This window comes from Strongylocentrotus purpuratus, unplaced genomic scaffold (genome assembly GCF_000002235.5).
Source record: "Strongylocentrotus purpuratus isolate Spur 01 unplaced genomic scaffold, Spur_5.0 spur5_scaffold_15, whole genome shotgun sequence".
NCBI classification, from domain to species: Eukaryota; Metazoa; Echinodermata; class Echinoidea; order Camarodonta; family Strongylocentrotidae; genus Strongylocentrotus; species Strongylocentrotus purpuratus.
Window position 1 is genome coordinate 10,880,992 of NW_022145600.1, and position 121,896 is coordinate 11,002,887.

The 121,896-nt window shown below is 37.8% G+C and overlaps 4 protein-coding genes, 1 long non-coding RNA gene and 18 other non-coding genes across 23 annotated transcripts; 18 read left to right on the forward strand and 5 right to left on the reverse strand.

The window, feature by feature from the left end:
• Positions 1 to 18,138: 18,138 nt before the first annotated feature.
• On the reverse strand, positions 18,139 to 32,284 carry LOC100894137. The gene is made up of 11 exons (XM_003727253.3): positions 32,081 to 32,284; positions 28,990 to 29,090; positions 27,864 to 27,962; positions 25,786 to 26,316; positions 23,562 to 23,684; positions 23,122 to 23,237; positions 22,413 to 22,488; positions 21,736 to 21,881; positions 20,837 to 20,920; positions 20,117 to 20,204; positions 18,139 to 18,898 (listed from the first exon to the last, which is right to left on the reverse strand). The coding sequence occupies exons 1-11, from the start codon at positions 32,163 to 32,165 to the stop codon at positions 18,746 to 18,748; spliced, it is 1,602 nt and encodes a 533-aa protein (XP_003727301.2). The 5' UTR covers positions 32,166 to 32,284; the 3' UTR covers positions 18,139 to 18,745.
• Positions 32,285 to 35,296: 3,012 nt separating this feature from the next.
• On the reverse strand, positions 35,297 to 36,280 carry LOC105445520. The gene is made up of 2 exons (XM_011681164.2): positions 36,133 to 36,280; positions 35,297 to 35,957 (listed from the first exon to the last, which is right to left on the reverse strand). Coding segments are annotated over exons 1-2 (543 nt in total). The 5' UTR covers positions 36,135 to 36,280; the 3' UTR covers positions 35,297 to 35,416.
• A 2,087-nt stretch (positions 36,281 to 38,367) lies between these two features.
• TRNAA-AGC lies at positions 38,368 to 38,440 on the forward strand. Its single transcript has one exon. It is a non-coding gene; the product is annotated as a tRNA-Ala (tRNA).
• A 914-nt stretch (positions 38,441 to 39,354) lies between these two features.
• On the forward strand, positions 39,355 to 39,427 carry TRNAA-AGC. The gene has a single exon. It is a non-coding gene; the product is annotated as a tRNA-Ala (tRNA).
• Positions 39,428 to 40,358: 931 nt separating this feature from the next.
• On the forward strand, positions 40,359 to 40,431 carry TRNAA-AGC. The gene has a single exon. It is a non-coding gene; the product is annotated as a tRNA-Ala (tRNA).
• A 915-nt stretch (positions 40,432 to 41,346) lies between these two features.
• Positions 41,347 to 41,419, forward strand: TRNAA-AGC. Its single transcript has one exon. It is a non-coding gene; the product is annotated as a tRNA-Ala (tRNA).
• A 1,292-nt stretch (positions 41,420 to 42,711) lies between these two features.
• TRNAA-AGC lies at positions 42,712 to 42,784 on the forward strand. The gene has a single exon. It is a non-coding gene; the product is annotated as a tRNA-Ala (tRNA).
• A 588-nt stretch (positions 42,785 to 43,372) lies between these two features.
• Positions 43,373 to 43,445, forward strand: TRNAA-AGC. Its single transcript has one exon. It is a non-coding gene; the product is annotated as a tRNA-Ala (tRNA).
• A 1,011-nt stretch (positions 43,446 to 44,456) lies between these two features.
• TRNAA-AGC lies at positions 44,457 to 44,529 on the forward strand. Its single transcript has one exon. It is a non-coding gene; the product is annotated as a tRNA-Ala (tRNA).
• Positions 44,530 to 46,868: 2,339 nt separating this feature from the next.
• On the forward strand, positions 46,869 to 46,941 carry TRNAA-AGC. The gene has a single exon. It is a non-coding gene; the product is annotated as a tRNA-Ala (tRNA).
• Positions 46,942 to 47,972: 1,031 nt separating this feature from the next.
• On the forward strand, positions 47,973 to 48,045 carry TRNAA-AGC. The gene has a single exon. It is a non-coding gene; the product is annotated as a tRNA-Ala (tRNA).
• Positions 48,046 to 49,057: 1,012 nt separating this feature from the next.
• TRNAA-AGC lies at positions 49,058 to 49,130 on the forward strand. The gene has a single exon. It is a non-coding gene; the product is annotated as a tRNA-Ala (tRNA).
• An 801-nt stretch (positions 49,131 to 49,931) lies between these two features.
• LOC105445522 lies at positions 49,932 to 51,784 on the reverse strand. Its single transcript, XM_011681172.2, has 2 exons — positions 51,544 to 51,784; positions 49,932 to 51,377 (listed from the first exon to the last, which is right to left on the reverse strand). Coding segments are annotated over exons 1-2 (636 nt in total). The 5' UTR covers positions 51,546 to 51,784; the 3' UTR covers positions 49,932 to 50,743.
• A 1,513-nt stretch (positions 51,785 to 53,297) lies between these two features.
• On the forward strand, positions 53,298 to 53,370 carry TRNAA-AGC. The gene has a single exon. It is a non-coding gene; the product is annotated as a tRNA-Ala (tRNA).
• A 3,268-nt stretch (positions 53,371 to 56,638) lies between these two features.
• On the forward strand, positions 56,639 to 56,711 carry TRNAA-AGC. Its single transcript has one exon. It is a non-coding gene; the product is annotated as a tRNA-Ala (tRNA).
• Positions 56,712 to 59,452: 2,741 nt separating this feature from the next.
• Positions 59,453 to 59,525, forward strand: TRNAA-AGC. The gene has a single exon. It is a non-coding gene; the product is annotated as a tRNA-Ala (tRNA).
• A 2,397-nt stretch (positions 59,526 to 61,922) lies between these two features.
• On the forward strand, positions 61,923 to 61,995 carry TRNAA-AGC. The gene has a single exon. It is a non-coding gene; the product is annotated as a tRNA-Ala (tRNA).
• Positions 61,996 to 63,247: 1,252 nt separating this feature from the next.
• TRNAA-AGC lies at positions 63,248 to 63,320 on the forward strand. The gene has a single exon. It is a non-coding gene; the product is annotated as a tRNA-Ala (tRNA).
• Positions 63,321 to 68,171: 4,851 nt separating this feature from the next.
• On the reverse strand, positions 68,172 to 104,123 carry LOC100894006. Its single transcript, XR_973423.2, has 4 exons — positions 103,668 to 104,123; positions 100,691 to 100,839; positions 97,457 to 97,509; positions 68,172 to 69,560 (listed from the first exon to the last, which is right to left on the reverse strand). It is a non-coding gene; the product is annotated as a putative protein TPRXL (long non-coding RNA).
• TRNAA-AGC lies at positions 71,231 to 71,303 on the forward strand. Its single transcript has one exon. It is a non-coding gene; the product is annotated as a tRNA-Ala (tRNA).
• TRNAA-AGC lies at positions 71,410 to 71,482 on the forward strand. Its single transcript has one exon. It is a non-coding gene; the product is annotated as a tRNA-Ala (tRNA).
• On the forward strand, positions 71,590 to 71,662 carry TRNAA-AGC. Its single transcript has one exon. It is a non-coding gene; the product is annotated as a tRNA-Ala (tRNA).
• A 9,041-nt stretch (positions 104,124 to 113,164) lies between the features above and the next one.
• Positions 113,165 to 120,456, reverse strand: LOC100890105. The gene is made up of 4 exons (XM_030985553.1): positions 120,335 to 120,456; positions 118,049 to 118,198; positions 116,631 to 116,715; positions 113,165 to 116,057 (listed from the first exon to the last, which is right to left on the reverse strand). The coding sequence occupies exons 2-4, from the start codon at positions 118,182 to 118,184 to the stop codon at positions 114,980 to 114,982; spliced, it is 1,299 nt and encodes a 432-aa protein (XP_030841413.1). The 5' UTR covers positions 118,185 to 118,198; positions 120,335 to 120,456; the 3' UTR covers positions 113,165 to 114,979.
• Between the last annotated feature and the right edge of the window lie 1,440 nt (positions 120,457 to 121,896).

The following is a 121,896-nucleotide window of genomic DNA, read 5'->3' on the forward strand; positions in this document are numbered from 1 at the left end:
CGTCTTGATTTGAGAATAAACGTCACATGTAAGATATTCTTAAAGATATTTCTTACATTTAAGATATTATGAGTTAAGATCAGATTTAGGCCTGCAAACACATTTGAAAATATATAACAAATTTGACTGTTTTCTACATAGACATGATTATCTGATCGAGAAAGACTCAAACAAACGGTACAATAAGCAAATTCTCTTTATGCAATCAAAGAACAAGAGTAAGGACCTCCAATATGGAACTGCCACAGTCGAGGTCCGGTTTTCAAAGTTTATGAAGTAGGCGTAAAACCAAGTAGCTTTTTATCACTTATAATCACAACCCAAACGAGAGCATTTACCATCATAAGGATTAAAACGGATTGACAAAATACACAAGATACATGCATCAATGAACTCAAATGGCTCTACAGTACACTTTATGGAGAGACGCACAACTTTTATGAATATAAATGAAAGACCAGCATCATGATAAATGATTCAATTTAATTCAATTCGTTTTATTCATTTCCATTTTTAATAAAAACAATACAAAGATACAATAAGCATTTGCAATATACATGTATAAGAAAATGAAAATAGGGAACTAACAAATAAGGCCAAATGGCCCTGTGGAGGCATAGTTCTCCGAACAGTAGTTAAGAGATTTACAAATACAAACAAAACTAAAAGAGAAACATACATGACATAAGATGACAGGGACATCATTCATGGCAGGTAATGCAAATGGCAATAATCATTACAAAATCATGTTTGAAAACAGTTATAGGTATTATTAATGTCGATGATCGAATAACATGAACATATACAATAAGCATTTGCAATATACATGTATAAGAAAATGAAAATAGGGAACTAACAAATAAGGCCAAATGGCCCTGTGGAGGCATAATTCTCCGAACAGTAGTTAAGAGATTTACATATACAAACAAAACTAAAAAAGAAACATACATGACAAAAGATGACAGGGACATCATTCATGGCAGGTAATGCAAATGGCAATTATCATTATAAAATCATAACTTTGAAAACAGTTATAGGTATTATTAGGTAATGTCGATGATCGAATAACATGAACATATACAAATAAGTTTCATTAGTGATTCATCCCAATCTAGTCTGCATTACTATAGCACAAATTTACCAAAATCAGTACCCCACTGACATCTCATAACTATACACCATCCTCAACAAATGTCATCAAACTCACACAAAATAAACTATTATTATTCGACAAAATGGTTAAAATTACCTACTCTGATTTCCAGCAATTCCTTAAGACATTCAGCTTTTAACAAGCAGCTCTCTATCTCTACCAATACAGGGACAGTCTTCTAAGTTAACATGCATATCTTACAGTACAGATGCTTGTTTCCTACCCTACCAGAGGGGTGAATTAAAAAAAAATCTATCGGAAGAGGCTCATCAAATATTGTATCACTTTAGCTCCTCACTGATCAGCCCCATCCTTCATACACACATCCACCAATAACAAACTCTCTTGATGCAGAGGACTAGAGGTCACTACTTCGTAGTTGAATCAATTCTCAATCATGTAGTCAAATCCACTCCTACGTGGAGCCCTAGGACATTCTCTCATTGGGAGCTCCCCCCCCCCCTCAACCACGCCCCACTTGAGTAAAAAAAAAAGAAGAAAGAAAGAGGATTCGGGGGGGGGGGAAGGCAACATTCCCCCTTTTGAGTAAGAAAATTGTGAACAAATATGGAAGAATAGAGAAAATAAGGGGAAAATAAGGGGAAAATCAGGATAAAAATCGGGAAGAAGAAGAAGCAAAAAAAAGAAGAAAAAAAATTGTGAAAAAAATAAATAATCGGGAAATTATCAAGCCTGATATTTGAAGAAGAAAAAAAGAAATTGGTGTAATAATGGCTACAAATCGCTCTGGATAGTCCGAGAGAAGCTATTTCGTTTGACACGTAGAAACACGGGCGTCAACGCGTCATTGCAGGCATATATCGTTTGCATACGATTGCATTTCTAGCTCTAAGTTCATATCTTACCAAGATTTTAAACTTTGTTTATGATGAATGAAATAAATTAATACCAATATCATTTTTTCCAGCTGTCTCTGCATTCTGTTTATTTATTTTCATTTTGTATTCATTTTGTATTTATCAGATGCAACTATTGACAATTCTTATTATTTCACATTATTTTGTATTTAAAATGTGTTCGATGATGAAGTAACAAATCAATGAGTATTCTGTTGCTGTCTTTATGCTATTATAGTCCATTTCTTAAATTGTTTGAGAATTAATGTAATATTTTTAGATGCATGTACTTTATTGAATATTGGTTCAAATAATTAAAACATATTTTAGATGTTTTTATGCTAAATGAAATGAATTAATATCAATATAATTTTTGTTAGCTGTCTCTGCATTCTATTCATTTTGTGAAGGCTTAATATTAAAGTTGATAAATTGGTGATTATTTGAATATGACTGCTAGTGTAATACAATCATTAAACAAAATAATGAATGATCACACACAGAAATAAAATATTAATTTCACATTTATTTAAATTATTTGTGACATAAAAAAAAAATGTGCATGTTTATCGTGGATGAATATAAGTTGAACTTTTGAAGAGATGAGAAAGTAAACAATATTATAGAGATGGTGATTGTTTGTTTCACAGGTCATGCCTTAAGCTGGAGCGCTATCAACTTTACTTCCTGATTTGGTGACAAATGACATCATTCTTGAGGTGGTGAACAATGTGCATGCCGAAGATCTACGGAACAACCTTTCCGGAACAACAATTCACACAAGTTTCAAGGTCATTGAGGCAACGAAACAAAAATTGTCGCGAATTAAAAAAGACACTGAAGCCCTGGCTGCTTTCAATTAGAAGAAAGTGGTTGTACCTCCAACCAAAAAGTTTGTGTTTGATCTGTTTGAAAAGGCTGCTCGAGATCTTGGTTCAGAAAATGCCAAGCTACAAGAAATGAATGAATCACTTCGGAAGAAAAACACTGAACTTTTCAGATTTAAGGAGTTTGCTCAACATCTTGAAAGAAGGAATGCTGATCTCATCAAAGACTCGAAGAAGAACAAAAAAGAACAGAAAATGGGAAAGGATCTTGAGAAACTAAAGTGCACACTAGACACAAGGCTAAGACTTGATCAAACAAAATCTGAATTGTCAAAGGTTTTAATAAGTCTGGAAAGCCAAAGTATGTGGTGCAAACTATGAAGAGGAAAAATGTACAATTGAACTTCTGGAAACAAAAATCGAAACAATTGGTTTTACAAGAACAATCGAGGAGGAATCCACAAGCAAGTGTGAAGAGGATCCAAAAGGCTGCAAAGAAAAAACAAAGACAAACCAAGAATGTGAAAGTATTGAGTGACCCATTGTCTTCTTTGATAAAGACTGTAAAAGAGGCTCATTTTCCAGTCACTGGAAAATAAATTGAGCTCCAGGCAAGAAGAAATCACTGACATTTCAACTCGTGGCACACTAGATGGCAGAAAAATTCACCCCCCTGTGAAGGAAACATCAATGTACCTACAGGATCTAGGAGTTGCCGAGAACAAGGTTGGAACACTCATAAAAAATGTAATTGAAAATCAAGCTGAATGTGAATTGTTGGGGAAGCTACCTTCAACTAGTTCCAACAAAAACTTGCTTCTGAGATGAGGGAGATTGCAAAGCAACACCTTTGGGATAAACTGCAAGGTGAGAAGAATCTAAAAGATGCTGTACCTTTGACATGGGTATATAGGTGGTCTGACAAATGCATATGTGTGATATTCTGATAGTGGATGCTGTATGTTTCATATGCATTGCAGGCTGTGCTTCATGAAGAAAAATTTGTTGACATGTTGACGGCGCAACATGTTTACGCCCTTCTGCCAGCCGCACATCTAATTGCCTAAGAACTTTTTTTGGAACTCCACAGGTTTTGACAACGCAGGCACCACGTTCCTTACATGATGACATCCCTCCAGGTCCAGCTCACTGCAAGAGCCACATGTGCAACATAGAGGTATTTGCTTCATGCCATAGATGACTCCCGTTGCTCTGCTTTGACCACTTTGAGCATAGTGAGCCTTGTGCAGATCACAAGAAAGTATTACCAGAACATTTTGAGGTGGATGGGTTTGATAGTGATACAGTTGAGCAGCCAGAGCAGCCTTTGGCAGAAAGAATCCGAAATCACAAAATCGAAAAACCGTAATGTAAAGCATATGCGTAACAAGGGTGAAGGATATCGATCAGAGAAGTCCAAATATCTTGTAGATGGTAGAAGGCATCTTTCTCCTCCTTGGTGGAATACTAAATCTCTGTACTGTGAGATGAAAGATCTAAAGTGTTCTATGATAAGTGATCAGGATATGTCCAATATATGGAATTGTTTCTATGACGTGGGCAGTTTGAAACTACAAAGAGAATGGCTTGCAAGGTTTCTTGAGAGCAAGTGTGTGGTAAGGAGGAGGAATCCACAAGCAAGTGTGAAGAGGATCCAAAAGGCTGCGAAGAAAACACAAAGACAAACCATGAATGTGAAAACACAAGCTGGCCTGTGGTAAGGAGGTCGTAAGAAACAAACAATTTCCTTCTCCTTGCCCTGTTGTTCACCAGAAGGACAGCATCTCCCAGTGTGTAGGAAGATGTTACCTGCAACATTGGGGGTTTCTGACAGGCAGGTGAAAACAGTGCTTGAGAAGAGGAACAATCAATCCGGTGTACTCGAAGGTGAAAAGAGAGGAGGAAAACAAAAATTTGATCCAGTCCAAAAGCAAAAAATTGTTAAGCATCTAACAAGATTTCCCAGGGTACCCTCACACTACTGCAGTGCCTCTTCTTCACATACATACTTCAGCTATAGCTTCTGTATTGACACAGGCTCAAAAGCACAGAATGTTTGTAGAAGAATATGGGGAGTGTACATCCTTGAGTACCTACAAAAGAGTATTCAAAATGCTTTAGTACAAAATCTATAGACCAAAAAAGGATATGTGTGGACTGTGTGCAAACAACATGTGCACACAAAGTGCTGGAAAAGAATCTATGACCGAGGCATACAAGAAACATTGAGCCGAAATTGAGCATGTTAGGAGTATCAAAAATAAGAGTAAGGAAAGAGCCAAAATGAATCCATATATTCATTTAGAGTTGCCATCTTCAATCTTCAGCAGGTCAGGTATATTCCTTAGTCTAACAGGTCTGAAATATTCTATAAACGCAGATTGGCCAGCTACAACCTTACATTGTATGATCTGCATACAAAGGATGGCCGTATCTGCTATTTTTCGACAATAACAAAGAGGGGCTCATGTGAAATATCGTCAATCTTCTTGATTACCTTTGTGAGGTAGATAGCAAGGGTGTTAAGGAAGTTAACCTCTTCTGTTCTGCCATGCCATTCATGGCCATGCAAAGCCTTCTTGAGGAATTCACTGAATGTGAATTGCATTACTTTCCCTTTCTTTGAGACCGATCATGGTCAGAGTGAGTGGACACTATACACTCTGTAATTGAGAACAAGGTGTCCAAAACCCTTGAGCTTCTGCATCCATCACATCTGGCTAGTATCATAAAGGGTGCCAGGTATGTCCCAGGCCCTTACATTGTGAAGTGCGTCCAGTCTTTAGATATCCTATACTGGAAATCTTATTCTCAGGCCCTAGGTATGCTGAGGACGAGATCGTCCGATGAAGGCGAATCTGTCGACTAGAAGACCTTCAAGCAAGTGCGCCTAATGGTGGACTTACAAGTCCTTCAAGCATGACCTTCAAGCAAGTGCGCCGAATGGTGGACTTACAAGAGGACGTGGTATGGGCGAGTCACAACGTCTCGTTTGGCTGGTGGCTTTAAAGGCATGAACAAAGGATCATCATATGATTATATCTGCAAGCAGTGTGTCTCGTATGTAAAGACACATTATGATTTTGTGTTTTACAGCTATATGAAGGGCCCAAGTACAAAGGATACGACACAAAGAGGCAGAGCTGGACTACGCATTGGTGTGCCTGTACAAGTTTTAGGATCAATTTTATTCAACGGGAAGAAGCAAGATTTTCTTTGTTACAAAGAAAACAAGCAGAAGTCTATCACATTGCTAGATGAACATCTAAAGCAGCATGGATGATGTAAAAAACATGCTTTGGCAGGCACTGACCTATTGATCACACAGAAGCTGACATCAACGACAAGGTCGTGCATTTTTATTATTTCTACGAAATCGCCCATGAAAGTTGGGCCAACAAGAAGCTGAAGGGTGCGGAGCTGAAGGTGTTTGCAGAGACTATTGGCTGGGACTGTAAGTATTTTTTCGTAACGGAGGCATAAAAATAGTTATTCCCTTGAAGTAATAACTATGTTTTATTCTTCACACATGTTTAAACGTTTATCTGTTTTCTATGCTTCAGGGTGCAGATGACGAGGCAACCAAGCAGTTGCAAGAGGTCTCATCAAACAAGGAGTCCGTCCCTACAGACCAAGAAGACGTCCAGGTCCCAGTACTTCTACAAGTATGAAGAGAAAGAAAGCACAGAAGATGCAGTCCGGTGGAGAAGTCAGCACCATCCTGTCACAGCTTCTGGATGAGAACCGCAAGAAGGACACCGAGCTCGAAGCAATGAAGGTAAGACAACTGTTGAAAATGTTCATGCTACCAGTACCGCTCCCCGTACCAGAATCTTCTGCCCCTACAGAAGTCTATCTATCTCTATTAAAGTGAGAATACGAAACAAAACTAACTTAAATTTTTTTGCCTCTGCGATCACACTTGTTGCATTTTTAAACGTAAACCCCTCAAAAAAAGTTTTGGAAACTCAAGTTTGATCGATAATATCTCTCTTGTCATGGAATAATCAACGCTTTCTTTAGTATCATTATAAACTGTGTTTATTCTTCTTTAAAATGATGCCATATCTGTTATGATTTTGCAGTCATGAAATGAGCGGTACATCATATTAAAGGGCAGGGTTTGAAGGTATTGGTCATGTTGCCTATTCCTGGCAATTGCTTTTCAAGCTTGATATTCTGGTTCTCATCTTGTTGATAAGAAAGTCAGTGATGTGAATTACATCATTCGGACACTTGATCGAAGAAGGCAGAACGCCTTTGTCACATTAATATGCTCAAAGAGTATGTTGAACGCAATAGAGATGATGTAGAGAAGCCTGTTGCTATATAGTTTCATTGTCAGTGGATGAGAAAAGAATGATAATGATATCGATGTTCAGAATGAAGTCGACATTGAGTTGCCTGAATTGAGGTTAAGAATTCTGAGCCATCTTAAGTCTCCTCGACAAGCATGGCCTTGATGTACAGGATATGCGTGGGCATTCATACGATGGTGCGTCTGCAATGGCTGGTTACAGAAGACGAGTTCAGGCCTTGATCAAAGAGAAAAACCCACTGGCGCTGTGCACGCATTGCCGCTGACATGTTCTGAGCTTGGCCGTTGCAAAGCATGCAAAGTACAAGAACTACGCAACATGATCGATGTGATCAATGTGATCCATCCAGCCAAAGTACACAAGTGAAAAGACCAATTTTGACTCAATTTATATTTTAAACAGGAATCAACTGAATCAAAGAGAAAAGGAAATCTCTCCTTGAATAAAGTTCAAATGCTCTGTGACCACATCAGCATCCACTACGAAGAGCTCTTCGGCAGAGCAGACAAATCACAAGTGAGTTGAAATACAAGGATTTGATATAAAACTCACTTATATCAGTTGATATATAAAGTGATGTTAAGAAAGCATCTAGGAAATTTTAAATTGAGGGGGGAGGGGGAGGGGGTATAAAGTTGTGCAAATAATATTGTAATTGGAGTGGAGGGGTATTATTATTTAGATATTACCATGGCCAATGTATTCAATATTTTTCTTCCTTCTTGATATGTCTACTGCAGCTATAAAGAATAAGAGGCATAATAAATAAAAACTGGAAAAATTGTGCGAGTCTATGGCGTTGCTCCTCAAGAATACAACTTCGGACAGCCATGCTTTGTTCCAGGCATCTGAGGACATCTGAGGAGATGGGAGAGGGTTCAGGCAAATGAGAATCGTGAAGCACAGCAAAAAATCATGGACTCATTCAACAATGTCCAGATGCAAACTATGACCATATTCCAGCAGATGATGAGAATGTTCACAGGCCACAACACTTCAACTCCTTGGCAGAACGCAGCTCCTTGGCAGTTAATTGTAAATGAGTAAGAATGGAGGAGATATTGGAATAAAAGTATTTAACATAAAGAAAAAAAGAAGAAAACAAATTTCTGAGATATATTTCCTTTTCATCATTTTTAATCAGGTATTTTAGCAAATTTATTTTTTAAATTTGGACATTCTGCGTATCATCAAAACATGCGCAAATTTATTGCACCATGCTAGTAGCTCAAAGGACCAGAAACCAACGCATATAGCAATGCTTTGTGTGACGTAACAATGGAAACTTTGCCTACAAACTTACGTGGAGTCCGCATGGAACAACTACGTTCTCAGCTACAAAAACGAGGTTAAGACACAGAGTAAAGGCGATCCTTGCTGAAAGATTCCAAAAAGCCATAGACGAAATAAGGAACACTAATGCCGCTGCAGTTGTAAAGGAGGATAAACAAGAAAAGCAAGATGATGTCTTCAACAATACACGGAATGCCAACAACTACTGTAGAATGTACTAAGAGAGATGAAAGACTTGAATAGTCGGCTAGACACTATCGAAAAGAACAAGGGAATCTGCGGGTACAGCAAGTATCTATCACCACAGATTTTCCAACAATTGCTACGCATAATCGGTTTGAAATATTATCCGAGAACACTGAATCAGACACCAGTGCAAAGACATGTCTACCCCAAACGATCTTGCACTCGTGACTTAAAGCTACAGAGAGTACAAAGATCTCTGACCAGAGGACTGTCAGATTTTGCGCAGTCGCTTTCATCTCAGACAATAACTGAAACCCAACAAGACAGATATCAATGCCACTGAAAGATCAACTTCATGAATACCAGGCCAAGCACCTAAAGTTGTCTTCTAAAATACCGATGCAGAATCAAAGTGTGATGTTCTACTAGTGGGAGACTCCATGACCAACTTAATGTCATCGAAACACTTGCGCGAAAAGCGAGTCGTCGCCAGGTCACTATCCGGCTGGCAAATTGAAGATGCGTGTGATGTCAATTACGCCGAGGGTCAATGGTTGGTGCCTAATGAAATAATCATCCCTCTTGGCTCGATAATTATGGCGAGTTATAGTGAAGAAGTAGTCGTAGCAAAGGTAGCCTCAATCTGCAACCAGGTAAAAACCTAACAGTGAAGAAAACGTGGAAGTTTCAGGCATTTCAGCAATGGAAGCCATGCTGGCTCGTGTAGTGGCGGCCATTCAGGGCCCCGCTCAAACTCAAAGCGGACATTTTTCTGACAAGTCAGCAGATGTTGTTGGATCAGATCATGATGTGGAACAATACACATCGGAGACGTGTGTGCCTAACATTGCAGCCAAGTTTGCTGTTCCCACTGGAGTTGGAGAACCAGTTGATGAAGAGATTGCAAATTCTGCCTCATATTTGATTATAAACCGATTGGAAGACAAATTCCTTTCAGATACTTCAGCTAAGTACTTGCCTCCAAGTAATTGTGAATTTTTGGACACCGTCAAAGTCAACTCGGCAATCTGGGACAACTTTTCACAACGATCTCGCACTCGTGACTTGAAGCTACAGAGAGTACAAAGATCTCTGACCAGAGGACTGTCGGGTTTTGCGCAGTCGCTTTCATCCTAGACAATCACAGAAACTCAACAAGACTCTTTGGCATTAATCTGCAATGCCAATAATGAGTTGAACAGTTATTAAGCCGAAAATGAATGAGGCTTACAGCCATCTATGCAAGCCTTCAGCTCCAGTCACAAAGTTTCTCTTTCGAGATGAACTTGGGAAACGCATGAAGGACCTCAAGGAGAAGCAACAAGCAGTGGCTGGGGCAGTAAAAACTCAACTGGACAAGCCCACTTATCGGACACACCAACGTTACCACCCATACAATCCACAGAATTTTGCAAAATTCCAGGACGCAGGATGGACTTCATTCAAGAAGAAGCATATAATGAATATCCAATATTATTATTATTATTAATTCATTTCTTGCAGAGCTCATAGCTGCACCCGAGTGGCGATTGAACAAGTTAATGGGCAGCTCAAAAGTAAGTTTCGCTGCCTCGCTGGCTCGGGTCTTCACATGTTCCCCGAGAGGGCTGCAGATGTCATCACTGTCAGTGTCTTTCTAGATATCTGTCATATGCTCACTGATGAGAAACGCCCTGGCAATGGGATCTTGAAGGATGGGGAGGGGTGGTTTATCAAGTGGCAGTATGTGAAGGAGCTGCATAAACTGCAGGAAGATGAAGGTTTGCGATTACAGAGTGCCCACATTCAGTGGCAAAAACAGAAAATGAAAGTTAACATTGTTGCTCAAACTCTAAGCAGGAGTGTCGCGGATGCACTAGAATTTATTGAAGAACAGGGACTTCCTCATTTCAAGGGCTGCAGTGCCACAGTATGGTTTATCAGAAAAGTAGATCATCTCTTCAATCTATGTGAAGGAGCTGCATAAACTGCAGGAAGATGAAGGCCTGTGATTAGGCAACAAAGTACGGAGTGCCCACATTCAGTGGCAAAAACAGAAAATGAAAGTAAACGTTGCTGCTCAAACTCTAGGCAGGAGTGTCACGGATGCACTAGAATTTCTCAAAGAGCTTTGGAGTCCGAGACTAACAAGTCTGTCGACATGTATTGAAGAAGAAGCATATAATGAATATCCAATATTATTATTATTGTTATTATTAATTCAATTCTTGCAGAGCTCATAGCTGCACCCGAGTGGTGATTGAACAAGTTAATGGGCAGCTGAAAAGTAAGCTTCGCTGCCTCACTGGCTCGGGTCTTCACATCTCCCCCGAGAGGGCTGCAGATGTTATCACTGTCAGTGTTTTTCTAGATATCTGTCACATGCTCACTAATGAGCAACGCCCTGGCATCAAATTGGATTATGAAGGATTGGGAGGGGTGGTTTTTCAAGTGGGAGTATGTGAAGGAGCTCCATAAACTGCAGGAAGATGAAGGCTTGCGATTAGGCAACAAAGTACGGAGTGCCCACATTCAGTGGCAAAAACAGAAAATGAAAGTAAACATTGCTGCTCAAACTCTAAGCAGGAGTGTTGTGGATGCACTAGAATTTCTTGAACAGGAACTTCGTCAGTTCAAGGGCTGCAGTGCCACAGTACAGTTCACCAGAAGAGTAGATCATCTCTTCGATCTACTGAACTCACGAAACCCATCAGCACGCACTTCAAAGTTCCTCTTCGTCCACAAAATGAACACTTCTGGAGACCATTCATGACAGGCGCTTACAGATACCTCAGCTATATCACAGATGCTCGTGGAAAACAAATGTACCTTTACACCATGGAAGACCCTATTCCTTGGCTTTCTGATTGGCATCATGCAAGAGTGCAATCTTCATGTATGATCATTTGGTAGCAGTAGAAAGTCCCAAGCTGAAGTACTAACTTACTTACAAGATGAGCCATGACCACCTAGAGTTGTTCTTTTGTGCCATGGGATCATCACTAGGAGCCAATAATAATCCCATGCACAGCTCCCGAATTCACTAACTCCTACGAGAAAATGATCATCAGACATGAAACAAAGGGAGTTGGAGGAAACTGCATCGGACAGGATAGCACAACTATCCTGCATGTATAAGATGTCATAAAGGTGTGTGAGAGAGCCTGGAGATGCCTGCAGCGATCGACTTATGAAAGTAACCTGTGGTAATCTCCCCCAATCACACGGCCTCCCGCATGCTTTTTGCACAGCAGTTCTTGATGAAGTTGGTCATGGCATAGTATATATCTTTTCTTCATTGTCTGATCACATGTTTGACTCGCCAGCAGACTGTAATCACATATTTCTCCTAGTGAAGGGAATAGCTGCTACTTATCTCAAAATCCTCATGCATCATCTGGCTAAACAGCACCTAGGATTCCTGTTCATTCTTGGTGCTATTTTATTTACCATATGTGAGGGATCCATTCATTATTCTCATGAAGTGTTTGATGACTTAGTATGTAACGACATTGTTGATATTAAGAGTAAACATAATGCACCATTTTGTTTATTAGGGGACTTAAATGCCAGAACGGGGTTGCTTGATGATTTGTTTTGGATGTAGACGATTTTGTGGACCAGTCCGGCCTAGGGGCTTGTGATGATGATTTGGACATGCATGATACACATATTCTTAATCCTCATTTTTTAATGATTCAGTTCTTTAATAGTGGCAAGAAAGTCATTGAAATGTGCCAAAGTTTTAATTGAGGAATTGTGAATGGTAGAGCAAGTAGTGATCACACTAGTGGAAAGTATACATGTTTTAATAAGAATGGTGGTTGTAGCACTGATGATGTGCTATAATGTCGAAAAGATTTTTTTCAATTAGTATGATAATTTAATGTTGATATATTTGATATATTTTTGTCTGATGTACACTGCCCCATAATGCTGACCTTGCAATCTGAAGCTAACTTGAACAGTGATTCATTGAGAAATGAAATTAGCAATTTCAAATTTGCAAAAGTACCAAATCTATCTTGATGAACAGAAACGTTTAAAGGAAAAGGCAAAACATGAAACAAAGAGAAAAGGGTTGCTTGATGAACTAGAGGACTTGAAATCAAAGAAGATCAGACTACATGCTGACATCAAGAGTCTTCAGGAATCTGCTGACAAATTTGCAAAGGAAGCAGAATAAACTGGACAGTTGACTTGCATATCAAAGTCAAACAGTTTGCGGCGATCTGCAAAAGAGAAGATTTCTAGGCTGCAAGAAATTGAGAAACAGATTGAGGAACAAATGAATTCTATCAAGAATTCATAATGTACATTTACAGTACGGTATGTATTTCTGTGATATATATTTTGTGAGTAATACGTACATCGCATTATGTCATAAGTGTAAAATGTAAAGGTCAGTACAGTAACAGTGAACATGTGTTTTTTTCACACTGAGGTAACATCTTTGGAATTTCCTCTATTAATGATTATTATGGAGAAAGAGTATGTGTGACTATATCTTTTCCACCAAAGCAATTATATACATGTCATACCACTTTTCCTTTTTTTTATAAATTGAACTCTTCCAAAACTTAATAGTTGGGCCTTCTTATCATTAATACTGTACAACATTATCACGGATATCACAGTGTATATATCCTCTGCTCATGCATGAATGTTTTTGTGTGCAACATTAGCCTGTGAGAAAGTCCTGGAATTCTTACTTGGAAAGTCATGGAAAGTCATGTAATTGTATTGGGCAAAAAGTGTGTGAACCTTGTATGTATTGTAACAAATAAGCAAGCAGATTTTAATGATTTAGTGGTACCACCCCGAAACTACAGTTTGACCCTAGTGAAGCATTCGTATAAGCCAGCAGCATTCAAGTTTTTGCCACCCAGGTCCCTGTAGCGCTCAATGTCTTCACCCAGCCCGACCCGAGTAAGATCGAGGTCACAACGCAGATCAAGATCGCCATCTACTCCTGTCAGGGAGGAACCGAGGCCAAGGACAGCAACAGGGAGGCGTTCACCATCGCCCCTGGACCTATCAAATTCAGGTGCATCCGAGTATCTTTCTGGGACACCAGTCTCTACCCGACGGTAACCCAAAGCGAGAAGTTGCGATGCATTAATAAAAACCCAACTCGGACCAAGCCAGCCAGCCAGCCAGCCAGCTCGAGCCACATCAAGCCAGACGTTGTCTGCAGCTACAGGAAACTGCGGCAGTCAACGAAGATCCGGTGACATTTGCCCTCTGGAACGGCAAATCATTAAACAATAAAACGCACATGTTCTGTGACCTCAGGATTGATTATCGAATAGACATCGCAGCTGTGACGGAGACATGGTTCACGGGCGATGATCGCGACAACATCCCCCTAGCTCAGATATCATCCACCCTTCAGAACTATGACTATCATGGGTGGGTTGTGTAGGAGCTGGTGTAGCTATATGCATCAAGCAGTCCTTTCAAGTCAAGAGGTTTTAATTAGCCAGAATCTTCACATCATTTGAATATACAATACATCCCAGAAAAAACAAAACCAAGAATTATTGATGTTTGTATCATAACTTAATCACAATTATAATTTATAAATGACACATATTTTTCATTTCCTATTTCACCATGCAATTAACGACAGAGCAACAAGTATTTCCTGTAACAGAATGGGGACGATCCGGGCCTAGCCTTCAGCGAGTTGCTGAGGCTTTCTGGCCTCGCTTCCCTGATCGCGAGATTCCAGCCAAATCAACTATTTGGAGGAACATTAGAAAATACCAAGAGGAGGGTACTAGCCTGATTCCTAACAAGGGCTGGTTGGGGAGAAGGAGAAGAGCAAGACCCCCCGACAATATCAACAACGTAAGACGCATGCTGGAAGAGAACCCAAGGGTATCCGCCAGAAGGAACGGCATGGGAATATCAAAGTCATCATTCCAACGCATCGTCAAGAACGATATCCGGTAGGATCCCTACTGAATGATGTGGTATCCCTACCGGATCAGAAAATTGCAGACAATTCAAAATTCAGAGGCGAGATTATAGTGACCCGAACTCGAAAAAATGATTCAATGACTCCTGTGCTACGAAATGAAAGTATTGATATGCCCTTCAATCCATGCCTAAATCACTTTTTGTTGTTATGTATTGAATGTAGACATTGTATTGTTAAACTTCCTCTTTCTCTCTTTTCATCGCTCTCTCTCTCTCTCTCCCTCTCTCATTCATGCCCCCTCTCTCTCTCTCTCTCTCTCTTCCTTTCTGTCTCTCTCTTCCTTTCCGTCTTTTTCACACTGAGACCACCAAAATAATATCGACCGTAATATTTTGTGTACTGTTGTATGTTTTACCGATAATTTTGTACTCAATTTTTTTCCTCTGTGCACCCTATTTTCATTTAAAAAAGAGTTGAATATGTGTCTCTTTTAATTGTTGATTTGTTTGTTTTTATATGCACTTCAATCCTTGCGTAAGTCACTTTCTGTCGTTATAATGTATTGAATGTAGACATTGTATTGTTAAAACATCCTAATACGGTCTCTCTCCCTCTTTCTCTCTCTGATTGTCATTGTCTCTGTCTCTCTTCTCCCCTCACTTCGTCCCCCCCTCTCTCTCTCTCTCACTCTTAAACCCCCACATATTGAATTTAATATTTTGTTTAATGTATATTTTGTAATTTCAATTGCGGTTTTCCCTGCTAACTGTGAACAGATATTGCAATTCAGCTTTCGGGCTGCCACATGTATGTACATGTATAGTTGTTAATAAACCATTTTTAATTCAATTCAATTCAAAAGCTGCATGATCAGGTAAGCACCAGACCCAAAGGTCTCTTGTCTTTTACTTTTCATCTTAAAGTGTCTGTGTATTGGAGTATTGGAGGGGGGGGGGGGTAAAGTAAAGTGTTTATCCATGTCATTTAGTGTTTTTTAGCCAAACAATAGCTGCCTTCTGCCTCAGTGTGTTATAATGCATGCACATTAGAGATAAATGTTTATAAAATGTTATATTAATTTATCATATTCAGTGCAAACATTTTCCTTGCCTTTCAGTAGCTTGCCATAACATGTATAGGTATGCATATACCGGTATATGGGCAATTCCGTATGGGAAAGAGGAAAATCACCAAATTCTAAATTTGATCCAACTTCTATAATATGACATTTTCCATATAGACGACAAGTGTTGTGTAATGAAACTGAAAACCGTTTTGAAATATCTTAAACAGTTTTTCTGAAAAATTTATTTGAAGTTGGGGCTATGTTGGGGGCCTCAATTACATGTACATGATCATCTTATTATAATTTCTTAAAATTCAGTGGAGCAATGTATTTAAAATGTATTCTTCTATATTTATTCCGAATTGAACAACTTAACACATGGGAATCAAGTTTTGCAAATCATTTTCAGCAAATGAAAAAAGTTTTTGAAGGAGAGATTTTTCAATTTTACCTTTAAAATGATGTAATTCCGTCACCAAAATTTGAAACACTCATAAAGTTATTTTTTACTCTTTTTTTTTTGTAGTTGCAACTTCTCTTCCTTTATGTACCTACTCAAAGCCCTAAGTATCAATTGATGTTTTTCCTATCAAAACACTGGTAACGGAATAACATAGGTAACGGAATTACAAGGGGCAGCAGCACTAGTAATGAGTGGTATGTTTGGCTAGAAATGGACCTGCTGCTTTATGTAAAAATACTGTATGCTGTGTTACATTTTTTATGAATTTTGCCCCTTTTTGGAAGTATAGGTATATTATATTAAGTGTCTAATTAAAGATGGAATAGGTGGCACATGCAAAAGAGTGGTTGCCAAGGAAGCCCTGTCTGGCAGAGTAGATGTCAAGACACCTCAACAGTTTGCTGACGTCACAAGTATGAAATGCCCAGGCATCAACATCTTTAATGTTTCCAAAGAAGAGATACAAAAGACCGTACTCAACATCAACAAAGATCTGGAAGGAATAATTGCAATCCCCAACACAAAGAAAATCCACATGGTCACAGAGTAAAAAGATCATGTGTTGATGAAGATGCAGATCTTGATTCGAGTGGGTTTTAGTGCCATTATCAAGCGAGAAGTATGCCAAACAATTCGTTGGTCAGGTAATAATTAGCAGTGGACAAGAGCTCACAGTAAAGTTCCCCCCAAAAGTGTCACTTAACAAGTATGTGTGGCCGGCAGTGGATGATATTGAGATCGTGAAGACGTGCAACATCTCAAAAGTTCTCAATGAGCCTCAGATGGACAGAAGAGATGCAATTAATTTTGTCTGAATGAACCTTAGAATGATAATAATTTATATTTAAGAGAATTTGCGCCATGATTTACAAATTTTGAAATTGTATTCAATTCAATTCGTATTTATTTCATTTCCAATGTCAGCAACTCTGTTGATTATAATTTGATATCAATTAATTAGTTCTTATTCCAGTGCTAGGTTTTGAGGACTGAGATTGTAGTATGGAATTATCTGACAAGATTTGTAATTAATTTTAAAAGAATGGTAAGCAGTGTTACTAAAGAAGGATAACAATTTGCTAATTGCTAATATGATCTTAATTAATTAGTTTCTATTCCAGTGCTAGGTTTTGTGGATTTAAATTGTAGTATTGAATTATCTGACAAGATTTGTAATTAATTAAAAAAATGATAACCAGTGCTCCCTCTAAGGCCCTATATTGAAAAATTGGCTGTACAGAAATGCGAGATGGGGGAATGATTAACCCATTTTGGTGTGAAATATTATCAGAGCTGTTGACAAAATGATTGCTATATTAAGCTCTCTTTTTATAATTTGTTTAGATTTTGGTATTTGGTTTCACAGACTCATGTGTTTAGTTTTTGAATCACAACAAGATACTTGTGTTGGATTTAGGCAGTGTTAATTTTTAGGAGTAGCACTTAAGTGTTTTTGTAATTAGTGTTGTAGTTATGAACTGTTTGAGCTAAGTTGCTAAGTTGCAACCAGGAAGGCATGGTCTGAGATCTGGCAACGACCCAACCTTGCTCTCGGTTCCCAGGAGTCGTACACGCTTTGGGGATCGATCTTTTTCTGTTTCCGCACCACGTCTCTGGAACAATCTCCCTCAGGCTGTACGATCTTCTCCTTCTCTCGCTATCTTTCAATGGTCCTTGAAAACCTTTCTCTTTAATAGTTGAATTTATATATTTTTGTGTACGTAATTTTATTGTTTGCTATCAATGTCAATTAAGTAATGTAATGTTGTAAAGCGCTGTGATACACATGTATGTCTGTAAGAGCGCTATATAAATGCCAATATTATTATTATTATTATTATCAATCCTGCATAAAATAAGCATTAAAAATAATGATGATTTTTTTTTTTTTTTAATTATGATTTGCTGCCAACTAATTGATATATTTGGTAAATTATCATATCTATCCGGACTGGATAGATATCGCGTAGTCCCATATACATCGTTCTGTGTACAGTGCTAGTAAGTTTACCAAGACTGGGCCAAATTTCTTATCATTATGATGATTCCAGAACTTTGAAGTACACTCCAATACTTATATGCTAAATGATCATACTTTTCTGATCGATTCAACACTGTTTCTTACACAATGCAATCGCATGACTGAACCTTTCACAGACCTGTGAGGAGAAGATGGCCTAGGCAGTGAGGGAGCTAAGGGAGAGGGCCATAAGGAAAGGAACAATCACTCAAGGACGGTGACGTAGTGGATGTGGCAATTAATTATGATGGTACCTTTAAACAAGAGGGGGCACGAGTCGAATCATGGGGCGAGAGTGGTAATTTCAGTAGACACTGGGAAGAACATTTTGGATAGAGGGATAAACAATGGTGGGCTGGGAATGAGGGGAAATGGGTAAACATAATGGAGATGTGGGAAGATGGATGCAGCAGTTAAGATATTGATATGACACTTTAATGGGTTCATGCCCTATATATTCATCTCTATGCCAAGTCCCATGGGTTGCTGTCATTCTACATCACTAAATCACAAAACATTCAGATGTATAAAAACAAACCAAAGCTTCATATAGATAAGGCATGAAAACCGTAGTACAAATTTGGTTGGCAGTATAATAATATAGATTACAAAGTTGGAATGTTATACCAAAAGTACATAATGCTCGATAAATGAATTTAACGCTTTCCTGATGATTGTGATATTGGAGCTATGACAGCTGCTACTCCTATGTGATCAGATGCTGCCTTGTCGCCACGGACACCATCATCTACCAAGGATGCTTCCAGGAGTTTAAAATCATCGGTCAGACGGACGTAGACAAAGTCAATCTGAAATGGAGGATGAAGCAGAGGGGGTTATTTGATAGATGCAGGAAGCAGAATTCACATGATGAATAAAGGCTAGGTTACCGTGGAAAACAATCTGTTACTTAGATAGGAAATTCAATAGAGACCATGTGTATAGGAAAGTCACCCCCTTTGAACGTTAAGAACCCACTGCACTATTTGTAATAAAAAGGGTAGGTGAAAACCCTAGCTAAGGCCTTCAAAAAGAGATGTTGTATTGCCCTTCAGGTGCCAAAACATGGGTCGGTCGGTCAGAAATTTTTTCTAATATTTTTGTTATCCCTCTTTGGGCTGATATTTCTCAGTTTTGAATGCTTAAATACATATCTTTCCATTCATGAAACATTTTTCCTCTAAAAAACGGTAAAAAAAACATACATGTAGTTTTCAAGATTTCTGGGTCTTTCGCAACGGGCAATACAACATTTTTTTTCGTTGCGCCTAGTGGTGCTCCTGTACATCCCAATAAAATTATTTCATGAGAGACTGTAGGGTTAGTGATAAAGCTTGCTTTTCCCCTCCCAGGCACAGCTGACGAGATAGTTTAATGATAATAATGATAATAAAACTAATAATAATAAAAACAATAATAATGATAATGATACTACTACTAATAATAACAGTCAATAACAAATTCATTGAATTTGAAGACATACATCAAATACACAGACTCAAAACAGAAATAAATCTCATATTACTGAGGGAAGAAGAATGTAAAAGCTGTCTTTTGAAAGAGGCAAGACAAGTTACTTCTTTCATACAAATAGGGATGTTATTTCAAGTTTTTAAAGGGATTGGGTAACTTTGCCTCAGATTAAAAAAAAAAATCCTGGACTTAGCTCATGCTGCAATCATAATTATAAACCTTTAGGTCACATATGAATCCCATGACTTTTACAACCCAATCGGCCATCTGATTATCAAGATATCTATGATTTGGAATTATAAATTTCAGAATTCGTTTTCCTAACGGTTTTCATCACACTACAGTCTATTAGGAAAAATGAGTATGGTAAAACCGGTCACTCAAAGATTTTTACTTTTTTTGAGGCACTTCATGATCATTTGGAAGTGTAATTTTTTTAGGGCTTCAATATTGCACCATATTACAGACACTGATAACACGTAGGGCCATGCATCTCAGATTTAACAATGTTAAACGATGCCTTTAATGCAGCAAAGAAATGGCAATGAACTCACCCTCTTGCTCATGTGTTCCTCTAATGAATTGTAGGTCAGCCCAAGGTCACGAGGCTCATCACCTTTGTAAGTTCCTGGCACATTTGGTCTGTTTACAAGAAGATGTATGTTCCAGAAGAGATAATGCAATAATGATTTGAAAAAGGAAATAACAAAAAAGGTTTACCTTCTAACAGAGCCTTCAAACATATTTGATTAAGCTCCACTGCACTACTTAAAGCTACTTGCGCCCTCTATATAGCAAACAATGCCTAATCAGTGCCTCTTGGTCCCCCATGATCCTCTTTTTCTTATGTTAATTGAGAGCTGATTTGATGAAATAACCACCTGTCATGACCTCGCAGGGAGGTCTAAGCCCCCCTGGCCAAAGTAGTGCAGACAGGCTTTAATATAAAAAATAATCACTGAATTTAGGTTTAAAGAGTTTGGCTAAGAGGAGATCCAAAGCTCTTCAAGAGATCTTGAACACAGTTACTGGAGCATTCCGAAAAGATGAATCAACCAAAGGAAAAATACCAGACCAAAAAATCAACAACAACCATATAATAACAAAACCAACCAAACAAAAACCCCTCACAATAAAAACAATAAAAAGGATTGCCTAGAATACTGTGCAGTCTTCAAGTTGAAAGTCTGTTAAAAAACCTACAACATGATTTGCTATCAATTCTTATATCTCAAGAAGGATAGAGATGCTACATGCAAGAGCTGTTTACCAACCTTGGTTCACTGTGAAACACTTTCCACGCATCGACCAAGCCTTCTGTTCGATGTCCCAGCAGTTCAATCTCGCCTCTTAAAAATCTGAAATGTGATGGAAACGAAAAGGAATTTTACATGTGGTGTGTGGTCATTATGGATCTCAAACAAGGTGTTATACTTGAGATGAAACATTTAGGTATGAAAGAAGTACACATAATTGTCAAATGTGCCATACATCAATAATGTTTATTCTATTTCTATGTATTGATTCCACATTTCAATTCTATCTAGCCTTAGAATTCAGTTAACTGCTGCTTCTCCTGAAAGGGATGTTAATTTTTGCTGTGATGCTTCACGTGTATTGGCATAGAGGTCACATAAACCAGTGAAAAACAAATAATGCCACATCTCTGATACAAATAGGCCAATCACAATGTGAAAATGCCGCATTCATAGATATCCTTTTAATTCACAGCTCATTGCTTTTTCCTCAACACTCACTTCATTGAGCAAGGTTCGCTGTTACACCATATATTCTTTTGACAGGGTTAATTGGTCCATCCACGCTCTTGAAATGTCTTTCAAAAGTTCAACAGATAGAGCATGAGTAATATGTGGTGTAACTGCAAACCTCGCTCAAATCTTTGACTTGTAATTCAAAGGTCGTGGTTCGATATCCGATACAGCACTAAGGTCCTTTGGCAAGGCATTAATCTTCATTTGCCACACTTGACCCAGGTGAGGTAAATGGGTACCTGGCAGGAATTAATTCCTTGAAATGCTGGAGCGCTGTAATGGCAGCTAGGCTAAAGCCAGGGTAATAATTAATGCGCCTCGGAATTAAATTTCTAGATAGACGGCGCTATAGAAATGCCTATCATTATTATTATTATTCACCATGGAAGCATTACACTTACTTCATTGGCGCTTCATGGGGCTCTGAGTTGAGGTCTCCCAGGAGTATTGCTTGACCAGGGAAACGCTGCATGTAACGCCATATCTCTACCACACTCCTCTCCCTGGCAACTGCGCTTAGAGACAGATGACTCACAAATACATGAACCTGCAATTGGAAGAAAATAGAGGAACATTTGATTTATTAGTTAAATTATTGGTACCTTGTTGCTAAGGCCAAGATCTGTGAGGTAAGATATTCCATCATCACCACCATCATCATCACCATCATCATCATCACCATCTTCCTCCTCCTCACCAGGCCAAAAAAAAAGAAGGTGCCAAAACATGGGTAAATCGGTCAGAAATCTTCTTCTTTTAAAAACTTTTCTTCCTGTTTTTTCTCCCTCTTTAGGCTGATATTTCTCAGTTTTGAAGGCCTTAATATTTTTTTCTCTAAAAAACGTTAAAAAAAAAAAAAAAAAAATGGCTTTTAAAAAAGCCGACCGTTGAATTCAAGATTTTCTAATCGGTCGCAAAGGGCAAAACAACATCTTCTTTTTAGGCCTCATCATCATATTCATAGACATCATTATCATCATTATTTCCTCGAGTATACATATTTTTTGTTGAACACCTCTCATGCCAGATATAAGGACACTTTCATTTGAGCAAAGGAGAAACCTAGAACCCGACTCACCACTCCCAAGGCAGGATGATCTATCTCGGCATGGAGACAAATGCGCTGGTGACTATCCTCCTCATCACTTGTGTTCCTGCACAACAAACGGTGAGAAATGACGGTGAATATGGCTGCAAGTTCATTTTTGAATGCTCAATCGTGAAATGCATTTCATATGGGGGAAAAAAAATTAATTTTGGTAATTTTAAGTAAGGGCATGAAAGATTATATGCCAATTTTGGATTTCTCGAAAAAGTGAGGTAAAATTTTGTAAGCATATCTTTAACACTATGATCTTGGTTGGCCTCACTTCTAAAACAGTTCAGGAAAATCTGTCATTATATAATATGAGTCTGACCTATTGTTAACATATATTTTTGCACAAAAGACAAACATAATACAAAAATTGAAATACAAAGGATGTGAGAGAGGCAGAGAGAGAGAGAGAGAGACACACACACACACACAGACTGACACAGAGCACAAATAAATACATACATACATGTACATACAGAGAGATAAACATGGAGGCAAAAGAGAAAGTGACAGGGAAAGGGGGGGGGCAGAGAGAAACATATTATGGAGGGAAATACATCTTAGAGAAGAAAAAGAAAGAAAGAGTGGGAAAAGGACAGGAAAACAAGAAATTAGAGGAGATGACAGAAAAAGATGGAAAAAGAAGGACATTTTGAGATTACGAACATTATGAAAAAAATCATGTCTTCACCTCGACAGCATAATATAGTCATGAGAGAGGATATGATACTTGGAGAATAGAGCCAATCCTTCTTCTGATCTGCCAAGGTGCCCTCTCCAAAATGTATTGGCTGGTTGATATATGAACTGAAATGAGAGGAGAGTAAATATTAGAGTAAGAAAACAAGAGAGAGAGAGACAGAAGTAGGTGAACAGAACGAGATGGAGAAAAAGAAATTTTGAAGAATTAAGAGGTAAGGGGGAGAGAAAGGAAGAAGCTGCATGTTTAAAATATTGCTCTCTTTATAGGAATGTCATCCGTCTATAAAGTTTTGTTTCCCTTGAATATAGCTTCCCATTAAGAAATGATGTAACTGAACCTATATATAAATACCACCTGCCTTTAAAGACAACGTTTGTAATCTACCTTGAGCGGTCTTTATATACAAGTTGTTTATTGTATTGACTTACTTGGTAGCCTTTTAGATGATCTGCAAAATGAGAGACCTGGGCTGGACCACATAATGAGCTGTACTGGTAGTCATAACGCACCTCTTGTAAACCAATAATGTCACTGTTGGAGCCTACAAGGAGCTGAAGCGAAAATGCATGCAATACAAAAAATATGTAAATGAACAAAGGAACTTGAACGAAAAGAAAAACGTGATGGGGGGGGGGGAAGGGTGATAACATTTTCAGGGATATCTTAGAAGGGAAGATGGGATGGTAAACGAGGAAGAGGAAGACCAAGAATTGGGATGGTGTCAGACTTGATAGGTGACAGATCATATGTAGGGACACTGATTTTCCGCGATAACGGAAAACGGACGGAATTCACGGAATTGACCATTTGAAACGGAAAATGCAATTTCGAACGGAAAATCGCGGAAAACCCCGCTTACCTCAAAACATTTCATTTTTCAAGAAGAAAATCGTAAAACTTACACTATTTTTGTGACTCGTTATGCAGTGAAAAAATATTAGGCCTCAAATCATGGTTAATAATTCAGAATATTTAGCGATATTCGTCAGATTCTTAGGAGACCGGGCGCTGCCATTTTGTTTCGCTAGACCAATAGAGATCGTGACACAAAATGCGGTACAAATAGCAGCGAAACGATCCTATTATGCCAGCTAGGCGCCTAGTATTATGTAGACGTAATACTAGGCACACACACGCCAGCAGCGGGCGCTACGTGCGGCGAGATTGTACACACGCTGTTGTACAGTTCGAAAAAAGGGCTGGCATGTGCGCCTAAAATCGATCGATCGGGACATGACAGCCAAGACTGAAATGTTTTCGTCGACGTCGGTACTCATCCTTTCCGTCAGGAATATGTCGTGTTCTGACATATTCCGCTGACTTTAGTCTGCTTGTCTAAGTTCGAATTTGAAGTTGGTAAATTTAAACATTTTGATAATTTTCGTAGGTCTAGCCTAGACTCTAGGGCCCGTAGGGGTCTATATTTGCACTAGTATTTTGCATCAAGTTTATCCAGTCCCGTCCGTATGTTTTTGAGTGGTTATCAGTGGCTTGTCAAAGGTGGCGGCTTTAATAGAACATTTGTACCCTACAAGTTCATGTTTTAATGAAAATCTTATGTAAACAGAATTTTATTTTTTTCATGTGTACAAGGTCTATGGCAAAATGGAATTTCCGTTTTTCAGCCCATCTGAAACGGAATTCCAGATTTTCTGAAACGGAAAAGGCCATTTTTTTAAACGGAAAATCAGTGTCCCTACATACATGTATGACAATGGTAGAGAGGGGTGGAGAAAGATTTAAAGAAGGCTCTGGTGTGTAAAACCTTGCCTTGGCAGAACATTCGAGAGAGAAATGGTTAACAAAATTTAAAACACGCCATTTGCATCTTTTTGGTCGGTTTGCTTATACATTGAAACCCGTCTATAAAGACCACCCAAGGGAGACAAGAAAAGTGGTCTTTGACCAATTCAAGTCCTTGCTGAAAACTCACCTTTTTAATTCATAAACAATATTCTGCAGTTGTGAGTCGGTCAAAGGAGGTGCACACCGTCTTATTTTTTATTTTTTTTTTGATCTTATGTCTGATCCTATGTTTGACCTCTTGTATGTATGTTGGATCTCACTCTTATCTTATTTTTTATTATTATATATGCATGATTTTTTGAATAAAGAACAGATGTATAAGTTGTGTGTTTATTATAAGTTTTGGTAAATAATTGGTTAGTCAGAATATGGTGCGCTTAGAGACACCAGTATTAAGCGCCTTATAAATATTGTGTATTATTATTATTCTTTGTAGGCAGGTGGTCACTAAAGCAGGTTTGACTTTCTTATTTTGTCTCTTTCCAAGATGTTTCAAGGTCCTGAAAACTGAAATTTGATGTCTACATCCTCTTTCATAGAAGAAGAGTAAAGGGGAGAGAAAGGAAGTAGCTGCATGGTTTTAATTTTGTCTAGGAAGGTCATTAGTCTATAAAGTTTAGTTTCTCTTGAATAGGGCTTCCAAGTGAAAAATCTCTTTTGGGAGACTAGTCCCAATTTGGCAAAGCAGCGATGACCATATATATGATTATGACTATGATGCTATGACCCTCAACCCCTTACACCTTTAAAGGTAAAGACCAGTTTTGGAAACGCCCCCTCTCAAATAATGAAATGGTAGCATTTAATTTTCCCCTCTCTTTCATGGAAGAAATTTCTTTTACATACCTTCCCCATGTGGGCTTCTCTTGGAGGGTAGAACTTTTTATCAAATTCTCCCTTAGACTTTCCGTTGAAATTCCAAATGTTATATGTTGTAAACCTTCCAATTATCTCATCAGTCTCCAAACGATTACTGCCTACTTCTGCTTTCTCTCCTTGCGTCTCTGTCCATACATTATGAGAGCTTCCATCCTTGCACTCTGATTGGCTGTCCAGAGTAACCTTGCCCTCTGATTGGTCCAAAGTTTTGGCTGCCTCAGAGCTGCAGCTCTCTGATTGGTCAATGCAGTTCTCTTTGGAATCCGATGCTGAAGTGCGCTTGGAGAATGTGTGGGAGTACACATGGAGCTGTTTTTCTCTGTCTTTATTGATGGTGAATCTGTGATTGTAGCTTTCCGGCTGTGAGGGCCATGAGAGGGTGAATGTGTAAGTGATTCCCAGGATTGCCTGTCTGTTCTGGACCTGAAGACCACCAGGTCCCTGGGACACTTCCTCATAGATGAAAAGGTTCTTGCCATCCTGGGTGAAGTGCAATTTCTGGAGTGGAGCAGAGCATGAAAACAACAGATAAGCTCAAACATATTGACCCAAATTCACAAAGTAGGTTTAAATTTAACCCATGGTTTAAACCTTCATTTACATAATCCATGGTTTAAAATTAGCGCAAAATAAACGCAACACAGTCAAGAGGTCCAATATTAGACGCGCGCAAGGCAAAGTACCCTTATTTTGCACTTATTTTTAAACCATGGGTTACATAAATGAAGGTTTAAACCAAGGGTTAAATTTAAACATCCTTTGTGAATTCGGGCCATTCAATTCAGTTTCTGTGAGTCAGAAAGTGCAAGAAATGTGAGACAACTTTGTGAGGGGTTGGCGACCTATGAAACTCAATTGCGACTGATCGAAGACAACAACGAGAATTTGACATTCCAAGCGTGAGTCAGGTGCAAACTGCCTTAGGGCCCCTGGGAGCACAACAAAATGGTTAATCAATGAAAAATAAATTGTAAACAATTTGGGATATAACTATTAAGACACTTTGTGACTAAATTGCAAATATAACAAAATGTGCATGACAAGTATGCTGACTCCACACAAACTTTTTCCAAAATTTGGCCAAAAGTTCCTGCAACATACTCAAATGTATTATAAGAAGCAATTCAGTGTGATTGCCCAAAAAAATTGTTATATTTTCTAGCAATCTTGTCTTCCAACTAGTCACGAGCTGTCGCAGCACTGTGATATACTTGCTTTTAAAAGGTAAAAGAAATTTGAGTCAGAACAAGGTTCTTTAACAAATATCTATTATCTGGCCTGATTTCATGTGTCTATTATGTTTGTAAACATGTCTGCTATGAACTTTGAAAATAACCAAATACAGAATCCGAGTGCTTAACAGAATACATCTTGAATTATTGCAGCTCATCAGTCCTCACATGTTTCTCTTTATAGACAGGGATTTTTTAATTTCCAAGCTGTAATAATTGATCGCATCTTGTTCTTCAAATTGGCAACAAAAATATTTTTCTTTTGATGATACACTGTTCTAATAAAACACATAGTCTCTGAAAACAATATACAAGCAAGTGAATTTGTCACAAAGAAATGTTTTCCCTTTCTTTTCTTTTCATGTCTGATATATTTTGAGGACTCTGCATCAACAGCTACTGAGCCCAACCACACAATGTGGAATGCTTGCCATGAAAAAGTAAACTTCAATTATTTGATACATATTATACACATAATACACAGCAATGAGGGCATTGGTAAGAATTACCCACACAAGGTACCTTTGGAACAGTCTAACACGCCCAAGGTGATAGCCGAGGGTGTTTGGACTGCTTTGAAGGTACCGAGTGTGGATAATTTTACCAATGCTCGAACAAAATGATGTGTATTATGTTTTTTTATTTTTTATAAAATGATGTTTTATACATGATTTTACTAATGACCGGTCATTAATATTGGATAATGACAGGTCATAATCCAAATTACGCATTAGGCAAAATAATGCCTGGTCATGTGTACGTTTTCAACCAATCATTTGATTAGGATCCACATCATCATCTTATAATACTCACTAATTTCTTAGGTTCAAGGATCTGCCATGGGGTAATCTCACTTTGTTCATTCAAAGGCATGGACTGTGGATGCCGCTTCAATGCATAATCCGCTGCAAACTGAATCAATGAAGGGAAAACAGCATCTTATCAACCATGTGGGCAGGAAGAATTTGATCATTCAAGAGTGACAATCAATATTCATTCAACATTTGACATTATTCTCAAACAGAACAGCAGTATCATCATTTTAAGTTCTGAATTCAATTTGTACATTTCATGTCAGAGAATGATGCATGGTGTATATGTATTAGCATACACAAGAATCATAATGTAATTCATCAATGACCTGAAAACTGTCGCATCCCCCCCCCCCCCCCCCCCCGCAAAAAATAAATCAATACAAATGTAAAATAACTAAACAAAGAAATGAAACAAAATTGAAATAAATAAATAACAAAATGAACTAAAACTAGGAAATCCTTCATCACAAGGAATTTTTAGTAGAATTTTGTACAGATATACTGTTTTTTTTAAATATTTGTTATGCCTTGCTTTGGTAAATCCATTATCCTGGGCCATATCTGCTATTTCTGTAATATCTCTGAATGCAATTTTTTTGTTTCACTGCCGATGTGGATTATGATAAAAGTACTAAGGAAAGAAACAAATCACAAAACTGCATGTGAATACGAGAAGTGCAAGTTAGTTTTTGTTTCTCGTACCACTCCTCCACAGTATTTACTTTCATGTATGTCTAGATCCACTTTGATAATATGATATTCTTCTTCTTCAGTCGCAGTACAGGCCACCATCAGGTGTATTGTCGTACTGTTGAGGTGCAGTGCAGCTGTGCAGGTGTGTGTACAATGTCTGATAAAAGCTATAGTTAACTGAGTGCGAGTAAAAACAACTACCGTTTTAGCGGAGCATGGTTTTTGTACCTCTTGCTTCAAGGTGTTAGCAGAGGTACAATTAACAGTGTTCTGAGGGAGGAAGTTTCAGAGTCTTCTAGCATCCGGGAAGAAAGCTCCTTTGGTAGACCAGCGTTCTGGCAAAAGGAACTACGATCTTCTTGGAATGCCCTTTGAGCAGTGATGTAGATTGAAAGTGACATCAATCTATCCTGTAATTGAATTGTTGTTACCTTTGCAACTGCTTCAATATCTGTATCATCAGCTGGTAGAGAAACCAGATTGTTCAGTATCCCTCCATAGGCAAGTCCATTGCTCAGTGTGTTGTCCATTTCTGTTGATAGAGAGGGAAAGAAAGTATTAATTTTAAACAAATTAATGGCGCACACACCGTGCACACCAGTGAAATAGTGGAGGGCAGCAGTTCAGTCATAGGTTTTGTATGTGACTCAGTCTGAAGCCAAGGCTCGAGCCACAAAATTTATCAGACTTCCCCTAAATCACTGCATAGTCTTGAGATCTTGTAGGGAGAAAAACTTGAATTTTCACAGCATCCAATGAAATTCACACTACGCTGAATTTCGAAAGAGTAAGAAAAAGGGATGTACCGGTATGCCAAATTAATTACACTGAAATGGTATACCTTGACCTTTTGTGTTCAGACAGGTTGTGTTTCTGAACAGTTGATTTCAATCTGTGATTTTCAGAACTTTAGAAGCAATTTTATAGACAATATTATAAAAGACAAATATTTATGATTAGTCCTATCTGATGCATACTTTTTAAAAAAAAACTAAGGCAAAACTTTGAAAGTGACACCCCCCCCCCCTTCATAAGAACGCTGAGTACAGATACATGTATGGTTGGAGACTGTTGAAAATATATTTATTTTGTTTTGCATTTTGCTCATAGGCACTCAAACTACCGGTACTTATTTTGCATAATTTAGTTGATTCATGGAGAGGTGCAGCGGCAGCAAACAGAACAGACGGAACCATAGCAACGATATCATAAATTAAGTTCATATCTCCACGCTATGGTTCACACAACGCACACCCCAATGGTATATGCACTTTGTGAACACACAAATCGATCATTGTAGTTGACGTAAAAGTGTCACTTTGAGAGGATGCTCGGAATCTTTTCATTCTTCACAGATTTGTAAAAAGATGGTCAAAAGCATGGGCGTAGATCTGTAATTTTTACCTATTTTTCAGGGAAGGGGGAGGGGGATGAACTATTCAATTCATTCCCCTGATCAATAGGTTTTAAGAAAAGATCGACACCACTGGTCAAAAGGAGTTATTTTTCATAGTCATCGTATGTTTATTTGAGCCAAGGTAATCCCTTTGCATGCAGCCCCCAGAAATGTACATGTAAATAAATATGGTAGGCAACCAAAACTCTTGACAGAAGTCACAAAAATTATATGTAGTCTCCATATTTATAGTTGTGCGCCTTTTACTACAGGTCTTTACCTACTCCACTAACAATCATGTACTACACATAAGAATACGAAGAGACACTACCAGGCCAGGTCACACATACACATAGACTGAAAGCTTCAGTCTCTGATATTGATGGTTGTTGCACTGAGAGTGACTGTATGTATGTCTGGCTCCACAGACCGCTTATAGTTATACAGACTGGAGTACATGGTATGGGTTAGTGAGTGGAGATTACGAGATGCAGTTTGTGTGTGATTGCTGATCTCATCCCGGGCAGTAGCTTCAAGAAAACATGCAGATTAGCTGAAAGTAAGTGATCCCCCATGGTCCCCTTTTTCTTATGTTAATTGAGAGCTGATATGATGAGATAACCACCTGTCAGTGACTAGGCAGGGAGGTATAATTCCTCCTGGTAAAAATTGGGACAGAGGGGCTTAAGAATTAGAAAATGTGGGGCAAATTTGCTATGTCAGTGAACCATAAATGCTGCCATATTTAGACAAAAAATCACAAAAATATTTGTGACAAAGGAATGTGGTATTGATTTATGTTCTTTATACAGTATTAAATACGAATTTTTTTTTTTTTTTTCTCCATGGCACCATGCAATCATCACTTTTTCAAAATCAAACTGCATGTCAAGTCCAGATAAAGAAAAACAGAAGGCAAATTTTTTGCCGCATTCCAGGATTTCCAGCAAAAATTCCCTAGATCTAGTTATAAATGATTAATCCTCCCTAAGTCTATTGTGATTGCTGCAACAGTGCAAGGGATTGGGGGAGGTTGACATATTTATTAAAGAATTCCCCATACCAGACAATTATTTCTGTCTCATACACTCAGTCAAACACCAATCTCCAACAATCACATGCCCCGAAACTTTGGCACAAACCAAAAAATTCTAGAGAAGCAGCAAACTTCCAAATTCACTACAATAAAAGTACAAAAGACAAGCAATGGCATTGACATTGCCAAGGAGCAAGAAAATTAACACCATCATTTTTGTAATGTTTCCCCTACCCAGACACAAAACACCTTCATCCACAAACTCAAAATGTCAAATCAATCCAACTAAAAAAAACTACCGGTAATCTGAAGTCCAATTAAAGATAAACTTGAGTTCTGGTAAAAAAAAGAAAATGAATTCTCACAGAATCAAATGAAACTTACATTGAATGTTCAAGATTACAAATAAATGACATGTGCCAAACAATTTTGGAAGAAAATGTATACTGGCTGAGTAATGAGCATAGAAGACAAGAAAATCAAGGCATTACTAGCCCGGCCCGATACCATGTGTGTTGTCCTATATAAATAGCTTTCTGTGTACAGTGCTTGTTACTTTACCAAGACTCGGTCAAATATGATTTTGATGACTCCAGAACCTTGCAGTGCACACCAATACTTACATGGACACTAGACTAGGCCTACTACATAATCAACTATTTCTGATCCTTTCCACACCTTTTATTTCACAATGCAATCGCATTACCAGCAGAACTAAAGTTTATCTTTAAACTTAAAAGAAGTTAGTTTAGTTATTAATTTATGCATTAGGACTCTTACTCTTAGGAGTTTTTTTTCTTGAACTTCCACTTCAGTCTTCACTTCAGAAGTTCAAACTTCACTTCAGTTCAACAAATTGACTAGAAGTCTAGATCTAGATCCTAGTTCCAAAGTGAATCGAAAACATAGCAAGAAGCAAACGTGTGTTTACTGTTGACCTATTCTTCACTTCGTGGTTGTAAATAAATTTTACCAAAATCCGCTTATCTGTACGTGGCACACATGTAACGACAATTTCAAGCGGAAAGACCATGCACATACCGCCGGAGCTCCAGGCGCGCCGAATGATCCAACTGCTGATAAAACATACCTACTGATTCTTTCATGGCCATTTCCACTCTCAAGTGCATACAAATGACAATCAAACACGAACAAAATATTCGCCAGCTCCACATCACCCTGTCAGCTTCTTTCGTATGTCGGCTCAGTTTATTATAGACTAGGCCTACAGTCAATTAATCTAACCGAAAAGTATAGTCTAAGCTGAGCTTACTTGTCGCGTGTCGATTAGATCGAACAAATGTGTTGTTGTTGTTTTAGTTTGTAGGCGCGTTTGTCATTCGAAGTGAATATTTTACGCAGCTTAGCTTCTCTAAGGATTTGTTTTACGCGTAAAATAATAAGAGCTAGATCTAGGCTTCTTTTCAGGAAATCGTAAAACTAAAAGATAAAATGTTGTGGTTATGTGTTGCATTGGGCCTGGGTGGGGGGGGGGGGGTGGGCCCCATGGGGGAGGGGGCCGTGTGGGAGGGGAGGGGGGGCGAGGGTAAGTGGTGACGAAGAGAGAGAGAAAAGTATTACATTCTTCTTTTATAGTTATGTTAAAGTTATCATAATATACAGCATTACCATGCAGGATATACTCAGCAATTAAACCAGTCATAATTATGTTGATGTTGGACGCGATAACTATAGAGTCTAAGACTGATAAACAAACAAAATAATCATGACGCTATACTCCGCCGAAATCCTCTTACAGGAAACTGACAGGAAAAGTTAAAAGATTTTTTGTTTTTAATTAAAAAATGTCACAAATCTTACTTCAAATAATTTTTACAAAATGCACTACTTTCAACTGTATGGTATATTTAAGGAAAAGTTTAAGGGTCTACAAATCGTTTGAAAACCGCTGTAGAGAAATAAGTTTCTAGGAATCCCCCTCGATCCGTCCGATCCCCCTCTAATTGTTTCCCCCTCTAAATGATTACGGTGCACTTCTCCACATTCCACAGATATACAAATTAGTTACCGACCAGTGATGATTCGGCTGTGTATGAAATTACGACAGGAACAAAATTAAAATGATTAAGTGCTGTCTCAAAAAAGTCATGTGCCGCGTCATCATTACTTCAACCAATCAGATACAAGAGTCCTCGTGAACTATAAAAAGTAATGAACGGCCTAAGCCGCCTAACCAATAGACGACAACCATAATATTGAACAACATAAGGGATGTACTGCATTATAGCTCGTGGCTAATAATAACATACATAATAACGCCAAGTGCTAATGTAATTAAGCGTTTTTCTCTCCTTCAAGACTAATATTTCAATTTTACATGATCACTTTAATTCTATTTACCATCGGTCTGTTATTTCAGGTTGTTATCTTCATTAATGCTTTCTCATCATCGTACCACGTCCACCGTATTCATTGATGTCTAAACATATGTATTTTGTTTGATTATAAGTCAATTAAATATTTATACTTAATAACAACAAATGTGACAATGAAAACTGAAAATGCAGGAGACTGCCATTTTAAGCTTCTGTGTTTCTTGTGTTGAAAACAAAAGTAATAATCGTATAGTTGTGTGTGTTGTAAACAAATAATGTGAAAGTTATCCGCCACCAAATGCAATCCGGGTACAGGCCTTATCACAGTTGCGAGTCTGCTGTTCTCCGAAGTGTTAATGATATACTGCTGGCCCTTGAACAGAGGAAATGGACATTCTTTGCTATAGATTGTACGTCAAAGCCCACCGTGAGATTTATTGCGAAGTCTGTACAATGTAGTGCATGTGTTAAAGGGAGGCGTTATAAAATAATGTATATATTTTAATTTCCTTTGATTTTAAAATCACCCTCTATCTTTCCCCACGATCTCGCTTTTCCTACCTGTATCCCTCTCTGATACCTCGCTCTATACTGCTTACTTCTTCCTTTCTTATACTTATTTTATCTGCACCTTAGCTTCTTTGTTAATCTGTTTCTGATTAAATCTATATCTACTCTTTTTCTAATGTCTTTCCTGTAATTGTTTGCATTAGTACGTTTACAATCATAAAATGTCCACAATTCATTTTGTTATTCATCCCCTTCGCCTCTCAATTTTTCAATTGACAATGGAAAGAGACGGTGTTTATTAAATAGCATTAGCCTCTTTGTACAAAAATGCCTCCCTCTCCCACACCCACCTATTCCCGCTCTTCCCATGAAGGCGGCCGTTTCTGATGCCCTGACAGAACTGGAAAATCCGTAATTTCCGGTTCTGTGTTCATGCCGCCCTTAGTGCCTTTGACCCACTGAATGTAGAGGTCAGTGCTTTGACCTACCGCGTCATCGCACTTCCATCCAGTCACAAGGCAAGACTCTGAGCGGACAATAACAGAACTGACCTAGACAATAGATGAAAAGAAGGCCTTATACCGCATCTAATTACAGGCTTCTGTAATAATTAGTCTAGTTGACTAACGAAATAGAATAGATCTTATTTTTGTAAAATGAGATTTATAAAAAGGAAAAAAAAAACGAATATCTTTGGTCTTCCTTTATCGTGTCCTACAACTTGCAGTCCTTTTCTGTTTCTTTTATTTTCCTGTTCTAGTACATAATATCTAAAAGCATAGCAATTGCTATATGGGTAGATATGGGTGGGTGGATATGTGGATATAGATGGATAGATAGATAGATAGATAATATAGGTAGATAGATTGAAACTAATAGAAGAACTCTATAACTACTAAAGAGAGAGAGAGAGAGAGAGAATGAGACAAACAGAAAGAATGAGACAGTGCAGGGGATAAGAGCCTTGCAAAAGACGAAGGGATATTTTGTTGTCTACTTAATTTGGATCGATAATTTTAACTTCACCTTCTCTCTCTCTTCCTACAAACACTTCCCTTTTCTCACTCTAGCTAGCTCTTTCTTTAAAAACAGAAAATATTGTTAATTAATACCTGCATTGTGTGAAAGCTGATACAATTAATGATTTGCAGATAAGAAACTCGCAGTGCGATAATTTCAACATTTACCCTGAATAAAATAAAATGTTAAACTCTCATTATCTTTCTCTTTTCCGAATTCTCAGACCTCTTTGCTTTTTCAATCATGTCACGTCTCATACAAATAATGTTACATTGATTCAATATTGTACACTATAATAACTCATTATGTAAACACAACAACTCGAAAAGAAAAACAAGCCGACTGGCAATATACATGGAACTGTCAAATTTATTCTTCTCAATTGACGTTAAATAAAAACAAAAACAAATCATAAAGGTAGACACAATACAATCAGACACAATACAATCAGCAGATGTTCACATAAATCTGATGATACTAATTTGATCGTTATGCAGATCAGTCTGATTTTTGAAGATTCCCCTCATCAATCTCCTTGGATGTGATCTTGTCGAAAGAGTCTAAATCTCGTCGACTCGGCGTCGCTTCGAAGGCAATGAGAGAAACGATGTCAGTTTGCAAGAGGACGTCGTATCGACGCTTGGGCTGTTGACATCGATAGAGCTAGACGGAGAAACTGAGCGGCTGCTACTGGCTGACGAGGTCATCGAGTACGATGAGGAAGGCGACATCCATGGCCGTGCTGAAGTCAGACGCAATGACGCAAAGTCCGCGACCAAAGCTGTCGTCGATTTACCGTTCTTCTGCCCGACCGATCTCTTGGCGCGAACAAAATTTCTTCGCTGACTCCTCATCAATCTCTTGCTAGTACGCGTTGTAGCTGACTCGACGTCCTCTGATGGGCACAGCGGACAGTTGGCGACGTTGCATTTGAAGATGACGGAGGTCGTTTGAGTACGATGTCGAGACCAGATGATGGAAGCGATGGCCTTGCTGAAGTCAGGTTCGTAGGATATAATGGCGATCGAAGACGGGCTGATTAGTTTCGGCTGACTGAGGTAGGAGGGAGGCGAGGGCGTCAGCAGATTTTCCATTTGATACCTGTCATGACAAGAAAAAGAGATACATAACGATTAGTAATTATGTTGGACATTAATCAAAATATTTTTCGGTCTATAATATATTGCAACTTTCTGCAAATAAATTAATACTTTGTGACTATAATTATGTACGAAACAAGATAACAAAATGCAAACAACTTTAGTTTACTACTTACATTATGAGTGCTGTGGTTTGATCTAGAAGGCTGAAAACAAGTGTAATACTGGTATTCTCTTTTTCTGGAAATATCTCTCGGAGCAAATGTTGAAACAAGTCTTCTCGTACAGAAAGTCAAAAGATGTAATGCTTATTGGAGAGAAATGTATTTTTATTTATTAGCAAACAAGTAGCCCTCCCTCACAACGTCCCGACCTCACCATTATTACCGGCACTTTCATCCATCGTTTACACCCTGTTGTTTGTCGGCTCAGGCGCTCCATTCTGATTGGCTGAAAGTTTAATCTCACAGAGCGGTGCAAGTTCAAATAAAAGGATAGGAGCTCCGTTAGACAATAGAACCTCGATCACTTATATCGGCAGTTTCTCTTTGATATGTGAGGTGGGGGTAGCTAGGGGGGGGGGGTAATAATTAGAAACACCATGTATATTATTTTAATCATTCCTCCACATCCAACTATAAACCATGTAATTTCTGTATAATATTTGTTTTTTAACCTCTGTATTATCATTGTTATAATATATTATCATGATCATTTTTTTCTTTCTATTTGACAAGGAGTAACGCGAAATGTGGTGTATAGTAAATCATTCTTTATCGTCGAGTGTTCTATCTATCTAAGTATCTTCTCCCGGTCGGAGGTTGATTGCAACATCTCTCCATTTCACTCTATCTTCCGCCATTCTAGTGCACTCTTGCAGTTTTAGTCCACTCCAGTTCTTGACATTCTCTTCCCAGTTGATTGTCTACCATGCTACGCTCGACGATGTATTGGAAGGACGAGTGGAAGGAAGTAGTAGACCGAGAGGGAGACCCAGAATCAACTGGGAAGAGAATGCCAAGAACTGGAGTGGACTAAACTATTTCGATGAGAAAGCCAGTACCACAACTTTGGTTGATTTTCACGACTCGGCTTTTCATTTTTTTTTATAAAAACAAAACCACGAAGCAGAAAGGAGAAGTAAAACAAAAATAAAAGTATAAAGTAAAAAAGAACAAAAAAACATGGAATTAAAAAGGGAGAGCTAGCGTGATACCAAGGAGGTAGAGGGAAAAGGGCGAGGCAGAGATAGAGTAATAAATTGACCAAACATACAATCTTATGGACAGGGCGGCGATTTCTATTCCTGACCGGGGAGGGGACGAAATGCGATATTGACTAGTACATTTTGAAGGATATTATGCGAGGGAGCGTAGCGACCGAGCAAGAAGATTTTTGCATTTGTATTAGTCTAAACGCTGCACTATTGGGCCCTCCAGAGCCTAAAAGTGATTTCAGTCTTTAATCAGTACTTGCTATACATTTTTGGGGGCACTTTTCTAAATTTCCGGGGGGGGGGGGACGACTCCCCTACCCCGGGATCGCTGCCCCTGCTTATAGAACATGTAGCATATTAAAATAATATATCGTGCAAGTCAAACACAAATTATGAAGGCAAAGCAAGAAAGATAGCTCCAACCCATCTAGGCCAAAGTATTTGAATATTAAAACAATGTCCATGAAGCGATTAATGGCGGTACTTTTCATCTATTGTTCGTGCCTAATGTTTCCCCCCACTGAGACTCTCGCATCTGATTGGCTGAAAGTATGTTAACGGCGAGGTCAAAGGAGCTTAGAGCGGCATCGAACAATGACTGTGGTGTGGTGTGGGACGGGCCGGGGGTATTGCATCGCTCCGTTTCATATAAAGAAAATGAACACAGGAAGTAACATTGTGTGTTTTTACTCTACGCTCGTTTCTGATTGGCTAAAAGAACAATAACGCTACATGGCAAAAGTTCGAAAGATTGGTGCGTCGTTGGACAACATTACACAGGCAAGTCATGTCGGGAGGGCTAAACTGAGAAACTGTATGTGTGTGTTTTTGGAGTTAAGGTAAGGAGGGGGAGGGGTAGGGGGGGGGGGGTAATAAATAAAAAAAAAAGTAAAATCGGAGAGCTAGGGCGAAGTAGAAAGAGAGTAAAAGTAACCAAATTTGCTATCTATTGGAGCATCTGGCCGTATATTTTGCATGTCAAATATAATTTATTAAGGCCAAGCAGCAGTAGTAATAACAATGTTAGTCCTACTACATTCAGTGGTAGTATTATGAGATAAACAGTCTTGGATAGTTGTTTAACATAGGGCGAATATGCTATTAAGTGTACTCAATTGTTTTAAAGCATTTAGATATCAAGACAAAATATACATTTTCTGTCAAAGTTGAATAAGGTTGTTCCATATCCAGCGAAGGGGAGCTAGCTCAGATGGTAGAGCGCTCGCTTAGCATGCGAGAGGTACCGGGATCGATGCCCGGGTTCTCCAAGATGCAATTTCTTTTCTGCAATTCGGGAACTTTTATCTTCATTTTAGGTCATTATAAGTATTTGTCTTAATTTTATACTTGCTACAATAGCACGTCAGAACTTCATATTTGTTCTGTATAAATAACAGCTTGATACCACACATATGGCATATATTGCTCTGGGTCAGAAACTTTCATTTGAGATTCTTGATATCTATTTGGTCCTTTTAAACAAGTAGCCCTCCCTCACTATAATCGCCGGCACTTTCATTTATTGTTTACACCCTGTTGTTTGTCGGCTCAGGCGCTCGATTCTGATTGGCTGAAAGTTTAATCACACGGAGCGGCGCAAGTTAAAAGGAAAAGAGGACAATAGAACCACAAACACGTCTTATATTTGGAGTCTCTGATTGTTTTTTGTGGGTTGGGGTAGATGGGAGGGGGGGGGGGTAATAATAATAAGGGCCGTGTATATTAATTTAATCAGTACTACAGGTCCAACTATTACCATGTAATTTATGTTTACTAATTATGTTAACCTCTGTCTTTTTTATTGTTATAATATATTATCATTATCATCATTATTTTGCTATATGACAAGGTGCAACGCAAAATGTGGTATTAAGTCGGGGAGCTAGGGCGAAGTAGAGAGAGAGTAAAAGTGACCAAATTTGCTATCTATCGGAGCATCTAGCCGTATATTTTGCATGTCAAATATAATTTATTAAGGCCAAGCAGCAGTAGTAATAAAAATCTTAGTGCTACTACATTCAGTGGTAGTATTATGAGATAAACTAAACAGTCTTGGATAGTTGTTTAACATAGGGCGAATATGCTATTAAGTGTACTCAATTTGTTTAAGTATTCTGTTAGATTTCAAGACAAATATAACTTTTCTGTAAAAGTTGAACAAGGTTGTTCCATATCCATTGAAGGGGAGCTAGCTCAGATGGTAGAGCGCTCGCTTAGCATGCGAGAGGTACCGGGATCGATGCCCGGGTTCTCCAAGATGCGATCTCTTTTCTGCAATTCGGGAACTTTTATCTTCATTTTTAGGTCATTATACGTATCGACTTAATTTCATACTCCCATTAATAGCACGTCGGAATTTCATATTTTTCAGTATAAATAACAGCTTGATACCATACATATGGCACAGATGCTTTACATGTATTGCTCTCGGTCAGAAACTTTCATCGACGATTCTTGATAACTATTTGGTCCTTTTAAACAAGTAGCCCTCCCTTACAATAATTACCGGCACTTTCATCTAAGGTTTACACCCTGCTGTTTGTCGGCCCAGGCGCTCGATTCTGATTGGCTGAAAGTTTAATCACACGGAGCGGCGCAAGTTCAAAGGATAAGAGGACAATAGAACCACGAACACATCTTGTATCGGGAGTCTCTGTTATCTTTTTGTGGTTCGGGGGTAGATGGGGGGGGGGGAGGGGGGAGGGTAGTAATAATAAGGGCCGTGTATATCAATTTAAACAGTACTACAGGTCCAACTAATACCATGTAATTCATGTATAATAATTTCGTTAACCTCTTTCTTTTTTATTGTTAAAATATTTTATCATTATCATCATTTTATTATTTGACAAGGTGTAACGCGAAAAGTGTTATTAAATCTGGGAGCTAGGGCGAAGTAAAAAGAGAGTAAAAGTTACCAAATTTGCTATCTATTTGAGCATCTAGCCGTAGATTTTGCATGTCAAATATAATTTATGAAGGCCAAGCAGCAGTATTAATAACAATCTTAGTGCTACTACATTCAGTGGTAGTATTATGAGATAAACTAAACAGTCTTGGATAGTTGTTTAACATAGGGCGAATATGCTATTAAGTGTACTCAATTTGTTTAAGTATTCTGTTAGATTTCAAGACAAATATAACTTTTCTGTAAAAGTTGAACAAGGTTGTTCCATATCCATTGAAGGGGAGCTAGCTCAGATGGTAGAGCGCTCGCTTAGCATGCGAGAGGTACCGGGATCGATGCCCGGGTTCTCCAAGATGCGATCTCTTTTCTGCATTTCGGGAACTTTTATCTTCATTTTTAGGTCAAGATAAGTATTTGTCTTAATTTCATACTCCCTACAAGAACACGTCAGAGTTACATATATTGTCAGTATAAAATAACAACTTGGTATCACACATATGGCACAGATGCTTTACGTGTATTGCTCTCGGTCAGAAACTTTCATTCGCGATTCTTGATATCTATTTTGTCCTTTTAAACAAGTAGCCCTCCCTCGCCATAATCACCGGCACTTTCATTTTTTATTTACAACCTGTTGTTTGTCAGGTGAGCCGCTCGTTTCTGATTGGCTGAAATTTTAATCACACGGAGCGGCGCAAGTAGAGAGTATAAAAAGACAATAGAACCACGAACACATCTTATATTGAAGTCTCTGTTTGTTTTTGTGGGTCGGTGGTAGATGGGAGGGAGGGGGGGGGGTAATATTAATAAGGGAAGTGTATATTAATTTAATCAATACTACAGGTTCAAACTAATAACATGTAAGTTATGTATAAACATTTTGTTAACCTCTGTCTTTTTTATTGTTATAATATATTATCATTATTATTCTTCTATTTGACAAGGTGTAACGCAAAATGTGGTATTTAATTGGGAAGCTAGGGCGAAGTAGAAAGAGAGTAAAAGTAACCAAATTTGCTATATATTGGAGCATCTAGCCGTATATTTTGCATGTCAAATATAATTTATTAAGGCCAAGCAGCAGTAGTAATAACAATCTTAGTGCCACTACATTCAGTGGTAGTATTGTGAGATAAACAGTTTTGGATAGTTGGTTAACATAGGGCGAAATGCTATTCAGCGTACTCAATTTTTTAAAGCATTTAGATATCAAGACAAATATAACTTTTTTGTCAAAGTTGACTTAGGTTGTTCCACACCAGCGAAGGGGAGCTAGCTCAGATGGTAGAGCGCTCGCTTAGCATGCGAGAGGTACCGGGATCGATGCCCGGGTTCTCCAAGATGCGATCTCTTTTCTGCAATTCGGGAACTTTTATCTTCATTTTAGGTCATTATAAGTATTCGTCTTAATTTTATACTTGCTACAATAGCACGTCAGAACTTCATATTTGTTCGGTATCAAAACTGCATGATATTACAAATTATGACAGAGATGCATAACATGTTTTTCTCTCGGTCAGAAACTTTCATCAGCGATTCTTGATAACTATTTGGTCCTTTTAAACAAATAGACCTCCCTCACCATAATCACCGGCACTTTCATCTATTGTTTACATCCTGTTGCTCAAGCGCTCGATTCTGATTGGCTGAAAGTTTAATCACACGGAGTGGCGCAAGTTAAAAGTATAAGAGGACAATAGAACCACGAACACATCTTGTATCGGGAGTCTCTGTTTGTTTTTTTGTCGGTCGGGGGTGGATCGGAGGGGGGGGGGATAATTAGAAGGGCCGTGTATATTAATTTAATCATAATACATTTCCAACTAATACCATATAATTGATGTATAATATTTTATAACCACTGTTTTATTATTGTATTATCATTATCATCATTGTTTTCTTCTATTTGACGAGGTGTAACGCGAAATGTGGTGTATACTCGATCATTCCTCATCGACGAGTGTTGCGTGGTTTAATTTCAATGTGAAATCCAGTACCATTACTTTGGTTGATTGTCGAAGTTCGTCTTTTCACCTCATAACAGAAACAAGCCTGGGAAACAAGACCACGAAGCAGAAAGGAGAAGTAAAATAATATATCAGTATGAAGTAATTGCCCTGCACTGTTTCATCTAAAGACAGGCAGTAACATTGTGAACATGTTTTTCCTCTACGCTCGCTTCTGATTGGCTGAAAGTATAATAACGATACATGGCGAAAGTTCGAAAGATTGGTGCGTCGTTGGACAGCATTACCCAGGCAAGTCATGACGCGAGGGCTAAACTGAGGGACTGTATGTATGTGTTTTTGAAGTTAAGGTAACGAGGGGGGGGGGGGTAATAAATACAAAGAGTATGTAAAATCGGGGAACTAGGGCAAAGTAGAAAGAGAGTAAAAGTGACCAAAGAGCATCTAGTCAAATATAATTTATGAAGGCCAAGCAGATAGTAATAACAATCTTAGTGCTACTATTACATTCAGTGGTAGTATTATGAGATAAACAGTCTTGGATAGTTGTTTAACATAGGGCGAATATGCTATTAAGTGTACTCAATTGTTTTAAAGCATTTAGATATCAAGACAAATATACATTTTCTGTCAAAGTTGAATAAGGTTGTTCCATATCCAGCGAAGGGAGCTAGCTCAGATGGTAGAGCGCTCGCTTAGCATGCGAGAGGTACCGGGATCGATGCCCGGGTTCTCCAAGATGCGATCTCTTTTCTGCAATTCGGGAACTTTTATCTTCATTTTTAGGTCATTATAAGTATTTGTCTTTATTTCATACTCCCTACAATAGCACATCAGAATTTCAAATTTAGTCAGTCTTGATACCACACATGTGGCACAGATGCTTTACGTATTGCTCTCGTTCAGAAACTTTCATCGGCAATTCTTGATAACTATTTGGTCCTTTTAAACAAGTCGCCCTCCCCTACCATAATCATGGGCACTTTCATCTTTTGTTTACACCCTGTTGTTTGTCGGCTCAGGCGCTCGATTCTGATTGGCTGAAAGTTTAATCACACGGAGCGGCGCAAGTTAAAAGGATAAGAGGACAATAGAACCACGAACACATCTTATATCGGGAGTCTCTGTTTGTTTTTGTGGGTCGGAGGGGTGGGGGGAGAATAATTAGAAGGGCCGTGTATATTAATTTAATCATTATACATGTCCAACTAATACCATCTAATTGATGTATAATATTTTTAAACTTCTGTTTAATAATATATTATCATCAATATTTATTTATATTTTACAAGGTGTAACGCTTAAGTTGTTCCATATCCTGCGAAGGGGAGCTAGCTCAGATGGTAGAGCGCTCGCTTAGCATGCGAGAGGTACCGGGATCGATGCCCGGGTTCTCCATAATGTGATCTGTTTTGTGCAATTCCGGACTTGTTATCCATATTATCTCGGTCATTATGAGTATTTCGTCTAAACTATTTCATACTCTTTTCGAAACCACGTCAGAATCTATTTTTTTCCACTATAAATAGGACCTTGATACCACACACAATTTTGATACTTATTCTGGTCGCTCTCGGTCAGAATCTTTCAAGCGTAATTCTTGATTTATTTTTGGCCCTTCGAAGTTGCTTTTCTTCCACTTCTAATATAAAAATAATAAAGAGAGAGAAAGAGAGAGAAAGAAAAACATGGCAACGATCTTCTAGACTTTTATAACATTTAATATACAATATCTAAAGAAAATTGCATGACGTTTTGAAATATAATTCGAATTTGATTGTCGTTACGATCAAACTTTGCTCCAGTTCTCGAAAGTTTGCCCCACTTATAGAAAATCTTTTGATATCATTTACTCTAGAAATCCATTTGTCTCCCCGTAATTAGCACCGGCACTTTCATCTATTGTTTAGGCGCTTTTGTTTAGTCGGCTCGGACGCTCGCTTCTGATTGGCTGAAAGTATACTCGTGCGACGCGGCGCAAGTTCAAAGGACTGGAGCGGCGTTAGACATATAAAAAGAAAAGGAAAATATCATTTTAGAATTTCCAGTTCTCTGACAAAGTCACGCAGGACTGTTAGGAGAGCTAAACTGAAAGACTGTATTTTTGTGGGGGTTTGGGGAGGGGGGGGGGGGGGTGATGAATAAAAAAAAAGCATGCAAGTCCATTTCATCGTTTGTGGGGGGGGGGAGGAATATTAGAATAACAACGGTTGCAGAATTCAGATCTTGGACCATATCACGAATTTGATACCAATATACCGATTTTACAAGTTCTACCAACTCAGTTCTATTTCACATAGGTTTGAAACTGCAGTCGTTCTCATCAAAATATTTGGTTTGAACTGATTTGATTAGAATATAATGTTTCTGATCAACTTGCCCAAATTTGTCCCATTCCATGCAGGCGAAGGGGAGCTAGCTCAGATGGTAGAGCGCTCGCTTAGCATGCGAGAGGTACCGGGATCGATGCCCGGGTTCTCCATAATGTGATCTGTTTTGTGCAATTCCGGATTTGTCATTCATATTATCACGGTCATTATGAGTATTTCGTCTAAACTATTTCATACTCTCGTCAAAAGCACGTCAGAATCTAATATAGTTTTCCAATAAATAAGAGCTTGATACCACACTTTTGAATAAGATACTTGTATTCTGGTTGCTCTCGGTCAAAAACTTTCAACTGTAATTCTTGATTTATTTTTGGCCCTTCGAGATTGCTTTTATTCCACTATGAAGAAAAAAAAATGTTGAAGAAAGAGAAAGAGAGAGAGAGAATAAAAAAAAAACATGGCTACGATCTTCTAGACTTTGATAACATTTAATATACAAGATCTATAGAGTAATGCATGGCGTTTTGAAAAATAATTCGAGTTTAATTATCGTTACGATCAAAATTTTTGTCCCACTTATAAAAAGTCATTTGATCTCATTTACCCTAGAAATGGATTTTTTCACGAATTGATGTGTTCGACCACAATATTATCCAGCTATCGAATGCCAAGATCAAGCGATTGAGCAAATGCATGAATTTGTCTAAATTAGGTGAAACGTTCCAATGTCTACATCAGTATAGGTTAGACCGTTTTCAACATAATTCATAGTGCAGAGTGTATAAGGAGGACATTGATTGTTGATGGTATTCATGGAACTATCAAATGCAATCTTTTAAATTCAGGTTAAATGAAAACAGAAACAAATCATAAAATTAGACACAATGCAATCAGCAGAAGTTCACATAAATCTGAAAGATACTAATTTGATCATTAGGCAGATCAGTCTGATTTTTAAGGATTCCCCTAATCAATCTCCTTGAATGTGATCTTGTCGAAAGAGTCTAAATTCCGTCGACTCGGCATCGCTTCGAAGGCAATGAGAGAAACGATGTCAGTTTGCAAGAGGACATTGTATCGACGCTTGGGCTGTTGACATCGATAGAGCTGGACGGAGAAACTGAGCGGCTGCTACTGGCTGACGAGGTCATCGAGTACGATGAGGGAGACGACATCCATGGCCAGTCGGGTCGCTGAGCCAGTCTGCTTGGGTAGAAGTTCATGTTGAAGTCTGAGTTGAAGTTCCATGGCTCATGAGACGGACGCCCGTACGTAGACACTGCTGAAGTCAGATGCAATGGCCACTCCGCGGCCGAAGCTGTCGTCGATTAACTTTTCTTCTGCTCGACCGATCTCTTGGCGCGAACAAACTTTCTTCGCTGACTCCTCATTACTCTCTTGCTAGTAGGCGTTGACGCTGAATTGACGATATCTGATGGGCACAGCGGACAGTTATGGACGTTGCATTTGAAGATGACGCAGGTCGTTTGAGTACGATGTCGAGACCAGATGATGGAAGCAATGGCCTTGCTGAAGTCAGGTTCGTAGGATGTGATGGCGATTGAAGACGGGCTGATAAGATTCGGCCGACTAAGGTAGGAGGGAGGCGAAGCCATAAGCGGATTGTCCATTCGATACCTGCACATAAAAAGAAAGGGAGATAAATAACGATGAGTAATAATGCTGGTCGATAATCAAAATATTTAACTGTGTATAACATATTGGAGCTTTCCGCAAATTAAATAATACTTAATACTGCGTACGAAACAAGATAGTAAAATGTTACAAGTGTATAATATACTTACATTATAAGTGCTGTGGTTTGATCTTGAAGGCTTGAAACAGGTGTAATACTGGAATTCTCTGTGTCTGGAAATATCTCTCGAGAGCAAATAATGAATCAAGTCTTCTCGTGAAGAATGTCCAAAGCTGAACTTACTATTTTAGAATTAACGTCCTGTATTTATTAGCAAAGGAGTAGCCATCTTTCACCCCGTAATTAGCACCGGCACTTTCATATATTGTTTACACGCAATTTGTTGGCTGAAAGTATACTCGTGCGACGCGGCGCAAGTTCAAAGGACGGAGCGGCGTTGGACAAAATCAGAAGAAAAGGAAAATATCATTTCAGAATTTCCAGTTCTCTGACAAAATCATGCAGGAATGTTTGGAGAGCTAAATTTAGAGACTGTGTGGGTTCATTTGAGGGGGGGGGGGGGGGTAATGAATCAAAAAAGCGTGTAAGTCCATATCACCGTTTGGGGGAGAGGGGTCTATTAAAATAACAATGGTCGCAGAATTCAGATATTAGTCCATATCACAAATTTGATACTAATATACCGATTTTAGAAGTTCTACAAAATAAATTCTATTTCACATTATGTTTGAAACTGCAGTCGTTCTCGTCAATGGATTTGGTTAAAACTGATTTGATTAGAATATAATGTTTCTGATCATGTTGACCAAAGTTGTCCCATTTCCTGCAGGCGAAGGGGAGCTAGCTCAGATGGTAGAGCGCTCGCTTAGCATGCGAGAGGTACCGGGATCGATGCCCGGGTTCTCCAAAATGTGATCTGTTTTGTGCAATTCCGGATATGTTATCCATATTAGCTATGAATATTTCATATAAGATAGTTCAAACTCTCTTCAAAAGCATGTCAGAATGTAAATTTTTACAGTATAAATAAGAGCTTGATACCACACATAATTATGACACAGATACTTGTTTTCTGGTTGATCTCGCTCAAAAAATATCAACCGTAATTCTGGCTTTACTTTTGGCCCTTTTAAGTTTTTTCTTCCACTATGAAGAACAAAATAAAAACAAGAGAGAGAGAGAGAGAGAGAGAAGAAAAGAACATGGCTACGATCTTCTAGACTTTAAAAATATAATATACAAGATCTATAGAGTAATTCACGGCGTTTTAAAAATAATTCGAGTTGATTGTCGTTACGATCAAACTTTGCTCCAGTTCTCAAAAGTTTGCCCATCTTATTATAGAAAGTCATTTGATCTCACGTTAGCTAGAAATGGATGTTTTCACGAATTGATTTATTAGCAAAGGAGTAGCCATCTGCCACCCCGTTAATGGCACCGGCACTTTCATCTATTGTTTACACGCTTTTGTTTTATCGGCTCGGACGCTCGCTTCTGATTGGATGAAAGTATACTCGTGCGACGCGGCGCAAGTTCAAAGGATTGGAGCGGCGTTGGACAAAATCAAAAGAAAGGGAAAATATTTTAGAATTTCCAGTTCTCTGACAACATGTTTATGTGGGGATGGGGGGGGGGGGGGGTAATGAATAACAAGAGCGTGTAAGTCCATTTCATCGTTGTTGTTGTGTTGTGTTTTTTTGTTTTTTTTTTTGGGGGGGGGGCTATTAGAATAATTACGGTAGCAGAATTCAGATATTGGACCATATCACGAATTTGATACTAATATACCGATTTTACAATTTCTACCAACTTAGTTCTATTTCACATATGTTTGAAACTGCAGTCGTTCTCATCAATAGATTTGGTTAAAACTGATTTGATTAGAATATAATTTTTCTGATCAACTTGACCAAAGTTGTCCCTTCTCATGCAGACGAAGGGGAGCTAGCTCAGATGGTAGAGCGCTCGCTTAGCATGCGAGAGGTACCGGGATCGATGCCCGAGTTCTCCACAATGTGATCTGTTTTGTGCAATTCCGGATTTGTTATCCATATTTTCTAGGTCATTATGAGTATTTCGTCGAAATTATTTCATACTCTTTTCAAAACCACGTCAGAATCTAATTTTTTCACTATAAATAGGACCTTGATACCACATACGTGACACCGATACTTGTATTTTGGTCGCTCTAGGTCACCAATCTTACAACCGCTATTCTTGATTTATTTTTGGCCCTTCGTAGTTGCTTTTCTTCCACTACAAAAAAAAATAAAAATAAAGAGAGAGAGTAAAAAAAAAACATGGCTACGATCTTTTAGAATTTTATAACATTTAATATACAAGATCTAAAGGAAAATGCATGGCGTTTTGAAAAATAATTCGAGTTTGATTGTCGTTACGATCAAACTTTGCTCCAGTTCTTAAAAGTTTGCCCCACTTATGGAAAGTCATTTGATATCATTTACTCTAGAAATCCATTTGTCTCCCCGTAATTAGCACCGGCACTTTCATCTATTGTTTAGGCGCTTTTGTTTTGTCGGCTAGGACGTTCGCTTCTGATTGGCTGAAAGTATACTCGTGCGACGCGGCGCAAGTTCAAAGGACTGGAGCGGTGTTGTACAAAATCAAAAAGAAAGGGAAAATATCATTTTATAATTTCCAGTTCTCTGACAAAGTCACGCAGGACTGTTAGGAGAGCTAAACTGAAAGACTGTGTTTTTGTGGGGGTTGGGGGAGGGGGGGGGGGGGTGATGAATAAAAGAAAAGCATGTAAGTCCACTTCATCGTTTGTGGGGGGGGGGAGGAATATTAGAATAACAACGGTCGAAGAATTCAGATATTGGTCCATATCACAAATTTGGTACTAATATACCGATTTTAAAAGTTCTACCAACTCGGTTCTATTTCACATATGTTTGAAACTTCAGTCGTTCTCTTCAATGGATTTAGTTAATATTGATTTGATTAGAATATATTTTTATCTGATCAATTTGACCAAAGTTGTCCCAGTTCATGCAGGCGAAGGGGAGCTAGCTCAGATGGTAGAGCGCTCGTTTAGCATGCGAGAGGTACCGGGATCGATGCCCGGGTTCTCCATAATGTGATCTGTTTTGTGCAATTCCGGATTTTGTTATCCATATTTTCTAGGTCATTATGAGTATTTCGTCGAAACTATTTCATACTCTATGAATAAGAGCTTGATACCACACATATTCGGGTTGCTATAGGTCAGAAACTTTCAACCGCAATTCTCAATATCTTTTTTTTTGCCCTTCTAAGTCTCTTTTCTTCCACTACAAAGAAAAGAGAGAGAGAGAGAGGGAGAAGGAAAAAAAAAAACATGTTACGATCTTTTAGACTTGTTTAACATTTAATTTACAAGATATATAGAGTAATGTATGGCGTTTTGAAAAATAATTCGAGTTTGATTGTCGTTATGATGAATCTTTGCTCCAGTTCTCGAAAGTTTGCCCCACTTATAGAAAGTCATTTGATCTCACCTACCCTAGAAATGGATGTTTTCACAAATTGTTGTGTTGGACCAACTATCGAATGCCAAGATCAATTGATTGAGCAAATGCATGAATTTTTCTAACTTGGGTGAAACTTTCGATGTATACATCAGTAAAGGATAGAATGCTTTTAACGTCATTTATAATGCAGAGTATAACGAGGACATTGATTTTTGATGGTATACATGGAACTATCAAATGTATTCTTCTCAATTCAGGTTTAATAAAAACAAAAACAAATCATAAACTTCGACACAATGCAATCAGCAGATGTTCACATAAATATGATGATACTTATGTAAGGGGGGTGGTAGATTGTGACGGGTAGCCGGAATGAGTGGGGGTAGACCTCGGACAATACAGATGACAATGGCAGCCTGAGGAGTAGAGTTGGTGCTCTTTATTCTGTAAAGGACACACCGCTATAAGCGGGGTGGGAACGGGGTCAAGTAATGATAAACAGTTATCAATTACAAGAATAAACAACGACACATCTTTCAGCATTATGACAACAAAAGGTAAACAGTGTGCACTACACTAAAACATTTGAATCGTTAATAACAATAACTTTAACTTATTTAAGACAATGCAAATGCCCAAAGTGTATAAGCTGGATCAAATACAAATTCCTAACATAATTAATCAAACTTAAAAGATCATAATTCTTCGTTAATCAGGTTTCTCTACACCAAAACCTAACACATAGTCATTAGCGCCCAAGTTCCCGACTACAATAGTCACACTCCAAGGCCCAATTGACCGTACACACAAATGGATTCTACACGTACCCGTACAGGCATAGCCTACGCATCCATTTCCTCTACGTGTAATCTACTTGTACATTGAGAAGTCACACCCTCTGAGCATTACGTAACAACAATATCGCCTTAAATTACACCTTTCTGTTAACAAATATCATGTTCTTTGAACATATTTTTAAGCCTTATAATAATACTAATTCGTTTAAACCAGGATATGAACAAAACATAGTAACAATATTATCAAATATAACAATTTAAACACACATAAAAACTAAGCCTTGCTTACCTATAAGCGGGGTGGGAACGGGGTGAAGGTCACGGTTCTAAAGCCCGCCACCAACGACCTCCTTACACTTATTTGATTATTATGCAGATCAGTCTGATATTTGAAAATTCCCCTCATCAATATCCTTGAATGTGATCTTGTCGAAAGAGTCTAAATCTCGTCGACTCGGCGTCGCTTCGAAGGCGATGAGAGAAACGATGTCAGTTTGCAAGAGGAAATTGTATCGACGCTTCGGCTGTTGACATCGACAGAGCTGGCAGGAGAAACTGAGCGGCTACTACTGGGTGATGTGGTCAGAGAGTACGATGAGGGAGACGACATCCATGGCCAGTCGGGTCGCTGCACCAGTCTGTTTGGGTAGAAGTTCATGTTAAGATCTGAGTTGAAGTTCCATGGCTCATGAGACGGACGCCTGTACGGAGCCGTTGCTGAAGTCAGATGCAATGGCCAGTCCGCGGCCGAAGCTGTCGTCGATTTACTTTTCTTCTGCTCGACCGATCTCTTGGCGAGAACAAACTTTCTTCGCTGACTCCTCGTTACTCTCTTGCTAGATGGCGTTGACGTTGAGTTGACGATATCTGATGGGCACAGCGGACAGTTATTGACGTTGCATTTGAAGATGACGCAGGTCGTTTGAGTACGATGTCGAGACCAGATGATGGAAGCAATGGCCTTGCTGAAGTCAGGTTCGTAGGATGTGATGGCGATTGAAGACGGGCTGATAAGATTTGGCCGACTAAGGTAGGAGGGAGGCGAAGCCATAAGCGGATTGTCCATTCGATACCTGCACATAAAGAAAAATGGAGATAAATAACGATTAGTAATAATGCTGGTCGATAATCAAAATATTTAACTGTGTAGAACATTTTGGAGCTTTCGCAAATCAAATGATACTTAATACTGCGTACGAAACAAGATAGTAAAATGTTACAAGTGTATAATATACTTACATTATAAGTGCTGTGGTTTGATCTTGAAGGCCGGAAACAGGTGTAATTCTGGAATTCTGTGTATCTGGAAATATCTCTCGGGAGCAAATAATAAATCAAGTCTTCTCGTGAAGAATGTCCAAAGCTGAACTTACTATTTTAGAATTAAAGTCCTGTATTTATTAGCAAAGGAGTAGCCATCTGCCACCCCGTAAATGGCACCGGCACTTTCATCTATTGTTTACACGCTTTTGTTTTGTCGGCTCGGACGCTCGCTTCTGATTTGCTGAAAGTACAACCGCGCGACGCGGCGTAAGTTCAAAGGACTGGAGGGGCGTTGTACAAACTCAAAAAGGAAGGGAAAATATAATTTTAGAATTTCTCTGAAAACATGTTCTCTGAAAACATGTTTATGTGGGGATGGGTAATGAATAACAAGAGCGTGTAAGTCCATTCCATCGTTGTTGTTGTGTTGTGTTTTTTTTTTGGGGGGGGGGGGGCTATTAGAATAATTACGGTAGCAGAATTCAGATATTGGACCATATCACGAATTTGATACTAATATACCGATTTTACAAGTTCTACCAACTTAGTTCTATTTCACATATGTTTGAAACTGCAGTCGTTCTCATCAATAGATTTGGTTAAAACTGACTTGCCCAAAGGTGTCCCATATCATGCAGGCGAAAGGGAGCTAGCTCAGATGGTAGAGCGCTCGCTTAGCATGCGAGAGGTACCGGGATCGATGCCCGGGTTTTCCATAATGTGATCTGTCCTGTGCAATTCCGGATTTGTTATCCATATTTTCTAGGTCATTATGAGTATTTCGTCTAAACTATTTCATACTCTTTTCAAAACCACGTCAGAATCTAATTTTTTTTCCACTATAAATAGGACCTTGATACCACATACATGACACCGATACTTGTATTTTGGTCGCTCTAGGTCACCAATCTTACAACCGTTATTCTTGATTCATTTTTGGCCCTTCGTAGTTGCTTTTCTTCCACTACAAAAAAAAATAAAAATAAAGAGAGAGAGTAAAAAAAAAAACATGGCTACAATCTTTTAGAATTTTATAACATTTAATATACAAGATCTAAAGGAAAATGCATGGCGTTTTGAAAAATAATTCGAGTTTGATTGTCGTTACGATCAAACTTTGCTCCAGTTCTTAAAAGTTTGCACCACTTATGGAAAGTCATTTGATATCATTTACTCTAGAAATCCATTTGTCTCCCCGTAATTAGCACCGGCACTTTCATCTATTGTTTAGGCGCTTTTGTTTTGTCGGCTCGGACGCTCGCTTCTGATTGGCTGAAAGTATACTCGTGCGACGCGGCGCAAGTTCAAAGGACTGGAGCGGCGTTAGACATATAAAAAGAAAAGGAAAATATCATTTTAGAATTTCCAGTTCTCTGACAAAGTCACGCAGGACTGTTAGGAGAGCTAAACTGAAAGACTGTATTTTTGTGGGGGTTTGGGGAGGGGGGGGGGGGTGATGAATAAAAAAAAAAGCATGTAAGTCCATTTCATCGTTTGTGGGGGGGGGGGAGGAATATTAGAATAACAACGGTTGCAGAATTCAGATCTTGGACCATATCACGAATTTGGTACTAATATACCGATTTTACAAGTTCTACCAACTCAGTTCTATTTCACATAGGTTTGAAACTGCAGTCGTTCTCATCAAAATATTTGGTTTAAACTGATTTGATTAGAATATAATGTTTCTGATCAACTTGCCCAAATTTGTCCCATTCTATGCAGGCGAAGGGGAGCTAGCTCAGATGGTAGAGCGCTCGCTTAGCATGCGAGAGGTACAGGGATCGATGCCCGGGTTCTCCATAATGTGATCTGTTTTGTGCAATTCCGGATTTGTTATTCATATTATCACGGTCATTATGAGTATTTCGTCTAAACTATTTCATACTCTCGTCAAAAGCACGTCAGAATCTAATATACTTTTCCAATAAATAAGAGCTTGATACCACACTTATGAATAAGATACTTGTATTCTGGTTGCTCTCGGTCAAAAACTTTCAACTGTAATTCTTGATTTATTTTTGGCCCTTCGAGATTGCTTTTATTCCACTATGAAGAAAAAAAATGTTGAAGAAAGAGAAAGAGAGAGAGAGAGAATAAAAAAAAAACATGGCTACGATCTTCTAGACTTTGATAACATTAAATATACAAGATCTATAGAGTAATGCATGGCGTTTTGAAAAATAATTCGAGTTTAATTATCGTTACGATCAAACTTTTGTCCCACTTATAAAAAGTCATTTGATCTCATTTACCCTAGAAATGGATTTTTTCACGAATTGATGTGTTCGACCACATTATTATCAAGCTATCGAATGCCAAGATCAAGCGATTGAGCAAATGCATGAATTTGTCTAAATTAGGTGAAACGTTCCAATGTCTACATCAGTATAGGTTAGACTGTTTTCAACATAATTCATAGTGCAGAGTATAAGGAGGACATTGATTGTTGATGGTATTCATGGAACTATCAAATGCAATCTTTTAAATTCAGGTTAAATGAAAACAGAAACAAATCATAAAATTAGACACAATGCAATCAGCAGAAGTTCACATAAATCTGAAAGATACTAATTTGATCATTAGGCAGATCAGTCTGATTTTTAAAGATTCCCCTCATCAATCTCCTTGAATGTGATCTTGTCAAAAGAGTCTAAATTCCGTCGACTCGGCATCGCTTCGAAGGCAATGAGAGAAACGATGTCAGTTTGCAAGATGACATTGTATCGACGCTTGGGCTGTTGACATCGATAGAGCTGGACGGAGAAACTGAGCGGCTGCTACTGGCTGACGAGGTCATCGAGTACGATGAGGGAGACGACATCCATGGCCAGTCGGGTCGCTGAGCCAGTCTGCTTGGGTAGAAGTTCATGTTGAAGTCTGAGTTGAAGTTCCATGGCTCATGAGACGGACGCCCGTACGTAGACACTGCTGAAGTCAGATGCAATGGCCACTCCGCGGCCGAAGCTGTCGTCGATTAACTTTTCTTCTGCTCGACCGATCTCTTGGCGCGAACAAACTTTCTTCGCTGACTCCTCATTACTCTCTTGCTAGTAGGCGTTGACGCTGAATTGACGATATCTGATGGGCACAGCGGACAGTTATGGACGTTGCATTTGAAGATGACGCAGGTCGTTTGAGTACGATGTCGAGACCAGATGATGGAAGCAATGGCCTTGCTGAAGTCAGGTTCGTTGGATGTGATGGCGATTGAAGACGGGCTGATAAGATTCGGCCGACTAAGGTAGGAGGGAGGCGAAGCCATAAGCGGATTGTCCATTCGATACCTGCACATAAAAAGAAAGGGAGATAAATAACGATGAGTAATAATGCTGGTCGATAATCAAAATATTTAACTGTGTATAACATATTAGAGCTTTCCGCAAATTAAATAATACTTAATACTGCGTACGAAACAAGATAGTAAAATGTGACAAGTGTATAATATACACTGTTGGTCATAATGGTGGAATATTTATTTTTACCCCAGTTTAGGGAAGGATTTTAAAAAATTATTTATTTCTAATAAATCTAGATAATGGCATACATTCTCAGATTTTATTGGATATTAATTTGCGAGTGTTTGTTTTGCGTGACTGCTTAATCATATGTGTGCTACTATGCTAATCAGCTAAGGGACCTACGTCCTTAAGTCATAATTGACAGTAATGAGGATTAATGCCTCACAAAAGGGCACTAATATATAGCTGATCGACACGATTTTTATCCTGGGGCCTCGCAGTAACGAGGCCATTACTTAGCCCCTGAATCATGACTGTGCGCAGTGTTTGCTAGGGTACGCGGCCCCTTCCACAAATCCCCCAAAACGAAGAAAATGCAATAAATTGTCAAAAATTCATTACATTTTTCCCCGGCCCCCAACAGGAAAAATTCCTCTGTAGGGCCATGAATTATGGTTCAAGGCATGGCCACACAGAGGAATTTTTCCTGTTGGGGGCCGGGGGAAAATGCAATGAATTTTTGACAATTTATTGCATTTTCTTCGTTTTGGGGGATTTGTGGGGGCGGCCGCGTACCCTAGCAAACACTGCGTACAGTCATGATTCAGGGGCTAAGCAATGGCCTCGTTACTGTGAGGCCCCAGGATAAAAATCGTGTCGATCAGCTATATAAGTGCCCTTTTGTGAAGCATTAATCCTCATTACTGTCAATTATGAGACAAGGACGTAGGTTCCCTAGCTGATTAGCATAGTAACACAAATATGATTTAGCAGTCACGCAAAACAAACACTCGCAAATTAATATTCAATAAAATCTGGGAATGTATGCCATTATCTAGATCTATTAGAAATAAATAATTTTTTAAAATCCCTCCCTAAACTGGGGTAAAAATAAATATTCCACCATTATGACCAACAGTGTACTTACATTATAAGTGCTGTGGTTTGATCTTGAAGGCTTGAAACAGGTGTAATACTGGAATTCTCTGTGTCTGGAAATATCTCTCGAGAGCAAATAATGAATCAAGTCTTCTCGTGAAGAATGTCCAAAGCTGAACTTACTATTTTAGAATTAACGTCCTGTATTTATTAGCAAAGGAGTAGCCATCTTTCACCCCGTAATTAGCACCGGCACTTTCATATATTGTTTACACGCAATTTGTTGGCTGAAAGTATACTCGTGCGACGCGGCGCAAGTTCAAAGGACGGAGCGGCGTTGGACAAAATCAAAAGAAAAGGAAAATATAATTTCAGAATTTCCAGTTCTCTGACAAAATCATGCAGGACTGTGTGTAGAGCTAAATTTAGAGACTGTGTGGGTTCATTTGAGGGGGGGGGGGTAATGAATCAAAAGAGCGTGTAAGTCCATATCACCGTTTGGGGGAGAGGGGTCTATTAAAATAACAATGGTCGCAGAATTCAGATATTAGTCCATATCACAAATTTGATACTAATATACCGATTTTACAAGTTCTACAAAATAAATTCTATTTCACATTATGTTTGAAACTGCAGTCGTTCTCGTCAATGGATTTGGTTAAAACTGATTTGATTAGAATATAATGTTTCTGATCATGTTGACCAAAGTTGTCCCATTTCCTGCAGGCGAAGGGGAGCTAGCTCAGATGGTAGAGCGCTCGCTTAGCATGCGAGAGGTGCCGGGATCGATGCCCGGGTTCTCCAAAATGTGATCTGTTTTGTGCAATTCCGGATATGTTATCCATATTAGTTATGAATATTTCATATAAGATAGTTCAAACTCTCTTCAAAAGCATGTCAGAATGTAAATTTTTTACAGTATAAATAAGAGCTTGATACCACACATAATTATGACACAGATACTTGTTTTCTGGTTGATTTTGCTCAAAAACTATCAACCGTAATTCTGGCTTTACTTTTGGCCCTTTTAAGTTTTTTTCTTCCACTATGAAGAACAAAATAAAAACAAGAGAGAGAGAGAGAGAGAAGAAAAGAACATGGCTACGATCTTCTAGACTTTAAAAATATAATATACAAGATCTATAGAGTAATTCACGGCGTTTTAAAAATAATTCGAGTTGATTGTCGTTACGATCAAACTTTGCTCCAGTTCTCAAAAGTTTGCCCATCTTATTATAGAAAGTCATTTGATCTCACGTTAGCTAGAAATGGATGTTTTCACGAATTGATTTATTAGCAAAGAAGTAGCCATCTGCCAACCCCTCCCCCAATTATTATTACCCCGTTTAGCACCGGCACTTTCATGTATTGTTTACACGCTTTTGTTTTGTCGGCTCGGGCGCTCGCTTCTGATTGGCTGAAAGTACAACCGCGCGACGCGGTGCAAGTTCAAAGGAATGGAGGGGCGTTGTACAAACTCAAAAAAATAGGGAAAATATAATTTAAGAATTTCCAGTTCTCTGACAACATGTTTATGTGGGGATGGGGGGGGGGGGTGGGGTAATGAATAACAAGAGCGTGTAAGTCCATTTCATCGTTGTTGTTGTTGTGTTGTGTTTTTTTTTTTTTTGGGGGGGGGGGGCTATAGGAATAATTACGGTAGCAGGTTCTCCATAATGTGATCTGTTTTGTGCAATTCCAGATTTGTTATCCATATTATCTCGGTCATTATGAGTATTTCGTCTAAACTATTTCATACTCTTTTCAAAACCACGTCAGAATCCAATCTTTTTTTCACTATAAATAGGACCTTGATACCACACACATGATACTTATTCTGGTTGCTCTCGGTCAGGATCTTTCAAGGGCAATTCTTGATTTATTTTTTGCCCTTTGAAGTTGCTTTTCTTCCACTTCTAACATAAAAATAATAAAGAGAGAGAAAGAGAGAGAAAGAAAAACATGGCAACGATCTTCTAGACTTTTATAACATTTAATATACAAGAATATACAATATACAAGAAAAATGCATGACGTTTTGAAATATAATTCGAGTTTGATTGTCGTTACGATCAAACTTTGCTCCAGTTCTCGAAAGTTTGCCCCACTTATAGTTATAAAAAGTCATTTGAAATCATTTACTCTAGTAATCCATTTGTCTCCCTGTAATTAGCACCGGCACTTTCATCTATTGTTTACACGCTTTTGTTTTATCGGCTCGGATGCTCGCTTCTGATTGGCTAAAAGTATACTCGTGCGACGCGGCGCAAGTTTAAAGGACTGGAGCGGCGTTGGACATAATCAAAAGAAAAGGAAAATGTCATTTTAGGATTTCCAGTTCTCTGACAAAACCACCCAGGACTGATAGGAGAGCTAAACTTAGAGACTGTGTTTTTTGTCGGGGGTTGGGGGAGAGTGGGGGGAGGGGTGATGAATAAAAAAGAGAGCATGTAAGTCCATTTCATCGTTTGTTGGGGGGGGGGGAGGAATATTAGAATAACAACGGTAGAAGAATTCAGATATTGGTCCATATCACAAATTGATACTAATATACTGATTTTAAAAGTTCTACCAACTCGGTTCTATTTCACATATGTTTGAAACTCCAGTCGTTCTCATCAATGGATTTAGTTAATACTGATTTGATTAGAATATATTTTTATCTGATCATTTTGACCAAAGTTGTCCCATTTCATGCAGGCGAAGGGGAGCTAGCTCAGATGGTAGAGCGCTCGCTTAGCATGCGAGAGGTACCGGGATCGATGCCGGGTTCTCCATAATGTGATCTGTTTTGTGCAATTCCAGATTTGTTATTCATATTATCTCGGTCATTATGAGTATTTCGTCTGAACTATTTCATACTCTCTTCAATTGCACGTCATAATTTTACATTTTTATCTTAAAATACATAATGAAACAGATATTTGTATTTTGATTGCTCTCGGTTAGAAACTTTCAACTATAATTCCTGATTGATTTTAGGCTATTTTTAACTTGTTTTTCTTCTAATACGAAGAAGTAAAATATAAAGAGAGCAATATCTTGTATGTTGTATGAATTGAAACAAATATTGAAATAATTCCTGATAATTAATCTCAATGTACGGGTTCAATCAATGTCTAACAGATTGTATATTATCGCTTTGAAATTTCCCTTTGTAGGTGCCCTTTTTTCCAGAAAGTCCCCTTTTTTCTCGGTGCCCCCCCCCCCCACTTTGAATGTCAATCGGCCGCCCGTGTGTGTTTGTTAGGGTGGGGGGGGGGGGGGGGTAATGAATAAAAATAGCGTGTGAGTCCATTTCATCTTGTGTTTTTTTTTTTTTGGGGGGGGGGGGGGTCTCATAGAATAACAATGGTCGCAGAATTCAGATATTGGTCCATATCACGAATTTGATACTAATATACCGATTTTACAAGTTCTACCAACTCAATTCTATTTAACATTATGTTTGAAACTGCAGTCGTTCTCGTCAATGGATTTGGTTAAAACTGATTTGATTAGAATATAATTTTTCTTATCATGTTGACCAATGTTGTCCCATTTCATGGGAGCTAGCTCAGATGGTAGAGCGCTCGCTTAGCATGCGAGAGGTACCGGGATCGATGCCCGGGTTCTCCATAACGTGATCTGTTTTGTGCAATCCCGGATTTGTTATCCATATTTTCTAGGTCACGATGAGTATTTTGTCTAAACTATTTCATACTATTTTCAAAAGCACGTCAGATTCTAATATTTTTAAAAACTATAAATAAGAGCTAAATACCACACACATGACAGAGAGAGAAGGAGAGAGAACAAAAAAAAAGGCATGGCTACGATCTTTTATACTTTTATAACATTTAACTCTTAAGCTGCCACCCATACAATGCACCCAGTGCCACAGTGCTAATCCCTATTGTGCCCGCTACTAATCTCCTGTGTGCCAAGTTAATTTAGGGTTGGTTCAAGTGCGTGTAGTTTAAATTGTTACTATGTTTGATCCACTATAACATCTCATCTGTATATTGTATAAAAAAGAATTGTACGTTAAAGTTGTAGGAAATTTAACCCTCTTTCTGTTGATACCAATATCATTTCATAAATCTTTAATTTTGGTAAAGTAAATAAGCACTATCAGTGAGTTGTCAAACCAATCCGTTGTCTCATTTCCCGCACACAATCTGAGGGGCCATGATCAAAACTGACAAATTTGATGATAAAATATCGCAATTTTCTCAGGAAAATCCAATGTAACGGTATATGTGAAGCACACAAAATCAAAACAACAATAAACCCCCTCCACAAATACAGTAAGCATTCATGCGTGCACGCAATGCGCATCGCACAATAGGCATAAACAATTAGCTTGTGTACTTATGCACGAAAATGTGTCCGTGGCACGCGAGCGGATGAGAGTTTATGTGTGCATGGCATGTCAACAGAAACCCGGTTATGTATGCGTGGCACGCCAGCGCATGCACAGAACAGTGTTCTTGGCACGATAAGAGTTAATATACAAGATTTATAGAAAAAATGAATGGCGTTTTGAAAAATAATTCGAGTTTCATGGTCGTTACGTTGCTCCAATTCTCGAAAGTTTGGCCCACTCATAGAAAGTTAATTCATCTCATTTACCCTAGAAATGGAAGTTTTCACGGATTGATGTGTTCGACCAAATTATTATCCAGCTATCGCATGTCAAGATCAATCGATTGAGCAAATGCATGAATTTGTCTAAATTAGGTGAAACGTTCAAATGTCTACATCAGTATAGGTTAGACTGCTTTTAACATAATTCACAGTGCAGAGTATAACGAGGATATTGATTATTGATGGTATTCATGGAACTATCCAACGTATTCTTCTCAATTCAGGTTTAATAAAAACAAAAACAAATCATAAACTTCGACACAATACAATCAGCAGATGTTCACATAAATCTGATGATACTTATTTGATTATTATGCAGATCAGTCTGATATTTGAAAATTCCCCTCATCAATATCCTTGAATGTGATCTTGTCGAAAGAGTCTAAATCTCGTCGACCCGGCGTCGCTTCGAAGGCGATGAGAGAAACGATGTCAGTTTGCAAGAGGACATTGTATCGACGCTTCAGCTGTTGACATCGACAGAGCTGGAAGGAGAAACTGAGCGGCTACTACTGGGTGATGTGGTCATCGAGTACGATGAGGGAGACGACATCCATGGCCAGTCGGGTCGCTGCACCAGTCTGTTTGGGTAAAAGTTCATGTTAAGGTCTGAGTTGAAGTTCCATGGCTCATGAGACGGACGCCTGTACGTAGCCGTTGCTGAAGTCAGATGCAATGACCAGTCCGCGGCCGAAGCTGTCGTCGATTTACCTTTCTTCTGCTCGACCGATCTCTTGGCGCGAACAAACTTTCTTTGCTGACTTCTCATTACTCTCTTGCTAGTAGGCGTTGACGCTGAGTTGACGATATCTGATGGGCACAGCGGACAGTTATGGACGTTGCATTTGAAGATGACGGAGGTCGTTTGAGTACGATGTCGAGACCAGATGATGGAAGCGATGGCCTTGCTGAAGTCAGGTTCGTAGGATGTGATGGCGATTGAAGACGGGCTGATAAGATTCGTGACGCGGCGCAAGTTCAAAGGATTGGTGCGGCGTTAGACAAAATCAAAAAGAAAGGGAAAATATAATTTTAGAATTTCCAGTTCTCTGACAACATGTTTATGTGGGGATGGGGGGGGGGGGGGGTAATGAATAACAAGAGCGTGTAAGTCCATTTCATCGTTGTTGTTGTGTTGAGTTGTGTTTTTTTTTTTTGGGGGGGGGGGGCTATTAGAATAATTACGGTAGCAGAATTCAGATATTGGACCATATCACGAATTTGATACTAATATACCGATTTTACAAGTTCTACCAACTTAGTTCTATTTCACATATGTTTGAAACTGCAGTCGTTCTCATCAATAGATTTGGTTAAAACTGATTTGATTAGAATATAATTTTTCTGATCAACTTGCCCAAAGTTGTCCCTTCTCATGCAGACGAAGGGGAGCTAGCTCAGATGGTAGAGCGCTCGCTTAGCATGCGAGAGGTACCGGGATCGATGCCCGGGTTCTCCATAATGTGATCTGTTTTGTGCAATTCCGGATATGTTATCCATATTTTCTAGGTCATTATGAATATTTCGTCTAATTATTTCATACTCTCTTCAAAAGCACGTCAGAATTTAATATTTTTTCAGTTTAAATAAGAGCTTGATACCATACATATGACACATATAATTGTATTCTGGTTAATCTCGGTAAAAAACTATCAACCGTATTTCTTGATTTATTGATGGCCCTTTTAAGTTGTTTTTCTTCCACTATGGGGAAAAAAATAATAACGAGAAAGAAGAAAAACATGGCTACGATCTTCTAGACTTTAAAGATCTAATATACAAGATCTATAGAGTAATTCACGTCGTTTAAAAAAATATTTCGCGTTTGATTGTCGTGATGATCAAACTTTGCTCCAGTTCTCGGAAGTTTGCCCCACTTATCATAGAAAGTTAGTTGATCTTACATACCCTAGAAATGGATGTTTTCACAAATATTATTATAATAATGTATTATAATATTATTACCCCGGGATCGATTCTCGGGTTCTCCATAATGTGATCTGTTTTGTTATCCATATTTTCTAGGTCATTATGAGTATTTCGTCTGAACTATTTCATACTCTCTTTAATAGCACGTCAGAATTTTTGTTTTTCTTTTGTCGTTACGATCAAACTTTGCTCCAGTTCTCAAAAGCTTGCCCATCTTATTATAGAGAGTCATTTGATCTCAGATACCCTAGAAATGGATGTTTTCACAAATTGATTTATTAGCAAAGAAGTAGCCATCTGCCAACCCCTCCCCCAATTATCACCCCGTTTAGCACCGGCGCTTTCATCTATTGTTTACACGCTTTTGTTTAGTCGGCTCGGATGCTCGCTTCTGATTGGCTGAAAGTATACTCGTGCGACGCGGCGCAAGTTTATAGGACTGGAGCGGCGTTGGACATAATCAAAAGAAAGGGAAAATATCATTTTAGAATTTCCAGTTCTCTGACAAAATCATGCAGGACTTTTGGGAAAGCTGAACAAAAAAGAGTGTGTGAGTCCTTTTGTTTTTAGGGGGAGGGGGTCTTTTAGAATAACAATGGGCACGTAATTCAAATATTGGTCCATGTCATGAATTTGATACTGATGTCCGAGTTTACAAATTTGACTGACTCAGTTCTATTTCACATTATCTTTAAAACTCCAATTGTTCTCATCAATGGATTTTATTAGAAACTAATTTCCTGATGAATATGACCAAAGTTGTCCCTTTTTATGCAGACGAAGGGGAGCTAGCTCAGATGGTAGAGCGCTCGCTTAGCATGCGAGAGGTACCGGGATCGATGCCCGGGTTCTCCAAGATGCGATCTATTTTTGTGCCATTCCACATTATCCAAATTAGTTATGAATATTTCGTCTAAATCATTTCGTACTCTCTTTAATAGCACGTCAGAATGTATTATTTTTCAGTATAAATAAGAGCTTGATACCACACCTATGACACAGATACTTGTTTTCTTGTTGATCTCGGTCAAAAACTTTCAACCGTTTTTCTTGATTTATTTTTTGGCCCTTTCAAGTTGCACTTCTTCCACTAGAAAGAAAAAAAATAATAAAGAGAGAGAGAGAGAAAAAAAAAAAACATGGCTACGATCTTTTTAGACTTTTATAACATTTAATATACAAGATCTATAGAGTAATGCATGGCGTTTTGAAAAATAATTCGAGTTTGATTGTCGTTACGATCAAACTTTGCTCCAGTTCTCGAAAGTTTGCCCCACTTATAGAAAGTCATTTGATCTCATTCGCCCTAGAAATGGATGTTTTCACGAATTGATGTGTACGACCATATTATTATCCAGCAATCGAATGTCAATATCAATCGATGGAGCAAATGCATGAATTTGTCCCAATGAGGTGAACGTTCAAATGTCTACATCAGTATAGGCTAGAATGCTTTTAGCATAATTTATAGTGCAGAGTATAACGAGGACATTGATTATTGATGGTATGCTTGTGATAAGTATAATGCAATTTTATATTTTATCCAATTATTCATGAATCCCACAACAGAGAATCTATTTGACTAGAAATATTCGCGTCTCTCAATAATCTCAACCATTGGCTGCCCTTTATTATTGCACGATGTGGAATCTATTATTTATACATGAATTGGGTAGTAGACTAAGTTATTCACAATTACAAAAATCAGTACTGAAAAGACTCGTTTTCATATTTGAACAAGGCAAACACAAGTTGCTAATTCAATGGGAGAAAGATAGAGAAAGGGAGAGAGAGAGAGAGAGAGAGAGAGCGAGAGAGAGAGGTACAGAACAATGGAGAGAGCTAAAGAGAAGGGAAAAAGAGAAACGAGAGCAATGAAATAAGTGAGATAGATAAAGAGAGAGAGAGAGAGAGAGAGAGAGAGAGGAGGGGGGGGGGGGGCTTCTATTCCGAGGCGCACTTAGAGTCCGAATACATAACATCCTCTTGATGAGCATTGCTAAAAAAAGGGTAATTTTTCAATTGTTATTAGAAACTCTTAAATGTTTTTTGTAGTTCTCAACTCCTTAAGGTACTTTGTTCCAAATAAAGTGTAATGCTGCCGAGAAAACACTTTCACCAAAAGCGGCTCTTGTTCTTGTGATCTAAAGAAGATGTTGATGTGATGATCTTAGATTACAAGAACTTGGAGGTGTATAGGGTATAATTAGATTTTGAGGGTAACATGGTGCGATCCACTTATAACTTTCCGTGTCAGAAAAATCTAAAATTGTGTGCGCTTGTGATTAGACAACCTGTGGAGCTTCTGAAGAACGGGAGATATAATTTATATTCAAATTTAGATGTCCATGACAATACCCTGGCAGCCACATTCTGAGCATGTATATGTTTGTCAATATGTATGTATTATGTAGTTATAGGAGATGACATGAAATCTGCGTACAATGTGCCAGATGGACTGTACCCATACCCATTCTCTAATTCTGAAGGTTGATATTCCATGAAGTACGTTTCTACGTAACACAGTCATATGGAAGAAGTGACATCAATGTTGTCCGAGTTGTCATTATATTATATGAATCCTCGAAATGATCGTTTAAGGCATTTAATTGTAATTGAGAGAAATGAAAATGAGAGAATAAGGCCTAAATAAAAAGATGTGGTATTGCCCTATGCGACCGACCCAAATATCTTGAAATCTACGGTCGGCTATTTAGAGTAAACAAATGGTAAAGTATTAAAAACTGAGAAATATAAGCCCAAAGAGGGAGAATAAAAAGGAGAAAAAAAGCATTAACAACAAAAAAAAATTCCGACCAACCGACCCATGATTTGGCCCCTGAAGGGCAATACAACATCTTTTCTTTAGGCCCAATGGTGCGTCTTCCGCCCTCCGTAATGAATTGTGGCATAGGTTGAAGAAAATATGTGCGCCAGGTCCCTGGCTTAGAAAGCCAATGCCTTAACCTCTAGACTATACGGAGACGTAACGGGTCAGTAGTTTCGGCGAGACCAGATTCAATTGACTGGCAGTTTGTACTGTTAATTGCAGTAGTTGATTAATAGACATTCCATAATGAAGTTGATTTTGTTTATAAATGTAGATACATGGCCATGATTTCCTTTCATGACTTAATAACCGGATACAACACCTAGAAATAGGACCAGGAAAGACAATGAGCAAAGGATTAGAAATATGAGTTTATTAACAAAATTTAACATATAATATCGTATATACATTTCAAGTTAAACACACAATGAATCAAAATAAAGAGTCACAACAATATGAGGAAAAAAAGCATGAAACACGCATTGTCTACAGCTTCCCCCCACTTTAAAAAATATAAACATATATATATATATATAATATGTACCTCTTGTTAGATTTACTTTTATATCGTACATTATGTTGATTTCCACATCTAGAGCACAGTGTCTTACTCTAGAATTTCCTTCTCTCCCCCCCCCCCCCCCCCACAGAAGGTCACCTTTGAGGGCCATCTCTTTAATATTCATTGTGAAATAGGGAGGATTGGATCAACAAGCTTTGCCGACAGGAGCCGAACAACGAGAGAGAGAGAGAGAGAGAGAGAGAGATAAATAGAGAGAGGGAGATAGAGAGAGAGAGAGAGAGAGAGAGAGAGTGATATAACTGAGAAGCTTGCCATCATCAACGCCGAGAAACAGACACTCCTGAACAAAAGACCAGAACTCATCTCCAAATGCCGCCACGAAAACAAATTCTACCTCTGCAACTTCAAAAGAGACTATACTTAATTATATATATATATATATTTATGTACTAGCACCTTGGTGGAGACTGTACCTGAACAATTACAATAGCCCCTTCACCCATGAGTACATCTTATTGTTTTGTATTGTATTGTATTCCTTATTTTGAACGTATTGTAGATTGTAGAGTAATCATTCTACAAGTTGCCTGATGATCGCTCGCAAAGCGTGAAGCTCGGAGTTGCAACCATGCTCCATTAGTCTGCCTTATCCTATATATATATATATATATATATATATATATATATATATAGTGAGAGAGAGAGAGAGAGAGAGAGAGAGATAGAGAGAGAGAGAGAGAGAGAGAGAGAGAAAAAAAGGAAAGAAATAGTCATTGAGCGGGAGGGTGAAAACCTCAGTTTCAAAATTAATGTACAAACAAGCATAACGTCCCATTTTGCTCACTAAATCCTGAACATATTCTAACTTGTTTTTCTTTTTCATTTTAATACACAATCTGACAATAATGTCATTGGTCTTATCAAACCAAATTTAAATCCTATTTTATTTTGTTTCCTCACATATTCTTTTCAAGATTTTAGGGCAGAAATATCACTTTCGGCATACCTTGAACAATATAATTTTTATTGCTTTAATACTGTGATGATAGCAGATGTAAATCCTAAGTTTTGTGGCTCTTGTTACGTCAATGTGTTATTTACTATTATCATAATGTAAACTTTTTTTATTAGTATCATTTACGTCATCAACATGACTTTTGTTCATATCATTTACATCATTTACATTGTTTTAATGATTACAATCATTTCAATATAAACTTTACAATTATCATATCTTGACTGAAACATCTTATGATGTTCTTTTTTGTGGAATTTCAAGTTTTATTGATCCTTTTCATTTCAAATTAAACATGGAATAGTTTCAACATACATTTTGGTAGATCATGCTATTACGGACTAAAAAGATCATTTAATGTAATAACATAACAGAATATCTTTAAGGAAGTTCTTTAAGGAATATGAAAGTTATATACGTATAATATTGTATGTAATTGTGATAAACATGTTTCGATTAACACGTACATCATGCGAGTTATTTTACAATTGCATATAAAAACAACAAATGTTTAGCTATGTATACTCAGTTGTATGGTACAGAAATATAATTATGGATGTAATACCATTAAATATACAAATTTTGTACAAAGCACCAAGTCATCGTGCAGGTTTATCCCAAATTTACGTGCGTTGCTTGTCCACAATCATGCATCGGAAGTGGCCTCTTATTAGCCCATTGAATACAGAATCATTCCCATATATTTAAAAACAGGAGCGACTTGATTCCCATAGCCCATGTGGATTAACTATCTGTGTGTGCGTCTCTCGGGTCTCACAATCTCTCCCCCTCTCTCTCTCTCTCTCTCTCTTCTTCTTCCTCTTTCTCAAAAGACGTTCAGAATAGAGCAGGGGGGGGGGGGGTGTTTCACAAAGATCCTAAGTTGAACTTATCTCCAAGTTGGACTTACACTTATGGAAAGCCATAGCATCTTTGAAAATATTTTGTACAAAATATTTTAAAAGGCGTAAAATGTTGATTCAAATCATTCATATTTTCTTTTATTATGGGAGATTTCATGTTCTTGATGTGGAATTTATAAAAAGTCTAAAATACTTGAATTTTTGCTTTTAAATATATTTCATTATGAGGCTACAAAATGGCTCTCCATAATTTTTAAGTCCAACTTAGAGTTAAGTTCGTCTTAGATTCTTTGTGAAACGACCCCCAGGTCTCAGAATCTTTATCAAATTTTCGTTCGAATCGAAGCTCAAACAAGCGTTTCGGTAGATGACGTTCTGTCATACGATGTTCAGACTATACAAATGATAATTACATATCGAAAAAGGAAGGGAAAATGTTAACATGTTCACGGTACAAATACAAGCACGTACACAATTACAGTCCCATACTATATTATTGTACGTTGACAACCTGCTCTCACATTCGAGCTACTTTCAGTGTGTATGTACAACATCGATAATCGAAAGAAAAAATATCAAATGATTGTCTCAAAGTCGACTACAATATCCATTTCAGCAAATGTCTGCAAATATCTCCTCTATCTTGATGTGTTAAAACCTGAGAACAACGCACACGTTCGCAGTAGGTGCATCAAAAAATGGCGCACTGAGTAATGTGAGCTAGGAGTTTTAGAATCAACACCCATAATCACAGCATATATTTGTTCCCTCAAATTCTGAAAATGATTCATCCGAGTCGATAATACCGACTGAATTAAATAACTGTACGGGTCTTTATATCATCTTTAGACCTATAAATCATTTCGATTGAAATTTGGACATGTATCTTTGTAGGCATTGCAAGTAAAAAAATAAATATGCCTATATATGAAACTGTCATCGAATTTTAACACAAATTTCAAAGAGCCGTCTGGAATCATCTTTAACGTCAACAAATCAAGGGTTTCCCAACAAAAGCCAGAGGACGTAGGCATCAAGCGCTTCAAAGTTGGGCAAATGGCTACCCAAATGGTTCTGTGTCTGACTGTGAGTCTGAATCGTCCTGCAGGACTTGAGGCCAGCGGATGTTGTTCCTGCGCATGAAGTAGATGATACCAAGTGTGATGATGTAGAAGAAGACCTCGATGCCGAGGAGGATCGTGGCGTGCCACCAGTCCGTGAAGAGTGTGAAGTGGATCTTCGGTAGCTCCGATGCCGAATTGTTCGACGTCGAGCCGACGACCGTCCTCCTGTCCAAATCGCTTCCGATCGCTTCGTCGGTCATCTCGCTGGATCCTGCTGGAACTTCCGTGGAGGCTACTGGAGGGGTGAACCTGGAACTGAAATCAGTCCTGGATGGTTCTTCAGTTGATGAAACCTCGCCAGGCTTATTTGTCGGTTCGGAGTTGATAGTCGTCTGTGATGATGACGACGACTCCGTTGCTGACGATGGCGACGTCGAGAACGACCTTGACGTGAACGCTGTTTTCCCGGAAGCGACACTGGGACTGCTTGACGTTGGATTCGTTGAAGATGTTGTGAAATTCTCAGAGATATTCGATGGCTCTTCACTGGAAGAGTGTAATGTGGGACTCTCCGATGAGTTCGGTGCTAATGTCTTAAAAGATGAGGACTTTGATTCCGTTGATGTAGATAAAGCATCAGGAGATACTGTTGGCAATTGCGATGATGGAGACGATGATTGTGACGCTGATGATGAGAATGTGTCAGTTGGTCCAACTGAGATTTCAGTATAAGGCACAGATGTAAATGTGGATGGAAGATTGTCTTTTGACGTGCTCACGTTTGAAGCGTCTTGGGAGATCTGTGGAGGGAAAAATCAGAAAAGAACAATAGAATTATGTTTTCCTGCAATAAAACACCATTTTCATTTGTCATTGGATTCCCGGCAGAAGTATCTTTATGCATGAAAAGGAAATTGTTCTTTCTTGGATTGTTTTCCATGACGTAAATCATACGTAAAAACCAGTCATCGAGTCAGAGAAAGATCTATGAACTAATAATTTCAGAAGCTATTTAAGTTGAATTTCTATAGTGTTTCTTTAATGCTGCACGAGTTTCTTTCATTTTCAACAGTTGTGATGAATAATATATTTTCATATAGATCATTTTTGTCATAATTATATCCCAAACACCATATGTAAAATATGTGTTCACATGCCAATTTGGGGTAGGAGTGTATTTTTGCGAAGCCAGATCGGAGACACAATTACGTGCATGGGTAGATAAAGGTCATTTCTGCACAATAATTGTATCATCCTCATGTCCACGTTCATGTATTCAGGAAAGTTACGTAATCGTTATTCGTTTATGCACAGGTAGGTATATTCTATTCAGGGATCTCCTTATTCTTTGTGCATTTTATTTTTAGAATAAATACTGCCAAAGTGATGGAGGTGCTTCGTTTGGCCCCTTGGAAAGAATAAGGAGATACCTGAACAGAATATACCCACCTGTGCATAAACGAATAATGATTACGTAACTTTCCTCAACACATGATGATGATGATACAGTTGTGCAGAAATTACTTTTATCTGCCTATGCGCGTATTATACCCCATTCACAGTGGTTTTGAAATTTGTAGCGGCGTTGTAGCGGAGCGGCGACACCGCCATAACACCGCTACAAATGCATTCACAGTAGAAAAGTTATCCCGCTGCAGCAGCGGGATAAATATCATGTACCCATTCACGCTGCAGCGGGTGATTTTTATTACCTCCGTAACAAACACGTGTATGCATGGCTCATGACCCGCGAGTGACCCCGATATGACCGGAAATACTTGCTTGAAATTGCGCGGTAAACATGTCAAGTTGCTTTTTGTATCCTCGATCATATTACTTTTTAAAAAACTAGCATTTTTATTGCTTCCAGTCAGAATATTTTAATTTTTTGAAGTGTGAAATATTTTTATTTGGATAATTATAATACCTACATAATAATAAAATCAATTTGAATCCACTGGTTACTTTATTTCTATTTCACTTTATGTTCCCCATTGCTGTAGAAAAGAGGTCAGTGATAGGTAAGTAAACAAATCACACGTGTTTGTCGCGGTGTTATAGCGGAGAGCCTTCACACTGAGTAAACACCGCGACAGCAGCGGGACTGTCCCGCTGCTGTAGCTAGGCGTCCCTAGCGATAGTTTGTGTCGGCGTTATCGCTAGGCGGTGTTATCCCGCTATAGTTTATAACGGGTCCGAGCCTTCACACTGAAGACAACACCGCGACAGCAGCGGGACAGTCCCGCTGCTGTCGCGGTGTTTGAGGCCACTGTGAATGGGGTATTAGTGTCTTCGATCTGGCTTCACAAAAATACACTCCTACCCCAAATGACACACACACAAAAAACGGTTTGGATCAGTTTGCCATTGACCGAGGTATGACAATGAAATAATCAATATTCACAACAATAGAGCCCATCGTAGTACGTAAATAAAATGATGATCTACTTAAACGCCCATCTTTTACCAAGGGGGGCTAGCTCAGATGGTAGAGCGCTCGCTTAGCATGCGAGAGGTACCGGGATCGATGCCCGGGTCCTCCAATCATTTTATTTTCCTAAATCCTTTTGGGATCAGTATGTATTTTTGGATCATTAGAACAGTCATGAAAACCATGGATTTGAATTATTTCATCTCCACTTGCATCAAGGGGGGCTAGCTCAGATGGTAGAGCGCTCGCTTAGCATGCGAGAGGTACCGGGATCGATGCCCGGGTCCTCCAATTATTTTATTTTCCTAAATCCTTTTGGGATCAGTATGTATTTTTTGGATCATTCGAACAGTCATGAAAACCACAGACTTGAATTATTTCATTTCCACTTGCACCAAGGGGGGCTAGCTCAGATGGTAGAGCGCTCGCTTAGCATGCGAGAGGTACCGGGATCGATGCCCGGGTCCTCCAACTATTTTGTTTCCCTTTGTTCTTTTGGGATCAGTATGTATTTTGGATCATATTAGAACGGTCATGAAAACCACGGACTTGAATGGTTTCATCTCCACTTGCATCACCTCGACATGAAGCAAAAAGAAGTATGAATTGATTTAATAAACTGGTCTGCCATGGGTTACGATTTTTCAAATATTTTTATTCAAATAATAAAATCAGTATATGAAAGGATGATATGCAGAGAAGAAATCGAATTGTGGTTGGAACTCTAGGTGTGTGTGAGGGTGGTGGGATGGGGAGGGGGGGGGCTCCCTGTCTTCATTGCAGCTGATTCACATTGTCATTCACACTATTTGAATTCATGTCACCACCCAAACTGAAAGAGTGGACGGGACTACATAAATGCCTGAATTGCGTGTCCACATAATACTCCTTCTCTCTTAAAAACACGACGAAGTACATGAAGATGTTGTCATTTTCTTTTCTTCGTTTATCCAAATCTGGAGAGAGGTCAAGCGAAACGGGATGCTGGCTGGTGAATAATATAATTGATCACCGACCATGGGTGATGATTTCGAGCGAGGGAAAGATGTACCACAAAGTAAAACATTACTAGAGTCTAACCACAAAGTGCATGTATCCATGGTAACTAATCTATCTGCATGCTTTTATCGTTCTTCTTGTTCTTCTTGTTCTTGTTCTTACATCTTCTGCTCGAATTATTCGTTGTTACGCCCGAAGTACTGAATTATCGCCGCATCACTAACTATCGTCCAATATATAAAAAGCGTCTTCTGCCCCTGGCGCTGGAGAGAGAAAATCGTACCATCTAGCCCGCCGTTTTTGAATGACGTTACCATAGGAACGCGGAAGAAGTAAAAGTCACCCTAACTTAAAATCCACAAAAGGTGAAAAGCAATATCTTGATGTTCGCGTGTTGTGGCTTTGAGTATAGACTTGTCATCTCCCTCTTTGTCAATTACAAGTTATTAAGAAAATGCCCGCATTAGTGGCAAATTAATTGGGAAACGTGTCGCCTCTATACACAGCGCGATTAATTATCGTGACATCCAAAATGGGAAAATTATTATTAATAGTACGTTAGGGACATGGTTAATGAGCTTATATGATGTACTATTATACATGTATATCCAGCTATCCCTCAGCTCTAATCCATGAACTCTAAGGAAAAAAGTTTATCACTTTGACTGTACATATTTTACTACTGATGACACGATGATGGTTGTTCTACAGCGCATGTTAACGTCCCCCTTGCGCCTTCTTCTAAATAACTTTCTTTGGCGATGAATACATCAGGTGGTGTCAGACAGAGGCCAATTATCTGGAAAATAGTTATCCGGATTATTCGTAGCCTGTCTGTCACCTACGTATCTAGATATCTGTAAACTAGATAATTCAAGATGGGTCGGGAAAATTGTGTCTGACACCACCTAATCAGTTCACCTGTGGCAGCTGTTATCAAAGCAGAGTGTATGTCGAGAAATAAAACATGATATACAATGTGCAACATGTTCAATACCCTGAGTAGGGAGAAAGGTTGGGAGGAAGGGTGGGGAGAGGGAGAGTGTAATAGTGAGAGAGAGAGAGAGAGAGAGAGAGAGAAATAGACAGATAGACATAGAGAGAGAGAGATAGACAGATAGACATAGAGAGAGAGAGAGAGAGAGAGAGAGAAAGGGGAGGGAGAGAGAGAGAGAGAGAGCGAGAGGGAGGGGTATTTTTTTGTTGGGGGGGGGGAGGGGGAGACATAAAAAACAGTTGTGTTTTATCAGCGACAAAAGTACTGAAAATACTGAACGCGGTACTCCCTTTTGTAAATGCCTTATTTGGATTGTCATTATGTATACTTGTAATCCATTTGCTTGCTATTATTACCATCAATAGCGTGAATATCGTGCAACCTTGTAGAGGACAATGGCTTCACTTCCAGGGGATACAAACATCATAATTTCTGCCTCACAAAAAATGGGGAAACACGGGAAAGCATCATCTATTATTCATGGTATAGCATGATTAGCCAGCCGAGTATGTAATTGCTCCATCCATACGCATTTTATTTTCTCTACAAACCTTAACAACACAATAATCCGCTGACCACGAGCAAAATGACACAAGGAGTAAAACCAAACCTATTATTTAGGCGTACCTGTTAATTTTCTCCGTAGGGGGGGGGGGGGGGGGGGGCTTACACCTTTGACCAAACTAGCTTTTCTTTTTAATAAGAAAATGTACAAATAAGAGAAATTAGCAAGCAAAAACACACACACTTGTTTATTTAAAAGAAATAAAAATTTCGTCACACAAATTTACTCTAGATGATTCATACAAATGATATTGTTAGGGCACTTTGGTGCTTGAACATAATTATACTCGGGGACCTGCTACTCAAACACTGTATTAGGATATTCAGGCACCTCGATAGCTGCCCGAAATAGGGCATTTGCCCAAATAATTGGTATTTTCGAATTCCCCCAAGTTCACAGCCGCTGACTCCTCGGCCTATGCTAGTAAATTGAAACGGATGGTATTCGACCGTGTAGTGAAAATACACAGTAATTCAGAAACTGCGAATAACATGAAATCCTTTGGGAATAGTCATTTGCAGGTCAAACATAGTTTTGTTTTGTAAACAAAGATAACTATCATTTCAATGTTATGTATCTGCAATATATATTCCTATATTTCTATATCTTTCAAAATGTCGATATGACTGTAAAAAACTTGGAATATCCAAACGCATAATTATGCTATTTTAATGTTAGAAATTTTTTTAAGAATATCTAGTATCATATTCCACATACTAAGAATCTTGCTCGAGTCTACGATTGGCCAAAAGTAAATCACGTGATCAAAGATAGTTCACCCATCATTGATGGGAGAGGAAAAGTTCACTGTGTAGATAGTAGTACTATTTACACAGTGCAACGCACATTCCCTGGAGATAGAAGTGCTATCTACACAGTGCAACGCACTTTAATTGTATACGTTGCTTATTGCTCTCCTCTTTAAGCGCTTTAATGTGAGTACTATGGTCACACCACCATAATACATACACTGCACGTTCGTACACCGTTTGCAAGCTGTTATTTGATGACTTGTTGCTCTAAAATGACGGAAGAAGTGAAATGTTTCCGATGTGGAATATAAAGCAAATAATCACCTTTCGGTTTCAGGCGATGGCAAACTATCACTTCCTCGGCGATCTGAATGTATACGCTATCTTTCCTCAGCTTCGCTTCGGAAAGATAGCTACATCCAGATTGCCTCGGAAGTGATGGTTTGTCCCATCACCTTCACCAACGGTAGTGATTTGCTTAATATATGATTCAGTGAATAGAATACCTATCATACAAACACGCGTTTTTCAAGACACACTCATTTACACATGACATTCACGTTTTTCTTCAACATAATTCATTGTAGGTCATCTAAAGAGAAAGATGCTGAATACGGTAATGTAGTGAGGAAGGTGAACTGATTATTAATCATTGTACGTATGTACGTATACAAAGTTAGGTCTATTTGTACGACGGTGGATAATGACTCGAAACTTGAACAGGTGTTTCTGTGTTTACAAAGGCTTGATAGATTAGCTTAATTACACAAAATATACACGCTAAGCCAATATACACAGTATTAAGTATTTGGGATATATGGTACACAGACTGTTGGTTGTTCTTTGTAGGTTTCCATGGTGAGTGAGTACATTCACAAATAGAAACTTTAAAGCCCCACTGTACTACTTATAGCTACTTGCGCCCTCTATATAGCAACCAATGCCTAATCGGTGCCTGTTGGTCCCCCATGGTCCCCTTCTGCTTATGATAATTGAGAACTGATTTGATGAGATAATCACCTGCCAGTGACCTCGCAGGGAGGTCTAATCCCTCCATGCCAAACTAGTGCAGAGGGGCTTTAAGTTACACCGTGTGGTAGCCTCACTGAAAAGCCTGTTGAAATATTCTTTCGTAAAAAAAAACACAGCTTGTGTGCGTTTAGAGGAATTGATGAATAAGTATAAAGAAAATGGAAAGATGATTATAGAATGAAGTTATCATTAAACGCTATTTTTTTCCGGTGTTGTGTACACCAAAAATGAGGTGAAGGGGAAAGGGGTAGGAAAGGGAAAGAATGAGGGATCGAGATCGAGAAGCAGGTTTTGAGCAGATCACAACAAAATTGAAGAGTGATAACTGAATAGTATAGCTCTGTTGGTAATCGTCTTTGGAGTCATTCTGAAAAGAATTTCTGAACTATACACTGTCGTTCGTGAAAAGGAGTATATCTGTCTCGATTTGTTTCGAACAGTGTGCTCGGTTCATCGCCAGGAGATTCATAAGGAAATGTATAAGAAACTCGTATAAAGAATCATCACATAGCGAAATTAGGAGCGTACAGAGTTACAGCCTATTCATGGAGACTATACAAAATATATAAGAAATTCGTATAAAGAAACGTCGCATAATCATCGAATAGCGAAACTCCGGGGAATGGTGGGGAGGGGCAGAATATAAAAGAAATAGAAAGAAAGTAGTACGAAGGAATAACATGTATAATTCATATAGCATTTCCAAGCCAAGTCCCTCCATTCAATAACTTATCTCCTATAAATGCCCCCCCCCCCCCCCCGTGAGGAAATCTCCGGGGCCCCTCCCCCATTAGTATGAGCATACCCTTGATACGCCACTGTATGCAGCCATCGTAAAGTGCATGAGTTGCCCCACGACAGCTGCCCTTTAAAAAATGTGTTACATACCCGCAATGTACATGTTTTTATCAGCAAAGCAATATCGACGAGCAGAAACTGACGATGTAGAAACAAGATGTGACCATCATGATGAAAATGACATTTGAATGTGTTTTCATTCCCTGGTTTTATAAACTAAAATGTTGTTATTGTTGAAAACACACTCCACTCGACAGGCAGGCACTACGCAATTTTTACGTTGGACTAAGGTTTTAATTGCTAAATATATCAAATCATCTCAATGAAATTAAATGTGGCCTGAAAATCTTAATGGTTGCTTTAAGGTTTTAAAACTTCAACGGTTGCACACTATAAAGCAACGGTGTTGCTACAAAAACTTCAAAGTCATATTTACTTTGAAATTTTAATAACTACCGCTTAACAATCTTTGTATGTAATATACGAATCCTTCCCACTACAAAAGGTATCATTTCAGACTACGAAATCAACCCCAATCGACTTAAGGATTTTATTCGGATCTATATCCAAACCTCCCTTTCGACATACAGAAATTCACACCAGAGAATGATGGATACTTATCATATTTGACAAATGGAAGCAACTGAAATTTCATATCTTTCTTGTTAAAATACACAAAAACAATGATTTCAAATGTTTCGAGGTCTTACAACGTGCAGCACGAACATGTGCATATTAATCGTAAATGCTCATAACACTTATAGTATTCATTTTCTTAAATGTTTTTCTATTCATTTGTCCAATGTTTCAAATAACAGTTACGTTCTTATGTCGGATGAAAAGACGGACAATTTGTCTAGAAATCTGATTAGAGTTTGATGATATAATATTTCGATCTATCTTTTGCCTATATATATATATATATATATATATATATATATATACTCTCTGTCGAAAAGGAGCTCTTCTAAATGGAGCTCGTGTTTTTGCAGACTTGTGTCGGTCCTTGGACTCCAGCCACCTGAAACCTAATCGAGAATACCGGCAGAAATGACAATCTGAAGATATAACCCGGAAAATTATTGATTTTACGTCGTTTTTGAGTTGTGTCCTTGGGAGATTTTCATTAAATCGCGGATTGGATTGTTTTTGTCACGATTTAGGTGGTAAGTCATGCGAGAGAGGGTTAACATATTTGATGAGCTTCATTATAGCATCATGACGATGCTAATAATGTATCTTTGCTTTTTGTTGTGTCATCACAGTGCTGTCCTCCGACCCCCCCCCCCCCCTCCCATGAATATACGTTAAAACGCTAGATGAGCGCATTTAATAAGGAAATTAAAGGGGAAAGAACGAAAGAGGAGGAGCAAGGAGGAGGAAGAAGAAGAAGAAGAAGAAGAAGAAGAAGAGAAATGATAGTAGAGATTTATTTCAACTATTGGGATAATGCAATAATCAAACATTTAACATTTTCCAAGAAAAAAAAAAAAAACGAGAGTTTTTTTCGTTTTTGTAGAATCAAACAGACACTTGCTGGAAATAACACTTTCGTAAGCCAAAGACCAGGTGTGATGTTTTATGTACGTGATTCAGGGGGCTATTACCTGCCCGACTTTTGCCCATATCTGTCCCCATATCATTACTCACCTTCTATTCACTTTCTACCAAAATCGCTTTGCAAGTTAAACAACTAAAATATAAAGTCCAGTTTAAATGTATGACACGTTTCAATCAAGAACCGTCCCCATACATATAGGAAATCTATGAATGTAGGTTTCCATTTTCGTTTGTTTGTTGTATTGTTTTATTATTTTATTATTTGCTAAATATGATCATTCAAAACAATAAAAATAGTGCTCACTACCCCCCCCCCCCCCCCCCCCCACTGAGCAAATTTTCGGGAGCAAAAAAAAAAAATTGGGCCCCCCTAAGAAATAATATCACCAATAAATATTACTGCATAAACTGGCTTCATGAATACTTCAATATAGGTGGATTCACCATTTTCTGTGAATATTTGCATATCGTTTCTACATTTGTATCTTAATGGTTCGTTAACATAAATTCCTATACCACCACCAGGGCGACTCGTTCTGCCTTTTCCTAAAAAGTTATATCCTGTCAAGCAATTTAATGGCAAGGGCAATTCATTTTCCGTTAGCCATGTTTCGGTGACACCTATAACTGAAAACTTTATAATTGCTGAAATCCAAATTCTCATTTTTTTTTTCTTCAAGCTTCTTACATTACAATGCACGCAATGTAAGGATGGCGAGTCCAGATTTATGATATCTTTTACAGTCTACACAAACTTCTTCCATTTATTACAATTTGACAGTGTAATTTAAAGCAATCTGACAGATGTATTGACTTAAAACCTGTGACGTGTAATCTGTTACGTAATAACACAGCACCCCATATAGTTTGCCTATGGATTTAAAAAATACCATATAGAAGACACATGACCGTTTCGAAATTTAGATGACAACAAACAGAAATCTACTGTTTATACATTACACATATGCATTGCTAAAATGTGCAAAAATTCAACAAATATACGGGTAGAAAATACATTGTGTTAAATACCGCTTGGAGCAAATTAATTCACAAGACAGGAAAAAATATCGGGATGACGAACAAATAAAACATCCTCATCCGTATTATCCGTCCCCAAGGCGTATTAATGTGCGATAATGACATTCTGATTGGTAAACAGAATGGAGCATGAATATTCCGAGAACGATCACATTTCTCATGAATTTCATTTTCGCAGGTCGTCGGCTTACTGCAAAAAGGACTCTCCCGCCATGTATTGTCAACAGGGTGAATGGCTATAATGTCCTTTTAGCGCTTCGATGACGCTCGGTGCATGATTACACATCCTGTGCGCATAATCAGAAACATTACACAGCTCAGATCGAGGCAGGGAATCTAAAATTTGACAGTTTCCTGATGAGGGGATTATTAAAAACGGAGACATACGTGAGAACGCATATTGATTAATACTGGATGCGTTAGGATACACCCAGTCACACCGACATTAGGGACTTTTAGATTTGCACGTCGACATAGTAGACTGCTACGTGTGACGTCCTTTTAATGCACTGCTCCTTTATAAGGACGTCACACGTAGCAGTCCACTATGTCGACGTGCAAATCTAAAAGTCCCTAGTACCGAAACCAGACCGACATTGTGCAGGTCGGGGGGGGGGGGGAATCACGTTACGCCCAATGGCAAAGAATCAGCGGGTTCGAGTCAGTTTCGAAGTTTGACTGAGGCTTAGATGTGTTACAAAAACGAGCATCCTGAAATTAGTTTTTTTATTTATTCATTCATTCATATATTTTCTTTTAAAAAATTCGATCTATTGTCAATTTTTTTGTAAATATTTATCTATTTCTTATTTTATTATTGTCATTATTGTTATCATTATTAATATTATCATTATTATTATTATTACTTTATATTATTTCTATATATTTTGGGGGAGGAGGTCTGCAAATATTGTATACGTTGATTATAATTATTTTTTGTTTGTCTAAAACAGTTTGGCGTTTCTGGACATGGACGGTTTTTTTCACATTTTCATTAAATTTGTTAGCAATCTGCAATCGGTTAATCATCAACTACGCAATTCAAACATAGTACGATAAATGGGAAGGCATTTCATTTGTCATTTTGTGATAAAGTCAGTAAATGAAAAATTATGAACATTTATCTCTCTGGTTCTTTCAGTCTAATTCTCTCTCTGCCTCTCCGTTCCCCTCCACCCTCTCTCTCCCCCATTTTTCTAAATCTGAGAATGTATACTATTATCTAGATCTATTATTTTTAAATAATTTATAAAATAATTCCATAAATTGGGGTAAAACGTAAATATTCCACCTTTATGAGCGACAGTGTACTTTTTTTTTCTCTCTTTCCCGTATATCTTTGGCTCCTTTCTATTTATCATACAATCTCCGCTTTTTTTCATTCTTTCCCATTTTTTATTTGCTCCAATTTCTCCCTTCTCTCTCTCTCTCTCTCTCTCTCCCTCCCTCCTCTCTCTCTCTCTCTCTCTGTATCTCTCTCTCTCTCTTCTCCCTTTCTTTCTCTCTCTCTCTCTCTCTCACTCTCTCCCCCTCTCTCTCTCTCTTTCTATCTTCCTAAATTCACCCGTTCGCCTCTCATATCTGATACGTATGCATGGCAATCTGGATGTAGTTTGAAGAGCCCTTTTAATTTATCATGACAACGTATGAGATTTCTAGATCAATGATTGCATTTTTCTTGCCTAGAAAGTAAGCTAGTCGAGACAAATTGGATTAAAAAGCTGTACTATTGATTTTTAACGAAAACTGCACGTGCATAAACGAGGATGAGTGCAATGTGTGATGTATATATCATTAATAAATACAAACTAATAACCAATAATGCACACTGGGCTATATTTCGAACAGAAGGTTTAAGGTTAAATCTTTCGTGAACTTAATAATAAAAAGTTACTCGTATTTTAAAATGAATATCATTGTAACAATATACAGCAAATACTTGCTCTTGAAGTGCCGCCATTTCCAGATATGACTAGCAATAGCATACAACTCTGGCCCGAATTCTGATGGCATTTGCATGCATGTGTTCCGTCCCATACTATAGCTGTTTTTGCAGCGTAGTGTAGATTACAGAAGTATGGTTTACATGGAAATGGAAAAGCGTGGACATGTTTAGAAATAGGACACACAATCTTGTAAATGTGATGAAAATTAAATCTGCCATTTCTACTGAGTAGTCCCATGTGACTCATTTGTATTCATAAATTACAATGATATTCCTCGATAGCGGTCCAAACTATTCAGACCCTCTATAATTACATTCTGAACACGATTTTTATACCTTTGAATACCATGTTGTATATTCAACAGAATTCCTGTTCCGATTATGTAGGCCTACTACGTCACTGTAATGTTGATAACAATACCCGATGAACAAGGTTACTGAAATGTTTCGTTTTTTTCCTCGAAAGGCGGTGCAATCGTGTTGGTGCATTCAATCCCAATATTTCATCCATAATTCAATGAAGTCATTATCTTTTTTGATATCGTAATTTTTTTGTGGTTTCATGATATCACATAAACATTATCATGTTCGGGGCTTCCTGGTTAAGTATTTGTTAAACAAGCCAACTCCCCGAGTTAGTATGTCAGCTATTCTTAGCTGCCAGGTAAAATAACCACTTCTATCACTAGTATGAAACCCCTTTAAACTATTTAGTACAGATATAGAATGACAGATGGAAGCAAAGGGATTAAATATTTACCTTACCTATCGATCAAGGCTCCCATTTGGGGGCTACTTACAGACCACGGACAGCAATTGAACCCGATGGCTCATCCATTACAGCTGGCTCTAATCGGCTAGCGTCGAGACACGCTACCAATCTTAAACCCCATCAGAGGACCCCGAGGGTACATAGGTAATACAATCGTCAAAGGTTGCCTTAATTGCACTAGTAGCATTGGATATTTAGATAATGCATGTAAAATATTATGCGCCCTGAGGATATGCCTGTAGACATATTTTATTTTTTATGTTTTAAGATGTGTAAAGGCCAGAATAATTTACAAATACGATGCCGAATTTGTATCTCTAATATAAACCTGTTGATCGAGAAGCACCTAAATGTATTTCGAAGAAAGGAATGAGAAGAGGAAAAATACATTGGGTTGAATAACGGACGACAAAATGGATGGCAATATGTTTTGACATATTTTACCCGATGGGAATGATGCAGAGCCTTCCAACTTCATTTCTTGATGGCAAATAAAAATATAAAGGGGACGTATCATTGCAAATATTAAACATATACACGTACGCGTTTGATCTCTCTTCTGTCTTTACATATTACGATTCCAACAACAATTCACGCATTCTTCGTTTTGATATATGTATAGTAAACATTAGCCAGCTTTCATTTGGCCTATACACGTGGTCAATTCTACCAGTCGACATGGTCGAAGAATAATTATACATATTTGAAATAAAGAGAGACAGAGAGAGAGAGAGAGAGAGAAAGAGAGAGAGAGAGAGAGAGAGAGAGAGAGGAAGGGGATGGAGAGGCTGGTGTTCCTTTACAAAACAAAAGCATTGATCGAGGTCATGCTAACACGATACTTTCTCACATGAAGGCTTTAGGCAGCACCATCTAAGTGGTGTGGTTCCTGGGTTGGATTAGGATCATCGAGCGCCTTCACATATCATGAATACTCATTCACCATGGAAACCTACAGAGAAAATCGAATGACACATTTTGTTTAAAATTCGAGCACTTATCAACGATATCAGTTGGTCTCCAGCAGGCACATCGCTAAGAAATATATACTAGTGGCATCAGAAAAAAAGCACGGATAAATGTACAGATGTTTCCCACCTTGGCTGATTTTGCTTGTCAGGCTTTTCAGACATCATAGTTATTTAAGGCCTCTGACAAATGTGATCATTTCTTTAGCAGGTACCCTGACGAGAAAAGGAAATGAATAGTCTCAAGTAGAAATGTATATTGCCTAATGACGGTCATGGTTAGTTAATGACATTATCAGAATGCATACAGTGTTGACAGAATATCCTTCATATTATTTCTGAATTGTCCTTAGCGATGATTGATGATGCCTATTATAGACGACGTGACATTCATTTGTTAATACGACTGTATGCAAAAATCTATCCTTTTTTTTCATTAACTCTGCTGAAATGTGCATTTTAGGGGAGCAACGTAATGTCATAAACGTGAGTAAAATGATAAACATCTGGGGGGGGGGGGAATGAATGCCAGGCTTTAATACATTAAAAAAGAAAACGACGCGAGAAAAATTAACCGTGAGCGACAGACATAATGAATTTTATATGGAGAGCGAAATAAAAAAAATGGCGGCAGAATAATCATTGAACGGAACGTGAGATAAAAGAAATGCACAGGAAAAAAATATGCTGCGAGGGTTTATTGGGAGACAATGTAAGCATATGTTAGGTGTTTTAATTTCATTACTACAGATATGAATAAGAAAAGAAATGAAACAAACACGACTACTTATTCATCTCATGTCATAGGCAATTCTTCTGTTAATAAGATCACATTGGAAAGAATTATACATAGAAACCACCTTCTACAATACCATCACTGGATTATTCCCAAATATATTGATTTGAAAACCTACTTCTTTTACTTTAGGGTAGTATAGCATGTTCGGAATAATGAATTATACATTATCCTTCAGACAGAAGAGTCAACTAGTTCTCAAATTAATGTCAAAACAGTAAGTTAAGATACATAGTTTTGGTAACTTAAAAATTCTTCCCGATCAGAATACATTGTTTGTATATTAAGATACATACTTTTGGCAAGTTATAGTGAAGTGGCAAAAGGGGGGGGGGGGGGGAGGGGGACTCCTGGCTGTAACTAAAGATACGTCATTTTGGTAAACTGAAACTTCTTCGTGATAAAAGTGCACGTGGTACAAGTAAAGATACGCCCTTTTGGCAAAGTAAAAACCGCTTTAGGTGCAGAGTGCATTGGTTTGTTAAAAAGACGTAACTTTTATTCAAATGGACCGCACTCTTTATTCTAAATTCCTTTGCTGCTCGAAATTACCTGAAATAAACCCCAATTGCCTTTAAAGAACCATGCAATTATTCAACCATTATCTTCCATTGACAACAAAAAATGGAAAACAAAAAACATTTAAACACAATTTTCTCCGAATATGATTTTTCAAGTTACGCCCTTTGCCGAACATGTGATGGAATTCATCAAAAGTTGTTGGACGATTCTACGTTGTTTACAAATTCTATTGCCCCGTGCATCATAAGTTAAAAATTGTATCCTATCATGATTAATTTTTAAGATACAAAATAACACATCATTTTGCTTCTTTCCTCATGCTAAGCCATCCTGTTATCATGGTATTTTTTTTATACCCATATATAGATACACTCGAAGATAATAAGTCCACATCTAACGTAGATAGCTTTTATGATAATATCCTGTTTTTATTTCCGTGTCTCTTTCTTTCTTTCTCTCTCTCTCTCTCTCTCTCTCCTGCTCTATTTCTGAAACACACACACACCCATACATAATACGCTCTCTTTCTCTCTTTCTCACTCTATTAATTTCTTTCTTATAACTATTCGTGTGAAAAACTTACTATTGAAAATTGTATAATGAGGTGGACATCCTGTTGAAATAAAACTTTTATAAAATGAATGTATATTGACTTTCATTTAGGTCCCCCGGTAAGAACACTCTTTCGCATACCGACGGGGCCACTGTTAAAACAAAACTTCGTCAAATCAAGTATCTCTCTAATTTTCTCTTTCTCTCTCTCTCTCTCTCTCTTTCTCCGAATCTCTAAATTTCAACTTAGGCTTTTAATTTAGGCATTCTTACAGAAGATCATTATTTATTTTCCGCCGTATACCCGTCCTCCCCTCCCTCGTGTGTGTTCCTCTGAATCCTCTCTATCTATTGTATTTCTATCTGTCTCCCCTTTATTTCGCCCCACTCTCCTCTTCCTTCCATCTCCTTTTCTCTTTCTTTCTCTCTTTCTCTCTCTCTCTCTCTCTCTCTCTCTCTCTCTATTTTTACTTTCTCTTACACTTCGCCCCTTACTACATTAACTTATAAGTTTATAACATATTTTGAAGACCGTTGTTTGTTACACTGCGAAACGTCCCTCTATATATTTGTACAGCTTCTCCTTTCCCTTTCACTCTTTCTTTCTATCTTTATCTCTCTCTCTCTCCCTCTCTCTCTCTCTCTCTCTCTCTCACCGTTTCTCTTTATTTCTCTCAGTATTTCTATGTCTCTTTGCTTTACATAAAGCTCTGGTAAATCTCTTGGCGACAAGCAAGCCACCATCCTTATATCTCACGTAATCACTTCTTGATCCTCCATACTCACAGGAAGCTTTAAGGATTCTGCCTTGAAATCCGTTATTTACGCCGTTTTGCGTTTCCTCCAATTTGTGTGTAAAACGAGAGCCCATTACCATGCATTAGTCTTTAACTGCTACTGCCAATGATGCATAGTGAGTACAGCATTTAAGTGCAGACTCTCAAATGCACTTCACGGCAATCATGGAGTCGAGTAGAAATCTACTTTTTAAGATCATTTTGCGTTGAGTTGATTCCACTTCAAAATATAGTGGAATCCACTCCAAATTAGTAAATTGAATTGCTCTTTTGAGAGGAGATTTCACTTCTAAAACGAAATGGTACATAATTAGAGCTTTTTCAAAGTTGTCTTGTTTATTGTACGCTGATGACACGATCATTTTGGCAGAAAGCCCTGACGAATTACAAATAGCGCTGAATGCAGTACAAGGATATTGTAATACATGGCACCTAACAGTCAATGCGAGTAAAACTAAAATAATGATTTTTTCCAGAGGGAAAGTTAGGAAGATACCAAATTTTACGTATGGTCAAGCAAAAATAGATGTGGTATATGATTTTGCTTATCTCGGAGTACAGTTTAATTATAATGGTACTTTCAAAAAGGCAATGGCAAAGCAGATAGTGCAGGCTAGAAAAGCGTTATACAGTATGTTGACTAAAGCGAAGAAATTGCAGTTGTCAGTTGATATTCAATGTCATTTATTTGACCATTTGATTTTGCCTTATTGTATGGTAGTGAAGTCTGGGGACATGAAGATATAAAGCAGATTGAAGTTTTCCATAGGAAATTCCTCAGAACGTTATTATCTGTAGGTTCATATACTCCAGACTGTATGGTTTATGGAGAAACTGGACGAGGTTTGATTTTGAATCATGTGAAGGGTAGAATGGTTAATTTTTGGTCAAGAATTTTGAGAGGTAAAGATAGCAAATATTCATAAGTCCTTTTAAAATTCATTTCTGCCATTCATAAAGATGAACATTTGGAATTTACTTCCTCATGGTTAAAATTTATTGAAGACACATTTAATCAAGCTGGTCTATCCAATATTTGGCTAGGCCAAAATAGTGGATTTGGCTTAAATATTAATTCTTTGCTAAAACTGAGACTAAATGATATCTTTGGTCAGGAATGGAGAGATGCAGTATGGTCAAATCGCATTTGAACAAATTATAGGATATTTAAAGGCAACCATATATTTGAAAGCTATTTACTCACCCTAAATAAAACTGATGCTTTTACTCTCTGTACGTTTCGGTGTAGATCACATAAATTACCTGTAAACAAAGGTCGGTTTGATGCGAACACACCACATTGTGATATGCAGTGCATGCCTGTCCACTGATATAAGAGATGAATTTCACTATATTTTTGTTTGTCCGTTTTTTCAAAGAGAGAGATGTTTATATTTATCAAAAAAGTGTTGTAAGTCTAAGCTCCCAAGTGCTATGCACATGACAGAACTTTTTAATACTAGAAGCACTTCTCAGTTTAAGAATTTAGCGAGATTTACCCGCCTCATTATGTTGAAATTTAATCAAAAAACAGAGAAAGAAGATAGTTCAAGCATTTCAAGAAGTACAATTAGAGCTGAAACTACACGTACTCGTAGCGGTAGGATAGTAAAACAGCCTACTTTGTTAACTGTTTAGCTTGTAAATAGACTGCATTATACTTATCCTTTTATTATTGTCAGTTTGTCACTATCTACATTCATTGTACATGTACATGTACATGTTTATTTGTGTTTACTAGTTGGTTCATTGTTCATGTTTGTACTTTCATACACTATATACCTATTATCGTTTTTATCTTTGTGTCATTATCTATGTATAATGTATGTGAATTGTATTCATAAGTCATGCATTGTTATTTATACTTTTATGTTTGTTTGTACTCTCATACCCCGAGAGGGGGTCAAAGAGTCAATAAAATTCTACAAATTCTACATAATAATTATGAGTCCTTAACTAGGTGACTCCCAATCCTCTACGCTTAGAACGTGGCGGTGGAAGACATATATTTTAATATCAAATTGTGGCAAAAGATTTCCTATAGGAACTCAATGTTAAATTGCTCTGGTTCATAACATTACGAGCCAGAGCAATGTAACACTGAGTTCCTATAGGAAATCTATTTAATCAGATGGTCATATCTTAGCCAATACTTAACATATTCAATTGGTTTACGACATTTGGATATTATTTTTGATGCTCTCTCGGATAGAAAAAAGGTGAGAAATTCCAAAAAATAGATTTCTATGATGCCACAGCTTCGGTACTCTATACAAATAATGCTGTCATGTCTTACGTTTTCACAGGATGAAACCCTTTGCACACGATGCGTCATTTAGATTGCGTCATTACCTACGCTGATTGGACTAGTGAAAGCGAATAGCTCTTTGTACACCACACTAATTAGTCACTGTAACGTTTGAACAATATGTACCCACTTTATACTTTCACATGGCTCGTCAAAGACCACAACAGGCACTGACGTAGTCCTGCGTTAGCAAGATATCCCCTCTTGTGCAACAGACCCAAAGCAACAAAGAACTGCACTTCAGACTTTATTTAACTTTTCATCTTTTCTGATATTACAGGAATCCCTTCCTTACACAATCACCACGTATGCTTTCTTCTCCAAACTACAATCGTAAGTGAGGTTTGCGAATTGGCCTATCTTTAAATATGCACTTAATTCTAGAACTTATTATTCTTTGCAGACACACATTTTAGACAAAAGACTGTCGTCACTCGCCAATACTCTCTCTCTCTCTCTCTCTCTCCCCTTCTCCCTATCTCTCACGCACATACACAAACACACGCACCCACACACAAACACACACACATGCGCGCGCGCGCTCTCTCCCTGGTACCATCTGCCATGAATAGTAAACAAGAAAGACAGTTGTGTGACAAGTTAATAAACATACCGACAGTGTAAATTACAGCTTCGAACTCAAAGGAATCTAAGACCAAAATGACAGTCCTGATATAACAAACTCGATGGCCCGAATTCACAAAGGAGGTTTGTCGACAAACCTAGGTTTATGTGCGTCATATGACGCGTTTTGACGCACATAAACCTAGTTTGTAAAAACGCGTCATAATAATGACGCACATAAACCTAGGTTTGTCGACAAACCTTCCTTGTGAATTCGATCCAATCAGTATACACTACAAACCAAGCATTGCAAGTTTAAGGCGGAAGTGCGTGGCTTGTTGTAAGAAACACCATAATTTGTTTCTTCTTCTACTCCCCCCCCCCCCCTAACTTCGGCGTGCAAAACTGGAAAATGGACCTATTATTAGTTTCTTTTGAATCTTCTCTCACATGTGTTGGAACTTTACAGTGATAATTAGCTGATTACGGTGATAAGAATAATGACATCATGAGGGAAAAAAAATTGAGGACACATTTATTATACAGAGAATTCGATGATTGAAAAAACATTCTTACATTTAAGCGCTTGTATACTCTCCGTCCTGCTCCATTAAAAATCAAAGCATCACCATTAACAAATTAATTGCATTTTTAATGAGTACACCTGGGATAGGTATAATATTGATATCATTATTCCATGTTCAGGTAGCGCTTGTTACATCTACGATGTTTCTAAGCGCTTCACAAAATATGAGTCGACCGGAGCAAGCATCACTGGATACTCTTCAAATTAATTTGCTCGAGCCTCTGCTATTATTGTCACGAATAACGGCCTTGCAAATATTCCCGAGGCTTGTGCGAGAAAGCTTACAAATAATTGTGCCATATGCCTTCTAACTGCTGCAATACATTATCTCGTTATGCGAATTGAAAAAGTTCATCACAGGGTCTCGGCATAGACATAGAACGATATAGAAGCGCCTATAAATCTGAATTCACTTGTAGAGGTGTCTACGCGGGGAGAGGGGGAGGGTGAGGGTGTGCGTGTTTATGACCATGGAAAAACGTCTTGGCAGTTAGCACTTGGTACCAAATTCATGATCCCAAAAATCCACACTTGTTTTAACCATGGTCAGTTTTCATTCTGCATACATTTAGAATAATCAATCTAGAAGTGTTGGTGTTGATCTTTAAAAAAAAAATCAATTGGAAAGAATGAAGGAAAAAAAATCACCAGTATGTTCTGGACATCCACTGCTGGTGCCTGACTAAATAATGAATGATTGCATGTTTCATGAGCAAGTATCCCGTATTTTGTCATAGTATGTATTGGCATTTGTTACAGTTGATCTGCTCATACGCAGACTGAAATTGAAGGGAACAAAAAGCAAATGACTCAACCGTCGAACATCGATTTGTTATTTGCTTTATAGAATATCCCAAAACAGCCTCATCTTTTGTCGTAGACTTTTTAGTTAAAACCATACAAAATTAATCCATCTATACAAGGCTATAGCATAGACTGGATCATGACAAGTAGGAGGACTGATTAAAAAGCATGGACTTTGCTTTCAATATCAGTTCATCAAAACATGAAGGAAAGCTAGTTTCATATCCTGAACATAATGACTATTGATCGGGAAGTCGTGCATAAATCACCAACCTCTTGGGCGTTGCAAGGATATTCAACTGCAATGAAGGAAATTACTGTACAATAATTGTAGTCTACTGAGAGCATGAATAGGATTCAATCAAATGGCGGAGTGAAATAATATTTAGTGGAAGTAGTTATTATGGCGTGGAAATAAATGTAACCTACATCATGACTTAAAATGATGTATATGATGTAACGACCTATTATGATATTTATTTTTGTTCACGGTAACAGACCTGTTAGAAATCAATATTTGTACTAAATTGAAATCAGTAACTACCTAATTTATCTATTCCTAATGTTAAAAGAAATAAGTTACATGGTTATTTTGAAAGGTTATTTAAAAAGATGATATGAGCGTCATTCAGAATCATTAACTCGGTTATCGTTTGTCAATATAATTCAGTATTTTAACTTTCTCAAACATCTTTTTTATCAGATTTATTCCGATATACTTAAATTCAGTTTAAAAGTTGAATTTTATATGTGTCTAGTGAATAATTTTCATTTATAAATATGCACGAATACAGCTAAATTATGAAATTTAATTGAAAGGAAACAAGCCATAACCAAACGATAATCAATATTATGTATGATTATTCAGTATTAAGCCATCACCAAAATGTATCCATATTTTGTATTATATTTATGTGTTTTTGAAAACTATGTCTAAGCCTTTATTTTACATGTAAGCAAAACAAATATACATGTTGAAAGTACATTGGATAAATAAATACACTGAATTGAACTGAATTTATACAATTTTATAATGAAAAAAATGCCCCTTTGGTTCTCAGGAATAACATATTTTTCTTTCATTTATTTTCGGTATGTCGTCGGTACATTCGCGAAATTTTTCGCAATTATATGATAGAAAGAGGGTCTAGAGCGCAAATAACACGAGCTTTTATATTTTTCCCTAAACGTTATATACAATCGGTCACTAAAAAAAGAGAGAAAATCTGGAATGCAAGGACAATAAGTGCTCAAGTGATGCTATATTGGGGAATATATATCATCATGATCACAAATGGATCGCGTTGTATACATCAAAATTACCTTGGAGCATTTTTGAATGACAGGTTGCCATGACAACGATATATTTCATCGGTGCTTTTGAAAAGATTCTGGGGCTCAAAAGATTTCTGTATTTTTCCAATTCTGTTCGTGGTTTTTCATGATTTCATCGTTTTTAACCTTGCTTTTATCCTTCTTCTTCTTCCTGACCTCTTCCCGTTTCATTAGTCACGCATCAAGATAAATGCAGAGGCCAACTATCATAAGCAATTATGCTTGAGTCGAGAGCAGCCGGGAAGGGGGGGGGGGGAGGTTCATGGCACTGTTAAAGGAGTATGTAGGAGAATAGAGAGTAGAGTGTCACGTATAAAGATTTGTTCAGAAAGTATCTAAATAGAACGCGGAAAGAAATTAAATTAAATCATTATTTATCTAACCTAATGCACTTCATCACTTTATTTTATTATCCTTCTATTTCTCTGGCTGTACAGTATACCAGGATCACTTCCTTATCCTCTCTGTTATAATAATGTCAGTCTGTCTATATCAGCTAAATGGCAAAGTAAGCGACCTGGACTGCATTTTATATCAGACGAACCTAACTATTCATTAAATTGAAATTTTATATTCATAGATATATCAATGTCAGATTAAATATTTTCCCTTGTTTAATGAGGATTTCCCAACACCAAGGGATGGCCTCAGAAAAGGAACCCATATGGGCGATCAAAGCTATATTACATGTATGTACATTTATTTCAGCTACATAATGAAGGAAATCAATTTATTAAAAAGGCTCACAATGAAATGCGTTACGATTAGATGTACATGTATATATTCTGTTAATGTACGTCTGTGTGAAACCTGTCCATTTATGTTCTTCTGTGTGCATACGACAATAACCTTGATAACAGAATGGCTGTATTACATTATGGCAATATCAATCCTCTTGAGTATGTGTGATGAGGGCACCCGTATTAAACACCAAGGTTCGCAATCAATAAAATGGTAATGGCCAATCAAGATCATCGTTGCATGCAAAATTTGTTAACAGGGTTAACTATTAACCAATCAGAATCGTTTTCTAAAATGTGCAACTGATCGCAAACCTTTGTGTTACGGGGCCTATTGTCTTGACTTTGCACGCTTGTACAGCAATAACCGTTTAAAAAAAAAATCTGAATACAATATGATCAATATGATACACGAACATACAAATCGGGAAGATATTTTTTTCTGTTTAAAATTGTTACACATACCCGTTATGACTTAGTAGCACGGTACTGGTCATAGATTTTGAAACATTCCAAATAATACTGATAGGGATAATAAGAATAATGATAATAAGAATAATAGCGATAATGGTAATGAATATGATCATGATAATACTAATAACAATGACTATAAATCTGGACTAATAGCGCCTGATACGAAATATCGCCTCTATTAAAGCTCTTTACAGATATTAATTTCCTCGGTCATCGGAAATGGTAGTCAACCGCCTAATGAAATGACCATTTTAAAACAGATTATGACTTAAGTAGTATGCAAAATGTAATTTAGAAATTTTGAAATGTCAATGGAAATGTTAATACAAGTAAGTGGCATTCAATTTGTTTGTTTTCAATTTTGTTGTATGCGATGGGGATATTATTTGATTTATTGCTCGACCTTTAAAGGGAAAGTCCACCCTGAAATTAAGTTAGTTTTAATAGGAGTAGAAAAATGAGAGAAACAAGTAAGTGAAAGTTTGAGCAAATTCCGATTAAAAATAAGGAAGTTAGGATTTTTGAAGTTGCGATCAATCAAACACAAATTGGCAACTCTATGACGTATCATGCGAGCTCAACTTCCATTTGCTCAGTACTAAAAAAATCTAAAATTGTCATTTTCCCTCAAGAAAAATTTCAACCATACATGCACCCTAAATATAATAATTGCAAATATGTTTCTATACTCCCCCTGCAAGGAACAAATATATATTCCGTCATCAATAACGAAGAAAACATGATTTTATGGAATATTATGCACAAAGCAAATGAAGGAGAGCTCGTATAATAAGTCACAGAGTTGCCAATTTGTATTTGATTGATCACAACTTCAATAATTCATAACTTTCTTATTTTCATTCAGAATTTGCTCAAACTTTCACTCACCTGATTTTCTTATTATTCTGCCTCTATCGAAACAAACTTATTTTGGGGGTGGACTTTCCCTTTAAGGCCACCCCTCCCCTTCCCAAATTATAAAGCAAATTAATTTGGTCAAAAATGTTGGGGATTCGAGAATTTTTTTTAATGAAAGCCTTCTTAGTTTTAGACGCACGTATTCGAATGTCGGAAAGAGTGAGTGTTTTTATAACATGCGTATAATCATAGGGTTAATTCAGCCATTGACGGTGTACTCGAGTCAGATGAGAGGGGGGGGGGGGGGCTGGAATTGAAATGCGAGGGAACAATCCGATCGAGTGAGTGAAGAGGAGGTGAGTGAAGGGGAGATGTGTGTTGGTGTGTGTGATATGTGTGTGGGGGTTGGAAGGTTATTTCAAGTGCCTTCACCTCACTTTGTTGCACTTTTCTTTCTTTCTTTCTTTGTGTTATTTCTTTCTCGATCTATCGATCTTTCTTTCTCTGTTTTCACTCCCCCCCCCCCCTTTCGCTGATGTGATGGGACAAGGCGGGTATGAGCCCTAAGACACCCCCTGCTTTCGCCAGCAACTGCGATTAAACAATTTTGCAAACCAGTGTATGGACACTAGGAAATCTGGGGGGGGGGGGGGGCCTCTTCCGACGAGTCACTGCTATTGTCTGTGTTTTGTTTATCGCAATTGTTGTAGTTACGACGGACCTACTCGCAATAAAGGTTAGTTAGCATAGAAACTGAACTATAATTAGTGGTCTCGACTGGGAGAGACGTAGCTTTAATACACTTGGTTGCTAATGACATGGTACATGTAATTTGTTTTCAACCTCATTAAGGCCTAATATAATTACTCCACCAATATCACTCCCTCCCTGTCAGCCTTGCATTGTGAGGCCTATAAGCTTGCATACCCTATTCAAAATGCAGACTAGCTTTGCATACATTCAATCCTTATCATTTCAACAGATTTACTAATTGCTATATCTGCCAGCGTCCAAATTGATGGTCTAATCCCATAATGTTCCATGTTCTCTCGCGATCCACTCAATGTAATGAGAAATATTTAAAGTGTTATTCGTTTTTTCGGTCCACATATCGTGACTTTCCAGCAAAGTCATTTTTAATTCGCTGATGAATATGAAGCTCTGATGTATTTTTTTCACTCTCCACCTAGTTAAATGAAATGATATCAGGTAGAAAGTAATTCCCTAAATGAATGAGCAAATTCTCGGAGTGGTTCGGCTAAACCTGGAAGTAATTATCACTTTAGAAAGCGCTTAACAACCACTCATGTCAAGTGGCATAGATGTCGATCATGGGCGGACAGGGGGACATGTCCCCCTCCCATTTTCAAGGGAGGGGGACACAAAGTCAAATGTTCCCGCCCCATGTTTTGACCTCCCTTATCATGAAGCTCAAGTATTGCACTGTGTAAGACCAAACCTTGTGTCCCGTTGACCCGTGGCACAATGTTTTGTATAATGAGAGGGCAAGTCTTGTTACTTTTTGGATTTGAAAAAAAGGTATAATCATTTTGAACTTCACCTGCAGGACCAAACGGTCTGAGAAGCTAAAAATGCAATTTGTGCAAATTGATAGTATTTCCTTTTTGTTGTCATTTTACTGAAAATCAATCATCTTATTTAACTATTATCTTCTTGTAAATTGTTAATTTTGTTCCAGCTGTTTAGTGACTTCTTTGGTTATAGTATCATGTACATATTTAATATTTAATGAAAATTTCATTTAATTTTCATTTCTAAAAATTTGTATTACCTGAATGTACTATCTATTACATGTAAGCTATATAGGCATTGTGTATCATTATTGTTGTTTGTAATTAATTATTTTCATGTATCAGGCATAAATGTTCACTTCTATTCCGCCCTATCTCTATTCCCTTCTTTTCTAAGCCCATAGGGACTTTCTTTGTGTTAGTGATATGCGCTATACAAATAACGTTCATTAATATTATTATTATTATTATGTTTATGATTCAGTCGCAATATACCTGCTTCCTGGCAAGAGATTGGAAGTGACGTAAAAGGCGTCTGTCTATGCGCGTCCGCGTTATTTATCTCCTCGCGTGACCCGTATGGCGCGGTCAACACATTCGTGCATCTAAAGAGACGCCTTGGTGGTGTCACTACCGACCCCTTTATTATTATGACTGAATTATAAAAAAATTACTGGTTAAATATGATAGATTTTCAGTGAAATGAGAACAAGAAGCAAAAAATTACAGTTTTTTAGAGCCAAAAAGTAGTTATTACTTTCTTATAAAATAAATGCTTCTAGATTAGTAAATGCTTGAATGTTTATCAACCAAAGTGATATTTCAGTAATATCTAGTGTTTTTACAAGCAGATCTATTTATAATTTATGGAGTTGATTTTCAAATTTAAAGTCAAACTTCTGTACATTGATGAAAATATGTTAGTTTTATGGAGCAAATAGTAGTCTTCTATTCAATTTATGACATTTCCATTTTATTTTGCATCTGTTTAGAACAAAAACCTTCATGTTTATATCCAACATTTTGTAATTAATTCAACAATGCAGTAATCGAGGTTGTTTCAATATTATATCAGAAAATCTTTAAAGTGACTCGGTAACATTGTTGAAAGTTAATGAGAAAACTGCGTACTCTTTGTATAAAATGTTACTTAATAACATTTAAAAAATCCTGGGAGGGTTACGGAGTTTACATTTTTTTTTTTAAACACCCCACCCCCCGCGTACGCGCCTGACCGTGTCAATGATGCCTTAAAATATCTCAACGCAAACCGTGAACTGTCTCAACCAGATTCCATGTGTTGACATTTTATCCTGGCCTTCAAAACAATATCTAGATATCCATTTCTGAGCTTCCAGCGTCAAAACCAAAATTTAAACTTGCATTAGGCCTATTGCAAGGGCGGGTATGATGGTATGGGCGGGCAATTCATACTGCAATGAATAATGCAGATCGCATCTGCGATCATTTGCGAACAAATTGCCTTTTGAGGGAGCCTGGTTAATAAATGTCAGTGTGTCACGCACGTCTTGCATAAGCCATGAAAATTACACGTGTCAAGCAAGTGTCGCCGGTGCAGAGAGTGGAAAATGTCGATGCACCTTTATCCCCCCAGGCGAGAATATAATAAATGAAGTAAGTTTAACGCGCACACCTGCCCCTTGTGTTCGGCCATATGGTTGATTTGCCTGAATATTGAATTAGTACTTGCTTCGCTGTTTTCATAGTGTAACCATTCGTTGACGATGTAACACCTAACCATCTTCCCTCTTAATCCCACGTCTTACCGTCCCTCATTTCTTTCAATTGGCACCCACAATGTCCAACAAAGGGTAGGTATTCACACCTCCCCCGGTAATCCACACTTTCTCTCTTCCTTGTTTTCGTCCTCCTACTTCTCCTCCTACTTCTCCTCTTTCATGTCCTTCTACCTGTCCTCTTCTTCTTCTTCTTCTTCTTCTTCTTTTCTCTCCTTTTCTCTCTCTTTAACCCATCCAATCCCTTTAAAAAAAAATTAAATCATAATAATTTATGAGCTTTACTATTGTATATGACTCTTGGCTGTAAACGTATACATGTACAAAAGAAAATCCACATTCTCTATCATTTGGAGTCTGCATTCGTTTAACAATATGAGTGTGTATATACAAATATATATCGTTTCAAGGACAGGGTACGGTACTTTCATAATTGAACATTAATCCCTAACTCCCAGTAAAATGAAGCAAAATGAAAAGCTAATCATGCCCTAATATGTGTACAGATGTAAATTAAATCATTTTGTATAGACTTAAAGGGATAGTTGAGTTCTGTTGCAGGGGGCGCTACACAAAATAATTTTGTTGTGAGATAATGAAAAACTGAGGGTCAAATTTGAAAGAACGTAATATTTAAATGACAAAATCATCTTTGTTTGATCAAAATCGGTTAGGAGACGGCAGAAATATAACGATTTCTAATACTTGTATACCACCACAAATAATTTTTATTTGATATTTTTAACAATTTGAAAAAACGTTGACAAATATCGTTTTTTTTCTTAAGTGGAGCTGAATTGGTATGCTCGTGTTTGCTAAATTTCACACATTTTGGGGTCTAGAATTAACTTTATAGCGATTTTAGGTTCTAAAAGGGCACTAGAAATGTCAAAGATAAGAATAAGAGCAATAACCATGCACTTTGAGGGCATTCGCGGTCTTAAAACAGAACTCAACTATCCCTTTAATGAACATTACGTCTTTGAATTAAATTACAATTAAGAGCATAAACACGATATAGTCAGTTTTGTAATCTGAGCTCCTTAAATATCGGTGATAGATTACTGTGTAAAAAATCAATCGCACGTGAATGACAAAGATATTCATTGCGGACTGAAAAAGGTCGAGATGTTTAAAATTACACTTTATGTATAGCACTTTTCTCTCTCACAATAGAGTGAAAGAAATTGATTTTATGAAAGATGATGACTTACCTGTAACGAAGCAGTAGTTGGAGACGATGTCTCTGTTTCCGCCGATGCGTAACCTATTGGGAAAATAATGAAATTATGTTATGGTAAGCATTACACATCGTGTTGTGACGGCCAGAAAAGAAAAGAAAAACTGGCAGTGCAACGTCAACTAGAACAAAAACAACATCAAACATTTACAGCTCCAGTAAAGGAAAAAGAGAGACCTAGCACTCGCACGTAGATTCTAATCCTCCTTGTTCCTGCTAACCTTTAAGAATCACATGACTTCGGTTATATTCGGCCTGAACTCCTGAAAATCTCGAACCTTGACGAAAATAACAACGGCATTATTAAATAATGTCAACATCGACATCTCATTACTGGACTTGCCTCGCCAAGATGCTAAACATCAGAACGGTGTTTAGCATGGCGTTAATTATACTGGTACTACAACATCAAGAAATCAATACCAGCACATATGAAATACTCACTGCTGTCAATAGATTGAAGTGTTATATGCACAGCCCACGACAAACACTTCCATTTACATTAAACAGATTGGTACAATGCTTACGATATTCGGAGCAATATGAATATCACATATTATCAAAATTGTCGTCCTTAAAATGTATCCAGTCCGAAGTTAGCACAAAAACTCCCGACTACGCTGTTTGGAAGATAATTTCTTCGACCGACTTCCCAACACGTTATCCAAGTATTGTGTTGGGTGTGAGATTACGTTCGTCTTCTGGCCTCGGGTAAATGCAGACGACATTGGCAGAGAGGTGAAGCTGACGTTGGAGAAATTATTTTGCGCGGGAAAAAAGATTTATGCCATCGAAATGACCCAATTGCTGGAGCCGCGCATGCTCCCTTAGGCTCATTGAGGTTTTAGGAGGGAGAAATTTTGCTCCCCTGACTCCGCTGGTTCTTCTGAGGCCAAAAAGAAAGGAAAACAAATCCAACGAGATTCGCAGCTAAAGATGAAATGGTGAAAATTAATTATTTACGTTTGCATTTTAAGTTGAAGATGACGTGAAGTTCAGTTGTAGTTCAGAACCGTTATGTTTGTATCATTATTTTCAGTATACCTCTTTATTCTAAATTAATTTTCTCTTCCTTTCCCTTTCTATCCCTTTACTTCGTTTATTCTTCTCTTTCGTTCATGAATTTATATATCGTATTTTATACAGACGTTTCCGAAACAAGCCTGTGCTCAATGGGTTTTATGCCTTCTTCTTGTGTTAACACGCTCTTCGAAATTTGGTTTAAAATCGTTAAAATATAGTTTATTTGAAAATAACAGATGGAAGAAAACAATTTTATCTTCGAATCGAATATTGGAAACAGTTCTAGACAGTAAACAGGATTACTCAACGTCGAGTTCATGCATTAGGATGTAGCGTGGTAGCTATGTCATAATCTAATGATTAGTCAAACACAACTTCGGAAAACCGAGTACATAGTACTCGGAAAGAAGCGAATAACGCTCAATGGATTTAGCGCCCTCAAAGTCTAATGCGAGTCTTCTTTTTAGGGTTACCTAGTGTCGATATAGATCTTTTGGGGTAAAATAGTAATTATACTGTGATTGAATTTTCTTCAAAAACCATAAACGATTAGTCATGTAAAGATTTAAACCACATGGCTAACATTAAAAATGTATACATCCAAAACGTAATTAAGAAAAATACGAATGCAGGTTGACTTTTTGATATTTTACGAATGCCTTTTGTACACGTTGACACGTAATGAGCGATGAGCTGGGGTATTATATTTACAGTGCGTTATTCGCTGTTTTTTAGTATTTGCCTGCATTCGGTTTTGCGAAGTTGTGTCTGCCTGATAGTTACTAACAGCCGGCACTCGGTGATCAAAATTTGGTCATAGGTTTTACTTTTGAAATTCTAACGCCGTAACAAGCGATCCAATACATATTATTAGTTTTCTTGTAATCAAAATGACTATCAATATTATAGTTGCTGCACAATTCTATTCAGTGTTTGGTGGTAGGTAGGCGGTAAGTGGTGTATCCAGAAATTGATATGGAGGGGGGGGGGGGCGGGTGTCCTCTCTAAACGTAGAATGTGTCTGTGCAATCTTGACTGCTTCATAGACCTATCCAAGTTTAATGTACTTTTTTTCCTAATATGTGGGCTTTCAAAATGAGGGGCGCACCCCGACTCGACACCATATCAGATACCCACAGCCTGCATGGATACGCCCCTGTAAAGAGCATGCATACAAATGGTTTGACCTTGTATAGACTTTCATCGAGGTTTTCATGGTCCAATTTCGTTGCGGTGGGTGCTTTAAAATATGGATAATGAGAGAGCATTATCGCAATCTTCAAAGGCTTTCTCTCTCTCTCCGATACATTTTCAGGAAATTCCGCCACATACGAACCAATCATAGTTGTACTTGTACTCTAGCATGTACTGTATATTAACGTCGATGTGGATGTTTCACAAAGAAGAGAAAATGGGTAGTATTGGTTGTTCGATTTCTATAATCCAACTGACGAACCAATCGTTCAGAGATGATATTGTGTGTTTCATTTTCCAAGTATTTTATTTACTTGTCATTTGTTTGATTTATTTGTTTAATATATTTTATCAATCGCGGAAACAGTTGCATCTCATTAAAATGATACCCTTCACCAAGTCCATGCATATATAAAGAGACCAACAAGGTATAAAGAAAGGCATTTCATAAACAGCAACGAAAGAAATACAAAAATACATCGTGGTATGAAAATAAATAAACAGGAAGGGAACAACAGAGATTTTAAAAAAATACATGATCAAAACAAGATTAAATGAACAATGATGTAATAAAAAAAAACATACGGAATAATAGGAATATGTTTGCTCCTGAGGTTAGTATCAGAGGCAGGAAAGAAAATAAGAGAGAGAGAGGGGAGAGAGAGAGAGAGAGAGAGAGAGACAGGGAGAGAGCGAGGGCCAGAGATAGCGACAGGGGTAGAGGCTGATATTGGGGAAGAGGTAGAGAGAGAGGGTAGAAAGGAGGGGACAGAGACAAATACATTGATGAACATAAGAAGGAAGAGAGAGAGAGAGAGAGAGGGAGAGACAGAGTGAGAGAGAGGGAGAGAAAGAAAGCGTGAGATAGAGATATAGAGACAGACAGACAGAATGAGAGAGACAGAGGGAGAGACAAGGCGAAAAAAGGAGAAGAGAGAGAGAGACAGACAGACAGAGGAAGAAACTGGAGTAGATAATAATATCCACTTACCTAAGGTAGCTAACACGATGAGAGATGATAAAATGACACCCTTACTGCTAAGCAATCCTCTCCAATTAGATGACACAGAGCACGTGCATACCCCGAACGCCGTTTCCATGGTGATTTGTGTACGAACAACACAGACAACAGATGAGAGTCTGGTTGGTTAATAAAGATAATGGCGGTTAATAAAGATAATGGCGGTTAGGAAGAGTGTGCCCGACTGTCCAGCTTTGATTAATCGAAATTTGATAATTATCACCAATTAGCCTGGATGGCTGTGTGTATCTAGCGATATAACCTACGTAAAATGAGATTATGAAAGGACAATGAAGGTCTGTTGATAGGAATAAAAATGAAACATGCATGCATTGATTCAAGGGCTTTTTAAAACAATTTATATTTTTAATGATTAATTATTTTTTTGTATGGTCTTTTTTGTTAATACATTTTCTTCACAAATAACACGATACAGAAAAATATAGAAACATATCTATTTCTTACAGTTTTTCGAGAAATAACTTGATAAAGACATAGATACAAAATAAAACACCCTATAACAATCACTGCCTACTATTTCCCTTGTAGGGTGAATTATTGATTTGTATCAAAACGTTATTGTTATCAGCGTTATGCGGCCGGTCCTTAAACCATATATATTATATTATTTGCACAAACCTGTGATCGTGCCTATGAATACTTTTGTTCGAATTCCCTCGTACATGTTGTAACATTATCGTGTCTTTATGAATCTCTTGAATACTCCGTATTCCGTACGGCGTTGACAAATGAAATATGTACATGCATATTTTTGTCATACTTTCTGTAATAATATATATAATACCTTTGTTTATCTTTCTGTTGGAAATGAATTAAAAATGAATTCAGTTGAATTGAACGAATGATTTTTAAAAATCTTTATCACAACTTTGGTCTTTTCGAGTACGTTCACGGCAATAAATGCAATAGGTACACGTAACATGGAGTAGTTTATCTATTTTTACTCTTTCTCTCTCTCTCTCTCTCTCTGTCTTCCCCTCTCCCTCTCTCGTCCTCTTCTTATTTCTCCCACTTTCTTTAAAAGGGAAATCATTCGAAAAAGAACACAATTGTCCATTCAAATCTTGGCGTAAATAAGCAGTCTTGAATTATACCAAACTAGCAAGAACACAAACAAGATAACAGGATTTATGTTAAATATAATAGAACACCATTATCATGAATAATCACAATATCATTGCTTTCATTTCATGCATGTATATTCGAATCCAGGGGACTTTAACAAAGCCAAGATCAATGAAGAAGATTCAGATTCAATTATTTATCTCGTTGCCGTGGTAACACTATTAGATGTTGCTAATAGAAGGCTATACCAGGAGTAGGGATATTTTCAAGGCCCCGAAAATCTGATCAAATTAAATTGCAATCCTTCAGGATATTAAATCGAATAAAAACGGCCATGGTAAGCAACGAATATCGGTTTGGAGATGGCTCAATACCGTTTTCTGCTACAGGGCATGTTACATCTGACTCGAGGTTGCGTATTGAATAAAATACTGAATGATATAGATTTCGGGGTTGTCCCAGAATAAGATATTTCTCATTGAAAGACGCAAATGTTTGAATCTTTGAATATACACTTTTATATAAATGAGATTTTTAGTAGTTGAAACTAAATAAAGAGTATAATGTAAATACATTCCAGTGTAAATATTGCGTTGTAGTTTAAAGGAATAATAATAGTGATAATAATAATAATGCTAAAAATTATAATAATAATAATAATCACAGTGATAATATAATAATCGTAATAATCATGATAATAATATTCATTCTTGTTATCATAATAATGAAAATGATAACCTAAATTTGAATAGCGCATAATAACTAAAATTTAATTATTTATGATTATATTATAACCATGGATGGATAACACAAACATAATGTAAAGAAATATATAGCACTTTTGCATAGAGAGAAAGAGAGAAATCTTAAAGCCTATCTGCACTACTTTGCCATGGAGGGATTAGACCTCCCTGCACTGGGTCACTGTCAGGTGGTTATCTCACCAAATCAGCCCTCAATTAACATAAGGAAAAGGGGACCAACGGTCACCGATTAGGCACTGTTTGCTAGATAGAGGGCGTAAGTAGCTATACGTAGTGCAGTGGGGATTTAAGTAAGTGTATCAATCGAAGATATATGGTTTACGTGTATATGGCCGACAAAACTATTACATAAACAAACATAGATAGCAGATTCCTGAAAGAAGAAATTGTTCATAGTCTTACATATAACCTGATATCATGAGTGTTCTCTTTTCTCCATCAAACGATAGATCTTATTTAAGCATAAACAGATTTCCTCTTGCGATTCCTCCACAACAAATAAAAACAAACACACAAACATTTCATAACACATGACCTAAATAGATGTATATTATTATAGTTTTTTTTTCACAACAGTTGTATCTTACAAAGCCATTTACCATATTTGTCATTAAACGTATGCGTAACTGACCAAAAACAAACTGGTAACACATGCAGTGAACTATCAGTTGCATATCATGGATAAAGATATGTAGCAGAAATGAAAGGCACCCAACTAGAGTAGTGGACATTGAATAGGCATGGTAGGAGATAATTATTTTTGCCTCATTTCCTTCTTTTTTATTTTACAAAAAATCCATGATCACCGTTTAGAGGCGGAAAACACTGTGTCACTGAATTTTAGCTTCTAGAAATTATAATGCACAGATAAATATTTTTCTCGTACAATACATTAATAACAGGTAATATATGAATTCAATAGTCGATCCACTACCATCCTCTTTCCGAATCTCCATCATCATTAATTTAGTGGTTTATAATTGTGATGCAATGCATACCAGCGTATCTTGATACTCAACATAATAATTATCATTATGTTGCACTTGACTATCAATGTCAAGATTTCACAAAACATTAAAGGCTATAGAAATACTCACTCATACATGCGATGGTTATTTACGATGGCTCTTCAGTATAGATCAACAACACTTGAATACACTACCGATTATATATACCACACGATAACAGTATATTGGCCAGAACGCCTGTGGTAGAATTGTGATCATGGTGAGGATGGGAGAGGATGTTTATTACTTTTTCACTCTCCTCATCAGGCGGTCGTATTAATGAAAAAAGTATCTGCATACTATCTCGAACTCTCCCCCGCTGTGAACTCTCCGCCCGGAAATGATACGATGCTACTGGAAAGTACTTAATTATGAAACCTTACAGATGGTCATTAATCTCTCGCTGATATTCATGTTTAACCCGTTGACTACTGAATTGTATAGGTCCAATAAGCTTAACACAGGGAACACCAGGTTCCCGTAAGAAAAGGGTTAATAAGGGAAATGGTTGTAAAAACTCCCGGGTCTGCCTAATAGTATCAACAACAGTACTACAACAACTACAACAACTACTACAACAAAAACAACGACAATAATAATAATGATAATAATAATAATAATAATGGTTATAATATAAAGAATGAAAAATAACAATACTACTACTACTAATAATAATGATAATAACAATTATAATAATGATGAACTATTTTTAGAACTATTTTCCCGGTAACCATGGTAACTGGGATTTTAGGACTATTTTTTTAACTATTACATGGGTTTGGAATTTTACCGGGAATTTTACAGGAATAGTTAAAGTTTATGAATGCAATTTCGACCAATCAGATGGCTGGATTTCCTAAATGAGGTATATAATGATATTTATAACAATAATAACAAAAATAATAATAGTAATAATAATAATAATTTATTAACAATAAAAATAACGTCAATTATAACAATACATAAATACATGTATACATGCCCATATGCATGGCATTTTATCGACTTTGCCTCTCGACACCAAGGTGTTATATGAGTATCTGATAAGATTCTGCATTTTGAACGCCCGGATTGAATAATCCTCGGAGAGGGAGAATGTGCACACATTTTGTGCAGGTCATCCTAAATCTGATGACCGGGGTAATAATTAATATTTCTTTACACGGTAAAAAGCGTACAAAAGTGAACAAGGCTGCGCATATCTTCATGCGCGTACCCATTATTTGCATTGTCTTACGTATCTGACGCAAAGGCAAGGATGCAGTACCACCCCCCCCCCCCCTCTTCTCATTTTAATAATCAATCGGTCTGGTTTTCAAAGCATAATTTCTATATGAAATTAATGTGACAATAGACTTATAATTATGTTCATCTTTCATTCCCGTTCAAACTGTGTGCATGCATGGCATGTACAGCGTGAATTTTTCTTCTTGCCAGTAGATGGCGACATTTACATTGAATATTTAAGGAGCTCAACTCCGCTTCTGCATCCGTTCATCCATCAATCTGGGCTCACTGTGGTTCGAAAAAAAATATGACGCGTCCAGCCAGCCATGGGGAAACTTCGGATGGTCAAAAGGACACACTGCTCCCACTTTTTATGTATTAGCCTAATAGGCTAATACATCGCTGGTGCACTAAAAAGTCTATGTAGACGACAACTTTTTAGTGCACCAGCGAAATAGATATTTTGGCCTGTACGCAGCGCGTAAAATATGTAATTTATTAATTTGAATATTCATGAGGACTTTTCAACTTATTAGCATAATATCGCAATGAAAAAAAAGACAATGGCCCGTATTCTGAAGTCAGGTTTAGTTAAGCCCAGGTTTTACTTTAAACCCGGGTTTAACTAAGCCAGACTTCAGGTCTACACTGTTAGAACAAGTATTACAATTTTTAATCAACCACGGATTACCATATGAATCACACAATCGTTGGTTAAACTTTAATCAACGGCCTGTTGATTAAATTTAATCCGTGGTTGATTAAAAATTTTAATCAATTATTGGTTAAACAAATTTGCTCAATGTTGGTTAAAATGGTGTTGATTAAACTTTAACCATTTGTTGATTAAAAATGTAACCTTTTGTTGGTTATTTATGCTTTGTTCAGGTCTGATTCACATGTTGGTTAAACTTACATGGGTCGTTGGTTAAAATTGTAACCATTGTAGGTTAATTCTGCTTTGATTAATTCACACGTTGTTGGTTAAACTTTAGTGGGTTGTTGGTTACAGTTTTTAACCACTGTTGGTTAAACTTACGGTGGTTTGGAGGTCTTATCCTCGTGTTTGCAGGTAGGAAATTGTTTTAATATGATTATCATCAATGCTAAAATCGTAAGGAAGAAGTGAAAGAAGGTTCTTGCTCAAATTTAAAAAGGTTTTGTGTCCCGGGCCCGTAGGTTGTAGCTCAATCAGTATTCAGTAAGTGTAACGGATGACCTACCCAAATTGCATGCATATTCAAGACGTTTCACTTCATGATGATAATTAGATTTATTTTTTTTAAACATAGGTCTAGTCATCATTCATGCATGTAATTTGGGTAGGTAATCCGTAATGCGGTGGTCACATCCCGCCGTACTTGCAAGTGCGTGCTGTCTACGTGCAAAAACGTGGGCAAAATTTAGGTATCCGTACGTGATGAGTACCGCCTCCGTACGGATTTGGGAGCACGCAGACACACCGTAGCACTTTTAGTGCACGAGGAACTTTCGCTGCGTTCGGGCTGCGTTCGGGCTACCGATTCACCCCGGTGCGTGTGACGTGCGTGCCCGGTACTGCCAACGAGCGCACGACGCACTGACTCCGTGCGTCTTTTAAAGGCGCACGTGATAAGTGCGTGGTCCGTGCTTACTCGCCACTTCCCCAGTTCAGCTATCCGATGAGCAGGCAGAACTCACGTGGACCGTACCGAGTAAGCACTTACAACGCACGTTGTTCGCACTGATTTATGCAGTATATAGTCTCTTCGGTGGAATGGGCGGCATCTTGAGGCAGCAACAGCTGGGACTTCTGGAGAAAATCGGAATGTCGTCCTATATAAACACCGAGTTCATCGCACGTGCACGGACTTACAACATACGAGTGTGTAAGGACACCGTACGTGAGCAGCACTTGTAAGTACGGCCTCCGTACGATAACGTGGCAACCGCACAGAGACCGTACGTTGTAAGCACGTTGTAAGCACGTACAACGCACTTACCACGTGCGCAACGTACGATGCACGCAACCGTTTACGGCCAGGCGTGGCGTGCGGGCCACGTACTTACACAGTGCGTGTGACGCGCGTTGCCGGTACTCCCTCCCTGCCTTTGCCACTCCCTCCCTACGTTTTAAGAAAAACGTGGCGGCCGTGGCCTCCCCAAAAACCGTACGGACGTAAAACACGCACGGTGGGATGTGACCAACGCTTAATACACTCCTCTTTCTTTGGGTCCGTGCCTCCTTCACAGTTGAAGATTCCTGCAGACTGACGAGTGTGTGTGTGTGTGTGTGTGTGTGTGCTTACGAGAGCCAGGTGCATTGTGCAATGTGCAAATAAAAAGTTACTATACTGGTTGAGCTACGTACAGCCTAACGGGACACAAATCGTTTTTGATTTGAGCAAGAACCTTATTTCACCTCTTCCTTACAATCTTAGAATTGATGATGATAATATCAAAATAATTTCTTACCTGAAAACACGGAGATAAGACCGTCCAAACCCCCTCTTCCTTAGCGTCCTCGCGACAACCTCCATTGTTAATTTGTCGCACGCGTAGCATGTACTTTGTGTACTTGTAGCTATGTCGACTGTCGAGCAATCGCTAGCTACGCGCTTCGATATCGTTCCGTTGGGTCACGTGACCAGTACTTTAATCAACATTGATTAAACTTAACCGGAAGGGGGCTATCATTACTGTCGGAATTTTGTTTTTAATCCATGCTGGGTTACAATGTTTGCCAACGACTTGGACTTAACCAAAATAGGTTAAAAGGAATTGTTTTGATCAACACTGTTTTTAACCAACGCAAGATTAAAAGTAAATTTTAATCAACACTACATTTTTAACCATGGTGGAGCGTTTTTTAATCTACATTTTTTTAACCCGCAGTTTTTTAATACTTGTTTTAACAGTGTAAGTATCATTTCAGTTCCAGGAGATGTAGTCTGCTTCTACTGCACATGCTCAGTACAGCTCACCCATATTCCAGGGTAGCTGATATAGGCTTTTTCTATAGCTGGATTTCGTGCTGCAAATTTAATAATTTCAATTCGAAATATTCGACACAAACAAATCTCTTTCGAAGCAACCGTTGAACGTTACGGCGCGATTTTGTGTTTTATTTTACCCTTTGATTTATTGTAAAACTGCTGAAAAAAGTCTGAATCGAGGTGGAATTGATCTTTACGAATAAATAAATAATCAATAAAAACAAAATCGGTAATTCTTCAATTTCTTCAAGCCCAGATTAGTCAAAACTTCCAGAACATCATACAAATGCTCTAATAAAAAAACACGCTTTCCTATCCTCTCACAATAGTTCTACGAAATGCGCGTATCGCTATTATAAAATTCTCCATTGATAAATATAGGTGGCATGCGGAATGTTTAGGAAATTTAATTCCTGTTAATTTAATTTTATATAAGATTTAATTCAGGTTTTTATTATTGTTATGTTCTTTTGGGTTAAAATTACAAACCATCTTTACTCCTTTACTGCTTTCTCCTTTTTTGGAGGGGGGCGTTTTGGGGGGCAAAAATGCGTTTGGCCCCCCCCCCCCCTCCACTTTTTTGGTGGGGGGGGGGGGTTCCCACCCTGCCCCCCCCCCCCCACTTCCGGCGTCTATGATGATGATGATGATTATAATAATAAAGAAATACCTGTTAAAAACGTAGTAGGTGGCAAGCGGTAGATAGCCCAACGGTTTATCAAGATTTCGTGTTTGTAACTGATGCAAACACTATGTAAACCACCGGTTTCCACTGCTGATGCTCCACGCAATTTAACTAAAAATTGTTATTTCCGCAATGAGATAAGATGAAGAAGAAGCACAAGATTGTGTGTGGACGCCCTGTTCGCTATACGATAATTATTTATACAACGTTTCTTTATAGGGTTTCGGGATACAAAATTGATTGTGTGTGGACACGCTGCAAGTTATCCCGAAACTCTACAGCGAAACGTCGTATAGGTGCGCAGTTTGCTATCGCGCCGCGCCGCGGTCATGAAACGGAAGTGGAACTGAGAGGTCAGGTCTCCTTTCGCGCTCGGTCACGTTCAGCCGCGTCCAGTTATACCGTTCTAGTTCGACCATACGTTCACACACAAAACATTCCATGATTCTTTATCGAGTTCGAATCGACGCCCAGACCCACGTTTCTTTATACGACGTATCGTTTAAGCGTACACACATATAATTTCACCTTCCCGAAACGGTAGGCCTACAGCTATACCTTTTCGGGATAGCTATACGATGAATGTTGTGTGTGTGGACACGGGGTAAGTGTTTCACTAAGAAATTATGATTCGGCTATTATGCCGTTGTAACATACGCATATAATGATTTATCTAGGCTATTAGGCTATTGAAATTACCAGATTGAATTTTAAATGTTTTTGCAAGCATTTTTCCCATTTTACGTACTGTTCTAGAGGGTTCTTTAACTTCTTTGCACCATCATTTTATACCCTCCAATTGTTCTTTGTCCTCGTTTGTTACAGTTTTGATTTTAATTGAAGTTTAAAGTTTTACTAATTGTATCGATTTCTTCATTACTCGCAGTTATAAATAAAAGAATGTGCATTCATAATAAGCAGTGGTGTTTTGCTTGTTTCCTTGATGAGTCAAGTATGATTATACGAACAAAACTGTTGAGTGAAATGTCATTGCTGATTTCCATACATGTATAGTGGTGATGTTGATAATGATGATACTACTACTAATAACATGAAGAACAAGAAGAAGAAGATGATGAAGAAGAAGAATAAAAAGGGGAAGAAGAAAAAGAATGATAGTAATGATAAAATCAACAAAAGCAAAATGGCCATTATAGTAATATTAATGATAATATCAATAATAATGATAATAATGATAATAATAATGATGATAATAATAATAAGAAGAATAATGAAAGTCAAATGTACCATGAGAGGCTCTGGTATAAATCATGGGCTCTTGATCAATAATTGTACCGTTGCCTCTAAAACAGTGCATGGTATATTTGATTTATATCCTTCATTGAAGAAAAAAAAATTGCTAGAAAAACAAAGGGGTGAATTATTTATGAAGCTTACAATATCAACAATTCACCAGTTTTGTCCAAACTAATAATAACGAGATATATATGAAACTTTCTAAATTTGAGGGACTATCTTTGATGGTATTCTCATTTCTCAATCGCATTTATAGAGCATTGTATTCCAGTCAAATGGGTTATAAGGTCCGTTTGACTTCACATTAATAATTTTTGTTTTATGGTGGAAATATTTTACATCACGTAACCCATCCCTGACCATTTCCTCCACGGTTTAAAAAAAAAGGATATGATAATAGTAATATTGATAATGTATGTGCCATCATAGGCACCGGAAATGGGGGGGGGGGGCAGTTGCCCCCCCCCCCCAAAAAAAAAAAATGCGTTTTGCCCCCCCCCCAAAAAAAAACCAAAAAAACGCCCCCCCCCCCCCCTCCAAAAAAGAAAGAAATGCAGTAAAGGAGTAAAGATGGTTTGTATTTTCAACCCAAAAGAACATAACAATAATAAAAACAGGGATTAAATCACATATAAAATTCCATTAAAAAAAAAGAAAGTTAACAGTAAGTCAATTTCCTAAACATTCCTCATGCCACCTAAATATTCATCAATGGAGGTTTTTATAATAGCGATACGCGCATATCGTGGAAATATTGTGAGCGTGTGTATTTTTTGTGAAAAGACATGAGCCCCTGAACGCTGGCTTACTGATGGGGGGGGGGGGTGTATTTCTTATTCGATACTAGTGATTTACAAATGTTGCTGAAATGACATGATTTCCCGGTATTTTTTCTCAATTTTTTTGTAAGTCATATACCTTTTATGCGTTTGTTGGAAAATTTGAAATTCCCAAATTTACAGTCGGGCGAAAAATATGCTTATTTAGAAGCTTTCATGTCAGGGCCTGCTTTGCTCTAGCTGATCGTAAATACTTTAGCCCCCCCCCCCCCCCCCCCCACTTTGAAAAACCTTCTCAGGGCGTGCGTAACATGTAAGAGTGGTGGTAGTAGGGATTCTTCCCCCCCCCCCCCAAAAAAAAAGGTTTTGCTCATTACGCCACTGCTCCCTCGTCCCTCGCATTTCGTCCCCCCCCCCCCCCCCCGGTCATGAAAAGAAATCACCGCCCCTGCCTGCATGTAACGCGTAAGAGTGGTGGTGATGCATATTTTTCTTCTCCCCCCTTCCAAACGTTTTTGCTCATTACGCCACTGCCCCTGGAAGGTGAGCCCCCTGGAATGTTTGCCCCCCCCCCCCCAATTCCAAACTGCTTCCGGCGCGCCTGATCATCATCATCATCCTCGTCATTATCATCATAATTATTACCGTGTTTGTGTTTGTTACTTTTGTTGTGTTGATCATTATTGTTATTATCATTATTATTATCTTCTATTATTATTAATTTCTCTCAATTTTGACACAGTCGTAGGTCATCACCATGAGACAAGACAGGAAACTTTTTAAGTTCATCAGATTATCGTGACGTCATCCAGGCGCCATTTTGTGAAAATCCACTCATGATCATATCTCCATAATGGATATTCATTGTTCATTCATATTTATCATGATTAAGGTCAATACCCGTCCGGTCAACTTAAGGTCAATTAACGCGCACGTACGCGTCCGTCCGCGCGTCGGTGCGCGCACAAAAAATTAAAATGCTCAAAATCACTTTTTGATCAAATTAGAGTACGTTTCAGGTCATTTGCAGCATTTCAAAAAGTGTGTGTATGCACATCTATGCGCGCGCGTTTTCGTGCATAATGGTCGTACTCAACCTAGATTCGCCATTTTTTTCTTTTAAGATATTGACCATTCTTTTCCAAACAATTTGATATCATGTTTATCTCTTTATGACCATTAATAACGAAATGAGCGTCCATTCAAGATATATGTCCGTGCGTGCAAGCTCTCGTAATACAAAGCATATTATGGACATAAACATGCCTATACTCAATCCATTATGGCTCTTTGGGATACCTGGTGACCCCCAACTTTGTTTTCATATTCAAACAGAGTATGTGTCGGGAAATCGATTTCAGGTCTCATTTTGCCCTTAAGTATATTATGACATCATCACAATGGCCTTGGAACTCAAATAACGAATTTGCATATTACGATGTCAGCATATCTATGGACAATTGATTGTACCTCTGTTAATATTGATCAATTTCTTCCAAATTTCGGTATGTTGTAGCTGTGACTATTCTTTACAAAATCAGCGTTCACCAGATTTAATAACAGACCACCTAATACGTCTTCATGACGAATTAAATTTCTCGTTATTAATGTTATTATCATCATAAAAATCAAATCATCATCAGTAATCGGGAACGACAACATGTTATTAAATGGTCTATAGTAGCTTGTTCCATAGATATCTCATACGAAACTATTATTTAGCAGAATGAAGGTTCTTCCTGTCAAAGAACTAATATCACTTAATACTTGTATATTAATGTATCATTTCCACACTGGTAATCTTCCGCACTTTTTCAAAACATGTTAATTAGTAATTCATCCGTTCATTCAAATAACACAAGGCAAAAATTGTTATTACACAGACCCCCTGTACGTACAACCCATGCACTGAAATCCTTTCGAAATGTGGGAATAAGCAAATGGAATGATTTAAACGAGGATATAAAATCAAGTTCAACTTTGTCTAGATTAAAAGTTTTGTGCAAAAGGGGACTATTTATTAATTGGTAAAACTGGGTAGGACTATAAGTTTTAATCTCATATTACGCATTTTTCATGTGTTGCCTCTTCTTCCTTTTTCTTTTAAATATTCTGCTCTCTTCTTCTTCTTCTTCTCTCTCTCTCTCTCTCTCTCTCTCTTATAATATGCTTTAAAGTACATTGCATTGTGTGTGTGTGTGTGTGTGTGAGTAAGTATGGCCGAGTGTGTTTTTGTAATCGTTTGTAATAAGTATGAATATACATATATCTCTTTTTTGTTTTGCTTGTTATAGTATGTTTTTATTATATTTGTATTTAATTGTATTTTAGTAGGCCCCATTTACAAATTCTGCTTCTCAGGGGTCCATAGCCTGTCATCATCTTATAATTGTACTAGTACCAGTGTCATTGTAAATTGTTTTTAATGATTGGCTGAATAAATTGAAATTCAATTGAAATTGAATATCGTAATGGTTTCGGTGTTTACAATTGATTTGATTTGATATGGTTTATTATTGATTAAAAAACATTCAAATAGCAGCCAGAGGCTAAAACAAATTGAATTTACAAAAGATACATACAAAAGCATAACATATATATATATATATATATATATATATATATAAATGGCAATTTACAATAAATAATCAAGGATATGATCAATGAAAAGAAAGCGAAACAAGAGGAAAGATTGACACGGAAGGCAATAAGACAAATGTAATAGAAGATTAGAAGGACTGGTAAGACAATAAAAAAGAGAGAGAGAGAGAGAGATCGTAGAGAAATGAGAAAGAGAAGCTGGAGAGGAGACTGCACAATAATAGGGACAGATAAAGAGTAGGACAGATGAATAGGCTGTAAAGGAGAACTAGAAAAAAATCGGATAAAGTGTTAATAAATTATAATGAGACTTACAAATTACAAATATAATACCGTAAATGCAGCGTAATTTGAGACCAACTACAACCGACTACAAAATGAAACAATGAATTCCAGAGAAAAGCCACAATCTCATTGATATATTCATTATAAATATTTAGATATAAAAAAGCTTTACAGAATTAGGCAAAAGATGATTAATACACATGTATTTGCTTTAGGATTCATATTAAGATATATAATTAATATTGAATAATTTTTTTTTTTAAATAGCTGTTAAAAAAAGGGTAAAATTCGGTAACAAACTAGATGTGATTAACAGAATTGCATTGTTGGATTGCAAATGAAATTTTGAAATATATATATTATTTTGAAATTTGAATTGATGCAATCAAATGAAACGAAATCTGTCAAAATATCAATTCTCTTCAATTTCCAAAAGCGTCACTTAAATACTGTTTCATTAACCAAATCCCGTATCCGGACACCTACCCCCTGGACATCCACCCCCGGGTGGTTATCCGGGGGTGGATGTACAGGGGGTAGGAGTCCTAGAACCATCAAACCCAAGGTTTTTATTCCAATAACATTTTACATGTGAATTCTCTCATACCAGTTGTATGGAATGTGACAAATAATACATCTACCATTTCTACAGTCATTTTATAATTTGTACATAGAATACATAATGTTTTTTTTTTAATACAACAATTATACATTGATCTGAGTGAGGTTTGCGGTTAAACCCACGTGTTCATTCGACAGGATTAGTTGGCCCTTAAAAAAGTCCACCCATCCTACGTGGTGCAACCGCAAACCTCGCTTAAATTTATCCTTACCAGGGACGCCTTCAACGATAACACATATTAATCCCGATGTTCTTACGGTTTATTGATTCACTCAATTTGAAATATCAATATTTTAATCTCAAGATTAAGTGATGTTACAACCCATATTGTTGTCGATGTCGCAGGAGATTCGATTCGAGTTCCGGGGGGATCGAATCGGCGCGCTGATTCGGTCCCCGGAACAAATCGAATGAAATTAGGGTTTCTGCTAATAAAATAACGTAAATTGTTATTGTTGAAGTCGGAGAAACATGTTACCAATATGAATTAACAATATTTCTTCATTTGATAGTTGATCTTTATGACAGACCCATTTTCCTCGTTCTAAATTAGACTTCTGAATTAGGTTTCGTAGCCTCGTACATTATCAGCCACAGTGCATCTTATCTCAGCTAGCGCGCTGTATTTGAAACACGTATGAAACGATGATATTTGACAGGCAGCTGCATTTTTACATAAATGGTTATCAAATTGGCAACTTTGTGCACTTTGTTGGTGTAGATGATTCGTAGCAGTTTGATTGGCTGCGATCGAAGGCAGACCAGAAGAGTACATCTTGCTCTAGGGGTGTGTTTTACCATTACGTGACACCTGACCAAGGACGTGTTGTAGAGATGCGCCGGATCGAATCGGCGAATGAGTTTATACCCGCAACAACAAGTAAAATGAATGAACCCCTGACAACTTAATACTTTTCAATTTCGTATTTTCAGGACATCAACTTTAATGGGGGCTATTAACATTTTATCACTCATCTGATATTCTTTATTCGAGTATATTCTTCTTTTTGAAGTTTCATGATCTCTAGCGCCTTCTCGTAAATCATGATATCTTCATACAACGCTTCTCTTACTTCTGCACTATTAAGTAGCTCAATTTTCATTTGTTTTATATTCGTATCTTCCACTTTTGCATAGTTTCTGTTCATGTTAAGGGGAACTGAATATTCAGCTGTAAAATTCATTTGATAGGCTTCTCCAAAGAGCTCTAGAGATACCTGATAGTCCTCCAACATTCCTATTACGGCGAACCAGTTCTCTAGGTTTTCAAGGGTATAGTGGAGAAGTGCACGACGCTGCTCTTTTGTTAAGGTCGCTGTATGAAGAGCTCTTTGTCGACACATACACCTGCCAGGATTAACATGCACGTACTTGATGATATCCTTGGTGTAATCCTGATTTAAGTACTCATCGATACTTGAGCCATAATCCCTACAAGTGTCCGGGTGCATAAGAAGTTGATTGAAGAAGTGACCGCCTTGATCAATCGCCCAAGCAGTGATTGAGACGTGTCCGGGTATCACTGGTCCGCACAGACGTGCAGCGTGACGTCCAAAGGTGTAGAAGTACGACGAAATGATCCTGTCATATGGATTACGAAGTACCGTCATGTATGAACAGGGCCTCTTATGCAATACATCACATATGCCAAAGCTGTAACCTCCTTGGAAGAGTGTCGGCTTGGATGTACCTCCCTTCTGGATAAAAAGGTCAAAGTTGCTTGTAGGTGTCCTATTCATTATGACCGTACCCATTTTTGCTTTTTGACTCACCTTCCCCAATACCGCCTTAGTGGTTGTCCCACCTGCTTTATGAAGGTGCACAAAAGCAATGTTGCACATAGCGTAATCCCCTCCTATTCCAGATCTCAACCCATGAATGTAATAATTTGGCAAGCCCTTTCTATGCTGTGTAACATTGGCCAGTAGAGAAAATGTCGGACTGGCATTTTGGTCAGCCGTAAGTTCGGCCAATGTCCTGGTGTTCATACGTTCAGCACGGTATTCATGAACACCTCCATGTACTTCGGTTCTCCTCCCATCATTATTTCTTGAAAGAAAACAATAACAAGAAGAAAGGATTAAATGATACATGTACATGGCAACTCGTTATACACGTTCTTATACCGCAAATACTTTCAAAAAGCAAACCTAAATAGCCATGTCCATCACTTCATGAATTCTGCTCAAATTCCAATAACGTATTCCATAATCCGAACATGATATCTATGGGGTAAACAATAGAGTATTTCGAGTTGTCTTCTCGAAAGTATTTGCGATCGTGTTAAAGATGAAATCTCGCCAACAAACATTTCTGGAGGTTCGAGCAACCCGCACTTCATACAATATCTGTACTTAATTTTGTGTTTTAATTCTTTTGGGTGAAATGGCACCTTAGATGTTGAGACAGATTTCCGCCCTTTCTGTCTCTGTCTGTCTCTGTCTCTCTCTCTCTCTTAACTAGTTAATACAAATACAATATATGCACAGTGTTTGTAGCAAGACTATTTTTGCTTCCTTTTTCCCCAATATCTTAGTATATTCATTGTATTGTATTGAATTGTATTGTTTTGTTTAGTTTTGTTGTTTGTTCTTTTGTTTTGAAAGAAAAGAACAGACTTACCCACTGACAGGCTCAGCCTCATACCAGACGGACTCAGGAATGGGATTTACCGAAGACGTACTCACACCGCGTTGAAGCCAGTTACCTGATCAAGCGTAATCATTGAGATTTAGATTAATAAATATGATATTATTTTATTCATTTTATTCCTAAAAACGTCATCTCATCATTCACCATGTCTATTTCTAAAAATTGGGTCTATGTTCATAAGATATGTAATTTTCTATCCAAATCACATTGAGCATTTGCAGGCAATTAACAAATATTGCAGGTCTTAATAGCAATTGTTCGATAATCTCATTCAAGACGTGTTCTCTAATATCCTGACAGATAATAATCACTTAATAATAATTAGATCTATTTATAAAGCTCAGCTACTATATAGATATAGTCCACTGCGCTATATGATGAAATCAAAACTCCTAACAATGCCTTCTTACAGTCACACATTACACTTTACAGGGTCCTCATCTTTTTCAGTTTTTGATAAAAAAAATACCACGAACGGCTGCATGCGAGGGAAATTAATTGTATAAGTGCGTTTGAGGGGGGGGGGCGGTTATCTTGCAGGTGATAACGGTAGTATAGAAAATAATGCACTGTTGCGGGTGTGTTAGCGCAGGGCCAGTGCACGAAGTTTAGTCAGTGCCCATAGTGATAATACACGCGCCCGCGTTATCGATATCGCACTGACTAAGACGTTTGTTTCATAAGACGGGTCGGCAGTACATTCTTTTAATATAGTCTATATCTAGAGTATAGATAGATATAATATATCGATTTAGGTTAGATCTTACTAGATCTAGGCCTAGAATATTCTAGATCTAGATCTAGATATTGAAATTAGGCACAAAATAAAATTTGGCTGAATTACGCGAAAGAGATATCGGCAGGTATCGAGCGTGTGTTATCAATTTTTGATGAGAGCTTTTTTGCACGGTGGGACAAACTAATACACGTCCACGTGACGTCAATTGATCAATCGAATTGCTTAGTTTCTAGAACCCGTCTTATAAAAGTAAGTATCATCCCGAATTTGAAAAGTACGAAACTATCTAAGAAGATTAGGCCATTATTTTATGAAGATAAGTTTAGTGGCGGAGGACGCCTCAAGCTGTTTTGTCTGTTTGGTTGCTTGTTTTTTAAAGTTTTTTTTTACAGGGGTCGTCCCTTTGCATGGAGGTCATCCCAGTAAACTGACAGCCTGCGAGACTGACAGCCCACGAAACCGACAGTCCACCAAAAGGGAGGCAAAAACAAAGAAAATATAGAAATGAAGAATATCCAAAAGATCCCAGAGACCATCAGCCTAAGAGACCGACAAAACAAAGAAAAGCATGTGGAAAGATAGAAAAATATCGGTCCAGTGGACTGTCACTCTTGTGGACGTCGGTAAAGTTAACTCTCGCAGAACTTACTTTTTATCGAATAGACAAACACCATGAAGGCGATCGAGAGAAGCACAGATATGTTCAGCAGGTATTTTAAACTCCTTTGCGTGTATAGGCATCTTTTTATCCAACCCTGGCCATGTATGACACCGAACTGATCCATCACGCTTCATACACCTGTTTAAGAGAAAAGGTTGGATTCTAATAATGCAATTGCATTGTGAAAGAAACTACCTAGAATTTTCTTGGATTTTTAAGTACTTTTAGTAATGGTAGACAAGATCATAATAAGTATATTGGTATCTGATTTCGAGACAACGTGAATATCATACATACATACATACATACATATTGATATTTATATAGCGCCCTAAAAAATAGTGAGTCAGAAAAAATGTCCCACTTTTTAAAAGTTGTATTGTTTGAAGCATGAATATTCGGCCATTTTCATTTGAATCTCTGCATGCATGACTGAACATCAGACAATCTTTACAAGACTGCCAGATCTCACTCGCGCCAAGTTACTGGGCTGAGGAATAAAACAGTGCATTGAACAAAGACAGTCAGACACACACACACGCACACGCACACGCACAAATGAGCGTTCCAATCCCGACAAGGCCCACCCAAACTGTTACTTTTTGTCCGGAATTCTTCTTCTCGTAGGAAAAGTTGAGTGGCCGCTGTCCTCTTGGTGCGTATTGGCGGATGTTGTGCTTCATGATTACAAAAACGATGATGATGATGATAATGATGATGATGATGAAGAAGATTAAGATGATAACAATGATGATGATGATGATGACATGATGGTGGTAGTGAATGTGTACTAAAGGGAAAAATTGTCAGGGTTATGCCACTTAAACATTCAGCGATCTTGATACAAATTAATCAATGCTTAATCAGAACAGGGGAATTTATGAAATTATGTTTGTGTGTACGTGTGTGCGAATGCGTGTGTTCATGTGTGTGTGTGTGTGTGTGTGTGTGTGTGTTTTTTTTTGTCTGTCTGGCTGTCTTTGTTCAAAACACTTTTTTATTCCTCACGCAGCAACTTGGCGCAAGTGAGATCTGGCAGTCTTGTAAAGATTGTCTGATGTTCGGTCATGCATGCAGAGATTCAAATGAAAATAGTACCTAAATGTACTGGGCGGATAACTCTACCAAGACATATCATGAGGCCCATGATTAAATATTCATACTTCAAACAATACAACTTTTAATAAGTGGGACATTTTTTCTGACTCACTCTGTATAAACATGCTCAAAGCGCTTCACATAAGTAAATAAAACAGAATCATTATTTTGCTCTCCAAGTTCATACACTGTAAAGAAGATGAAATGAAACAACTTTGTTTAATAATGATAATAATAATGACGGTAATAATAATGATGACAATGATAATAATAATTATAATAAGTTTAATGATACTACTACTACTACTACTACTACTACCACTACTTCTACTACTACTACTACTACTACTACTACTACTTCTACTACTACTGCTTTTTCTACTTCTACTACTGCTACTTCTACTAACTACTAAAAATAATAATAGAGGGTTCTTGAGTGACGCTCATGTCCAAGACTTGACATTCCTAGCGCTCCAAAATCAGTACCCTGGCTCTAGTATTGCTGACATTATGGCGCATTACAATAGCGTATCAAGGAGTTAAATAGCAAGTCCGACCAATTCGCAAGTTTAATTGAATAAATAGAGAAACACTTAACTAACAAAACAGTTCAGGTTTCATCAAAAGTTCCCGAATAGATTAGAAATATAAACGTACGCAAAGTTCAGAATTAATGTGAAAACAAAAATTATTTAGTACGTTGTAAAATCTCTCACTTATGAACCGAAGTGCACCATTCAACTCCTTCTCTATTCTGTTCTGTAGGGCGCGTAGAGACCAATAAACCATGCCTATGACAGGGCTATGTGTTATGCACTTTACACACAATCTGTTTGTTAATGTTTAATTATTGTTAATATGTTTCCAGGCTGTCCTTATTTCACGCCAGCAAACTAATATTGTCCGTTTTCTAGTTCAGGTAAACCCGATCTATATGAGGAATAATTAAGTCAAAGCTAAACCTCGGACTGACTTCCTTCGTTACACCAAATTTTGAACAAAACACTTTAAACCTTGTATCGTCTTTAAATTGGTCCCGATGGATTCTTCGAGCGCATGGAGAGAAATCCACTTTTACACTCTCGAGGCAAACTTCTTCAGTAGATAAGGTTTATATTTAACACATGCACACCCACTTACACAAAACGAAATCAAACAGATACGAAACAAACTTACCTAAATAATCTGATAATACAACTCAGTTATATGGAACTGGCCCTAGACCCATGAACGAGTTCGAGAAATGATCACTGTATATAAGCTAGCTTTTAGTATGTAGACCAACGATCGATATAATTGCCTGCTTGGAATTGAACAATGGCACTTCAGCAGCACTGCCAAAATCGATAGTGCCTACACTGCTAAGGATCAATATGTCATCATTGTCAATGTCTCAAACGAAGTCATGATTATTGATCAAAGTGCGTATTGTTTTTTAAAATGTATCTTCCAGCTCTCGTTGACGTTGAATAGGAAAGAAAGTAAATGCCATAATTTAGCAAAGTGATATAAATGCATGCCTACCCCGTGACATGCTTTTTGATGGTTAACTAGTGAATCTCAGTTGGAATGTCATATTCCTTCATTTTAAGTCTAATATCGGAAATTGGTTACAACGCGTAACATTTCATCCAGTATAAAAACATATTTCACCAGGTAAGAATTACACAACTCTTCTCCAGAGTGTGAGTATAAACAACTAGGCCTAAATTCTAACTGAGCTAGCTGAAACCAAAATCAATGGGATTAACTGTAAATACATTGACCAGCCCAACACGAGGTGTAGGATAAGGTCCCTTATTCGAGGCTGACCCCAAAGTTCAAAAATATTCAACATCGATATGGTATTTAAAATACATTTTGAATCGCCTTACAAAAGACTATACTAATTAATACTGCTGTAATCCAGCTTATAATGAAAGTTATAAACTGATTTAGCTGAGGACGCAGGTTCAAAATTGAGTCACGTCTTTCGGATGGTGACGTTAAAAGTCGGTCCCCGGACGTAAATAATCATATCTGATTGATACACTTTTTTTTCAATACTTTTTTTTGTATTGATTCCAAACAATACAAATTAATCTTATAAATGAAATACAGTTGTTTTTCATCTTGACATAAATTTAAAACATTTTCATTACATAGATTGTACGATTGATGAAAACGAAAATGAAATCAGTAGTAACATAACATAAAATAACCCCATCCAACCAAACACACTACTACCCCCCCCCCCCCCACAATGCGACACACACACACACCACCCGACCACACCTCCACACATATACCACACACTATTCCTAGCCTCCTCAGAATACCCAAAATTGGAGCGACAGAAAAATTGAAATAATCTTCTCTTTTTTCTTAATCATTTAAACGAGGCTACAATAGCCCAGTGTTAAAAGTTCACGAAAACTTCATTTGTTCGCACTTCTGTATAATTATGTAAGGCTAATATACCTGCCCTCCCTGCAATACTCTTTTCTTCTTCCCTAAATTCCAGCAGTTCTTTTTGAAACTCATCCAAAGACAATATTACGGACTTTCCCCTGTATCTATATATCCAATATTTCATTGCAAAAATAATTGTATTAAATATCTTTATTCGTGGGGAATTACAGGACATTCCTAAATGAATATCTACCCAGTCGACAGGCCTTAATTTCCTTAGCTCAAACTAAGCTTTTACATTCTGCCGTAATCTTTGAACATTTACACACTCCCAGAACAAGTGTAAA

Bases quoted from the DNA above. Each gene is read 5' to 3' on its own strand.
- LOC100894137 (XM_003727253.3), bottom strand. From the start codon at position 32,165: ATGTGGAGCTGGCGAATATTTTGTTCGTGTTTGATTGTCATTTGTATG. The intron at 29,091-32,080 runs GTATGTTTTATC...CTCTATCAACAG, and splicing joins GGCCATGAAAGAATCAGTAG to AAATGGACAACACACTGAGC. The intron at 27,963-28,989 runs GTAACAACAATT...TCATTGATTCAG, and splicing joins ATATTGAAGCAGTTGCAAAG to TTTGCAGCGGATTATGCATT.
- LOC100890105 (XM_030985553.1), bottom strand. From the start codon at position 118,184: ATGGATCAGTTCGGTGTCATACATGGCCAGGGTTGGATAAAAAGATGC. The intron at 116,716-118,048 runs GTAAGTTCTGCG...ACGCTTGATCAG, and splicing joins GTTTGTCTATTCGATAAAAA to GTAACTGGCTTCAACGCGGT. The intron at 116,058-116,630 runs GTAAGTCTGTTC...TTTTCTTTCAAG, and splicing joins GAGGCTGAGCCTGTCAGTGG to AAATAATGATGGGAGGAGAA.